The sequence below is a fragment of the Haliotis rufescens genome, unplaced genomic scaffold, assembly GCF_023055435.1.
Source record: "Haliotis rufescens isolate VD_foot unplaced genomic scaffold, xgHalRufe1.0.p SCAF_6, whole genome shotgun sequence".
In the NCBI taxonomy this organism is placed as follows: domain Eukaryota; kingdom Metazoa; phylum Mollusca; class Gastropoda; order Lepetellida; family Haliotidae; genus Haliotis; species Haliotis rufescens.
The window spans coordinates 30,779,441-30,908,339 of NW_025964334.1; the positions used below are offsets into that span (position 1 = coordinate 30,779,441).

The window sequence follows — 128,899 nt, forward strand, 5'->3', positions numbered from 1 at the left end:
CAAAGACACCCTAAACAAAGCAATTGTTTCACACACCATTTTGAGCACCTTGCCAATATGGCCGATATTGTGAAAAGAGAGCGAGTGAAGGCACGCAGTGAATAATCTGACACACCAAATATTATCGGTTAAAATCCCAATTTTTATATCTGTAGAATTATAAGTCCAATAAACGATTCAAATTTTGTATTTAACCAAGATATTGCGGTATTAAGTATTTTCTGAATCTGAGTGCGGTATTGGATGGCAACGTGCGTAGGGATTTTAGTTTAATTGAAATGTATATATTTCGATCAACACCTGAATATGCTGATATGCTCATATTTTACTTTTATTGATAACATGGCCACTTCATTTTATTAATTTTTCGCAACTGTTTATACAAAATATAGCGTCATTGTCGGCGAACTATTTTGTTATGTGGATGTCGCATGGCGTCGTTTGATGTTGTTCGGTCATGGAATGGGGTAATGGAAACTGGTGGCTAATCTGTCATGAAACTGACACGGAAAGACCACGTTCGTGCAAGCATGCAATCAAAACAACATACAGTATAACAAGACAAAATGTTTTGCTTCGAACATAATCATTGTCAATTTCGACCTGTACTTTTAGCGTATGAAAACAGTACTATTTAGACGTTCAATGAAACAGCAGGTTGACAATATCTACAAATCTAGGTTATTTCAGGGTACACGTTACAAATAAGATTATGTTTTCTTCCTGTGCAATAATAAACCGAAGAGCTTATGTTAATGACAGCAAAAGTTATGTGATGAGTTACATCTATGTTTCTGAAAGTGTGAACATATTAACTTTCAAGGTATCACAGGGTCGGAATATATATTGAACTACCCTTGTAGGCCTAGTCTACTGCTGTATGTTTTAGACTGTAGGGAATCAAGCATTCTTAACTTGATAACCAATGTTGAGGATGTACAAACTGTAGCAAATGATTACTTTTAATTGAAATTTCATGCATCATGAGTTAAAGTAGAGTTTCTTTCATCCTTGTAAGCTCAGCCAATAATAGTTTATTTGTTAAGGCTAAAATGTTATGAGAATAATTATAGCATAGGTGTTCTTCCAAGCAGACATATAAAATGTTTGCACTGACTGAAAGGGAGAACTTTGGAATTCTTTTCTATTTCCAATGAACCTGTGATATTTAATTTATATTTTATACAATAACTATGTACCAGTACAATAGCAAGTCTTATACTCAGAGGAATCACAGATTTTCTGTCCCAAGTGAATGAATAATGTAAGCAGCAAGCCTTTAGCAATTAACGTCAAGCATCCATAAGGGCGTATAATCTGTAATCTTAAATTTTGAGTAGGTTTTACATTGTGAATTGTCATTTCAAGAGAGTATTAAATAACCATTGAAATGTTAACCCAAAAGAAACTTTATTGAAGTCAACCATTTTTGAGAGGACATATCAGATGTTTTCAATTTGTGACAACAATGAATGATGATGTCATGTATTGTCCTCAAGAGTGGAGCAATGTGACGCCATATCATTTCAACTGACCAGCCAATACTGAAGCTGTGCTAACGTGGAAAAGTTATTGAACTCATTCTTTCTATACCTATGGGTAACATATACATGATAATATTTCATATCTCACGTTTTTAGATCCCTGATATTGAAGGCACCTACAAAGACACCACACACACTGAACAATTCTTACACTTATGAGTGTTAAGTATCCGTGTGAAACTAGATTTATCTAATGGAGTGACATTGCATGTTGTATTGGAAGTGGTGAGACTATCGAAAACAATCCTCTGAAGATGTATCCGTCACGACAAGACACAGAATATGAATTTGACTTGGTAAGAATTATGCAGATCTGTTGATGAGTGATTACACATGTACATGTATGTCCGTCCATGTATGTCATCAGCCATCTATGGTTGTTGTATGAGGTGACTTAGTGAAGCTGGTGATAGGGCTCATTGACTTGGTTGATGGCATGTCATGATGTCCCATTGATATGGATTGTTGCTCATAATATCAATCACCCTATTGCCAGGCCCAGACCCAATTATTTACAGGTCGCCATCATATAGCTGGAATATTGCTGAATGCCGTATTTCACAACAAACGGATTTTGTTGGAGTCAAATGTCATTGAGACAATTTCATGATGATGGAAGGACATTCTTCACCAAAATAACATCATGTCGTCAGGCATTTTGGATAACAATCTCAGTCAGTGTCCTAGAAAGGAACCAATATGAAACTCTGTTTCATTTTCAAGTATCAATGTGTTGTTTGCCGATGTTGAGAAAAAAATATTCAGATTCAGTGAAACTGTACTGGGTGTTACTATATATATAGAGAGAGAAATATTCCAGCCATATCCTACCAGGGGACACCAGAAATGGGCTTCAATATGTTCACATATTGAACTCATGAGCAATCTCATTGAGATCAGATCTTATTTCTTGTTACCGACCATTTGGTATTCTGATGAGGGGGGCCCTGGGATTTTGTATTGAAACCAGATATTTTTTCAGCTACAGCACCAAAACCAGATATTTCTTTAATTAAGATTATAAGCCAAAGTATTTGCAAAAATGTCTGTAGTCACATTGCAACAATGAATTTTTTGTGGCAGACAATTTCTTTTTCTCCCAACAATATGAAGCATAATTTTCATGTCTGAACGACCTTTCATCCGACCAATTAGAGCAGTGCTTATCAGATCAGGAAAGTGACAGAACTTTGTCAAAATATTTTTCAAAACATAGTCTAATATGGAAGTCGCCAGTTTGAAACTTGTGCCAAATAGTTAAAGAAAGCAGCTTTCTGACTGGCTAATATCGATTTCTTGTCAGTCAATTGTTTGGTCAGTCAAAGTTTATGAAAGGTTGTTCTGATGTGACCTGCAATGGGATGTCGTCAGATCTTTTATAGTGGTAGCAAGAACTAAGATCTGATTTTCATGTGATTGACTCATGAGGGGAATCAAACCCAGGCCTTCAGCGTGACAAGCAAACACTTTAACTACTAGGCTTCAAACTACCCTCACAAATAATATGTGTGACTTAAGTATTATTCTACAATACAAACCTTTTGATAAATAATTTTGGTCAAGAATTATTTCAGATCTTTTATAGCAGTAGCAAGAATTAAGATCTGATTTTCATGTGATTGACTCATGAGGGGAACCAAACCCAGGCCTTCAGCGTGACAAGCAAACACTTTAACTACTAGGCTTCAAACTACCCTCACAAATATTATGTGTGAATAGTGTGATGTTGCGTGTAACATCAATCACTGGTTTGTCCAGACTCTATTATTTACAGGTCGTCATATCAGTTATCTGTAATCAGTTAGGTGAAATATTGCTGAGTGACACATATTTTTCTGTATTTTCTGACTAGTCTGTAAAACCAATTGTATCATCGATATAAGAAGGATATTTTCAATAGGACATCACTAGAACCAGAGAGCATGTTACTAAATACATGATGATTCATACTTATCAAAAGATATCTTAACCTCTTTATTGCAAAGGTTGATACACTCCTGACAAATAATCTGTGTCTTTCAAATTACCATGTTCATCATGGTTTCATTTAAATAAGTGTCATGTGATGTGATGAGTGTGACCTGGATTATGGATTAAGTGACTGCTCTGTGTATTGATTGATATTGAACAATAATCTCATGTGGATTAGGGAAGAAAGTTAGTGCACAGACTAGTCATATTCTCAGATTAATCTTTGTTTAAATAATTAATATAAGACCAAAGACGTATATAGATTCATATATACATGTTTGATAAAACAATAATTAAAAAAAACACAATTCTTGAACACTTGTTTCCATAAGTATTCATGCAAATACCTGGTTGAAAGGAAGTTTCAACATGGATTAAAGACGATGACAGTTTTGACACAGAAGTGATAAATCAACTGGCCCACAAACTCATGAAGTGGGCATCGTTCTTCAATTACTTTAAATATTTGATACCTATTTCCACAAAGTAATTACAGATTTCTATTAGCTCGTCTTTGACGTAGTGGGATGCGATCAACATCAGCTGCTATTGATCTGTTTCAGAACCCCTATGAAAGTTTCATGAAGAGGCACCTCCAGCACTACGGCTACTATACAGGTGAGTGCAATGACAATGTCAATTTCCAGAAATCAATCAAAATGGTATCATGGGCGCACCTGCCATGGTGCTTGCAGCGGAACATGTTTTGTGAGGTCGATTTGTTTCTGTATTTGGTGTGCTTGGATAAATAAACTAGTGGCTGAATTTGCGGATACAAACAATTGGGAGTCAAGTTTATATCCTGACTTTTGATTTCAGTTAAAATTAGTGCAAAGTAATTTGTACTGTTTGCTATGACAAAAACAACTGTCAATAAACTTCAGATACAAGTCCTTGGGTGAGTGAATGTTGTTTTAAGGTGTAGTCAGTAATATTCCAGCTACATCATGTTGGCTAATGTCTTCACAAGTGCCATATTCTATCTAATAAGCACCTCAATCTTAGAATAGGTCCCCAGCAACATACGCTGGTCGTGAGAGGCAGCCAAGTGGATTGTTTGGTCCAGACTCGGTGTTGACAGGTTGCTGTCATATTGTTAGAATATTGCTGAGTGTGCTGTTAAACAACAAATAACAGCAACGATTCACAAGAACATGTCAACCTCCCCCATCATCGTAGGTCATGGTCATGGTCATGTAGGCTTCCTTGTCAGCACCCCTTTGTTTTGTAACATACTCAAGTGCTTTTTGTGCTTGTTTCCATTACCTGGGGTTTACCTAGACCTGCTCAGAGGCCGATATTCGGCCCCAAGTCTGCAGCCAGTGTCAGTCAAAATTCCAAAATTGAAATTAAACATTTCCCAGTTTCTATCAGTATAGTTATAACTAATGTTATGGTCTGTAGAGGTAACTTGTATTTCACTGATAATAGGACCAATAAAGAAAAAAGAGGCTTTAATACTTAGTTTTACATTATTGAACTGAATGCAATGTTAAAATACTTTAACAAAACTTTAACACAATCCCAATTTTGAACAAAATACAGGTAATGTTTTTTTGGTAATTTGCCTGACATGGGCACAAGATTCCTAGATAAATCCATGCATTTCTCTTTGTGTATGTGTCCAGTATTCCATGTATTCCAGGAGTCTACTGGGATATACAATAACTCTTGATTCTCCTGGTTATTTCTTTGAAGAAGTTTAGCTTAATATATAATTAAATGTATTAAGATTCAGAGATATCAATGATCTGAGATCGTCAATAATGGCCAATATCCTGATTTACCCACCTGAACCACAAATAAAAGAAGCTGCCTCATCTGTGTCATACTTAATCTATGCATAAAGATTGAGACTGACAAAAAACTATCCATAAGATGACTGTGCCAAGAGGGATGACTTCAACTTTCCCTTTATGTATAGTAATGACATTATGACATTTTGTCGCTAGAAAAATCACTCAGTGGCCAAGTTGATATCTGATGCAATTCCCTACTATATGTTCCTGTGTTTGTTCAGGTGAATCCTTGACTTGCCTTTGCATGTGTTTGTGATGGGTGCCATTGCAACATGTTTTGTGAGCACCTGGTATCATCACTATTTGATAGTGATTCATAAACACATGCATTCGATTGTACAGTGGAGTTCAGATTTAGCATAAATATCTCATGGAAATTTGTTTTAGCTTTTGTGTTGATGATATTCATGTCTGCATTGAAGGTGTTGTCTCCCTTTGGTGTTATCTCGACATGTGAATTCAGATCATTGTGTTACTTTTTGGGCGATGAGGTGAAAGGGGTTTAACTTTACGTTCAAGAGTATTGTACTTATAGTGGTGCGTGCGTGCACGCTTGTACTAGTACGGAGATTTGTCGTTCTTATAGTGCTAGCACATACCATGTCACAGTATAACATACATACCTCACTCAGACACAGTGTACTGACTCCAAGCCAGCTAGTCCTTGTTTTATCCCCTTAATGCCGAGCGCCAGGCAAGGTAACAACAAGTACCACATTTTTTAAACATCTTTTGGAATGCCACTTCCACTCTCAGGTACACACTCTATTAGACCATGGAGGTGGTCTGCATCTGTTTACATATCTTTACTCTAAAAAGACATGTTAAGAAACATCTGTCTATCCAATAACAAGAAGCTTGTGAAGGCAGCCACAATATCACTGTCAGTTTAATGCAATAAGAGCTCATTAGTCCAGAAACCCTCCAATCTGGGCAATACCTGCTTCATGTATCTCAGTATAATTCAAGGGATACGTTAAATACAAATGATTTGTTAATCCTGATAGTTGGTAATCTGGGAGATTTCTGTTGGAATGGTATTGTCTAGATAAATAGGGTTTTACTATGCACAGTATTATTGATCATTACGATGCTATGAGGATGTTTTTTGTCGTAAATTGTTGAGTATGTAATGATGCAGCAGCTGTTTTTCATTACTGTTTTATACTCTTACTTTTACATATCACAAGAATTTAGAAACATCTATCTTGGAATTACATTGAAATAAGCATATCAATCATTTCAAAGATAATTGTTGTTTTTTTAAAAATGGTTATGTTTCTGATAGAATGACCAAGTTCTTTTACTGTTAGTGACCTACATATTGAATGCAAAATGTGAATAATGTGTACCTACCTTATATATCAGCTGGAAAAAATACATCGTAATACCCTCCTTTTAAAAGTCATGTACACTGGAGCCATTTATTTCTTGGTTCATAATGATAGAGAATGAACAAATTTACTTACCATTCTGTGTTGTCCATCCAAACAGACAGAGGTAGGAGGGGCTGGTCACAGCGTGGGTGTAATCCTCTCCACTTGTTAGTAACTAACCACGCTAACCCCCTGACTTGTAGAACGCATGGCTACTTCACATATTAGTTTATCATTATATGGGCACACCTGGAGGGATAGGGGAAATTTAGGCGACGGAATGGGGGTATATCTGACTCTTAGTCAATCAAACTCACTGGAAATCACTGATAAGATTAGTGAAGGACTTATTCAACATTGCATGTGGTCGGCGCTTGGTTGGAGCAGGGTCGTGGCCAGATTAGAGCTGATTAAGGACTTCGGTGGTACAGACTAAATTGGCAGCGAGTTACTGGAGTGTGAAATGCCACAATGGCTAGACCTATGCTAAATATCTTTGTATTGTGGTGATTTGGGGTTGCAGGATTACAAGCAGAGGAGCTCATGCATTGCTCATTGGTTTGAAGTCACCTGTGGAAATTGGTGCAGCTTGTTTGTGAATTGTTATTTTTTTATATCGTTGGATGTGTATTTTCGAGGGTGTTTGATAATGGAGGATTACCGTGATGTGGACTTGTCGTTTCGACCAAATGGAATGGATAAATCTCCACGTAAGATATTCTTTCTGGTTGCTTATGTTCAAGATATTTTTGTTTGTTAAATTTCAATGGGATTTGATATATTTTCATTGATTATTGTAAGGTTCTGATTTCTAAAATGAACTATCCCTTATTTCATTTTCTAATTTAAATACAGTTTTGTCTTTAATTACGTTCTTTACTATGATAACTATTTTCATTTTGTTGACAATACGAAACCGTAAATTTACATTTAATTAATTATAATGACTATTTGAACACATTGATTTTATCCCTCAAGTCTTTTCGATTAAGAATGACCAAAAATGGTTACCCAAACAGGGATATAACTTAGCACTAGCCTGGACTAATTGAATTAATGTTAAAGGTATGCTAAATGCTAGTAGAATTTCGAACATTTGGGGGTATTGCTATATGTTATCCCTATTCAGGCTAGTAGACTTTCTACCCCTGCCAAAGGTCCATGTATCTGCTCATTTTACATTATTAATAATTGAAAAGTGATAATATATATGTTTATAAACAATATGATTTTACAGAGGGTAAATCTTGTGACTGAGCACAGCAAACAACTTGACAAGACAAACCATGGTAGCTTGAGTACTTCAGTAGTTGGATGCCATTCTAATGTGAATTGGGGTCCAAGGAGAGTCAAACCTCACATGTTTGTTCCCTTTCAACATGATCACATCTGTAACTGGGAACGACCATTTCACTATATATAGAGAGAACACAAAAATTGCCAAATGGAATTTGGTATTGTTGAAATTTTGATTGAAAACAAATGCTTTAAACATGTAAAAAACATACATGTTCAGCCCAAATGAACACTAGATCACTTTAGATCTTCAAAAAAAGATGCTCACAGTTACTTTTGCCTGTATTTGTATATCATTCAGGAGTATTGAATCAGTCTGAGGCTTTAGCCATTAGTCCGAAGCCAGAGTCTAGTGAAATTATGTTCAGCCTAGTGAGCTCAGAAATATTAGTCAAATAACATGTATATTATATGATAACACTAAAATGTAGTGAAAATGATACTGAGAGCCAAGTTCAGGCTAGTAGTAGACACAAAGGTTTTTGGCACACACTGCTGAATTCAAACAATTTATTCATGCTATCTTTTCATAACTTCTATTTTGAGTACTCAGCTATTTTTAAGACATCTCATATCTCAGTTAAAAACCAGTTACTAACACAATTAGAAGAAACCAAATATGTGTAGAGTATACAGTAATTGCTTTTTATGATTCCATTTAATGTACCAAGATAACAGTAACGACAGTTATACTGAGTCAACTTCAAAGACTATCGATAGGGCGAGATAAGTTCCCTGCATACATGATCGGTCCCAAGTTGACTAAGGGCATTGTATCCACTCACTCTGCTACATCATAAAGGCTGGTGTTTAATAATACCCTTGGCCTGATCCTCTCATAATATAGGGACACTAATTATTGTTTATAACCTCCCCAATGCAGTAGTGCCAAGAGACCTACGACACTGTCTCGTGTAGGTGTAACACTTACAACAGGTTAAAGATAATGATATTTCAACAGGCAATCTGCCCATTATAAGCTTAGGCATGCATGCAATAGTTGCAGCTTGTCTTAAATATGGGGACAGTTTATGACAGTTTGTGTCAGAAGATTGTTTATCTAAACATGTTCATTACAAAGATTGTTTGTTTAGGGGTTTGATTTCCTTTTAGTGGAATTAACATACCAGAGCCGATTCATTATTTTTTTCTGTCATGGATATGGAGCTTCCAGCAAATGTAGGTTTTCTAAGCCAGATCAGTTAAATTTCTTTTCTACCTATTCCTTGGTGCAAACTTAGGACACAGGAGTCAAATTTGAATAAATGTTGATCTGTGTTGATTTCCTAAAAAAGACAAGAATAGCATTTTCATTTATTTTTTGGGCCAAATTAAGGGAGACATGTCCATGGTGATACAAAACTGATTTTGACAGCCCCTAAAAGACAAATTACTCCAAAAAATAGTTTAGAGATTTGTGTTCCTGTTTCATTTATATATGCTATACTGATTGTCCCAGTCTGTATTTACCACTGCATTCCCAATTATAGATATTATCACATTAGCAGTGTTTGAAATTATAAATGAAGGTCAGGGAGTGCTTGACATATATAACCTTGAGGTCAAGAACCAAAGTTTTAAGGGTCACCAGATTTAAAAACTGTATCTAAATACTTCATGGACCACAGGGCTTCCCTTAGTTTCCTAAAACTACAACAGATTTTCTCCCCAGGTATGTAAATATGGAAGTTTCATTAAATTAAATATGAGGTCATATTATATCCATTTCGTGCACAAAAAATGTAAAAATGTTTTAAAAAAATGAAGTGATTTTGAAAAACAAAAAAATAATTATATTAACTGGATAAATAAGTTGAATATGTTCAGAACTATTTAATAGAATATACTGCTATTTAATCACTGTCTTTACCCTTAACCATTTTTATCCCCCGCCAGGCCAGAATGGCCGAAGGGGGATTGTGTTGTGGTGCAGTCCGTCCGTCTGTCTGTCCGTCTGTCCATCCCACAGAGGGTACTAAGCTTGTGAAATCAACTCCTCCTACAGTTTCCAGAGAATATCCCTGACACTCTACACACAAGATGTCGACATGTTGATGATACGCATATCGCAGTCCCATTTCATTTCGACTAATTTTGACAGAGTTACTGCCCCTGTTTTACGGAGCTTCATTTGCCTAATTATGAGAGAGGGTACTAAGCTTGTGAAATCAACTCCTCCTACAGTTTCCAGAGAATATCCCTGACACTCTACACACAAGATGTCGACATGTTGATGATACGCATATCGCAGTCCCATTTCAATTCGACTAATTTTGACAGAGTTACTGCACCTGTTTTACAGAGCTTCATTTGCCTAATTATGAGAGAGGGTACTAAGCTTGTGAAATCAACTCCTCCTACAGTTTCTAGAGAATATCCCTGACACTTGACACACAAGATGTCGACATGTTGATGATACGCATATCGCAGTCCCATTTCAATTCGACTAATTTTGACAGAGTTACTGCACCTGTTTTACGGAGCTTCATTCGCCTAATTATGAGAGAGGGTACTAAGCTTGTGAAATCAACTCCTCCTACAGTTTCCAGAGAATATCCCTGACACTCTACACACAAGATGTCGACATGTTGATGATACGCATATCGCAGTCCCATTTCATTTCGACTCATTTTGACAGAGTTACTGCCCCTGTTTTACGGAGCTTCATTTGCCTAATAGTGAGAGAGGGTACTAAGCTTGTGAAATCAACTCCTCCTACAGTTTCTAGAGAATATCCCTGACACTCTACACACAAGATGTTGACATGTTGATGATACGCATATCGCAACCAGTTTCATTTCGACTCATTTTGACAGAGTTACTGCCCCTGTTTTACGGAGCTTCATTTGCCTAATTGTGAGAGAGGTACTAAGCTTGTGAAATCAACTCCTCCTCCAGCTTTTAAAGAATATCCCTGACACTCTACACACAAGATGTCGACATGTTGATGATACGCATATCGCAGTCCCGTTTCATTTTGATAAATTTTGACAGAGTTACTGCCCCCGTTTTAAGGAACTTCATAAAATCTACTCCTCCTCCAGTTTACAGAGAATATCCCTGACACTCTACACACGATGTCGACATGTTGATGATATATGGCAGTCCCGTTCATTTCGACAATTTTTGACAGAGTTACTGCCACTGTTTTACGGAGCTTCATTTGCCTAATAGTGAGAGAGGGTACTAATCTTGTGAAATCAACTCCTCCTACAGTTAAAATGTGCACATGTTTAATATATCCATATCACAGTCACGTTTCATTTCTTTTCATGTTGAGAGAGTTACTGCCCTTGGTTTATGAAGCCCGATTTGCACAACTGTGAGAGAGGGTACTGTTTTTGTGATGTCAACTCCTACATTTTTCAGGGAATATCCCTGACGCTCTAAACACATGTCGCTCTGCACACAATGTGTTATTGATACACATGTTGCAGTCGTTATAAATTTGATTTATTTTAATAGAGATACTACCCTGGTTTATGATCCTCATTTTTGTCAACTGATACAGGTACAACTTTGCCTCAGGTAACAACCATTATAAAACAATATCATTTAGTCACTGTTGTGAAAATGTCACAATATCCAACTATAGTTAGTTTCCTTGTATAAGGCTTTTGTGGGTGAGCTACATCCTTATGGCATTAGCATTCAGACTGGATTACTCCCAACAAAATGTTCTGCAAAATTTGTCTCAAATGTAGTGCCATCTACTGTTGTTATTTCATAAAATACAAAGAAAATGTAAACTCATTAAAAAAATTCATGCGGGGGATGTTGTGCTTTCAGAGCACTCTTGTTACTTACTACCCAGTGATTGATAGATGTGGGTCATTAGCCATTATGATAATGACAACACGTCTATTTCAGGGAGCATGAAATAGGTGACATTTTAAGCAAACATTCCACACAACACTGCACATCCATTCAACTCTAAATAGAAATATATATGACATACTATGCAACAACAATAGGCAGGTGTAGGTTAATAATTGTTATCATATTGACAACACACCTGTTTCAATAGCATGAAACATGTGAGAATTGAAACAGGAAGATTATTTGTCTCAAACAGGTAACTGACACAATAAATTGCAATGTCTGTCAGGGTAATCATTGTACTTGACACCGGAGCAACTCCCTAGCTTATCAGGTGTTGTTAATATTGGTAACGTCATGACTACAGTCACAAACAGTAACTCTTGTGTCGTACGCTTCATTACCTGTGTTAATAACAGGAAGGCAGTCAGTCATGATCATTGGTAATGGTGCTAGTCATAGTTGATCCTGCACAACTGTGTGTGTGAGTGAGTGAGTGAGTGAGTGAGTTGGGTTTAACGCTGCTTTGAACAGCATTCCAGTTATATCCCAGCATATCAGGTTCATGTGGGAGAAAAGCCTGAAGTAATGCAAGTCTTAGACGTTTACAACTTTGGTGAAACCCACGACTGCTGGTGCTGACAAACCTAGGATTATAATCAAGGCAAATGGGAATTTGAACCCATGATCATAGGTTTCTGGCGTGCCCAATGGACGCAACTGCACACAAATAGCAGCGCATTAGACGACTGGGCCACCTCAACTGTGTACAAAATACCATTCTCCTGTGGCTAGAACCATTTATTGGGACAGGTTGAATTTATTCCTATGTGACCTGTCGACTATCGTGTAGTAAATTTCTTTGCTACACTGACGATTTGAATCATTTATTCATTGATATGTGACTCACTTACCTGAGAGCATGAGCTACTTTGTCATTATAAAGCTGTAAATGTTAAAGGCAAAGAGTAAAGTAAAAGAGATAAGGATTTAATACTCTAGCATGGACTTAGAAATGTGGGCCTGCAACTTGCAAGACGTGTAAGTTACATTCATGTGTTACCAGCCCTCCTGACTTGATGGGAGTAAAACATTGTTTCAGACGCTGATGTACATCCATGTTGAAAATATCAGGATTGTCGCATTATTCGAAATTAGATTTGAAAGTCATTGGGTCCTTGTCATAAAACAGTTAAAAACAGTTTAGGGGGTCCCGGAATTCATATACTTCAAGACACTTCAAAGACCCATGGACTGCATCAGTTTCAACCACTGTTGTCTGTTGTAGATCTGTATCTGAAGAGAGGGGTGTAGCTGTGTGATGAAACACAAACTTAAAAACCTCTTACATTTGTAGAAAATCCTCCTAGTTCAGACAAAAATATAATTTGACATCAATCAATCTGTTAAGAGATGTAAATGTTTTGTTTTTTGTATATTCACCATTGTTGTATTATGACCTTTAATACAATAAACTTGATTGATTGATTGATGTAAACCCTATGAAACAATATGTTTTGTCCTATGTGATACATATTGATGCTGAATGTAAACAAATATTTTTTTTATTGTAGTTAGAATATTGTATTAATCCAACCCTCCCAAAATGGCGGTAATATGTATCTTATTAACATCAGTTTTTTTATCAGGTTTGAAATATGTCTTTTTCTGTTGGCAGGTCGCAACCAAAGCTATCGCAATGCCTTCCAGTCGTACCAGGAGTGGGACAAGACATATGACTACACCATCAGCAGCGACTCTGACGATGACACTGATGACACGGATGATCAGAAAGATGCTCAAGGTAGGCATAGGCAGGAGTAGACTCCAGGAGTTAAATCTACATAATTCACAGCTCATCTCAGACTAGTGGTTTCCTGTATTACTAGATTCTGAGAGGAAGCAACTTGTCCTTCCTGTGTTTACTAGTGTTGGACAGGTGGACTACTAGGGCTGGGAAGATACACCAACTGTGTGATCACATACGTATCATGATAACTTGCTCAAAATGCGATACATATTGCTATACTTGAATGTATTCTTATCTGTGGTGCGTACAAATAGGAAGGCCAAATACCTGCCAAACTGTTGATTTTCTCTTTTAACTCTTTCAACACCTAACAAGACATCACAAGTCTCCCAAAACTGCAGGCCGTTTTATCATGTCAAAATTATATATTATAGGATGGGAGTTTTTGCTTAATTTAGTTAATGTATGAAACAATGAGAAATCAAGTTAGATGAATTTGTCAGATGGAAAACCTGCGGGGCATTAACCATTAGGGATTAAGATTTTTATCCGACATCAAACTTTGGAACTGGTCCCTTACAGCAGCTCAGTAAGCCAATGTTAAAGTTTTCAAACGTGAACAAGTTGATGCCTGACATGCATACCACCACTGGGTGGCGGATGGACGGATATGGAATATTTATCAGGTTGCAGTTATTTAATCAGAATCAAAATCCAGAATTATACGATGTCTCATTCCATATCAGCACGTGGATAATAGACTAAAAGATAAAAAGAATAAAAAGTAGTACCGGTGACCAATGAAATGCCTAGTTATTGATAGAAAAACTGTAATTCCTGAGAGCATTACAGAACTTTTATACCGGGTACTTTCTATCTGGCTTACCTTGTGGTTAAGTAGGATAATACTGTAATTACCCCCAATGCTTTTACTGGTCAGTTCACCGGTACAACTGAGGTACACATACTTGAGAGCTGTTATTCTTGAATAATGATTTTTGTCGTGAATCCTTAGTCAGTCTCTTCTTGAGGTCTGTGCTCCCTTCCACAAGATTAAAATAACCTTGGAAGCAGTTTATCATATGATGAAACAAGACAATTAAAAGTATCTGTTCGTGTTGCTGCAGTAATACATTTACTGCATGCCTAATATTGAGACTTTGAGAACTTTTTCAATCAGGAGACAATTTTCAGTCTTAGAATTTCCAACAAATAGTTTTCTCATGTTTGATGACAACTCAGTGACATTTCCACATATGAAGCAAATGCAGCTTTTAGATTTTGGAGAAATATGTGATAATTTAGATATCTTTGTAGGAGTTTTTGTAAGATCATGTGGACTCAAAAACTGATGCACAGGATCACTTACTGTGACAAAGACACTGGAAATCAGATACTGCCCCCAGTAAGGGGGTCAGCAGGGCCACACTGGGGAGTGAAGGAGGGATGCCAAAGGAGGAGGGAGGTGGCAGGGAGTGGTCAGACATATGTCAGCTGAGTAGCAGTGGCATGTTAACAGAAATGAAGGTTGACATTGACAAGATTACAGAAATTGGAACAAATAAATTAGAGGATTTCAGATTTGGTTAGTCCCTGAAATTAAGCATTGTTCTGGGCTCCATTAGTCTGTCTTACAGACTCTGATACAAATATATCCAATACAGCCCATGCAAGTCTATAATGTTTGGCAAAATTATGTACAATATGTTCTTTTCAGAGACTAGATGTTAGTCTAGGGCTCCATTTGAATTTTACTTTTTATTTTGAGGATGTATATTTTAAAATGAGATAACTTTAGTCTAGGATAAACCCTGTAATTTATTGTAACTCACTGAAATTTTGTATTTTGTATACTGTATTAGTGAGATGAAAACCTTTTTAAAAAACAATCGTTGCAAAAATATTGTCATCTGAGTTCCTGTACTAACTGATCTACTTTTCTGCAGTCGAACCAGCTGAACAGGGGGGTTGAGTGTTCACACAATGCACAAAGGGAGACAACTCTTAATGTCTCGTCGCTCCTGCTACTAATAGAAACAGCTAGGCATGATGATAGAACAAATGATAGGTTCTAGGGCTGGGACGGGTAACTCGGGTACTAGGGTCGGGTGGGTACTGAGTAGGACCCGGGTACCCACAGGACTGCCCGGACCCGTGGTTAGTCACGTGATACATTGTTTAATGGCAAAAATTATCTTAAACACTATGGTTTCACTACAAGTCACTAATGTTCCCATTTCTTTCTGACTATGCAACCATTCCTTCTGACTTTTATATGTTTGAATAAAGATAAAACTTCATGCAGTAAACTTCATACCTGCTCAGTGATATCTGCTTAATAAAAGAACAACAGACACAAACTTTAGACAGACTTAGCAAACACTTCACCATCCCAAGATTTATTTAGCTGCAGGCTTTTCAATAAATAGCTCAGACTATTTGTCTGTAACAGACAATATTGCATCATTTTCACAGTCTGTTTGGTCAAGTACTCTCAGCTTATAATAACCTACAACGTCTGCTTAAAAATGATGCCAAAAATCAAGTTCAAACAACTATACTCAAAGATGTTGGTGAAGACTGTTGTCAGTAGATTCTCATGTTGATATATGGAGCTGAGTGGATTAGACCAAACAAAAGTTTACTTGACTGGGGCTGCGGAATAGTGGCTGAAGCTAAAGACTGGTTTAGTATTTATCTTGTAGAATGAGTTTGAATTTTTTTTCATATATCTTGCTTTATTGTATACTTCTATTGTGCTGGAAAAGGTTTAACATGAGCATTGTTTGCTTGTTAATCAATCCAGTTTTCTGGAATAAATGAAATATCTTTCGAAGATATCTGCAAAGTTTTGTAGGACAAATTATGAACAACCCTTAATATGTTTTAATACATAACAGTGTTCCAAATTAAGCATGGAAGTCTGTCATAACCCGAATGTTAAATTTAGAGGGTCCATAGATTCAAATACCAAAGGAGGACACTTCAAGGGCCCCAACACCCCCTTAACTTTGAACACTGTATATCACACCTACCTACCAACCAACACCATAGTTTGGTATTAAGTGCTGCTATGAAATGCATCGCTGATCAATATGTGTTGTATATACATTAATACAGAAGCCATGCTCCTAACTAAGTACAGTGCTATGTACAACTCCTCATATAAACACACTGACAGGTTACTTACTCATAGGCTCTTAAGCTCCCCGTCAAAGAACTCAGCTACCCTAGCTAGCAGAAAATTCAGATTAATATCTACAAATATCTCATTACATAAATGTAAGACTTAGGCTGGAAAGTAATCCATATGTTGGAAATTGTTGTACCATGAGGTTGAGGGGCGTTGAGTTTACTGTTATCACCTAGACTGCCAGTATGGATATGGACCCGTATAGAGACAAAATTTCCCAATTTTGTTTGGATCCTGATTATTTTAATTTGCTGACGTTGAGATTGCAGGATTCAGGTAAGATGTGAAGATTTGTGTGAAGATTTCAGAATGGTGCAGATTTCGTTATGTTTGATTCTAGTTATTAATAGTTCTTATTGAGTACATGTATTATGATCATTATGAATAACTGATGACAAAAAAGAAATTCCATGAAAATATGTATGATTTCTTTTGAAGTATATATCATTAGCATGTTTAAGCAGTTATTATTCAAAATGGAAGTGTGTAGATTCGATACCTTTGTAAGGTATTTGTGCAGAAAAAGGTTATTTGAGTCAAAAAAATTTAACTTCATGTTTTCATTATCAGGGAGGTACTCTTTTGGTTATGAGCTCTACAATGTCAATATGTAAACATTAAACTTATTTCTATATTTTAAAAAAGTGACAAATTGTTAAATAGTTGAAAAGAGAGTGTACAATAATTTTACATATCTAAAAATAATTTAATGTTATTGTAAGATCCTACCACTGATGGATTAAAGACACTTTTGATTTAAAGTCTCAAATATACCAAGGTTCAAAATGTGTTTATTCATTTGAACTGTTATGACTCATATTCTTATTTATCTGAAATAGAAAGAAAATACAGAGTTTAATCAAACACAATGTTGTTGTAAATACAGACCTCTCGCAGTGATGACAGCAACTGGTTGCCATGCATTTCAAGTGGATGTCTTTCACTAGTTATTCAATAGAATGTTTGTCCATTATTTACATTGTAAACCAACCTTACATCAGGCATCTATCTATCAGTGTCCCAACCACACAACACAAGCCACACAATGAGAGTCATAGTCTGCACCATGGAGAGACTTCATTGACTGGTAGCATTTAGTGGCTGTCAAAACCTACCACACACTTACCCGTGGCTGAGAAACACGGCAACGTCTCTGATTTTGACATTGACATATAGGCAGACGTTGTTCTTTAGGAGACTATATCTTTTGAATAAACAGGAGGTTAAAATACTGATTTTTTCTTTTCCATTTTCAAGTCTCTAAATTCAGATTTGTCTTTGAGAATTTTATCGTGAAGGATAAAAGGACATGTGTGCTTTCATGTTGAATTAGGCATGCCTTTGTAGCTTTTGCTGGTTGGAACTTTGGTGCTGTCAGAAGTTTTTTAATGGGGCAGCATTTTAATTTTTAAGGATTTTGTGGAGAAGATTGGAAAATTAAAACAAATATATGTTATCAGGGTTGTCCTTAACAATCTTTCTTGAAAAAAATAAGTACAAACAAGTCTTTTGAAAAAAGTCTTTTGAGTCCATCCACAAGCCCAAACATGACACTTGGCATTATTTTCAGTAGATATTTATGTTAGAATATGGACTGAATCACAGACTGAAAGATGTCCAAAATAAGCATATTTTCAATGAATCCAAGCATCATAATATAATTTTTTGTTCCTTGTGTCTCAGTCAGATTTGTCTGTACAGTGGGACATGTGGCCTGGCCTCGAGTTGCATGGTTATCATGGCTCTCTGTTTGAAGCATAGCTAATCACAGTCTGTCTTAGGTTTCATCTTTATGAGGAGGTATCAGTGTTACCCAAATAATACCGCAATACCCAAATGGTATCTACTTTCTTTTCATGACTGATACATATCTGCCAGCATGTCAACACAGTCAACAGTTTAATCTTTGTGAATCCTTAAAGGCTCTTCAGCTGTTGAATTTCAGTTTTTTTCAAAGAAGATTGCCCTGCCTCACGGGTGGATTTGAAGGGCAAGGAGTAAATATTGGCTTAGCCAATGTTTTTTAAAGCATTAAAATCTATACATCTTATTATCGGTACCAAATCTTCTTAATATGCTTCGAATCTGTATGTAAAAACAAACATCATTTGTGTTGCATACAATTAGTCATGCATTTTGTTGTACTTGTTGTTGAAACCCAGGGACTGATCAGGGGAGGCGGTGGAATTGGTCTTAGGACTACCTTTTTATATTTATCCACCCCACACCGCCCCCCCCATTTTATGTAACATTTTTACATGACCACCCACCACCCACCACCCCCATGATAAATGACCAGTCCCTGAATAATTTTCATATTTCAAAAACAAATTTAAAATTAGACCTGCGTCATGTTGGCATCCCCCCCATTCTCTGTGTCATTTTTTTTATGACTCCCCCCACCCCCCTATAATAAATGACTAGTGCTTTAGATGTATTCAAATAATATATTTCCTTTCATTGAATTAGTGCATAAAATGATAATACTGATACAAATTTTACATCTTGAAAATAATTGAGCCAGATGTCATTATCATGATAGGTGTGTGTGTTGTATTCTAGTGGTGCTATAGAAACTCTTTATAACATATCACTGAGAAATATGATAAATGTGGGTGGTAACAATGATTGACATATGGCTCCTGATTCTGTATCAATAATCAAAATGAGAAATACCTTTTTTATTATTTGACATATATCTCCATATTTTTCATTGATGTATTTAGGAGATACACATACAGTGTATTCAATGTAGAGCTCGGTTACCTGTAGATTTAAACACGCTAAATTGAATTTGAAACCGAACACCATCATAATGATCAAACTTTTCTATACTCAGAATGTGTTTTTGCCCAGAAGGTGATGGAGATAGCTTTGTGATATCTCAGTTTTAGATTTATTGTACAGGCCTGTTTGTGTTTGGTCTGTTTTTGATAAGAGTAAAAAAAATAATGTACTGCAATATCTTTGCTTTCCTTAACTACGTCCCTGATAACTGTAGTGATTGCCTCTTGTTAGGATATGTCATCCCGAGATCACAATACCTGGATGAGGCTGCTAGCCAAATGCTAAGATATTTGAACAAAGCAAGATGTTAATCTATTTATTCCTAAGTGAATGATAACTTGCTAAGACAATCTGTTATTACTTATTTCTACAATATATATATATGGACATATTGTGTATAAAGTTGTTACATGTTAGAAAGAGTGAGTGAGTGAGTATGGTTGTACGCCGCTTTTAGCAATATTCCAGCAATGTCACCAGAAATAGGCATCACACATTGTATCTATGTAGGGAATCAAACCCGGGCCTTTGGAGTGACGAGTGAAGGCTTTAACCACTAGGCTACCCCACCACCCCTACATGTTGGAAAGAGAATATTGCGATATGAATCATGACTCCATGTCGTGAAATGTAACAATGTGTGAGGTAGTGTGACACCTCTAGAGACTGTGTATAGGATACAGTGAATGCACAGTGGCAGGGTTACAAACTAACAGTTTTTGTCCACTAGTCCTTGTAATGATAACATGTAGCAAAACCCTTAAAATGGGCCAATTTCTACTAGTCCTTAGGAAACCTTTACTATTTGGCAGTTTGGTAAGGACTACAGGACTAGTGCCAATTTCTAACGCTGAGTGGCGTGGCACAGTGAAGGCATCAGTCTTCATATGATGTAATGACATTACGTTATTCATTGCCAGGTCATGCATGTCCGTGGTAGACACCATTGGTCATATTGAACTATTCCATGGCTCATTTTGAACTAGTTCCAGTGGGTAGATTGAGATCAGCCAACTGCTGCCCGATTAGAATGAGAAGGAAATGGTGTATCTCTAATCAGTGTTCAGAATTAACCCATCTTCTCAAGGTAAGGGAGATAACTGACTAAAAAAAGTACAGTTTCCACCCTTGCCCAACTAGGCTGGAATTATGGAGTTATATTTTGGCTGGACTAACGAGTCTTGCATTGTGTAACGAAGTAAGACCCATTTTATTACAGTAGAGATCTTGATTATCATCTGAACATCTTGGGGATGGTCGGGTAGCCAAACGGTTAAAGTGTTCACTCGTCACGCCAAAGACCCAGGTTTGATTCCCGACATGGGTACAATGTGTGAAGCCCATATTGGTGTCCCCCGTTGTGATATTGCTGGAATATTGCTAAAAGCGGCGTAAAACCATACTCACTCTGATCATCTTGACTGGGCGCCGATGAGAGATGAAATGTGATTGGTCAATAGGACGATAAGAGGGTAATGGAAGGGACATAACCCATAATAGCCCATGATCAAGCCCAGAAATTCCAGCCAAGTTCGGCAAGGGTGGAAACTGAACTTTTATAGTTAACTCTCTTGCCTCAGCAAGATGGAATTAAACATGAAAGTCAAGGAGTACTTGTAATAAACTCAAATATTACAAGTTGAATATTTAGTATGTTTAGGAGGCCCCTTCATTCAAATTCTATGGCAGCAAATCTCAGGGAACTGAGGACTTCCTTATTTTCAAACACTGTGTATGAGTTCTTGCATGTAGTATCATGAGAAAATATTATTTTATTCTGTGTTTCTTCGCTGAAACATTTATATCGTTGCAACCATGTTCAAGCATGTACTGGATTGGTTTATCGATGCTGTAGACCATTATCTTCCTGATCACATAGGAATTGGTGAATCATTGATGAAGCTCGTGTCAGTGTAGGCCCTCCGATGTTGTGATTGTATCAATCTTAATTGAAACTCATCTCAGTGCAGTTTCTGTCTATCGTGCCAAGAGAGGCAGTGAAATCTGTGTAGATTACATCAGGGAAATTAGTTGGATTACGAGATACAGGACCATATGCTGATTTATGTCAGTGTGAACTAGGGGTGTTTGCCAACTGTTTTGTCTGCTTCATGATTTAAGTTTCATCATGACTGGATTTCATCACAGGGATCTAATTGACATGTTTTTTACCAGACTTAAAATATTGTGTCTCGTACACTTACATTTTGAGAATGATGTACCAGGTACAATATTTTACTTTCATAACTGAAACTAAACTTTTTTTAAATTGGGGTCAGTTGATTATTTGAGCAACACATGTGACATGTATTGTGTAAGGTATTAACCACTCTATATTGTAATTAATTTGCAATCTTCATGTAAACTTGATGTGCAAAATGCAATGTGATAAATGAAATTAGGGCTGGGACGAGTCCAAATTTACCACCCGGGTACCTATTACCCGACCCTACCAGGGTACCCGCTGTAGGTCCTAAGAGATAGGTACAAAATGTCCGATTGGGAAACATTTGGCCGGACTCCTGTCAAAATGTATTCAGATACAGGTATAAAATGATCTGGTCATGTATACACTGAAGTTGACTAACGTTTTATCTTTATGCAAACATATAAAGTCAGAAGGAATGTGCACATAGTCGGAAAGAAATGTGATCATTTGTCACTTATAGTGTAACCATAGAGTTCTAGATAATTTTGGCCATTAAACAATATAATCACGTGACTAACCACAGGTCCGGATAGTCCTGTGGGTACCCGGGTCCTACTCAGTACCCACCCGACCCTAGTACCCGAGTTGTTTAATAATGCCATACATGCTTTGCACCATTGAACGCCAAGCAGGTGTACCAACGCCACCTATGTGGGGACCTCCTCCATGGTCTAATGGATAGAGTGTCTGGTGGAGAGAGCAGAAGGTCACTGGTTCGACCCCTGGCCATGTCATACTTAAAGACGTTACAAGATGGTACTTGTTGCTGCCCTGCCTTACTCTTGGCACTAAGGTGAAGAAACAAGGACATGAAAAGTGTACTGTGTGTGAGTGGAGTATCCATGTTATACAGCAGCATGGCATCTCAGTGGGCTAGCACTGTATAAAACCTGCCCCCAACCCTACACATATAACATTCACTTCACCTCCTAGGTTGGATTCAGTCTGAGGCAGACACGCCTATTATAGAGGCGCCTCAGTTCATGCAAACTGGTGTGAATAACTTGGTAATTGCTTCGACAATGTTACACAGTATCAACTCGCTCTAACACAGTCCTAATGTACAACCTAAAATATCTCATGTGGTGGAATAAAAACAAACAAGTTTGTGCTTGCGAGTTAGAGGTGAGCAGGTGCTAGTTGTCACCAGGCAGAAGTGAAGAGAACAAGATTGTCATGTATTTCCTCTGAGTTAGGTAGTAAACGCTTCCGACACTCGTTAGATGATCTCAACCTTATTACAACTGTTTTGTCGTTAGGGAGGAGGTGGTTGCAAGGATTAAATTCTTAACAACCTCAAATAAACCTGGCGTCCTGGTTTCTCCTCTTGTCATCAGATTAGAACTGGTTGAAATTTCAAATTTTGGAATATTTTCCTTATGGTATTATCAGTGAAATAAATTAACTCTTTTCTATTCTTGCCATTGCCATTAGTACATGAAATTTCACTTTTAAAATAAATTAACAAACGGAAAATTGCATTGGTTTTTTTTGTCAATAAGACTAATTGCCCCCATTTCCCTGACACTATTTTGAGTATTTACTCACGTTATCATTGATACTGAGTGTTGATAGCTTTCTTCTAGTATTCAGTACAGCGGTAGAAACAGTTTCAGTCCACTAGTCCTTATAATGATAACAAATAGCAAACCCCCTAAAAATGGCAAATTTCTACTAGTCCTTATGATACAACTGGGCAGTTTGGCAACGACTATAGGACTAGTGCCAATTTCTAACACTGCAGTATATTTGTACTCCTTTGTGTCTACTCTTTTGGGTATTTTTTAACCAATAATAACTTGTTTTACATCAATTCTGCTTAAAGTTAAAATGCAGTTTAGGTGACAATTTGTGTATTATTCACTGCAGTTCATGTATGTGTGATGTATGCGTTTAATTAGTTACTAAAGATCTGTGAAGAATTACATGTATGCAAGTTGAAAAGGATACATGGCAATTATGCACAGTGTTGTTATGTTATTGAGTTTTTGAAATGTTTAATGTATACTGGTAAGCATGCAATCCACAATTATTTGGGTAGTGGTGATGTATGTTGCATATTTTACGCTAAAACACAGCTAATCTGGGACAAATTTCAGGTTAGACTCTTAAATAATTCTTGCTGACTTGGCAGCCGAATCATGATACAAGCAGTTTAGACGGCATTCAGCAATTACTTCTTTTTTTTTATAAGACGTGTTGTGACGAATTTGGCAACTTGGACAAATTGGTTTGTTACATAATGAAAAGGCAGTTGACCTATGTCAACCACTTTAGCTCCAGCATGAACTACTTCCTTGCTGCAGCTTATGTAATGAAGAATGTAGGCATTTTATAACTGATAAGTACTTTTACTTAATCATCACCACTAGACGAAAAGGAGCCATGTTATGTCTTCTGTTGTAAGATAGTTCTGGCCAAGCTGATACCTCAAGACAGGTTGTGACCTGCTAGTCAGCTAAACAATAATTCCCCTGTCTCGTGTAACATGTACAACTCTTAATCTTAAACAGTCAATTTGGCTTGAGAAGATCCCTAGCTCTTTGACCTATTTGGCCCCTTCACCTACCTTGCCCTATTACTAACCTATCTCACCTAATGACCTAGCCAAACCTATCACCTACCTAGTCTGATGACCAAACTAGCCCCATCACCTACCTATGGCTCATCACCAATCTAGCCCCATCACAGTACCAAGCCCCATCACTAACGCATCACCTACCCAAACCTATCAGAATCTAGCCCTATCACCTACCTAGCAGTGATTTTGACACAAGAGGCTGTATACAGGTCAATGACTTGGACCTAAGAAATGTATTAAGTCAATGGCAAAAGTCATTAAGTCAAATATACAAAGATGGCAGATGTAGTAAATTTTTTAAGTTAAATCAGTACTTTAAAAAATCGGGCATTGCTTCCGCGCATCCGACTTCCTGCCGAGTCAGGGAGCAATACTGCCATAAACTTCACCCCCATCCCCAAGACACAAGGACAGCTGTCACATGCGTGCAATGTCTGACCCTTTCCCCATATTGAAGCATATTGAAAAAAAACCTTACCTAATGTACTAACTTACCTTTTGTTGAAAAAAACAAAACAACATATTAATACGACATATATCCCCATGTTATGTGTTTTCGGACGCTGAAGAAACATTCATAGTTTTCTCGCTAATCACATGAACAACTGTGAAACATCTCATTCACTTAATATAATGGACAACGTTATCTTAAAAACAAGCCATCATCTGAGTATTTACAATTTCTGTGTGACGCCACACACCTCTTCATAGTGCAAGCGTTCGCGATAGAAAACGTATGATGTCCAAAAACCTGTAATCCGATGATTATAGTATTGTGCCATGAAAAATATTAAAGGCATATATGATGCTGAAAGCTCTGATAAAAAACAGGACAATATGTGTACTGAACATTCTCACAAGTCTACAAGTAGGAATAATCCTTACTATTTACTTTTTAATCATGAAATTATGGCTCCTGTGATGCCTTGCTCAGCATTTCTATCGGTCAAAAATCTGACAACTTAAACAAACCATAGGTCAAATTGAAATGTTATCGGTCTATGACCAGTGACCGATGGCCATCTGAACTCCTGCCTAGCATCATCACCTGCACATACCTATCACCAATCTAGCCCAATCACCTACCTAGCATCATTACCAACTCATCACCTGCTCAAACCTATCATCAACCTACCCCTATCACTTCTTTGCCCCATCACCTACCGTATATCGCTGTGTATAAGGCGACCCCACGTATAAGACGACCCCCCTGTACACGCCTTAAAAATCAACCCAAAATCCTATACTCCGTGTATAAGGCGACCGGGAATGAAACACATCACAAGTCTGACTGATATAGAAGATTTAACGTGCGCTTTCCGACTGTAGCGTATTTCGCACACGGACATCACAAGTTAGTTAGTTACTTTGGAGATTTAACGTGCGCTTTCCGACTGATGCGTATTTCGCACACATCACAAGTGCGCACACAAACCTTATATATGCAATAAAAATATGTTTATCTTGCGTTGTTTTTTTTCTACAATGATAGGCCGCGTGTGTAACTCCAGCACACGTCGCCATTTTGTGTTTACACGGTACGACACCAAATTGGTGCCCGTAAAATAAAATTCATTTATGAAGTAATAACATATAAGAGACAATGGTGAGTAATTTAATCACCAATTAACTATGTTGTAACTAACTAGGCTTATGTTTGCTTCACATTCAGCGTGTTTATTCCACAATCACTTGTACACACCGTCTCCAACACTTGTTAATACAACTGTAAAAACAGCGGGAATTGATTTTAGCTTCATCGGTTATCACATGTTAGGTCACATGTGCAATATGCAAATGCTTACCGGTACTTCCGGCTCACTACTCACGGATGTTGATTGTTTTACCGTGTCAGCTGGTTTGACAATCTGCATCGAGGCGAGGGTCATTTCAACTTTATTTGCAGAAATTATTAAACTTTATTCAAGGGAAAGAGATACAAATCATGTTTATGTATGGAAATAGTTATTGGAACAGTTATTTAGGACGAAATGCGAAGTTTTATTGTCAAATGCTGGGCTGGCTATCGGACGCCGGTTGACATCGCCAGTGGAAAAAAATGTGAGATCTTTGACTCCGTGTATAAGACGACCCCCCTTCTTAGCCCCCTCATTTTAGGTACGAAAAACTCGCCTTATACACAGCGATATACGGTATCTAGCCCCATCCCCAATGTGGACCCATGACCTACCTAGCCCTGTCACCAACTTATCACCTACCCAATCCCAGCACCTACCTTTCCCTATCACCTACATGGACCTATCACCTACCTAGCCCAATCACCAATATGGACCCATCACCTGCCCTGTCACTGACTTATCAACTACCCAGTCCCAGCACCTACCTTTCCCTATCACCTACATGGACCTATCACCCACCTAGCCCCATCACCAAGATGAACCCATCACCTGCCCTGTCACCGACTTATCACCTACCCAGTCCCAGCACCTACCTTTCCCTATCACCTACATGGAGCTATCACCCACCTAGCCCCATTACCAATGTCGACCCATGACCTACCTAGCCCTGTCACCAACTTATCACCTACCAAGTCCCAGCACCTACCTTTCCCTATCACCTACATGGAGCTATCACCCACCTAGCCCCATTACCAATATGGACCCATCACCTGCCCTGTCACTGACTTATCACCTACCCAGTCCCAACACCTACCTTTCCCTATCACCTACATGGAGCTATCACCCACCTGGCCCCATTACCAATATGGACCTATCACCAGCCTTACTAAGCCCCATCAACAATGTGGACCTATCACCTCCCATCGTCTATCACCTATCTCACCAAGACTAGGTCTACGTAAGATAAGCCTGCCGGGAACAGAACACACCAAATGTCTTAAGATATATCTGTGCTTGATATTGATTTAGGCAGTTGGTTGTCGGTTGGGGAAGTTTGCACTGGCAGATTACCTGTATTCATAGCTTGATTACAAGGTGTGCAGTTGATTACAGGTGTGTTAAGTCAAAGCCACAGATGGGTTGACCAGAAGACTCCCCGGGTGTCAATTTATTCACATTGCTGTCTATGCTGTTGTGCAACCATTTTAAGACAACACCACTTGGTGTGTATGTTTCTCTGTGTTGTTTGACTTCCGCATACTTGATTACCAAAACAATGTGTTGACCAGTGGTCAAGACATCGGATTACCTGACACCGTAAATGTGATATGTCTGCTGCTTGGATTTCATGATTTGGCTGAAGTATTTCACCACACTGTGGCAACAGGTGTATGTGGGTGCAGGTAAATTCAGCAAAATCACAGGTGGGCAGTGTCAACGTAAATGATGACCAGTGGTCAGAGCTCGTGATTGATCATTTTGGGAACAAAATGAAGACATTGATATCAAATGACACAAAATGCTGTGTACCGGGAACTATGCTGGAAATCATCTGAAGTGTATATACCTGGCTTGATGACATTTCATTTAACTAGGACGTCATTCTGGGATAAACTGTCCCGAGGATCAAGTGCTGTTGTGGAAAGTTGGAAGTTGTGTTTTTTAAGCATTGGAAGTGATCTATATGTTAAGACTCAATTTCTCATGTATGTGTAGTTCTCTTGAGAGAATACTTTGGACAGAATTGTTGGTAACATGTCTTAATGTATACAGATATCTTCATGAAGAATCTTTTAAGATAAAAGACAAGAACAAAAGAGAACATCCTTTTCATTTCAAGTGTAATCATACTGATAATAACATGTGGCATCAGCTGTATGTTTCTCATCTCATTGAATGTGGGTTTGAAATCAGTGGACTTGTTATTTCTTTTCTTGATTTCACAGTTAGCAGTTATGTGTAGCTTCTCTGTCAGGAGCCCAGCTGATTATGGACGTCCTTAGACCTATTTCATGAAGGAAATTATGAAAATTGTTGATAGTATCAGCAAGACAAGGAAAACAACAGATAGCATCAAGAAGTTGGGCTTTCGTTGATGTTGATTGCATGTAAAACCACGTCAATTACTGTCGTCAATGTTGACTGAATGAGTTAAGTCAACACCAGCACTGATTGTCACCTGATTGAATTAACATTGATTTCTTCACCAGCTCCACTTTATTTATAATAGATTTTTTAAAATACACTCCACTTGGGGATAATTCCATGTGTGTTTACCTCACATGCATATAATGACGAACAGATATTGATGCTGGTTTTCTCAATATTGACATAGAAACAATCATCATTTTTTGTGGATAAATGAAAAATTCAAAGATGTTTCCTTTCGAAGTCTTGCCAGATCTAGAAACAAGACATGTTTTACTAGATGGAAGTAGTTTCAGGAATTCAGTGATGATAGGACTGGAAAACTGTTGGTCAGATGATTGTGTTCATTGATCAATCATCAGTGTAATGACCATGGATTGATGTTTATCCACAGCAATCACAGTTGGAAATGAGGCTGGCCTGGGTTAGGCAGGAGACCATGTCAGTGTTTGTTAGACTGCAGATCAAAGTAAAGCTGAAGTTACAGTCAAAGTGGCAAGACTTATGTCTTGTGCACTTGTGTAGAGCTTTATAACCACATGGATCTATAGTTACCCAAAATGATAGTAGCTCATTCTCTGACTGGATATATCAAGAGGGGCACTTCATTTAAATGACACTGGATATGTGTTGGAAGAAGTTTTAAGAAGGATTATTTTTGTGTATAAATGAATAAGGGTGCTTTTTAAAAACTTTAAATGGGTGTGAAATCGAACTTGCATGTGTCACAGATCCTACTGACTTGACATGGCCATGTGTGATGAATTTTGAGTTCATCATACACTGGGACATTATTCATGATAACGTTTAAAGGGTTGATGTCAAGTTACAAGTTTCAAAATGAATTCTAAGAACACATTGTTGGTCTGCACTGACAGTAGTGATGAGAGTGACTCGAGTGATTCTGACCTGGGATTTTACGATGGCCCGTTGCGATGTTGTAGTCAGATGGAGGTGCTCCGCGATGTGGATATATTCAAGAATGCAGGTAACTTTTGAACTCTTTAGGTGTGACAATACCTCGTAGTGTTGATGTTTTACCCCTCGTAGTATTGATGTGTTATCATATTAATTATCACAATACAGTGCAATACATTTTGACAAGATTCAATATTTTGCTCTATTTACTAAGCTGAATTATGTTTTTTCATATATTTCTGTTGTTTTTCTTTACCCAATTTACAGTGAGACCTGCAACCATAAGACTCTCAAATAGGTTTTCAATTTGACTGAAAATGCTTATGAACCAAAAGGTATTCCAGTCCTTTAATTAAATATCCGATTAATCATAAAATATGCTTTTACATTAAAAATTAATACCCCTATGGGCAACAGATATATTTGTACATAGGGCTGCTTGTCATTGTTTTTTGGGGTCAGTTTGTTTACAGGAAATCTGTGCAGGTTGTTTTCTTGTTACATAATTACATGTCTATGTACCGTAACTACTTTGGTAAGGCCCTTTTCTTTTCTTTAGGTGTCGGACAAATGCAAAATAAGTATGTTTGAACAAATTTTTTTAGCTAACTGACCAATTCCCTAAACAAAATGAATAAATAATAAGTATTTTTTAAATTAAACAGTGACGCAGAATCAGGTTTTGGTACGTAATCAAGTTTATAACTTTTTTTATTTCAAATCAGTGTGTTACTATTTGAAACTTATACAAGTTGCATATTATGATAGAGGGAACACATATGGATTGACTTGGTGTGTTAATAAATCACATTGTTGGCATATTGCTGTCAGCTGACCTTCATATCAATGAATACTCTTTGTCTATTAATGATATACAGGATTATATATTACAAATGTGTTAATTTTGTTCCCTGTAACTCAGTCACTGACTTGTCGATTGACATGACACCCATTCACATGAGGGCAATCAAAGAAACATTTCTGTCAAGACTCTGGTTAATATGAGTTGATATACTCAGGTAATGAAATTCACAAGATATTGACAACAGAGCACAGGAACTCTCTCACCTTGCTCCAGTGATATATTGATTCATTGAGTGCTATTTACTACCCCTGCCCTGAAATTGATAACGGTGTTCAGGTTGGAAGGGTCATTTATCATTCTGTTGATGACCATCGTGAAATGCTGTATATGGCTCAGGCACATCACATTTTCTGACCAAACTTTTACAAAAACAAGGTTTCGGATTGGTTCAATCTCATTTAAATCAGATCTTAGTTTTCGCTACCACTAAACAAAGATCTGAGGACATCCCATTACTGGTCACGTCAGAACGACCTTTCGCGAATTTTGACCGACCAATGAAATGACTGACAAGAAATCGACATTAGACAATCAGAAGGCAGCTTTCACGAGCTTTACCACACAAGTTTCAAACTGGCGACTACGTGGCGAAACATATTTTGACGTATTCTCGATTTAAAAAATTAAAACTGATAAGAAGAACATTCTGGAATGGCTTATAGATGGCCCAGATTTTTTGGATATAATCATAAAACCCGTAACTGTCGTTCGGAATACCCCATGTTAAATATTTCGTGGTTGCATGATTAGAAAACACATTCCGACTGTCACTTTCATGATCTGGTAAGCGACGCTCTGATTGGTTGGATGAAAGGTCGTTCTGATGTGTCCCTTAATGGGATGTCCTCAGATCTTTGTTTGGCATAGCGAGAACTAACATCTGATTTTAATGAGATTGAGATTGGTTCATTTTCTTGGATATTGGTTGATGGTCAATCAACATGTGAAGATTTTTTCTAAATTTGGTAATGATAAAGAGGAATCAAAGATTGATATGGTCATGAAGTTGTCGTGATAGCATTTGTCTGAAATCAAAATCAGCTACCCCTCTGGAAGTTTGTTGTTTAACATCACACTCATCAATTTGGATACGATGGCATGCATCAACTAAGTCGGCGAGTATGACCACCCAAATTCCATGGGCTTGGGTTCTCTTCATGGGTGCCTCTGGAAGTGCTTAGTTTGTAGGCATGTGTATATATGTATTTGATTATTCTGAGGTAAACCTTTTTGTGGTGGTATGGAATAAACATCTTTGGTACTATTTGTTTCTTACAGTGTTGGGTGTGATGGGCATGCATGGCCAATATATTTTCAGTCTCATTAAGATCAGACCCTTTACACGCCTGATCCATCCACTATATCTTCAGGGCTTGCATTTTGGTAAACTCACACTAACCCCTGGATCCATTCCTGTGGTTCTTGCAATCTCAAATTACCTTCCATTGATTTCCATTAGCCAATTTGATTTGCTGTGCTACTCAGTCTGAAGGACCAATCAGAATGCGAGTTACAAACCATGATTAATGTTGGGTTGGCAGTAACAACATGGTGGCCAGTCCCCATTATTACGACAGAGTTTGCTTCTAGAAATTTGACATTGAAAAAATGACTGACAGTGCAAAAGATAGCCCTCAAAAATCTTTTTGATTGAGAGGATGTCCTCATGTCCTTTAAAACTGGCGGTGGCAATTTCTCCCTTACCCATTTTCTTTTTCCTTATCTCAACTTTTTATTGGTCAGTGAAATGTTGCTGAAAATCAAGGGTGGATAATTTGAGATCTCGAGAACCATGGGAATAGAGCTAGGGGTTAGTGTAGGTTTACCAAAATGCAAGCCCTGATGATATTGAGGATGAGTCTGATCTTCAAAATGATTTTAAGAATTTGCCATATTGAGCACTCTGCTCCTTCCTATAAGCACCTCTTGAACAATTTCTAGACCAATCTGTAAGTAATCTTTATAAGTGCACCCTACTAAGACTGAAAATTTACCTGAAAATCGTTATTTTCAATTTATGAGTACCGTATATGACCGCGTATAAGCCGAATTTTGAGGACCAGAAAAAAGATTCTGTAGAAAGGGGTCGGCTTATCCACGGGATACACTTTCATGATAGTATTTTTCAGATCGTGATCTGTCAGAAACATCGCCTGAATGACGGTCCGATAGATCACAACTTCTCAAAAGTTTGGAAGTTGCCACGACTAGAGCCATTATTGTTATAAATTATCAATAAAGTTGTTATTATTATACACCAATGTTGTCATTATTAAAAAAATGTTATGCATGTTACTACTTCTGATAATAAGTTTTCAATTGAATGTTCAAAGTTTATCGTTCTTCGTAAACTCGACAATTTTTACATCTAACAATATATGTAATTCACATAAATTGATAGTGAACAAGTGTCTACCTTTATTGAAAGAGGCAAATAAACAACTGTATCGGCGAGTTATTCCGTTCGCCATTTGCAAAAACATGTGATCAGCTGTTTCCTGTGACGTCACAAACGGTGACCACTGTGATTGCTTCCTGTTGTTTAAAAAGCAACACGGTACACAAGGAAATGAGCATTGATAATAACGGGCCGATTGGTATTGTCATGTTGTTTACACAAACATTTTCAAGGTGTGGGTGGTTGTCACGTAGTCTATGAAGGCAGTCACTTTTGGGCCAGCAGGAGAGTCAGCAATGGCATCAAGCCACACATCATCCACTTTGTCACGAGGTAGTAGAGGGAGGGCAGCAGCTCTTCTCACCAGCTTCTTCACCTCCTCATCTTCCTTATAGTCCATCACCAGACCTTCTTTCTGCACCCTCCTCCAGATACATTGGGTGAAGTGAAAGAAACACCCTCTAACTAATGTCCCAGGAAATACATCAGTCACAGCATTGTGAGCTGCACGTTCAAAGTCCAACTAATGTGGGACACTCATTTAAAGGTATCTCTAAAGAACACCACACTTAGTAATTTAAATGTGGGACACTCATTTAAAGGTATCTCTAAAGAACACCACGCTTAGTAACTTAAATGTGGGACACTCATATAAAGGTATCGGTAATCGGATTAAGTAATTACCCGCTAGAATAGGTGAAATGCACTCAGCTGAAAATGTGGCTCTGCCGGCAATAGCCATTTCTGAAATGTGGCTCTCCCGGCTAGACACCGTTGGGAGTAGGGGCTTAATTCCTTTGTTTTCGAGAGATTAGTTTAATAAACTGGAGAAGCCTGTGAGTAAGTGATGGTCATTCAGTGGGTTCATAGTATGATAGTTTATTTAATTCAATTTGATTAACATACAATAGTGGTGTAAAGGGGGGGTTATAAAAGTTGGTATATTTTTACTGACTGACATTCTCATCATGAGTTTGAAACGAAAACGCCATGCTTACGATGTTGAATTCAAACTGCGAGTCTTAGCTCTAGCTGATATATTTTCTCACGGGTTCATAATTCTATATACACCGATTCACAAAATGGCGCTTCGTTGTTGATGGCAACATATGACGATCATTATGAGATTAAAAAAACACACGAGAAACAGCTTCCCACATTATGAAAGTGGATGACTGGTTTGTTAAATCTTTATTAGAAATAATAATGACTTTTTCAATATAATTACAACATTTTTCATCTTATATTTTTGAATATCTGCGAGTACACCGGCACATGTCTTGCAGTCCGACTTCGCAGTGTTTTTTTGCCTTTCAATTCCTGGTTGGCTTATCTGCGGGTCATATCATTTTCTTTTGTATTTCAATGGTCAAGTTAACACCTCGGCTTACTTACGAGGTCGGCTTATCCGCGGTCATATACGGTACATTAGATTTTTTACAGAAAACAGCACCACAGAAGGGGTATAATTGCCTCACTATGACTCATTCTCTGAAAACAGATTTAACTCATCGTGTATGGTTTTATTAGGCCCCCATCTGTGAAATTTTCTAAGCTTATGGAGCACTTATTACAACAAATACTGAAAAGATTGTATCAAAATATACACTATGAATCAGACAACTTTCAATGGTTAGAGTATGTACACATATCAAATGATACAGTGTTTAGAAACAGTTAATACATTGCCAGTTCTTCATTGTTTGATGTGAGCTGATGAAATAAAATATTGATGCAGATCATTTTCACTGGTCTCATTAATCTCATGTACATCTCAATGTGAGCTACATCTGACAGAAATAGAATCATGCCTTGAATGATTAATGGTACAACAAACTTAGGATGTGAGTATGCCATAGTGACACTCTCACCAGCTGATTGGGGCAACTGTGCTTCTATATGTCCCTTCACTTGCAGCTCTACAGCTGCATATTTGATCAAGTAATGGCTCCAATAGGTGAAAAGTTATGTATCACTTGATTAACTGCTGACTTGATCGACCTAGAATAAAGTAGTGTCTACACCATGCTTTGACTAGTGATTAGATATTATTGAAGCATGCATAGTTAAAATGTTATTAGCTGGGATTGAAATCTAGTGAGAATTGTAAAGTGGAAGGTGGACGCCACTTTATAAAGAAAATCTTCTGAAGGGGGACAGACTGATCCCAGGACTAACTTACTTGACTCTGGTTGTGTATGTAGATCCTGTTTTCTGCATACTGAAGTAAATATTACAATTTCAAAGTAAGGATGGTCAGTCAACATGAGACAAAACACTCATCCACATTTCTGCCGTTTTGTCAATCAATTTCAAGGGGGCACGGGTGGCCCAGTCGTCTAAGGCGCCGCGATTCGCTGTGCAGAGTTGCGTCCATTGGGCATGCCAGAAACCTATGATTGTGGGTTCGAATCCCGGTTTGCCCCGATTATGTTTCTAGGTTTGTCAGCACCATACCTGTGCTCGTGGGTTTCACCAAAGTGGTAAACGTCTGACCTGCATCACTTCGGGCTTTCCTCCCACATTAAGCTGACACGCCGCGATATAACTGGAATACTGTTAAAAGCGGCGTTAAACCCAACTCACTCACTCACTCACTCACTCACTCACTCACTCACTCACTCACTCACTCACTCACTCAATTTCAAAGGGAAACATTATTTGTGAATTAATTTCTGTGTAGATTTTAGTTTAAACGATACAAATTGGAACAAACCTTGTGATATATTTTTTACCCAGATAAAATATTGCAATTTGTATCATTTGATAAGCGTATTGCAGTATACCAATATGCCAGTAATTGCAAAACTTGTTATCACTTTGAACTTTTTCCCAAAGTCTAAGTGCTCATGTACCAAGGGCATTGTTATTGTGCTATATTCATAGTGCAGCTGTTCCTGCCTCAGTCTTGAGACTAAGAGTGTGAAAGAGTGATAAACAGGAGAGCATTTTAACCAAAGTATACACAGAGTTACTTCACTGTATCGAAAATCATTAGAAATACATCAAGGACTCTGTTTGTACAGAGCAGGCTCACATGTTTTGAGGCAGGCAAATAAGTGGATATAAAAATCTTCTTGTTTATTTTTCTAAGTAGGATGCTAACTTAGGGCAAGCAGGAGATGAGAAAGACACAAAAAATATATCTAAATATATTTATTAAGTGACTTCACTGATAGCATGTTGTTTTGCCTTGACAGTGAATTAATTGTTGATCATAATATTGATCACTGGGTTGTCTGGTCCTGACTTCAATATATATAGACTGCCATCATGAAGGTGGAATATTGATGAGTATGGCGTTGAACAACAAGCAAAATAAGAAACAAAATATGGACTTCTGGAACCTTTGGACAAATCTTTTTTGAAAGTTTGAATATACTGAAAAGGTATAAGTTTGACTGAGTGTGGCATTAAACGACAAACAAACATACATAGAGACAATTTCTCAGGTTCAGTACCTCTTGACAGGAAACAAGTACAGGGATTTGTGCAGAATCAGCCATATTTCAGCTGATTATTTTGAGACATTACTATGCGATATACCCGGTACCTTGTACGGATATACTACTCAAAAGAAGTTAAGAAACTGTTAAAGTCCACTAGTCCTTATAATGATGTCAATAGCAAAACCCTTGAAAATGGCAAATTTCTACTAGTCCTCAATATGATACCTTAACAATTGAGCAGTTTGGCAAGGACTACAAGACTAGTGCCAAATTCTAACACTGCTATTGTTAATCTGTCATGCCATGACCGATTAACCATAGTAATTTGAAAGAATCAAGTTTTCTTTAACTTCTTTTGAGTAATAAGTTAATGTGGGATACGTTTTCAAAATTCCTGTGGTATTGTGATACTGACTTAGAGACACCAACTTGCCATTCCTACTGTCATGGCCAACAGTTGATCTTTTCAATCTTACCTTGGTATCAATATTTGATAATTGTTCTTACTCAATTTCAAATGCATCTTAATGACTTGGAACCACTAGAGACTGTATTGCATGTCACTCATTCATGATCAGCTACACCTCATCTGATGTGGTGAAGACTATACCCTGACCAGTTTGTACTGGACAGAACTCTTGCACTCGGTTTCCTTGCTTGCTATATCTGACCTTAATTAGTTGAAAGTCACCTCAAACTTGACATTTTCTAGTAATATTACATATATGTATTATGATTTATGAAATCATATTATTTTTGTCAAAGTCAATGATTTGAATAAAATAACTGATAATGAATACTTATCAATCATTCAATGATTGTCATTGTCATTAATAAGTAAACTGCTATTTTCCAAGGCAGAACGGATGCCATGCTTGTCTTAAGACCAATCTCATAAAAATCATATCTTTTGCTTTGATACAATACATCTCCGCATGCTGATGTGAAGATACCGCCAGCGGAGGTCACGTCAGGTGAACTTTCTAACCAGCCAATCAACATAAAGATTCTTAATTTTACATTTCTATTGTGCAAACCATTCAGACAAGCACTGCATATTGAAACAAATATACCGTATTAGACATAATAAGTGCCCAGGGCGCTCTCAAAATTAGAAATAGGGGGCTCTCATTAGAATATTATTTTGGTGAAAAACAACAGAATTTATGCTACAGCCTGAAATGTTTATATACGACAGATATATCTTTCAGGAATTTAATTTCCCATAATTAAGGATGCATATAACACACGTATTATACACGAATAAATAAGTCTTGTGTACATTGATCAATCAGAAGGGGTGCTAATTCTGATTGTTCACTAGCCAATATATCAGCAAATATTGCAGTGGGCGCTTATTAGAGCGGGGCACTTATTATGTCGAATTCGGTAATTGAAGACTTCTAACTGCCAACAAATAAAGCATTGCCATTATACTGTTTTGTATATGATACACCATGTTGTTTATGAGCGGCATGGCATCTATGGGTGTACATTTGTAGGAATATTTGTGCTTTGTGTGGGGTCATTTGTATGTTACCAAATCAAGGTTGTAAAGAAATGAAACTGAATCGTTTGAGAAATCTGTCATTTGAATTGCTTCGGAAATCAAGCAGTCTTTATTTGCCTACTAGATCACAGTTTTAAGGAGAGGGTGGTTCCATTGTGTGACATGTTTGTCAACAATTGTGTCACATTGCAGATTGATGCTGTTGATAGTTGCTCATGCTATCAACCACAAGTTGTCAGGCCAAGACTTGATTATTTAGTATAGCTTGAATAGTGCTGACTGTCATGTATAAAAAACAGTCAATCACTAATCTCTGATAATCGACCCAATATGAGATGTAGGGTGTACACCTAAATGCATGTCAATTCAACATTATCCTGACTGACAACCTGCAACCACAACCACTACCAGAACCAAGGCTTTGATCTCGTCAATATCAATCAATCAGTCGTCAATAACCACACAGGAAACACAAATAGGAATATTGATGCATGGATCACAAATTAAATCAAGGCTGCGAGGAACTTTGCTGCTGTTCTTGTGGGGTTGTTCCATGATCTGGTGTTATCTTTGATGTTGAAATGATCAAGCAATTTCTGCAATGATTGAGATCATTTTATTTCATTTGCCAAACTTTGATGTCAGTTTCAACCTATTCCAGGTGCATGACATTAATATGTCATTAAGATTTTGCACATTCTGTTGTAACCGGTTTCATTTTAAAGGTGTCAATTAATTGTGATAATTTTGGAAACCATAGGAAATGAGTTTAGATGTTTGTCCAAAATTTCTTTTATGCAAATCTGTTAAATATCATGATTATGTTAGAAGTTTTAAAAAACAATATGGCTGTTTGAAAAACTCAGATACATTTGATTATTTTGTATCAGGTTTGTGCAGGTTGAGTTTTGTTAATGATTTTTCAGCATTAAACTCATTAGCTAAAAAAATACCGATTAAATCTTCAATAAGAAATTAATCAAAACCATGGTATGGGTGTCAAATATTAATCTATATCATATCGAAATTAACTTCAGCTTGATTGATTTCAAGCCATGACATTGAATACAAAGTAATCAAGCTTTGATCATTAGAAAGAAAAAAAATAATGAAATTTTTAGAAAGTTTTTAATAGTGTATTGATTCATTTGATAAAGCATATTGATCAGTATGAAGGCTATGGATTCTGCATTGTTACCAGAATAAAACTCCTCATGTGTGGCTGATTGAAGAAGGCAGTTGCGGGAGCAGCAAAAAGCTCTTATCCTTACAACATATTGAGAGAAAATTGTCCTCAGATTAATGCCATGGTGATATTTTCCAGACAACAAACTTCAGGAGGAACTGTTGCGAACCACTCAGCTGGTGTACAGTTATGAAGCTGGGAGAATGGTAAGTAGTAGACGAGGGAGGGAGGTAGACGAGGGAGGGAGGATGCAGGTAGGAAAAGCCAACAAATATTTGATCTTATTTTTTTGTCATGCAGTGTTTATCAAATACAGGTCATTGTGATATTGTTTGATGAAAAGAATAAACAAGCAAAAAGGATGTACTTGAAAGGATGCTTGACTTTATCAGGAGTTTCATAGAACCATGTTTGGCTACAGATATATCTCCCAGTGAAAATAGCTCCTACAATGTTCTTAAAAGGTTAAATACACAAACTTTGTGAATCCTTCATTTTATTAATGGACAATTCAAATGGGAATCAGATGTTTGTATTCATCAACTGCAGTTTATTAATATTTTTTAATTATGCATATCATAATGATGAATGTGTTATTTAGAAAAGAATTGTCTTTAGAAATAACACTGACAGCTCCTCCAATTTAACAGAGCTAATAACAAAATGAATTTGGGTGGCCTTATTATACATGAATAGAATCTGCAATATATTGTGATTTATGATTGGTCATAGTTCTTAAAAATATCAATCAGTTTTAGAGTTTCCTTTACAGAATGTCTATGATTTGCCTGAGAATGTTATCAATTTAACTGTGATGGTTTCTTTGTATTCTTTGGGAATTCCCCAAGGGTTAACATTTTGTGGATATCTTTTCTAGTGTATTGAGCCGCTCTCTCGAGAGAGAGAGAGGAAGGTCAGTGGTCACTTTATACCAAACGATGTTAAAAGATGGTACTTGTTCTTTCCCTCACTGGGGCTGTTTGGAAGAAAAGGAAGAAAGTTACCAAGAAAAGTATTCATATGCAGTGTATTTCCGGAAATTTTCAAGGATCAAATCTAATTTAACCATGTCTTTCTACCAATCAGATTGCAGTACACAATCAGTCATTTTACTTAATGACAATTCAAACCCTTATCCAGGTACCCAAACTACGAGAACCTCGTAATCTATATGCCCTGGCAAAGGAACCTGGCCCACAACAAGCCGCAAGATGGTAAGTGTCTAAAATGATTGATTTTTCTGAGGTTACAAGGAGTATTGGATGTGTGTTGATGGATGCTAATTGAACAGTTAACCTAGTGGTGTGGTTTGATTGCCTGATTGCTTGATTCTGTTTGTCACACACAAACAGACCAATATTGTAAGTGTTCATGCTTATCACTATTGACACTTATCATTCACATTTATTATAATTCACACTTATCATCATCATTCACACTTATCATTCACACCTGGCATCAGCCATACTTATAGGGTTGACTCCAGGAATTTTCTGACATGGGCCCTTTATATGAAAATTTCAAATATTCCAGAGGTACGCCCATACAGTACAATGCTAAAATGCCCCATTGTATTTGAAAATGTGGGCCTTTTTTCAAATGTAGGGGCTAAAAGCACAAGGCCCCACCCTAGAATTATCCCTGTGCTTATCACCATTCACACTTTTTGCAATTCACACTTATCATTCACACCTGTCATCATTCACACTTATCATCTTTCACATTTATTTCAATTCACACTCATCATCACAGAAATGTGTAGATCAAGTTTTTTGGCTTGTTGCCATAGATACATAAGATAAATAGATACATAAGCCTAATTCAACTGTAACAACAACCATGGCCTTGACAGATGTAGCAGCACAAGGAGAGCCAGGAACACTTGGTTTACCAAGCTCTTTGCCGACTATTGGTGTAGACAGTGCCTCTTACATGTAGCTGCTCTATTTGTTTGCCATTCTCTCCTCAATGGTGGACAGTAGGTGTGTTTATCATTAAATAACAAAAAATCAGAATGTAGACAAAATAATTGCAGTAAACATCCTATAGAACAGAGAACACTTAATACTTCTCAGTACAGATCTCATGGTGAGCAGGATGGTGGATTAGCCAAGTGGTTAAAGTGTTCACTCATGTTGAATGCCCGATTCTCGATAACTCACACTCATTGCTTTTAGCCCGATATTGCTAAAAGCAGGGTAACCCAAATGAACTCACTTACTCTCATGTTGCGCCTTTAGTAAGATGTCACTGTGTCTGACATTGTGTTTCCGATCCAGGCCCGCTGACCTTCAGGTCCAGGACAACAAGGTGAAACACATACGCTATGTGCCAACAGACCCAGAGACCTTCTACAAACAGAGTGAGTTGACATTCATTTGTAGCATTTCCCCCATGGGATTCAAGGTCAGAGTAGGTCCCCAGCAACCTATGCTGATCGTAAGGAGCATCTTCTTGAATCTGGTTGTCAGATTTGGTAACTTGATTGATACTGTAGCATCGTACCCTGATGGCATGGATCGTTGTCTATAATAACCATCACTGGATTGTCTGGTCCAGACATGTTTACGTACATTATGTGATATAGCTGAAATATTGCTGTAGCTGAAATATTGTTAAACAACAAAGAAAACAAGAAAAAAATATTTTACTTCTGTAACAAATTTGTTTTGAAAGTTTAAATATATATTCAAAATGAATAAGGTTTGCCAGGTCTGTATCACAAATATACCCTGCATTAAGTGCACGTGTGCCAGCACACACCACTCCTCACTGGTACAGTGTATTGTATCTCCATTATGATAAATATCCTGGACATGGTAACTACTAAAGCTGGACCACCTCCATTGTCTGGTGGATAGAGCATCTACCTGGTAAGTGGAAGGATGGTGGTTCAAACCCTGGCTGCTTCATACAAAAAGAAGATACAAAATTGTACTTTTTGTTTCCCTGCCTGGTGCTCGGTGTTAGGGGATAAAACGAGGACTGTCCATCCATGTGTGAGAGTAATTTCATTGGAAGTTGATGATGAGAGAGATGAAGATGTTGACATCATGAAGTTCTGGTAGTGAATGGGTGCAGTGTATTTTATCAAAATAGAGCTGATATTATTCAATTGATCACCAAGATTGGCACCCAACTTTTCGAAAGTCTTTGATTCTGTTCTTGCTGTAAGAATGCTTAATTTGCTGGTGATATGTTTTGTTAAGATTTAATCCCATCAATGTCCCCAGCTGGCCTAGAGAAGACGCCGATGGTGCGAGGTGAAGATGGTGGTGGCAAAGTCGTCTACAATTATGATCCAAAGAATTCTTTTGTAAGTTTTATGAATGACAATCAATCCAATATGTACAGGGGCTTAGCCCTTACATTCCATGCCAAATAACTTTTAGAAAAATATGTATACTGTATGTGTGGATAGATGACATGTATGAATAGAATCATTCATGAAAACTGGAGTCATTTTCATTGATCATAATAACATAAGAAAATAATTGACAGTAAGACTAGTGTTGTTGTGGTGCAACCTTTTTATTGTAGGTTAATGTATTGATAGTTTCCGTATTTTTATAATTGTTGTGAGAAAATTGGGTTTTCTACAAGAAGGTTGTGCATGCAACTGCAAATCCGATTGGCCCATTGTTATGTGTTAATCTTTCTTTATCACTATCTGTATCATATCACGTGTCGTACTGCATCGTGCCATATTTGTTCGATGTCAAGGTAACAATATGACTTTGTGTTCTGCAGTTTGTGCGGTCCCGTGTCGGGGGGTCAAGGACAGGCTGTGAGCAGGTCGGCTATATCCCCAAGTCTAAAGAGGACACCACCCTCGTTTTTGAGTCTCGGTTTGAGAGTGGGAACCTGGCAAAAGCTGTGCAAGTGTGAGTTATCAGCTCCATCTGTGATACAGTCTTCATGTCTGTTGAAAGATACTCAACAGTGCTTCTAACATCTTAGAGCGTCTGCCTGGAAAGCAGACGGTTGGTGGTTCAATCCCCTGGCGCCGTCATGACAAAATACATTTATAAGATTGTGTTTGTTTTTCCCTGTCTGGCACACGGCATTATAACGTATAAAACCAGGACTGGCTGGCAGTCAGTATAATGTGTCTGAGTAGCATATCTCTAGTCACTCCAGCATGGTATCTCAGTGGGCCAAGTCCAGACTTGTGAAAGCCGCTGCACACACATGCACACATGCACACATGCACACATGCACACATGCACACATGCCTGACCATTGATATGCAAGTGAAATCTTGGAACGCTATATTTAACCCCATTTTAACCTTGCTTTTAAACATCTTTTGTGACCTGAATTGGTCATTAACCCTCAGTCAATTACAAGGATGTTCTGTATTAAGAGTATTGAACTCTTTACAAGATAAATAATACTAAAATTTAGATAACATGCACTTAATGTCTGAAACTAATGAACTATAAAATACAAGGTTGCTGTGTATTTGTTGGTGTTTGACATAATTGTTAATTTGAGAAAAGTGAGGCCACTCGCTCAGTGGCTTAAAAAGATCATTGATAGCATTTGTCTTTTCTAGTGAAATTACTAACCTTCATGAAAACATCAATATTTCCAAATGATAGTGTGCTTATATTTTTAGTTGGGTAAAAGGGTGCACTTTCAATTTCTTTCAATTTCTTACCTGCATCCATGTAGTTTGGAGGCCTAGTTATATAATTCGGCTTACCAGTTGGCAATATTTGGAAAATATTTGCACATATTGCATCAAGACTTTGGGAACAATTCATAGCTCTAGTCAATGGACAGGCAAAAGGCCTCCAGCCCCAAATGCATACCAAACCATGATCATGATCATGCATACACATTTTATATCAGATTTACAACTAGGTGTATTTTTTATATTTACTTGATATAGAAATAAATACATGTCTGACAATATCAGTGCTCTCATAATAGAGTTATAATTTTTTAATTGTAAAATAGTTATGAATGTAATGCTGACTTTGGATTGTGTGTTTGGCAGTGGGGAATATGATTACGAGCTGTGGCTGCGCTATGACCTGTACACCAACAAACACACCCAGTGGTACTACTTCCGAGTCTCCAATACTCGAGCCAACGTCAAGTACAGGTTCACCATCGTCAACTTCATGAAGGTCAGTCTCGACAGTTTCTGACAGGACAGTTATCTTACAGTAATGTTAGCATTGTTGTGATGAGCATGACTGGTCATTAGCGTGATATTTATATTGTAATATTTAATCTGAATAGAGTTCAAAATGTTACTGAACTGTACCAGAAGATGGAGTGTACAATGTTTGTTTGTTTGTTTGTTGTTTAACGCCGCACTCAGCAATATTCAAGCCATATGATGGCAGTCTAAATAATCGAATGTGGACCAGACACTCCAGTGAATGATATCATGAGCATCGATCCACACAATTGGGATACAAAGACATGCATCATTGAAATCAGTGAGCTTGACCACCCGATCCTGTTAACCACAAGCCTGGGTGCTATATAGACCAATTCTATGAAACTTTAGTGTTACTTTGAATTCTCAGTATGAATGCAGAAAATGTTTGACGAAGGTCAAAGGTAATTAATTCATGTATATCCAGGTGAGCTACAGTGTATGTGGCATTGTTTTTATTTGTTTGTATTGTTTAGTCTAACTGACCAATTAAAAAAAAGAAAGGGTTGAGTGTGCATTTTATTGCGGTGGGTACCTGTAGACTTCCCACCAAGTTCACACTTTATTGTAGAGGCATACGTAGAAATAGTTTAACATGTTGACATATTCGCATAATAGTATACTCAACAGCATCAGAAAACATCATAATATCAAAGTCTCAGTTTTGGGGGTAAATAGATAAACATGCCCATTTCAGGTCACCGAATATTTAAGTGAGGTTATGTGAAGTGAAGTGGTGTCCCTCTGCCTGGTTGTCTGTCCATTGTTAACTTGTACCGTTTTTACCTCTACACTGAGCTTGAAAGGCCTATGGAGCTGAAACTTTACAAGAATGATCCAAGCTGTGGAGTCTCTAAAAAATTCTGATCCTGAAATTTTTGTGATTGTGAAATTTCATTTGCAACAAGTATATGGTATGAGGAATAACATGAAATGATCATTTGGATATTTGATTATTTGATTATTCTATGACCTTTAACCTCACATAACCCCATTTGTCTAGTGTTACTGCATATTTCACACCTCCTAAAACTACAGCTCCCATGAAGCTGAAACTTTGTATATATGATCCTCACTATGGCATCTCGAAGAAGTGCACACACAATTTCAATCTGATTTCAAACATGGTTGCCAATATTTCCTCACACATCAGGTGAGCTACAGAGCCTAGTTGCTCTATTTTTTAAACCTGGCTGCCACTATTTCCTCACACATTGGGTGAGATACTGAGCCTAGTTGCTCTATTTTTTAAACATGACTGCCAATATTTCCTCAAACATCAGGTGAGCTACAGAGCCTAGTTGCTCTATTTTTTAAACATGGCTGCCAATATTTCCTCATACATCAGGTGAGCTAGAGAGCCTAGTTGCTCTATTTTTTAAACATGGTTGCCACTATTTCCTCAAACATCAGGTGAGCTAGAGAGCCTAGTTGCTCTATTTTTTAAACATGGCTGCCAATATTTCCTCATACATCAGGTGAGCTAGAGAGCCTAGTTGCTCTATTTTTTAAACATGGTTGCCACTATTTCCTCAAACATCAGGTGAGCTACAGAGCCTAGTTGCTCTATTTTTTAAACATGGCTGCCAATATTTCCTCATACATCAGGTGAGCTAGAGAGCCTAGTTGCTGTATTTTTGCTCAGAGCTGTTGGCAACCATGGTGGCAGAGTTTGGGCAAGGAAAGATAACTCTCCTGTTAATGTGGACAATTTGAACCAGACGTATGATATAAAAACAGATTTGTTACATCTAAAAAGTATTGTCCAGATCAGAAACATTTTTTCAAAGTTCCATGGCTTTTTTGTCAACCAACGAAATACAAATCGAAGAAATGAGGTTTCACTGTTTTTTCAAATGATTGTTATTTGAATTTGTAGCCTGACAGTTTGTACAACTACGGTATGAAGCCCCTGATGTACAGTGAGAAGGATGCACTGCAGAGGAAGGTGGGATGGGTACGATCTGGCATGGACATCAAGTATTACAGGAACAACCTCAGGTAGGTACAGCTTTAGTGGTCATCACTCTTGGAAACCGTCTTCGTGATGTAGTGGGCAGTGTGTCTGCTGGATAGCTGAAGGTCGGTGGTTTGATACCCTAAGCGTGTCAAACCCAAAGTAATAAAAAGATGGTACTTGTTGTTACCCTGCCTAGCAATCGGCATTAAGGAGATAAAACAGCAGACTGAGCAAAGATGAGAATATTTTATCATGTTTCTGATAAATAGAGAATAAGAAAAAATTGCTAAGGTTATGAGACACGTTTACCCTAAAACATTTAATCCTATCATTGTTTGGTACTTACTTACTGGTACATCTATATACCGTATTTGCTGTAATAGGTCCCCTGCACGCTTAGAAAATTGACATGTGGGGGCACTTATCAATATCATAAACAATGAGTTAAATGTGATCCAGCATAAGTAAACAAACAGTTCAGAGGTCGATGAATTACATCTTTTACTATAATAGTTATTTGGCAATTATATAACCCTTCTATGCTTCTGTTTTCTGTAATATAGACAAGAAAATTTTATGTATTTCAGTGTATTTCACTGTGCAGAGTTGCATCCCATAGATGTAACAGAAACCTGTGATCTAAACATCTAACACCTGCATCACTTTGGTTTTTCCTCTCGCATCAATCTGACACACCATGAAACACTATTCAAAGTAGCATTAAATACATCTCACTCATTCAGAAAGAAGTATATTTATGTATGGGCCAATGTAATCAATGTTCTGTGTTTAGATATGACACTTCAAGAGGGGACCGGCCATTCTACTCCCAGACATGGGTTGTTCAAATGAATCACAACCATGACACTGTGTACTTCTCCCACTGTTACCCCTACACCTACACTGACCTACAGGTGAGACACTGTGTACTTCTCCCATTGTTACCCCTACACCTACACTGACCTACAGGTGAGACACTGTATACTTCTCCCACTGTTACCCCTACACCTACACTGACCTACAGGTGAGACACTGTGTACTTCTATCACTGTTACCCCTACACCTACACTGACCTACAGGTGAGACACTGTGTACTTCTCTCACTGTTACCCCTACACCTACACTGACCTACAGGTGAGACACTGTATACTTCTCCCACTGTTACCCCTACACCTATACTGACCTACAGGTGAGACACTGTTCATTTCTCTCACTGCTACACCTACACCTACACTGACCTACAGGTGAGACACTGTGTACTTCTCCCATTGTTACCCCTACACCTACACTGACCTACAGGTGAGACACTGTGTACTCCTCTCTGCTACACCTACACTGACCTACAGGTGAGACACTGTGTACTTCTCCCACTGTTAGCCCTGCACATACACTGACCCACAAGTGAGACACTGTGTGCTTCTCCCACTGTTACCCCTACACCTACACTGACCTACAGGTGAGACACTGTGTGCTTCTCCCACTGTTACCCCTACACCTACACTGACCTACAGGTGAGACACTGTGTGCTTCTCCCACTGTTACCCCTACACCTACACTGACCTACAAGTGAGACACTGTATAGTTCTCCCACTGTTACACCTACACCCACCTACACGTGAGACACTGTGTACTTCTCCTACTGTTACCCCTACACCTACACTGACCTACAAGTGAGACACTGTATACTTCTCCCACTGTTACCCCTACACCTACACTGACCTACAGGTGAGACACTGTGTACTTCTCACTGCTACACCTACACTGAGCTCCAGGTGAGACACTGTGTACTCCTCTCACTGCTACACCTACACTGACCTACACGTGAGACACTGTGTACTTCTCCCACTGTTACCCCTACACCTACACTGACCTACAAGTGAGACACTGTATACTTCTCCCACTGTTACCCCTACACCTACACTGACCTACAGGTGAGACACTGTGTACTTCTCACTGCTACACCTACACTGACCTACAGGTGAGACACTGTTCATTTCTCTCACCGCTACACCTACACCTACACTGACCTACAGGTGAGACACTGTGTACTCCTCTCTCTGCTACACCTACACTTACCTACAGGTGAGACACTGTGTACTTCTCCCACTGTTACCCCTGCACCTACACTGACCTACAGGTGAGACACTGTGTATTTCTCTCACTGCTACACCTACACTGACCTACAGGTGAGACACTGTGTACTTCTCTCACTGCTACACCTACACTGACCTACAGGTGAGACACTGTGTACTTCTCTCACTGCTACACCTACACCTACAGGTGAGACACTGTGTACTCCTCTCACTGCTACACCTCCATTGAACTACAGGTGTGACACTGTGTACTTCTCTCACTGCTTCACCTACACCTACACTAACCTACAGGTGAGACAATGTGTACTCCTCTCACTGTTACCCATACACCCAACGACCCCTGAAGATCCGGGTTAGAATAGGTCTTCAGCAACCAATGCTTGCCGTAAAAGGCGACTTTGCTTGTCGTAAGATTTGATCTCAGCAATATCTATTGTATGTGTTAATTTGGATTTGTTTTATCAATACAGATAGAGCATAGAAAGTGTAAGTTTGATTTACACCTATAATTATTTGTGTACATGGTTAGTTACATTCAACCTTTACTGTGTTGTCACAGGGCTATCTACTGGAGGTGAGTAACGATCCCATCAAGTCCCGAATCTGTAAACAACGGGTCCTGTGTCGGACCCTGGCCGGAAACCTTGTGTATGTCCTCACCATCACATCACCCTCACAAAACCCAGAAGACATCAAGGTAATAGTCTAGACAAATGTTTTCTGAGCATCTTAAGGTGTATATTTCTAATTACATTGAATACATCTCTGCTTGCTCTAAATCTTTCAAAACTTGTAAAATAAATTCACCCAAAGTGATTAAGATTTTGAGGTGTTAAACAAGAAAAGAAACTCAGCTGTAGAATAGGAACTCAAGAGAATGCTGTGGTAACTTATCCCCTTTCTTGAGTGCCTCATTGGAAGCCTATCTGATTGTAGAGTTTGAGAAAGAGTGAGTGAATGAATGCTGTTTTATGCAACAGTCAGCAATGTAAGTCATATTACAGCAGCGTATTAATAATTGTGTCCTGAACAGACAAACCAGTGGTTAATATTGTGATCAACATGCCACATCATCAGTCTACAATGACTTGCGATCAACTAAGTCACCAATACTATGCCTGACCAATCCAATTTAGTTGCCTCGTACAGACACGTAGGATGATGGGGAACAATTCTATCCCCGAATACCCACATTGATAAAGATTTTTGGTTGATTTTCGGGCCACTATGCAAAAACAACATTCAAAATATATTCTACCTATTCCAGCACAAGAAAGCAGTGGTTGTGACATCTCGGGTACATCCAGGAGAAAGTAACTCTAGCTGGATGATGAAGGGCTTCCTCGATTATCTCACTGGCAACTCTGCTGATGCCAAGGTAAGACACAGCCGTTTTCTTTCAGCATCCTACAGATGTCTGTGTGTTTTAATTTAATTGGGTTCCTTGGAGAGAAAGTCATCAATGGCTTACAACATGTTTATATATTTGTCTTGATGCCACTATATTCATTTTCATGATGCACATCTAACCTTCATCATTATGTGTTTTGTTTTTAAAAAATTATCTGTAACAAACACTTGTGTGTATTGCAGCTGTTGCGTGATACATTCATCTTCAAGATAGTGCCAATGTTGAACCCTGATGGTGTGATAGTGGGCAACTATCGCTGTTCCTTGGCTGGGAGGGACCTCAACCGTAACTACAAGACGGTGCTCAAAGACTCCTACCCCTCTGTGTGGCACACCAAGAACATGATCAGAAGGTGAGTATTAGTCTACTTAGAAAATTCACTCCTTAATATACTTGAGGATACAGACTATGACTTTTCACGGACCAGTAGAGTTCAGATGACTATGACTTGTCACGGACCAGTGAAGTTTAGATGACTACGACTTGTCACTTGCCAGTGGAGTTCAGATGACTACAACTTGTCACGGGCCAGTAGAGTTCAGATGACTACGACTTGTCACGGGCCAGTAGAGTTCAGATGACTATGACTTGTCACGGGCCAGTAGAGTTCAGATGACTACGACTTGTCACGGGCCAGTAGAGGTTCAGATGACTATGACTTGTCACAGGCCAGTAGAGTTCAGATGACTACGACTTGTCACTTGCCAGTGGAGTTCAGATGACTACGACTTGTCACGGGCCAGTAGAGTTCAGATGACTACGACTTGTCACAGGCCAGTAGAGTTCAGATGACTATGACTTGTCACGGGCCAGTAGAGTTCAGATGACTACGACTTGTCACAGGCCAGTAGAGTTCAGATGACTATGACTTGTCACAGGCCAGTAGAGTTCAGATGACTATGACTTGTCACAGGCCAGTAGAGTTCAGATGACTATGACTTGTCACAGGCCAGTAGAGTTCAGATGACTATGACTTGTCACAGGCCAGTAGAGTTCAGATGACTACGACTTGTCACAGGCCAGTGGAGTTCAGATGACTACGACTTGTCACAGGCCAGTGGAGTTCAGATGACTACAACTTGTCACAGGCTAGTAGAGTTCAGATGACTACGACTTGTCATGGACCAGTGGAGTTCAGATGACTACGACTTGTCACAGGCCAGTGGAGTTCAGATGACTATGATGTTGCATGGACCAGTGGAGTTCAGATGACTAGGACTTGTCACAGGCCAGTTGAGTTCACATAACTAAAACTTGTCATGGAGCATATTTGGGTTCAGATATCTGTAACCTTTAGTGTATGTAGTTTTTGTTAAAATGTTTATCTATTTGAATACTGATGGGGATGACTCATAGTTTACAGTTTTGCCCATCCTGCTTGCAGGTTGCTGCAAGAAAGGGAGATAATCGTGTACTGTGATCTTCACGGACACAGCAGGAAGCAGAACGTCTTCATCTATGGCTGTGAGAACCGACACAACCCGGGTCGCAGACTCCGGGAGAGGATATTCCCCTGCATGCTCAGCAAGAACGCTCCAGACAAGGTTAGTACAGGAATACTGATGGGGGAAAAAAATCATGAGGATGTTGAAAATATAGTTTCATGCAAGGTTCATATCATGGATGAAATGCACATGTGCTGATGCCACAACATTAAGACACTCGATCTTTCTGCCTTTAAGGGTAACCTAATCAGTTATAATGTTTTACAGTGTAAGGTTGGAAAGGTGGGATAGCCTAGTGGTTGAAGTGTTTAATGATTCACCATGTGCGGGATACAGTGAATAATGCCATGCCATGAGTGTGTAGTGAGTGAGTTGTGTTTTACGCCACTTTGAACAATACTAGTATTTCAGTTGTATCATGGCATCAGCATAATCAGTGTTGGAAATTAAGGTCATGGGGTTCTTGAAGTGTTCTATAGTACTGGAATCTAGGACACCCTAAATATTAAATTTTATGACAGGGTTATGACAAGGGCCCCTTGACTTTCATGCTTAACTGAGTTAATGTGAAGGCAAAAGCCAAAAATGGTGTTGATGCAATGACCTGTGTGGGTCAGGAGGTTACAGTGTATGACCTAGCATGTTGCATGTCATCATGGATCATTGTTTATGCTATCAGCCAATAGTCTAGTCTTGTTCAGACACTGTTGTTTACATGTAAGTTGGCGAGATACAGATAAAATATTGCTGTCTGTTGAATAAAAAAACATTCACGCCCCCTTACTCAAAGTTAGTTGGGGTGTTGAATCTAAATAAGAATTTGTGGGCAAATGATGTGAGCCACATTGTGTGGGTGATGCCATGTTGTCATTGATTGGCCTGTTTGTATTTCAGTTCAGTTTCAACTGCTGCAAGTTCAAGGTCCAGAAGAGCAAGGAGGGGACGGGGAGGATTGTGATGTGGAACATGGGCATCATGAATAGCTACACACTCGAGGTGAGTGGTGGGGAGGTGCATCATGACCAGCTACACTAGAGATGAGTGGTGGGGAGGTGCATCATGAACAGCTACACTGGAGGTGAGTGGTGGGGAGGTGCATCATGAACAGCTACACTAGAGATGAGTGGTGGGGAGGTGCATCATGAACAGCTACACTAGAGATGAGTGGTGGGGAGGTGCATCATGAACAGCTACACTGGAGGTGAGTGGTGGGGAGGTGCATCATGAACAGCTACACTAGAGGTGAGTGGTGGGGAGGTGCATCATGAACAGCTACACTAGAGGTGAGTGGTGGGGAGGTGCATCATGAACAGCTACACTAGAGGTGAGTGGTGGGGAGGTGCATCATGAACAGCTACACACTAGAGGTGAGGGGTGAGAAGTGCATCATGAACAGCTACACACTAGAGGTGAGGGGTGAGGAGGTGCGTCATGAACAGCTACAAAATATTGGGGCGGTGCATCATGAACATCTGGTTATTAGTGGTGAGGGGCGGGGAAGTGCATCATGAACAGCTACTCTAGAGGCCCTGTAGTAACACGTGTCCCCAGCACCCTTTTGCGACCTGTAACAGGCAACTCAACTGGGGATTCCAGGTTACAATTGCTCTCTGCAACCTATGCAGGTTGTAAGAGGCAACTTAATGGATCGGCTGGTCAGGCTCAGCGACTTGTTTGATGGCACTCAATGGATTTATTGTTTTCTATATTCTGTAATAATGGAATGAAAAGATTGATAAGCATTTTTTAGGGTTTTGATATTGACACACTCCATCATAGATTATCATAGTGGGATATAAGTTTCATGATATGGTTCCCATCCTGAGGTAAGTGTATGTGTATCACAACACACCCAGTGACTAGACCACAAAACTGGATTTTCTTCACTCTACAGTAATTTTAACACTCAATTTGTTTTTTTCAGGCAACATTTGCTGGCTCTACAATGGGCAAGAAGAAAGGCTTCCATTTCACCATGGCTGACTATGAGTCTATGGGCTACCATTTCTGTGATACTCTGCTGGACTTCTGTGATCCTGACAATACCAAAGTAGGTGCCTTTCACAGAATCTCTAGTAGCCTCCAGTGTCTTGCAGTGTTGGTGCTGAAAATGTTGACATTTTTTTGCATCATCTTTTGACATTAATGTGGCTGCATGTTATGATGAATGACGAAGATTAAATGAAAAGTGTACCCATTAATTATCGTGTGGGTGTACGTGTGTGCGCGTGTGTGTGTGCATGCGTGCGTGCGTGCGTGCGCGTGTATGTGCATGCGTGTGTGTGCGTGCGTGCGTGCGTGCGTGCGTGTGTGTGTGCATATATAACTTTGGAAACCCTTTCATTCATCTTTTGAGACTCCAAACAAATATTATCAGAATGGAATTTATCCTTCTTCAAAGATAGTAAAAGAAGTTTCTCAATATCAAGTATATGTTAGAAAGATAAATTTCTTGCTTATCTTTTATCAGTCTGTCTTGTGAGAAAATGTGCCTTCCTTAGGGACCTGTCATTTATTATATGTTGTTGGGTAGGGGGTAGTGTAGGTTTTTGAAATAGTGATCAAGCATGTCAATCGGGAAGGTTGCAGATGAAGCAGACACATTGGTAAATCTCAACCCCTAGATGACAGGTCCCTAGAAGTATTTGTTGTATGTATAAACCATGTACGTAAGCTTATTCACACTGCAGATGTGTGCACTGTGGAATATTTTCACATGTAATATTGTGTAATCATCATGTTCATGTTATTCATCTTTATGAAATTGTTCCCAATGAACTTGTCCCAATGTGGCTGAGATATGGCCAGTGGTATGTAATATTGTAACTCCCTATTCCCCAGTGAGAATGTTGGGTAAGAAATGGCCTGATGGTTGTGAGAGACAGCTGCAATGTGAATTGGATGGTCACAGTATCTGCATAAATGATTCGTGTGGATTGAGTATCCACATACACTCATTTTCAGCTGTAATCTCCTTGATACTGTGTCAAAGTAGGGCTCTGACAGTCTTGGGGGTGAGAGTTAGGTGGACATGAGTACCTGACCAGGGGTCTTCGGGGTTAGAGTTACGTGGACACGAGATCCCGTCCAGGGGTCTTCAGGGTCAGAGTTAGGTGGACAGGAGTACCCGACCAGGGGTCTTTGGGGTCAGAGTTAGGTGGACAGGAGTACCCGACCAGGGGTCTTTGGGGTTAGAGTTAGGTGGACAGGAGTACCCGACCACGGGTCTTCGGGGTCAGAGTTAGGTGGACAGGAGTACCCTACCAGGGGTCTTCGGGGTCAGAGTTAGGTGGACAGGAGTACCCGACCAAGGGTCTTCGGGGTCAGAGTTAGGTGGACAGGAGTACCCGACCAAGGGTCTTCGGGGTCAGAGTTAGGTGGACAGGAGTACCTGACCAGGGGTCTTCAGGGTCAGAGTTAGGTGGAAAGGAGTACCTGTCTAGGGGTCTTTGGGGTCAGAGTTAGGTGGACAGGAGTACCCGACCAAGGGTCTTCGGGGTCAGAGTTAGGTGGACAGGAGTACCCGACCAAGGGTCTTCGGGGTCAGAGTTAGGTGGACAGGAGTACCTGACCAGGGGTCTTCAGGGTCAGAGTTAGGTGGAAAGGAGTACCTGTCTAGGGGTCTTTGGGGTCAGAGTTAGGCGGACTAGACTATCCAACCAGGTGTCTTTGTGGTCAGAGTTAGGTCGACTTGAATACCCGACCAGGGGTTTCACGCTCAGGGTTTGGTGGACTCTAGTACCCGACCAGGAGAGAAAACTCCAATATTCTCTTCTCTAACATATGTGTTACATGGATGCTAAGTGTGGCATGTTGGTTACTCTAGTCGTTTTGAGACACACTCAAGTCCATATTTACCCCAACAGATATTCCTGATATCTGATATTGTTTCATTGTGTCTAACAATATCATGGCGTTTATTTTCATCTGTACCAATGAATGCGAGGAGTAATAACATAATATTAATGGTAATAGTAAGTCTTTCTGTGCTGTCTTCCTCCTTCACCTCCTAAATCACTTGACACAATTATTTTCCCAATTTCTGCATACCTCATTTCAAATTACATACACCTGGATTCATTTCAAATTTTTGTCACATTTCTAAGCCATGAAAAACACCTTTCTGCATGGAATGAAATGTATGACTTTATGATTCAGTTAGGTATGTTGTCCCCATGTTAAAAACAACATGCATTGTGCTGACACTGTTAGCTTGTGATGCAATATGTATCAGGGGCAAAAAAATATCTGGATCTGTCTCTAATTATTATTATGATAATTATTATGAAATGGAATACATGGGGGACACTTTAAACAAACAAACATTTTGAAACATCAAACATTTAAAACTTGTAACAGTATGCTATCCATAAATTATCTCTACTTTGAAACAGTAATATGTTGTCTTAAGATGAGGCTGTCTCCAGAGAAAGGTTTAGTGGATTTGGAACTACCAGTGATGAAAAATGAAATATATCTCTGATTTCACATACTTCTAAAAATTTAGTTTTGAAATTATCTAGAATTATTCTGAAGCATGATCATTTTCAAGATAATGTATGTACAATGTGTGAAGCCCATTTCTGGTGTCCCCCCCTGCTGTGGTATTGCTGGAATATTGCTTAATATCGGCATAAGACCATAATCACTCACTCACTCCAGCTGTTCACAATGCATGCTACATACCTGGTATGTCATTACTATCAAAATATATAATATCACATAACTTTCCACAAACACATGTATTCTGTATTCTATGCTATACCACTCAAGTCTTCTGATAGGGGACTATGAAGATCAGGGTTAGAATTGGCATTTAGCAACCCATGCTTGTTGTAAGATGGTATGGGGCGGTTAGGCTAGCTGACTTAAATGATGCATGTGATCATATCCCAATTTCGTTGATCAACATTCATGATATCAATCGCTGGATTGTCTTGTCCACGCTGAATTATTGTATAGACCACCGTCATCATAGCTGGAATATTGCTGAGTGCGGTGTTAAACAACAACAACAACAGAAATCTGATAGTATTCCTATCATTTATGATACACTCAACTCATTATTTACTATATTTATGGAAATAGTAATAATATATAATGAATTTGTGAGACCCAATTTTCCATGGGCCTTTGTTATAAATACCATGAATATGGATTGTTTGAATTACCTGTGGGATTGTATCTCAGTAACAACTGAAGAAAATTGACATTAAGATTACCGTACTTGTATTTCATCTTACATCTCATCTTTGTCACTTTTTATTTCAATGTTTCATTTTTATCCTGTCATTTATATGTAAGACTCAGATCCATGGTGAGCTTCAGATTCATGCTAGATTCTCAGATATGTACCTTGTATCAAATTGTCCACAGATTATTTTTTATTTGAGTTTGTTATTTATCACCGCACTCAGCAATATTCCAGCTGTATGATGGTGGGCTGTAAATAATCAAGTCTGGACTAGACAATCCAGTGATCGATATTATGTCCAATGATCCACACATTGCACTCAACCAAGTAATCCCCACCATTCTGTTGCTGGTTGTAAGAGGCAACTGTATTGGATGGCCGGGCTCTGTGACTTGTTTCATTGTGCCCCAAAACCTGGGACATTGCTCATATTATCAACCTCTGGTTTGTCTGATCCAGACTCAAGTATAGACAGGCAACTGGGATATAGCAGGATGTTTCTAATCCTATGGACATGAAGTTATATATATTTTGGACAAGAATTACACCAACTTAAAGGATTTGAGATAACCATAATTCTGAGTCTTATATATATATATATTTGCACGTGTGCATTATTTGTAGACAGAATGTTGTGGCTGCATCTATTGGTTAATCATTTAAATTTGATAAAGAATGGATTTTGTTTACTTATTCCTGTTTTCATATCCTGTTTCCTGATATGCTAAAATATGAAGGCATTACGTTATCAGAAGTAATTATTTGCTGTTTGTTCATTGTCCTATAATGGCAGTTTGCCCCATCACATTACCTTGGCTGACCGGTAGACATTTTCACTGCATCCTCACATTATCTGAATTTGTAATACACTGAGCATGATAATTCTGTGTTTACTGTATTATGGTTAGGTGAAAGTGATGATATTAACTGTGAGTGAAGTGTCTCGTCTTTTAATGAATGCCTTCATTTAAGATTTGAATTGATTAAAAAATTATATTTTAAAATTAATTCTCGTATCATAGTGGTTGTTCTTATTTTGTAGGAAAAAACCATCTGCTACCATAAATATATAATATATATACCATGAGCAATTTGATTTCTATTCTGTTATTTAAGTTCATTATTGCTAGAAGAAAATAACGATTGCCACCAGCTACTTGCTTGTCACAAACATAATCCATAACACAATTAGTCCCTTTGTTGTGCACTTTGGAGCCTGAAGCTGATGATGTATATTTCAGTGTGGCAACATTCTTCTTGACTTGGAGGAGAGACTGAGATTGGAGATCATGACAAAGATGGAGAAGGAGGGACTCGCTCCTGGAGATGTGGATCTCTCAGACTTCTCCTCGGACATGGAATCAAGGTAAAACACTGGCTAAAATGTAGCCATTAGCTTGAGTATTGAAACGTGCCCTGAGATTTCATCAGTGGTCAGGAAGTAGAGGCTTTCCGTTGGTTTAAAACTGAGGATCAAAATTTTATGTGTTAGGAACATTTTTTAAAAATAATCTCTTGATTAAAGTGTCCAGTGGTTAGTAACATGAGCAAAGAATCTTACTATTTTGTTTTGCTGATTCCATCTGACGGGTTCAGTGATTTATCTATGATTCAAAACTAAGTGACCTTGACAGCCAAATTGGAAAAATATAGAAATATTTTTTTCAAAATTGGGACTTTTAGACATCACTTATTTTCTTAAATTAGGAGATATTTTAACATTGCATTCAACATATTAAATGCAATAGTAACCGGAGAAGATCCAGGTTAGAATAGGTCTTCAGCAACCCAGGCTTGCCATAACAGATGACAACGCAACTAACAAGATTGGCTGGTCAGGCTCACTGACTTGGTTGATGTATGTCATCTTATCCCATTTGTGTAGGTCAATGCTCATGATGTAAATCACTGGATTGTCTGGTCTTGACTCGATTGTCTACACACCGCCATCATATGGCTGGAAATTACTGCGGCTTTAAACAACAAACAAATGCAAAAGTGTAAAAAAATAAGTACTAAAGCATCATTGATCCTCTTTATTGGTCCTGTTATCAGTAAAATTCAAGTCACGTCAACCAAACTAATAAATTAGTTATAAAAGCATGAATTGGAAAATTTTAATTCCAATTTGGGAATTTCTACTGGTATTGGTTGAGTAGCTTCAGAGCAGATCTAGAGTCATCCTTGATGTTAATTTTTATGACCATCATGCTCTAAATGAGGTTTTACAACACAGGAGTAATCTATGTGGTTACACTTTGATTCTGTACCTCATGCGAATTCCAGGACAGAATAGATACCAAAAACACCATGCTTGTATTAGAGCTGACTAATGAGTATCAGATGGTTCAAATGTGTGGCCTGGCCGATTGTGTGTCATTGTGCACTAATAGCATGGATTGTTGCTCATATTATTGACCACTAGTGATGGTGGTTCTGGTGTGTACAGGGTTGTGTATGTTTCAGTGATGGTGGTTCTGGTGTGTACAGGGTTGTGTATGTTTCAGTGATGGTGGTTCTCGTGTGTACAGCGTTGTGTATGTTTCAGTGATGGTGGTTCTCGTGTGTACAGCATTGTGTATGTTTCAGTGATAGTGGTTCTGGTGTGTACAGGGTTGTGTATGTTTCAGTGATGGTGGTTCTGGTGTGTACAGGGTTGTGTATGTTTCAGTGATGGTGGTTCTTGTGTGTACAGGGTTGTGTATGTTTCAGCGATGGTGGTTCTGGTGTGTACAGGGTTGTGTATGTTTCAGTGATGGTGGTTCTGGTGTGTACAGGGTTGTGTATGTTTCAGTGAAGGTGGTTCTGGTGTGTACAGGGTTGTGTATGTTTCAGCGATGGTGGTTCTGGTGTGTACAGGGTTGTGTATGTTTCAGTGATGGTGCTTCTGGTGTCAACAGGGTTGTGTATGTTTCAGTGAAGGTGGTTCTGGTGTGTACAAGGTTGTGTATGTTTCAGCGATGGTGGTTCTGGTGTGTACAGGGTTGTGTATGTTTCAGCGATGGTGGTTCTGGTGTGTACAGGGTTGTGTATGTTTCAGTGATGCTGGTTCTCGTGTGTAAAGCGTTGTGTATGTTTCAGTGATGGTGGTTCTGTTTCAGTGATGGTGGTTCTGGTGTGTACAGGGTTGTGTATGTTTCAGTGATGGTGTTATGGTGTGTACAGGGTTGTGTATATTTCAGTGATGGTGGTTCTGTGTCAGTGATGGTGGTTCTGGTGTGTACAGGGTTGTGTATGTTTCAGTGATGGTGGTTCTCGTGTGTAAAGCGTTGTGTATGTTTCAGTGATGGAGGTTCTGTTTCAGTGATGGTGGTTCTGTTTCAGTGATGGTGGTTCTGTTTCAGTGATGGTGGTTCTGGTGTGTACAGGGTTGTGTATGTTTCAGTGATGCTGGTTCTCGTGTATACAGCGTTGTGTGTGTTTCAGTGATGGTGGTTCTGTTTCAGTGATGGTGGTTCCGACAGTTCTGTGTCCGATGGCCCTCCTGTACACCTCCAGTTTGCTGCAGCCAGAGTAAGTACACAGAACTTAGCAGAACAACAGAGTTGGCCATGAGAGTCCAAAAGAATTACACAATTAACAGTCGTCCAGGATTCTTAAATATAGAGATACTTGACCATGTCTAAAGTAAAATCTTCCAAATGTAAGAAAAATATTGCCAGTTGTCAAGCATTTGAACATGTCTGATAAGTTTCAAATATTTAAAGGTTCTCAGTAACTTTTAAATTGGAGGAACAATAAAAACAATTTAAAAAAAACAAAAAACTTTTAAATTGGAAATTTCCAGTCAGTCAAAAAGGGCTTTTTCATGCTCAACCTTTGACCTGATTTTAACCTTTGGGCTGTTTTACCACACCCGTGCTGGTGGGTTTCACTACAGGTGTAACCCTTGACAACCTGTACTACTTTGGGCTTTCCTATCCCATTGAGCTGACACTACAAGGACAATGAAAGTCCTGGCTTCTAGAAACACTTTAGGTATTTACATCAGCGTTGGACCTTATTGTATGTGATGTTGTTTTTTTTAATTTCCAGATGAAGAAAGAGCTAGAAGCAGTAGTATGTTTTCTTGTCGTAAACTTAACTATAAGGGCTTAGAATTTCTGAAGTTTTGTCTTAGATTAATGTCAGGTAGAAATGTATCTGTTTGCTTCAACAGATCATTAACATGTTTAACAGGTAGAATGCTTGTGAGATGACAAGAGTTGTATAAAGCATAGAAGACATTTAATAGATTGAAATGGTGGCCCAGTTGTCTACATCTTCCCGAGGCAAGCGTGTCCACTAGCCTATATCAAAGCCTAGTTCCTACCCTTGCCACATCAAGGCCACTTTTCTTGGCTTGACCCTGGTGCCACCTCGCGTAAATCACAAGTTGTGCCCCTTGTTATGAAAATATGATATCCAATCAGATCACTGTCCTTATCTTGTATAGCTTTACAAAGATGGCGACTACCATAGGCAACAACCTTGTCAATGAGATAACAAAAGCATTCGCGATTTCATCCCCGACACAAAATCATAGGCAATCGTTTTTCAATGAAAAAGACGTGTCAACAAAGACAGGCAGCGGTAAATCTCTTTTATTTGAAGGTGTACCAGTCTTGGATGTTGATTTTGTGAAACGTTCTCTGATTGGACTATTGATATGTGCATTAGTCCAATCATATTTAGCGCAGAAAAGTGATGTGGCAAGGGTGGAAACAAGACTTTGATAGAAAGGCTAGTGGACGCTCTTGCCTCGGGAAGATGAGTTGTCTGAGGTGTGTGAGAGTTGTGTCCCTTTGCTGCCAGGATCCACTGGTCATGGGTTTGAATCCCAGATTCTCCCCAGGCGCGAACCTTGGCCGACCAGCAATCATTCATTATGGAGCTTACCAAAGTGGTAAATGTCTGTGTCCTTTGTAACTTTGGGGCTTAAACCAAACTCGACTCTTTCTTCCTGTTTAAAATAATGGCTATTTGATTTTAGTGGATATAATGGCTATTTTATTTCAGTGTAGTATCTAGATTGTACCATCATTTAAGTGAGACTTTTTCTGCAACGTGATATCTCTTCAAAAGAGGTCATGTTCGCGGAACTTTCTTATCAGCTTGGAAATATCTAAGCTCATGATACGAGTAAGCAAAGCTTTCAGAACAATGTATCTGATATCATGGCAATATGACATTAAGATTGGATGTTATTGGTTGTGGGTCCTGGTTATTGAGATGTGTTGACGCTATTGACAGAGTCGCGGGAAGTCCCATCACTTTCACCTGCCCAAGTGTGGCAACAGTGGGCGTGGCCTCTGCAGTTGTTTCAATCACACCGCGGTGGTAGATACAGTTTGCTGCTGTTGCACCTGTTTGCTGTGTCTGTATAACTATATTGGCTGTTTCCAGTGGATAAAGTTTCAGATAAAATGATTAGCATGTACCATAAAGAGGTATTTAAAGTGACCCCTGTATTTGAATCATGGCTATGGGTGGGGAGACTTGTGATAGAAGTAAGGTTTGGGGTATGACATGGCAGAACTGTAATTGTAGGTGTGGTTGTGGTAGAACTGAGACGTTGGAAAAACTGTAGCTGTTGGTGAGATATGTGCTATGACAATTGCTGTGGGGTAGATTTGGTAGAGCTACAGTTGTTGGTGGGATATATGTTAGACCTGTAGCTGTGGGGAGGATTTATGGTAGATATGTACATAATGTAGCTTGGGGTGAGACTTGTGGTAGATATGTAGCTGTGGGTGAGACTTGTGGTAGATATGTAGCTATGGGTGAGACTTACGGTAGATTTGTAGCTGTGGGTGAGTCTTGCGGTACAACTGTAGCTGTGGGTGAGACTTGCGGTAGATCTGGAGCTGTGGGTGAGACTTGCAGAAGAACTGTAGCTGTGGGTGAGACTTGTGGTATATCTGTAGCTGTGGGTGAAAATTGCGGTTGACCTGTAGCTGTGGGGAAGATTTATGGTAGATATGTAGCTTGGGGTGAGACTTGCGGTAGATCTCTAGCTGTGGGTGAGACTTGCGGTAAAAATGTAGCTGTGGGTGAGACTTGCGGTAGATCTGTAGTTGTGACTCTTCTTGTATGTTTAGGATGACCTCTACTGTTCATAAGTCTACCTGCCCATACAAGATAGCACCTACAAATATGTCTGTATTATATATCTGCACAATCAACTTTACTGGTTACATTTTCTTATCTCAACTTTCATTTTTTCTGTTAATAGTTTGCGATTATTACATCATAGGTGCTATTCATAAATATACATTTTTGTAGTGTTACTGTTTGTTGCTATGACAACATTGAGGTGTGTGACTGACTGCAACTGTGTCCTATATACATTTTGTGCTGCACATAGAGCTAACTGCAAGTAGAGGAGTTAGCCTAACACCTAGCAAGATTAATCAGATGCCAGACCACTGCAAACTTACTGAACTGAAATGATAAACAGCCATCGTTGATTATCCAGTATGTAATATTTCCCCATTCTTATGATGAACACCCTGGGCCCATTCGCCATCATTGCTTCGTTTTGAGCCTAGTTAATGCAGTACAAATGACATGATGCTGAAAGTAGCCTTCAATAATAGTACACTGTTCTTTTGTGATTAAAATGAGCTGCAATATTACAACATAGACTAAGATAATCGTTGCGCTACAATCGCTTTGAGGAATTGTTTTTTTAGAGTACTGGGCCAGTTCCACAAAGCGATCTTAGCACTTAGGTGATCGTACCCCCATACTTGAACATATCCTTACAACCGTTGTAGCACTGATATCGCTTTGTGGAACAGGGCCCAGTACTCTAAAGCATCTGTGAATGGCTTGTAGCAAAAGGAGTTCTCTCCCTTGTCTTTCAAGCCAAATAATATTATATAACAGTCTCCATGTTCGATATAATATGTCTAGCTCTTTTTCGTACAGAGCCATGATTTTAAGAAGAGTGAGTTTGATTGGTTGTTGATTACAAGCTCAAGGGAGACAAATATTCTGTGCTAGATGGCAGACATTGAGGTGGTGATGTTATTCCTGAAACAAAGCTTATGGGTCTAGGATGTTCATCGTAGTAGAAAGGGGAAATAATACACTGGATTATCAAGGATGATGTAAGGAATACCAACACAAGATCTGGGTTTGTGTAGGCAGACTGCTGTCTTGCTCCATATATACCAGGATCTGGTTCAAGTTTGTGTAGGGCTGCTCTTCATAAGGCAAAAAAAAAGTAATAGTCTTGGTTCTCAGGCACCGCCGGCATCATCATGAAGTCTGACGCATGTTTCGTTTTTATTTCCATTTTCAAAACAAAACAAATCCTAATACTTAAAAACAATGTGATCCATTATAGCACGCAGTTGCTTCCTTTTACATATGCACTGCTTTACTGCGCATCTCCTGTTATGGTCATGGCGACAATAGTAGTATGTATGCTTATTGATGTAGGGAGGCCCTTGCCCAGGTTGATGGTACACAACTGTTTATTTGGTTACACACTAGTTTGAACATGCACAAAAAAACAAAAACACATCGCTCACCCGCACTATATTTTCAAAAGTCATTGCCTGAGAACCAATTCTTTTATTTTTTTATTCTTTTGTGCTTTGTACGCACAGGCAAGTTTAGTAATAGCTGCCAGACAGGGTTGGTGACACGAGTGAAAAATATTTCAATTAAGTAATATTATATTATCCTGTAATATAAATGTATCACATTGTTTTGAGAAGATATGCTGATTTTAAGCTTTGGTGCATGGATTGTCATGTGTAATTTTGAGAGGTGACAGTATGCACCCTTTTAAGTAATTTTGTTGTACATTTTAACGTGATGCTTCTGTGACTTTATATTATAAAGAGTGATAAGGATATTTGTTATTGTTGCACTGGTTCCATTGTTTTACCTGAGGGAAAAATTAGTATTAGAAATAGTATAGAAATAAGAATGGATGTTTTTATTCTTAAGCCCAAAAAGAAGAAGAAGCTGAAGTCGAGGAAGGAGAGAGACAAACAGCTTGATAAGGAGCCTCCCAAACCTGAGAAACCAATAACTGTAAGTATAGCCTTCACTCGCGTTGTATACAATCGAGGGTTGAGGGAGCATAGGTGGCCCAGTTGTGAAGAAACACCATTGTGTCCTATAGGCATATTATGATCTGATGATCCTAGAATCAAGTTCATGAAGCTACTAGATTATGATTCAAAGAGCAAGTTTTAACAAAGTGTTACACATCTGCATGACTTTGTTTTTTTCTTCACAAATTAAGCTGATCTCCTTGCCTCATTATGTCAAAAGTTGTTATAGATTGTACTTGTTGTTACGGTGTGCTAGCGATAAGGGGATAAAACAAGGATTGGACAGCTCAGTGTCAGAATGTGGTGTCTAAGTGGGGTATCCATGTTAAACTACGGCATGATATCTTACTGGGCTAGCTGGCATTAGTCCGGACTAGCACAAGCAGCCATCCACACATGTGCATGTACGTTGCTATATCAGTGCAATAATCTTGAACACAATGTTAACCGCATCTCACCTCACCACCCAAATTAAGCTAACACACTGATGTCAGTCAACCACTCAACAAACCAAGGGGTCATAGATGGCCAAGTGGTTAGTTTCTGCAACTTTACTGTGGAAAGTTGCATCCCTTGGCTGTGCCAGGATCCTCTGATTGTGTGTTAGAATGCCATATAGGCCCTGATTAACATTCTTGGTTTATCAAAGCGATATCAGTACCTGTGCATTTCATGTAAGTTTAAACTTCTAAAACCGGTGTTACTTGAGGCTCACACATTACCTATGCCAGTGTTGGGATATATAACAGTAATATTGTTCAAAGCAGTGTTGTATGAGATTCACCTGAAGTGTGTGTACTACAGGAACCCCCAGAGAAGAAGCCTGTCAGCAGCCATCCTCACGGAAAACAGGACAAGGTGAGCTGCTTAAAGATTAAACTTCAATACTTAATGTTTTTCATTTGATATTAATTTGACTGTTTCCATTTACTGGGTAACATAAACACATTGTATTTCAAAGTGTAAAGTGCCTTTTGCTAATAAATAACTTTAATAATCTTAAAAAATAATTTATCAATTTCTTTTCTATGGAGTAAATGTAACTCAATGGATATTTTTGCCTGGTTATTAGTTCAAGGTTTTGACATAGTTGTTTCTCTACGCTTTTCTGCATGTCAGTGGAATTCTTGTTCAACAAGCAATGGCTTAATTGTCCTATTTTATATATTTTGGGTGACTTTGGTGCTGAAACTGTTTCGTATTTTTGGTTTGAATCTTTGAGAATGATTCTTTCATTTATTGGTTTTGGTCTTTCAAAATAATTTTTGCTTGAAATGAATGACTGCTGCCAGACTCCATCTTTGCTGTACGAAAATATTAAGATAAATCCAAAATCTGAAATAAATGGACTTACATTGTTTATCCCAACTTTCTGTGTTTTATTCTGTTTTGAATGAAACGTGGGTGCTTTGTTTCTAATTTAAATTGTTACATTTTATATATCTTAAGTTAAAATTTCATTTGATTTTTTACTGTAGTACCAACAAAAAAAGTTTGACTGCTTTAGAGATAATGTGTCTTGATTTCTTTTTCTGTCATTTCTGCTAGAAGCATAGAGTGTCGAATCTGTCCACTAACAGAACTATATCGCCAGTGAGTTGCAGTTGTCATGGTGATGAACACGCCATGTTAGATCTAGTTGATTTCCCATGTTGCTGTGTCTTTCTCACTGTCAAGCTCTGTACAGGCTGTTGTGAGTTGCCAATTTCACCGTCAATCACGTACAGGAACTGAATGGTTGTAAAATCTTTAATGCATTGATTTTTAGTTTTATAACTCCCTCAAATTGAAAATGTTACAGTGTTATACTGATACACAAGTTTTGAAATATACTAAACTTTTCACTGAACTTGGTGTCAAACAAGATATCTGCAAAAGAATTATTTTCTGAAACAAACACTTGAAATACGAGTTGTAACAAAAATAAAATGATTTTCCAAAAGTATAGTTTCAATCAAACACAGCATTTAAATTTTGCCCTTTTTCACTTTTGCAAATTAATGGTAGGCTTGTTCATAGAATATGAGATTACGTTGGTCTGACATAATAAATAATGTATTGTTTGAAAAAGAATAATTGTTGCCTTGTTTAGATAAAATGAGCCCCAGACAGTTCCTGTGCGTGTTCATCCATCACCCCTTACAAGCTGTTGTGCACAAACAGGGACATTGTTGACATTGTCAATACGATACCGCTTGTAACAATTAGTTCCTATTATAATTAACATCATCAAAAAATAATGGCTTCAGTGTACATTTGTAATTTGATATTGTTAAAAATTCAGGAATTCCCCCAACCTGTAGATGTGAATATGCTGGTCACTAAAGGCAAATGGAAGGATTTGGTGGTCAGTGACTGTTGATTGCATGTAATTGTATCCCGATTGCATGAATCGATGCTCATGATGTCAATCACTGGATATCTAGTCCTTAATATAACTGGAATACTGTTCGAAGTGGCATTGAACCCAACTCACTCACTCACTCACTGAAAGAAACTCTCTGAAATCTATATCTATGTTGATATCATATAAGATTTTCCATTTATAATTGTGGCTTCAGTTTCTTTTGATCCATGCATTTAAAATGATCGTAGTGATGATTATTGGGTATTGTTAACCGTATCGTCAGGAGAGTGTGTGAGCAAAGGTCATAAATAGTGTCAAGGTGATTGCTATTTATAATCATTGAGAAATGTTTGGAAAAAATATTTCTGATTTGGAAAATGCTTATCTATGAGAAAAGACAATTAAGGTAACTTTGTCTACTAAGTGGTTTTTTTTCAAATTTGCAACTGCATGTTTTAACCTAGCTTCTCTCCTGTTCAGTCTGAATATATCCTTTATTGCAAAAAAATTCTCACAAGTGTATGTAACACACAAGTGGCTATTTTCTTCTCCCACAAAAAAATAGACTAAAACAAGTGGGGTCTATAAGTATTCTTGTAAATTATAGACAAGAAAATATGGTAATAAGATAGATATTAAATGATGTTCATATTCTCAAAACTCCAAAGTCTGTCGGTACTGATAGTGTCATTACAATACCCACTGCTCTTGTGATAGCACTTCACATGCATTACGTCAACCATGTCTGTACGCTTGTGCGTGTGTGTGTGTGTGCACTAACTAGCAACAGTTTGCTTGTCTGTTACGGTTGGCTTGTTTCCACTAGGGGCCCACCCAGGCGCTCCGCTACTCTACGTCATCTAAACGGCCTCGGTCGCAGGACGAACGCACCAGTAATGGTATACCAATATTTGTACAAGAGCGGTGTGATGAACGACAACAGAAACGGGTAAAAACGTGTTCCTCAGTACCATAGTGCATGCATTGTGAAATTTACATTTTTTATTTTGTGCATTTTAGTTTTGTTCTCGATTGTAACTGAAAGATTAAGTGATAGATTAACTGAAAGATTATGACTGCTCTGAAGGTTAATGAAAGTACAAAGAAATATATTTTTGAGGGGTTAGAGCTTTAGTTAGTTTTCATGAAATGAAAATAGGAAAAAATGTTTCTCATCGTCCAAAAAGATATGATAACATGCTGGATGAATAATGTTTACTCAGAGAATCATTCATTTTGGTTTCATTGATGGTTTTTATTGAAAGAGTTATCTTTCCTTGTTAAGGTGTGATGCCATTACTTTATGCTTGAAGGATTTTCAAGGAAAACTCAAGGAACTTATTGTTTAGAATTTTGAAAATATGCTTCGGATGAGAAATGTTTGAATTTTCATAGCCTTAGCTGAGTGCCACAGGTAGTGGGTATAGAAGTGTCTTGAGACTTGCATGCATAGTGTTTAACTGATGAACATATGCTGTTCTTTCTTTGAAGTATGACTATATTAGACATGAGTGCCATAGTGTTAGAATAGTGTAAACTCTGTGTAAGTCTATGTGATGCAGATGCTTATCTATATATAGATTCATAGGTAGTATAAGTCGGTCACCTTTGACTTTTGACCTCTGACAGGCTTTGAGTGCTGCCTCTCGGCAAAGAGGCACCCCTCTCCAGAATGAGGTGAGATGGGGGTTATAACCAAGGGCCTTACACCCCAACCCACTGTCAGGGGGCAGGTTTGGGGTTTGTCTCAAAAGTTGTGTAATTTGTTTTTACAATTTCATGTCATAACTAGATTATTAGTGTAGCTGTACGTGAAGGATAAAACACATCAGAGGGGTTTTATGAGATTTAAAACCCGAATCCCAGGGATAAAACCGAGGATGAGGGTTTTAAATCTCATAAAAACTCGAGGATAAGTGATTCATCTAACTTAAAAGCCGAAAAAAAGAAACTTAAAACAACATTTATTGACATTTTTATGTTTCAAACACACTTTCCATGAACCTTAGGAAACGGGCGTAAAATATCTGTTGCTTGCTTACGGGTACTTGAAAAGGACATTCTTAAAAGCATTGTGATTTTATTAGCACATCTGTGATACACTCACTGGGCTACAGATATGAAGGTTGCGTGTTTGATCCATGGGAATACAAAGATAACATTTGTCATTTGATTTTACGTTTAATAACATTGTGTTCAAATGCAAAATAAATTTCTAGCAAGAAACATTCATATGTTACAATATAAAATTGAAGTCGTACTAATAAAATCCCAGGGATATATAAAAATCATGTTTTTGAGATTTATCCGAACTGGAGAAGAATTATAAGACGTCAATGGAGGTTAACAGTATAGCTGAGGTGTCACGGTATGCCTACCTCAGAATGTATTGCAATACTTTGTTTGCGCTGTTTTTGTATGAAAGTATCATCAGATGTAAAGTCACAAGGAATCAATATGTCAGTAAATCGTGGCACTCCTATTATATGGTATGATATGGTATGGTATTATATGGTATGTTTGCCTTCATCAAACAGTTTGTAAGAAATTTGGATTGAATATACAGATGAATTAAGATGATTCTTTTATCTGTATAAAACATCGCTGAGTCAAACTTAAAACCTTACACTGAGCTTAAAACATAAGTTATGATTTATGTGTTAATCAATTACATTAGCTTTAATTTAGTGTTTTGAAATTATTTTTTATATATAAATTTCAGTTAAATGAACATAAATTGCTTTTGTTCTCAAATTTTATTGTAGACCGGTAAGATCAAATGTTTAATTTTATCGTATTTGATAAGCAACTTTTGAGACAGTCCATCCTATTGTCTCTGTCCTACCCAGGGTGCCTGACTCACCCTCTCAACACCTAGCTTGTAGTCATCTGAGTCACACAGGAATACAGGGGCCGATGCCTTATAATGCCTTACTATAACTATCAAGACTATTGAGTTCAAGTAAGACATATCCAAGAGTTTCTCTCTGTCCTTTATGTAGACATGACATCAAAACTCATAATAAATATACTCCCAGATTTGGCGTACTGGTGCTTCTTGGTTTCACCAAAGTGGTCCCCGTCTTAGGCTTCAGGCAGTGACATAACTGACATCAAAATTCACATTAAATATACACCTAAATTCTTGCTTATAATGACCCTTGATTTTGCTGAAGCAGTCAATGTCTCAGACTTTATCATCAAATGACTGTATTTAGTGAACAAATACTTCTTGGGGGCAAAAAGGGGCAGTTTCGTAGCCTGGTGGTTAAAGTGTTCGCTTGTCATGCCCAAGACCCGGGTTCAATTCCTAAAATGGGTACAATGTGTGCAGCCCATTTCTGGTGTCCCCCACCGTGATATTGCTGAAATATTTCTAAAAGCTCCGTAAAACCATGCTCACTCACTCTTGGGGGCAAAAACAGCTTAATTAAACCTTACAAAGGTTCTTTGATGTTAAAAAAACAAAAGCTATGACTTATAAATTCTATTTATGAGTAGAGTATTGCTGTGGTGAGTTTTGGCATTGAGTACAAAACGAAAAGACCAGGAGAGATAAAACTATGGTCATTATATAATATTGAAATTCATTATAACTGAGGCGACCTGTATTCCTGTCCTGTTACTGTAGCATGATCTGTCTGTATATTCCTCAATACTTCATGCATAATAACTTGCATAGTACATCTTGATAGACATAATCTTATAATGAGTAATGCATGTTTCCATGTATTTTTAAGGACTACACACTGAGTAATCATTGCAATATGTATGTGGTGATATTACTGTTATGTAACTGTTTAATCAAATAATTAACAATCTCCATATATTAACTCAAACATCTGGTGATTTTGTCACAACTTAACCTATAAAATGCTTAATGCACTTATCTTTATTGAAACTATATTTCTTGTGTTTCAATATTTATGTATACAAACTTGTTTAACAAGTTGATTATGTTTATGTTATGCATCGTCAATACTTCACAGGTTTGTATACATTACTGTCCTCCATCATCTGTGAATACACACGGTTGCTTTGAGGTATTGTGGTGATGCAAGTCTGTTTTTAGCAAGTTAAGGAAGTGAGGCAAAGAATAACTTTTGGAATTCCAGTGAGCTCTATATTTCTGTGGACCCGTGAAGAATCGGGGTAGAATAGATCTTCAGCAACCCATGCTTGCCGTAAAAGGCGACTATGCCTGTCGTAAGAGGCGACTAACGGGATCGGGTGGTCAGGCTCGCTGACTTGGTTGATGCATGTCTTCAATCCCAATTGCGTGGAACCGCATTTGAACAGATTCTAGTACCTGGATACCTGCAGTATATTAATGTATAATGTAATAATAATATAAATGCTTAATGGTCTGAGCACTCACTGTCTTCCCTATCATTTGCTTGATGTGCTGGTTTAAAAATAGTGTCAATACCTGGTCAGCAAAGCAGTCATATGTATTCATTGGTGATGGAGGAATCCTGTACAGTGTTCAAAATAAGGGGGCGTTCTTGGTCCTTGAGATTTGCTTCTATGGTATTTGAATCTAGAGATCCTCTAAATCTTAACTTTTCACATTGACCATGGGTCAAGGTCGCCTTGATTTTCATGCTTATTTTCAAACACTGTAGTACAAGGTTATGCAGTATTGATGATGCATCTCATCTACCTGGGTTGTACAGTACATTGTGTCTCCATTCTATTATGAAATTACCCTGGACCCATTTGCCAATATAGCTTTGTTTTAGAAATGACATCGCTATCGCCTTCTCTCTTATCAGTAACTCAAAACGAAAGGGACCCAGGGTATTTATCATATTGGAATATAGCTAAACTGCACTGGGTAATCAAGGATGGAATGTTATGTGATATTGATGAAATGTATCTGTGAATCCAATACAGGCCTGGTCTGTGTGTGCACCCAAACTGTATAATTTCACATGTGAGGTAATCGTTTAGCCCTAAACAATACGACCTCTTTTATTCAGAGCTTTTTTCATTGAAACCTATTTATACAATATTGAGGTATTAAGGCCAGATGGTTAAACAAATTCTAAAAGCGGCATATAACACTCACTTTGTGATATCGTAGATATATTTAAGAAAGCAGGCTATAAACATCTTCATTAGAAATAAAAATTGAGTGAAGTGTAAAAATTATGATGCAAATGAAAAATCATTTGGTTGAAGATTTCAATATTTGAAAAAAACGCTGTGTCGGCATTAAACAGAATCGATGCCAGGCCCCAAACAGATGCTAGGTCAAGGGCTTGCACCAAATTATTGAAATTAAATTTACACCTGGGTGTCTGACAGAGGAAATACGGTACACTATTTTAAACATAAAATTCATTGCCTCTGGCCTTACACTCAATTTGTCATTCAATTGTCTCCTATTGTCTATGTTTTGTCATGGTTCCTTTGATGATAAAGTATATAGTCTTAACACTTAGGTATTAGAGGACCAACTTCTCATTTTTCTCAAGGAGAATCTTCCTCCCATTGTTATAGCTGATAAGTGATTTGTCTTTATGCTTTTATTCAATTATTTGTGTCCCTGCAAAAGACGAGAAGATGTTCCCCAGTATGTTAGTGACCTGATATCCTGTTGCCAGCATGTTAATGTTGTCCCTTGTCTTCTTTTCTGTAGTGATACCTTGTTAACATGGTTACGATATCATGTATGATAAATGTTGTTTACTCTATATGTTTGGCTTAAAAAAACTGCACTTGTTTCTGATGCAAGAATCTTTGAAAATACGGTTTAAAACAAAAGGGCTACTGTAGTGAAAATTTCAACTTTTTTAGACACTAAAATCTACACCATCTCAACAACATCAATAACATGAAGAAGTGTCTTCAGTTTTTGCTCAGCAGACATGTAGATATGTAGAACATACGTCTCATGTGACGCATCCGTGGTCAAATGGTAGAACCTCTGCCCGGAGAGCAGGAGGTCAGGGGTTCGATCCCCAATGGCGTCATACCAAAAGATGTTAAAAGATGGTACTTGTTCCTACCCTGCTTGGCGCTCAGCATTAAGGGTCTAAAACAAGGACTGGTTGGCTCGGAGACAGTATATTGTGTCTGGGTGGGGTATTCATGTTAAACTGCAGCATGGTACCTCAGTGTGGGCTGGCACTATAAAATTGCACGCACGCACGCACGCACGCACGCACACACGGCTGCCGTCATTTAGCTGAAATATTGCTGAGTGTGGCATAGAACAATATTCACTTGCTCACCAGATCTGTATCTATCCTGACACAAATGAAAATGCATCATCAAGTTTTCAGACATGCTGTGTTGTTGTGCTCAAATCCGTTTCGAAACATTTCGAATGAGATTCAAGCCCAAACGACAACATTGTTGTGTTTAATTATCTCATGTCTAAATACACAGAACAACTTAATTTGATTTTTGTGGCCATTTAGCCAAATATTACCAAAATTAGAATATGTGTTTTCAAATTGTTTCAGTATAATAATTTCAATAGAAAAGATTTCAGATTAATGTATGGCAAAACGTCAGTACGTACTCAAACAGTCAAGTTTTCAGCATTTTACAACGTAAAACATGAATTTCTTTTTAACTTTGCTGACTAACATGTTTTAGTCTGACTACTTGGAGGCGTTGACGGCAGCGTACCTGAGAAATGGGATCCCTCTTCTGAATGAACCAGGTGAGACTCTGACCAGTGATACAGCTGATATGTTTGATGCAGTAGATTTGTGCATTGCGGATCAATATCAGCATAAAGGCGTCAATGTCTGTCATCCTATGTCTTATGATGTTTGTCTTTACAGTATCTCCTTGTATATTTCACTGTGATTTGTGTTTGTTTCAAAAGTTTTATAGCATAGGTACTTATTCATAACAATGGGACTGTATATTTCTGCTAGTATTTGACCCAGCTGCAGATCTTCCATTGTGTATTCTACATATATGGACTATTCAACAACAAAATACTTGCATGTTTTATCCGCAAGGTGATATGTTTTTATTGTATTTAGTAATGACAAAGTCGACACAATTTAGATAACAACTTCTTTCATATATTTTAAGTAGTTGTTATCCATAAATTGTGTCTACTTTGTCATCTGTCAACTTCTAAGAAATGATTATCAAACAATGTATTTAGTAATGGTTATAGCATTATAAAAATGAACAACTTGTTAACTTAAACCTAATATTGAAAGCTAATGTCTAAAAGCCCAAAATGTATGGATGGAGAGATGGGTGGATGGATGGATGGATGGGTGGGTGGGTGGATGGATGATAAGTATCAGTGCATGTTCATTTTATCTTAAGTTACGTTAACGACTGATATTTTATGTATTTATTATATATTTTACCAGTTTCAGCACTATCCACTATTTCGATCGTACCGCCTGGTAGAACTGAATAATAATATTCTTACCTTACTGCCTTTTAGTTCCAAAGCACAGTCAGCTCATATATTTTCATCATTCCTTTTGCTCTAGATTTAGAGACGGATGATTTTTTGATGATTTGTTTCTTCTTTGTTTTCATTACTTATCTTTGTTGTATTTTATTTGATCAAACTGAGCATTTCCTTTGTTACAATTAAGTCCTATATAAGGTTTGTAGATATGAAGTCTGCAAACTTGCTAATTATACTTATCTTTCACATTATTGAATAACATAATTTCCATGGCAGTTTTTGTGAAAGTGGACCCCAAATCAGGTACCTTGGCATCAGTAGAAGATATTCTGTTCTCCATGTCATAACATTAGTTGTTATCACTCCCCTGTCATGGGAACAATAGGATGTCATAACATTAGTTGTTATCACTCCCCTGTCAAGGGAACAATAGGATGTCATAACATTAGTTGTTATCACTCCCTTGTCATGGGAACAATAGGATGTCATAACATTAGTTGTAATCAATGCCCTATCAAGGGAACAATAGGATGTCATAACATTAGTTGTTATCCTTCCTGTCATGGGAACAATAAGTTGACATGACATTAGTTGTTAACACTGCACTGACATGGGAACAATAGGATGTCATAACATTAGTTGTTATCACTGCCCTGTCATGGGAACAATAGGATGACATACCATTAGTTGTTATCCTTTCTGTCATGGGAACAATAGGATGACATAACATTAGTTGTTATCACTGCCCTGTCATGGGAACAATAGGATGACATAACATTAGATATTATCATTGTCATGGGAACAATAGGATGACATAACATTAGTTGTTATCCTTCCTGTCATGGGAACAATAGGATGACATAACATCAGTTGTTATCCTTCCTGTCATGGGAACAATAGGATAACAGGACATTAGTTGTTATCATTGCCATGGAACAACAGGATGACATAACATCAGCTGTTATCATTGTCATGGGAACAATAGGATGACATAACATCAGTTGTCATCATTTCCCTGTAATGGAGACAATAGGATTACATAACATTAGTTGTTATCATTGTCATGGGAACAATAGGATGAAATAACATTAGTTGTTATCCTTCCTGTCATGGAACAGTATGATGTTATAACATTAGTTGTTATCACTTCCCTGTCAAGGGAACAGTATGATGTTATAACATTAGTTGTTATCACTTCCCTGTCATGGGAACAGTATGATGTTATAACATTAGTTGTTATCACTTCCCTGTCAAGGGAACAATTGAATGACATCACATTGGTTCTTATCATCTCGGAGAGTGTAACGTTTTGGAAAATAGTTGCCTTTTGTGTCATTTGTAGTTCTAGAAAGACAAGGAAAAAGCACATATTGAACTAACTTGATGAGTTCTGCCTCCCTAACCATGACAATATGTTCCATGCACACAAATAGTAGTGACTTCTTTTCTTTCTTCTTCCTGCCTTATTGTAATGAGTTGAAATAAAACATATTTATAAACACTGATAAATAATGACAGATTTAAAAACTGTAAAGTATGGATTCCAATTATTAAGCCTCTAATTTTGTAACATATTTCTTGACAATGTTTGTGTTCTTCAATAACATTTAAGGACATTTGTGTTTGAAACTTGCATGCCTGTGCTTGGTCACAGCTATAAAGTGACATGCTTGTTTGAGGCCAGATAATGTTTGGCCTGGCATGGTGATAAGGATGTAATATTGCTGAAAGCAGCATAATGAACATCCTGTCACAGAATGTAGAGTTAGATTGCCTAATGGTAAAAGAAAGACCTACTGAAGACCCAGGATTCCTTTTATGGTTACAATGTGTCAAATCCTGGTCTGGAATACTGTCCAAAGTGGCATAAAACCCAACTCACTCACTTACTCAGATATTTTCAGATAGAATATGCCTCCTCCTGGCCTCATTGAATATGCACTGAAACTAATTTCACTTTACATTTTCACTCACAGTTTTTGTGAAACTGGATCCCAAGAGAGGTATTTTGTTGACCACTGGTCACTTTCTTCTTGACCAACATCATAGCATCTTTATCTTGACAATAACAGTCTTTTATCTCAATTATTTCCTTCTTAGATAGGATTATCGTCAATACATGGGTATGTATACACTACGTTTGTCCATAACCCATGAATACATATGGCCACTATGCAGTGTAGTAGTGACTAGGGATGGGTATTGGAGGCTTAAAGTGTTTCACAATATTTTGCGATGAACAAGGCCGTTTTGCGGTACGTATCATGATGTATCATATAATTATAAATTTTGAATTCAGCAGCAGTCTGATACATTGAGGTATGAATTGAAGTTCATAAATGGAACAAAACAAGATGCTGGCACAACATGATGTTTACTCAGTCAATAAATATGCATCCGTCCTGGGGCCCGTAGTGCTGCGGGGCAGCGGAGGCATTTGGCAAGAAAATAACATTAAAAAATCGCTATTTGACATCACCTGATGTATAGAGCATGAAAAAATGATATTGTGATACGTATCGTGGAAAGAAAGAACCTCAATTTACCGATATACCGATAATACCACACACCCTTAGTAGTGATGTGTGTGCGAATGAAAGGATGCTGTTTATAAGTCATGGAAGTCAAATGAGCTCTACTCTGAACTTTGCGTGAACCACACCATTTCCTGATTTTGAAGCAATACGTGGCCTCAATCCATGTTACATGAGAATTATTGCCATTTGTGTGATGTTATGTGGTCTCCTGCTCACTGGAACCAGACTTCATCTAATTCAGTGGTTAACAATAGCAACTTATTGCAAAGGCTCTATGTATTCACTGGTGATGGAGGGATGTTGTGTATACAAACCTGTGATGTATCAATAATGAGATACCATGTCAGTCTTCATGTTAGCCTTCACGTCATAGACATGGTCTTTGTAGTATGTCAGCATTAACAAGATAATCACTACCTGAGTCGCAAATTTCTTTTTGTTTATAATAATATTAGTCTCTTATCACAGTGATGAGAAACTTAAACAAATGTTTGTTCTAAATGTATGGAAAGTTGGTTACCCACTATTAAATCCAAGTAAATAGTGTGCAATAAATGAAAAATAAATTTTGAGAAATATAGTATCATCATTTTAGAAAATACACATGTTCACTCTTATCAAATCTGAACAAAAGCTGTAATAGAACATTCAGACAGATCAGTGCAAAAGTACTCATCTGATACCGAAGTATGAAAAAACATTTTCTCCTATTGTATAATTTTTTTCTCTTTAGTTCTTTTCCTTATTTTAAGAGGTGTTGGATATTTTTCGTTGTATCTCTGACTATCAGCTGACCTACAGCTCCAGGAGGTTTTGTAAATGTTCTCTTCTTTTGGTGGTGGAAGTCTTTATATTCTGATTGGGTTTTGAAATTTTAGTTTTCTTCTTTTCACTTCACATAGTCAATAGTGCAGAAGCTCTTTTGGCTTTTGGCTTTTTTGAAAGTACCATTTCATTGACACTTTAGTTATCAGTCATAAGAAATGGTCAATAGTGACAGCTCTTCATGCTTTTGCTCCTGTCAGGAACTGGGACTCTATTCATGTTTAATGGGGGGCAGTCGGGTAGCCTAGTGGTTAAAGCGTTCGCTCGTCACGCCGAAGACCCGGGTTCGATTCCCGACATGGGCACAATGTGTGAAGCCCATTTCTGGTGTCCCCCGCCGTGATATTGCTGGAATATTGCTAAAAGCGGCGTAAATCCATACTCACTCACTCACTCACTCATGTTTAATGGTTTAATGTATAATTATTACACTGAAGAAAATTCAATTACATTTAAGTCAGATGTCTCACTCCGATTTGGTATTTCTCTCCATTGTAAATAGACAAAGCCTCCATAGGAGGTTGAGTTATCTGCGCCCTGAGTGAACTATGACTGTACGGTCAGAATGAAGGATGTGTGTGGTTTTGAGCCAATCAAGTGTCAGTGTTCTATAATGATTAGGCTTCTTTCTTTTAGTACCATTGTCCCAGTTTAGGATATTTCCATCTGAACAAAAAAGAGAGAAAAACAAACACAAATGTTCCCCAGATTGTACATTCATTTTGGCGTAGGTGCCAATGGGCTCTGAAATGACAGCATGTGAAGTACAGTGTATGGCCGTAATTATTCTCCAATGGGAACTGCCCATTTTTGTTCATTGTTAGTAACCCGAAATCTCATATAGTTTCAGTCTGTGAACTGTCATAATTCTGGTGATATATAATTTTCATATTTCAAACTAAACCACAGGTAGGACATACATGTTAGGGCTGGGACGAGTCCAAATTTACTAACTGGGAATTTTTTTACCATACCCCTGGCAAAACGTATTTAGGTATGTGTACTAAATAATCTGGTCATGCATACACTGAAGTTGACTTGAGTTATATCTTTATTCAAAAATATGAAAAGTCAGAAGGAATGGGTGCATAGTCAGAAAGAAATGCGAACATTCGTGACTTGTAGCATAACCATAGAGTTCTAGATAATTTTTGTCATTAAACAATATACAGTCAAGTCTCGTTAATCCGACATTGTTGGTTGCATTTGATTGTGTTGGATTAACGAGTATGTCAGATTAACGAAATTAGGTGATTTGCGTTCGAAAATCGGACGTCTTCACGATAGGTAATAACCATGTGTACCCTGTAATAAAATCATTAAAACCAAAATATTTATATTGTTATGTTGTAACTAACCACGAGTCTGATAGTCCAGTGGGTACCCGGGTTCGGTAGTTCAGTGGGTACCCGGGTTCTACTCTGTACCCACCTGACCCACGTACACGAGTCAACCGTCCCACCCTAATACATGTATTCAATAATAAATCTATCTGTCATGATTATTGTGTGATAATATATCCAAAAGAGTGATGAAAGATATAATGAACATAAAATTCAACGTACTGCTGTAGAAACTACATCAAATATGATGTAATGTCAATAAATACACTCAATTGAAGTCTTCTCTCTTGTCTATGACATAATAGCTATTTGAAATGATGACTTCATTAATCTATGCAATGTAGATGTTATTTGTTTTATGTAGTTGAATGTCCTTGGGGACCAACCGCTTGATATATTTGAATATACTTTACATATTATAGGTTCTGGTTCAATTTATATACTTATAAAGTAAACAAGAAAATGACTACCTCGAAACATACTTGTTCAGATGACGAGCTGCAGGACAAATATCCTCAAATGCTGAACAAGAACTCTCATATGGTTAAATCATTTTGCTTTTCAGTACACTGTTACATATCCATGTACCTGTTTAAGCGTTTATCTGCTACCTTCTGAAGCTACCATTCTATTGCTTATTGATAAGGCCACAATAAATAAATTGTTAGATTTTCAGCAAAATGTTTCTGAAGTGAGGGAGGCATTTTATTTTTTATATTTAAACAAACTGGAAATTATCTGTTGACAGATGTGTTTCACAGTAAGAATGAATGTTTGGCATGACTATGATGACGTACATGGAGGGAATGCACTTGTTTATATTAGGTCCTTGAAAATAAAATGATGTTAGTCAGGCAGGGATGAAAATCTAATAATTTATTATGGCTTTAGGTAATAATGAGTAACCTTCCTTTAATTGAATTTTCGAGTTGTTATTTCTAGAACCTAAATAAAACATAAGGAAGTTATTTCCATACATTTGAAGAAAATTATTGCTAATGGGGAAACAACTCTCAAATGTGACAGAAGGTAGTGATAGAGTTATCTCCCCATTCTCTGTCTGACCTTGCCCTTCGTAGCTCTGAGTGTGCCAGTCTGTTCTTTGACAGTTCCTCATTTCCGCTATTCTGGCAACAAACACATCCCCGGCAACCTCCCCTTCAGTCTGGAGGGGCTGTGTCCGCATCATGAGCAAACTTTCGCGGCCCAGTACGTTGCACATCAGTTGCAAGGGACAGGAGGTAAACCATTTTGTCCCTCACCAGTTAACCACAGTTTGTTTGAGAAAGTGGGCTGTTGGTTTGTGTGAACTTCACATTTTTTGTTGAATAGTTGGTCATGGTTGGTCACTGTTGTGCAGGGTTTGGCATGTATGTAATTAATGTTTGTTGGGAAGATGTGTTTTATTGATTTTTACCCGATTTTTTTGCTTTATCTTTGGAGGCCATTTTGTTTGAACTTATAGAATGCATTGTGATAAGGGCCTTTTTTACACAGTTCTGCATAGGTTAAGAAATTAGCAAAAGGTTTAGAAATTTATGAATTTCTGGAAAATTGTTTCAAATATTTGAACATCACAGGTCCCATCTGCCCGAGGCAAGAAACCAAACTGACTTTAAACGTCCAGTTTCCTATTGGCTTTTTACAAGCTATTATGAGTTATGGCCCTTCTCAGCGTCTCCTATGGACCAATCAGATTCCACCTCTCGTATCACATGCATTTGCTTCAAACAAAATAGTCCCGCCAAGTCAAGATGATTTGATCGATAATCAAAATCTATAATGTGATAAAATGGGTCTTAAATCATGAAGTGCATTAAAACATCTGAGCACCTTGATTAAAAACGTGAAAAGATTTGGAAAATATCTGTTGACAACAAGTTGGCGGTGCACATGCTTTGCAAATCCTGCATTCAACCGAAATCTGCATGACAATTTACGAACCTGATTTTGATTTCGATTGGACTATACATAGACTCGTTGGTCCAGCCAAAATGTAACTCCATAATACCAGCCAAGTTCGACAAGGGTGGAAACTGGACATTAAAGTCAGTTAACTCTCTTGCCTTTGGATGATGCACAGGTCCCTGACCCAAGATGATTTTATTAGGGGGAAAATAGTTCTCTTGGGTCACATATTGGCTCGAAGTTACATGTTATCTTGAGTTTTGAAAAATCATTCGTTTAAGGTCATTTTAGCCATGTTCATGCCAGTCAGGATCATGCCAGGAGAAAAATCAAAATGACCGGTCAGCTGAATGTACATGGCCAATAAGTTTCAGATGTAAAAACACTTCAAACTTTTATTAAACTTAAAGATTTAATATTTCCAATGGTATAAAGGTGCCCTTAGGTTCATACCTCAACTTTTAATTTTAGAATTAAGTTTTACTTAACTGTAAAATTTTGTTTGTTTCACTCAAGCTTCATCAAATCATGTTTTGATTCACAGACAGTCTATCCTTTACATTAAGTAGCATATTAGTTAATGCATTTATTGCATACATGTCAAATCTGAACCCTGATTAAATGCAGGTAATTATGTGATGTTCAAACAAGCTCTGAAGCACTTCCTGTCCTGCACAGCATCTACATTTATATAAGACGCTTATGGTTTTGGAATGGTGTAGGGAGCTTTGGTGTCATGTTAGGCTTGCACGCTTTGCCTGCTTGTGTTTTCACGGGTTTTTTGTAGTTTGAGTGGTAGTTTGTTATCTAACAATGTTTTTTTATTATTTTTAGACATAGACTTAATACTGAATAAGGTGAAATATTGTCCTTCTTTCTTTGTTTTTTGTTTAATTGCTTTTTTTTCTTGTGAATTGTATTGTGCTATATTTTGTTGCAGGTCATGTGTTGTTGTTTGGGGTTTGTTTTTTCTTATGGTTTTGTTTCCTTTTTGTTTGTTTTTTAACTAGGTATTTCAGCTGTTCATTATGTTTGTTTGTGATTATATTGTTGTAATAGATCATGGTGGAGAGTTATATTCACACATGTTTTTAGAAGAATATATTTGAATAAGTATTTGAATTCTGTTTCATGTTCACAGCACGATAACAATATCTCCTAAATATGTTCATAGTCATATGAAAACTAATTTTTTTAAATATAGCTTCCATATTGTTTTCTAGAATTGTCTGATTATATGAAGCCAGTTTGTTGCTTGCAATGTTTGTGTTCCACAAAAGAAGATTAAACTTTTGAACTTGAAGTGAAAGAGTGTTGATCTATATCTTTTTGTGTTGAGTAATTTTGAAATCTTTTCAGAAGACCAAATGCATTTGATCATGCTGCCCAGTCAGTGATAAATAAAACATGGAAATTCGGAATTGTAAAACTTGCTATATTTTTGCTCTCATTGGCAATAAAGATTGAAAGAATGTCAGGTTTTTTTTTATCCAAAACTATACAGATGTCCAATTTTTTTAGCAATATCAAAAATGTTTCAATTCAGTCAGCTATTTACAGCATGGACAGAAATGTGACAAACATTTGTCTCATGGGCCAATGGCATATGTTGTGAAAAGACTGTCTGGACACAAGGCAAATGAAACCAAAATAAGGAGCAAAAAATCAATTTATTAAATGTGATCTTTACATCATTACAATACCCCGGTACATGTATTAAGATCTGCTTTCTTTCAATGAGTTGTTTTTTTATTGTCCACAATTTCACCTGTCATATAGCTCACGACGGGGTGAAAAAAGACCTTCGAGGTGGTAAACTTAGGAAAATCAGGGATAAGCAACAGCAAGATAAGGACCTGGCACCTTCATCTGAACCTCCTTCAGGTAGCCTTGACCTCTTGACCTTGACCCTCATCCTTGACCTGTCAACATGGGATTAAGTTTTCATCTTTATTAAACACTTTTACTACAGTCCTTAACCTCAATTACATTCTGTAGCATCTGTGACCTGAAATTGTTTTTAGTTCATTTCTTATAATAACATGGCTGTTTGATTTATTGAATGGTAATAGTGTTCTGTAGCTGTTTTTTAACCATTTCTGTGAGCTGTTCTTTTGGTATTTCCATAGAGACAATCATTATAATAAGATAACCTTTTTTTTATTACTTGGATCATAGATTTACAGGGATGGGTTCCTGTAGTTTGAGGATGGGATATATAATAAAAATATTACTTTATACACGTATTAATAAGGCAGAATTGAGCAGAAAAATAAAGGTTTTTTTCAAAAACACTTTCCTCCACCATTAGCAATTGGACTACTCTGTTCCATGAACAAACCTGCGTATTTGACACCATTTAATTGTTATGAAAATTTTCAATCAAAATTCTGATTGCTTCTGTAATTTATGCATTTTATTCAGGATATTATTTTCTAATATAAACATTTAATTCACAAGGAGTCATGATGACCTTATGAGGCTTGGAAATCCCTGTTCATGATCCAAGTAATGAACTGGTTATACTGACTGGATATTCACTTGGGTGTTGACAACTAAAATGATTTTTCTTTATCAGTACATCTTTTTTGTGTTGGCCTGAATGAATTCTCCTGATGTTGTCAATATATATGGGTATCTAGTCAGCAGCTAACAAGCTGTCAGGACTTATAACATTACATCGACTAACCTAATGGGGCCACTGCCTCAGGCATGAACACTGAAACCTTATTAATCCAGACCGTGAACACCCTGAAATGTGTGATTTACCATTTTTGTCCAGCAGCAATGTCATTAAAATCAAATCTAAGTTCTCGCTGCCGCTAAACAAAGATCTGAGGATATCCCATTACGGGTCACGTCAGAACGACCTTTTGCGAATTTGACCATCGACTGAAACGACTAACAAGAAGTCGACATCAGCCAATTAGAAAGCAGCTTTCTCCTCAGATCTTTGTTTAGCAATAGCGAGAACTAAGATCTGATTTTAGTGAGATTGATCCAGCAGATAAGTGAGGGGATTATGTGATTATTGCAAGGAGTTTTCTCTCAATAGCTTATGACACCAGGAAGGTTCAATTCAGTGGACCAGTCTAACATAAATTGTGATGCAGTCCATGAGCCGTCCCATATTTATTGTAAAAGATTGTCACTCTTGGGTCAAGGCTGTGTCTTAGGATTGCAGGGTAGTAAATATTTGTTTTTAAGGCCACAAATTTGTTCCTACAGGGATTTTCAGATCATGAAGTACCTACCTTATGAAAATACTGCTGATAAAGCAATGGGTAAAGAAAAGATAGATCATTACAAATTTTCTCCAAAGGCTTAAAAGAATCAAATCCTAACATCTAAAATCGTTGATTTCTAACCTTTGGTAATCCATGAGAACTTTGAAATTTCTCTATCTTCAAGATAAGTAAAGATTATTTTGGGTCATTCTCCTTACCTTTACTTTTGAAAATTTATTAAAAAAAGACAAATATCAGTTTGTTGTTGCCTAATGATTTAGTGCTTTAGTTTTCCTGGTAATACCAAATTCCTGTCCCATGGGAATATTTACCAGAGAAATAAGGTCTGGATTAACTAGGTTTGTTCTATGTGGTATTTTGGATCTAGCTTGTTTGTGAGATTTCTGAAAATGTGTTCTACACATTTAAACTGTTTCATATTATATTTTTTCAACAATTTAAGCCTTATCACAGAAAATCACTCAAATGTACATTAACCCACATACATGTAGTAGAATTGTAGTATTAACAGCATCTGAATAGTTATTAATATTTCTTTTATTTCTTCTAAAATCTGATCAATATCTAAAATTTAACATATTTTACATTCACACAGTCTGAAAAGCCATAGAGTAGATGTTTGGGGACAACAACACAAGAAAATAACTTGAACATTGGATAAATGGCTTTGAATATGATCTAATCTGAAGTTTAACACTTTAAAAGAAACATTTTATGTGAAATAAGCAATTAAAAAGAATCACATGCCTTGAAAATGTCATCTGAATGATTGGTAAGCCTAGGCCTGTATCAAGCCTGTGATTTCGTTTAATGTTGTTATACACAGTTTGTCAAATAATAACGCTTTTAAGGAGTTCAGTATAAGACAGCATATAAACCTTAAAGTAAAGACAAATTTCACGGCCTGATGCTTTTACAATCTCTTGGAATAGATGATTTTGTGTTGCTTAGAAATCTTTCAGGTACTAAGGGGAGATAATCCCACTCCTGAGCAATCATTGATATTGGTCATTCACCTTTCTGAACCATCAGTCTTGTAGTATGGAGGTGAGGTGAAATGGGGTTTAACATTGTGTTCAAGATTATTCCACTTATACAGCAATGTGCAGGCACAGGAAATTATATATTGATACAAAACTTTTGCATAAACACAATTATATTTCAAATTCTGATGGCATGGCCACTCTGAACGAAATAATGGCTTGCCCAGAAGTAATGCTGGGTTTAAGGACCTTCCGAAATATATAAACCAATGGGACATGTTCAAGGATTTATGGTGTCATATTTCGACAAGAATGGAGATACTTTGTGATGTTACAACCTTATGCTCATCTAGCATTTAACTCTACCTTTGATCACCTTACTATAATGGATGACCAGGATTACTCCAGAATAAAATGGGGTTTGGGTGGCCAAGTCATCCAAGGCGCTGCAATTAGCATTGCAGAGTTGTGTCCCTTATTCATGCCAGAAGCCGGATCGTGGGTCAAAACCCAGACTTGTCCTAATTCTGTTGCTAGGCTTGTCAACATCATACCCATGGGTTTTATCAAAGTGGTAAATGTCTAAGACCTGCATAACTTCAGGCTTTCCCCTTGGTTCACAGGCTGTGATATGACTGAAACTCATTTACTCACTCACTCTACCAGTCATCAGTTTAATATTGGATCAATGAAACCCTGAATTAATGTTCTTGAGATTGTCAATATATATATATATGAATACCTCATCCTCCTAACTCAAGCTGACACATCATGATATAACTTAAGTATTGTTGAAAGCAGCATAGATCATACTCACACAGAATACCAGAATGATAATAAGATGAGAAGATTTATCCAGGGATAATTCTAGGGTGGGACCTTGTGCTTTAAGCCCCTAAATTTGAAAAAAGGCCCACATTTTCAAATACTATGCATGGGCGGATACAGCTTTTTTGAAAAGGGGGGTGCACAATTAAGATCTATTTATTGTCTTTGGTGGTAATTTATACAGAAATAAAAAGGGGGCGTGCGCACCCCGCACACACACCCCCCCCCCCCCCCTCTGTACATTTTAACATTGTGCTGTATGGGCGTACCTCTGGAATATTTGAAATTTTCACATAAAGGGCCCATTTCAGAAAATTCCTAGAGTGAACCCTGGGGTGTGTTGCAAAGGGCGAATAACTTGCAAGCGATGTACAGCGATTCACCTTACAAAAATGAGCTAACTTTCAGCTGCTTGCAAGCAAAACAATCCCTGGCTGAGGTCGAAAGAAATTCTTGACTGGATCAACGAGGAAATGAGCAAAGACAGCTAACACTCCATCATCCTCAGTCTGCTCCACATCTTTAAAGTAGTCATACATTTATCAGCTCGTCTTCGAGCCTCTTCTATTACGGTCTTCATTTACATCAAGCCAACCAAGCGGTAGTTGTGCCACCATTTTGGAAGAGTGCGCAAGTGCTTTGAACTGTTGCAGACCCCAGGATGAGCGATTCGTGGCTTGCAACACGCCCCTGTTTATCCATTTTATCCATGAGATGGGAATGGAACAAATCCATCTGTATGGAAAACTTTTGTGTAGTGATTCTGTCTAATGGTAACAATGGCTTTTGTAACAGTTTGGTTTACATTTTACATTGACCAAATATTATTTTCATTCTTATACTTCAAGTTTTACTAATAAAGTTAACAAAGCATATTGCTTTAGAGCTCTACAGGATTCACACATTGACATATGAATTCAGTGTCTTAGTAAATGTTTCTATTTTTAGTGTGTATTTTTTCAAATAAACATTTATTAGATGTAGCAGGTGATTCATACATAATTATGTGTATTAAAATTGTTAACAATATTTACACTTTTTGTGTTTAACATGCACATGAGGTTTTCTGCCTCTTATCATTTTATGACTAATTTTCAAATCCATCAAAGTTGAATGAATTAACTGAATCATTTTTAAATATTCATCTGCATATAAGGATGGTACAATTTTTCAATCAGAATTCACTTCAGAATGAATTTCAAAACCAGAAGTTCACACTTCACCCAAAAATGTAATTAAAAGTTAAAATTTGAATATTTTCATTATGCAGAAGATCTCAGCATTTTGTTTGTTTGTCACACATTTTGTTGTTGCAGCCATGTTTTGTTTTACACTGTTCTAGGCAATTCCTACTTTAAGATATGGAAGTTATTCTCTCGGAGGAGTACAGATGAGCGTAAGACTTACACTAAATTCCTGGCCCATCTCCCAGACTAACAAATATACTATTCTCCTACTAACTGATGTCAGCTTCTATATAATGGATATTCATTTTTCAGATTGAACGTTATAGCCTAAGTTTGATGATAGAATTGATAGATTATTTTATTTTATTTTATTTTAGGAGTTCCGTTTAAATTTAAAGCTTAAGGTTTTTGTCTCTTAAAATCCTTTCTATTATTTTCTCTAAATGTGTTTAAGTTCTTCATATATTTTAGTAATAATTGTCGTTACTTTGATAGATGTGATTACTAACTGTCAAACTCATTGAATACGGTTATGTTTGTGAGAGAAGTGGTGAGGAAGATGGTTTTCACTTATCATGAAATAAGATATATTCAGTCACAGAAGTTATATACAATAAAGATTGCAATGTCAAGAAAATGATGATTAGTTTCAAGGAAGTTACATAAATATGCTATTGAGAATTGTATAAATATGTCAATGAAGAAGAAAATTGTTAATACCATTGGTACTTTATGGGTGATTGGGGTGGGGGTAGGGGGGATGCAGGGCTCCAGATCTCCAGATAAACCTTTTAGCCCTTGAGTATTTACTCACATGTTATCATTAACTGTGGGTCTTGATAGTTTTCTTTGAATATTCAACATATTTTTACTCATTCGGGTCCAGTCTATTGGGTATTTTTAAAACATTGGGCAAACATGTTTTAAACATTCTGCTTAAAATGCTGTTTCAGGTGACCTCTAATTTGCATCTCTCCATATCTAAGTTACAATAAGTGAGATATAGCCCTTTGTTGCAGTATTTCACTGCAGTAGAGTATGTGTATATGTGATGCCTGTATTCAATCAGTAAATAACGATACGTTACCGAGACAGGTACACAATCTGAAAATGCTGTTGGGTTTATTAAAGGTTTGGGTATTTCTACGCAGACAAATCAAATTAATTGAGTTATGATTATTTATTGTGCATATTTTAAGTAAATACACAGCTTAACTAGAGCTCTGGAGATTTGTTCCATGTTGAAATGATGGGCACTTACGTTTAAGTCAAATCAGTACTCACATTTGCCCAACATGGTCCCAAAAACTAGCTCGAACTTGTCACTTGACATTCTTCAGATGTTAATATATGGATGTATTTGCTAAGCTTACAAGACTGAAACAAATTTGACTAGATCTGGAACTGGGATAAGTGGCTAAAGTTGTAGACTGCATTTGTAACAGGTGCAGGATGTCAGAAATGTTATGTGTGTGGAAAGATGTGTGTTTCCACGGCATCCTCACAAGATGTAGGACTGTGTGTGATGTAGTTCAGACTGTATAGATGCTGATGTTGTACATGTTACAGCTGAGGTGACAGTGGAGGACTATCTCAAGTCCCGCCAGGGTAACGTGCCCCCGCAGGATAGGCGGCAGATGCCACGCCACCTGGTGGAGGTTTCAGCAGCACAACAACGACAGCAGGACATGCTACAGAAAGTGGGTTGCAGTCTGGAGGAGCACCTCCTTGATTTTCTAGCATAGTAGATCTCCATTATAATATGATGTATCAGGGATTTATCAAGACTTATGCCATGGCTCCTTTGTCTTTGTCCGTGGTCTAACTGATTTGTTAGTTAAACACCACTTGGCAATGACGGAACTTCTTTTTTTTCCCTATCATTTTTCTTGATGATAGAACAATTTCATGAAAAACGTTCAAACACGAATCCGCACGGAAGGTCTTCTGCCACGGCGTCATAGGAGAAATTGTATGAAATTAACAGCTAAATATTTTCTTACATCAGGACTACCGCTACACAAGGAAATGAGCACTGGTAAAAACGGGCCGATTGGTATTGTTATGTTGTTTACACAAACACTTTCAAGTTGTGGGTGCTTAGCGATCGTGTTGGGGCTTTGTTTTCGAGAGATTAGTTTAATAAACTTGAGAAGCCTGTGAGTAAGTGATGGTCATTTAATTTGTTCATAGTTTATTTAATTCAATTGGATTAACATCCAATAGTGGCGGCAATGTTCGAAGTTGAATTGAAGCAAATTGGTGAGTTACTGCATAGGTGTATAAAAGTTGGAATATTTTTATTGACTGGCAATCTCATCATGAGTTCAAAACAAAAACGCCACGCTTACGATGCTGCATTCAAACTGCGAGTCGTCGCTGTTGCTGAGTCAATGAACAACAGTGCGGCTGCACGACAGTTTGATATTAACGAAAGGCAAGTTAGAAATTGGAGGAAAGAAAAGACGGCACTAACATTTGTTGGTACATTTTCTCATGGGTTCATAATTCTATATACACCGATTCACAAAATGGCGCTTCATTGTTGATTGCAACAAAAACGATCAAAATGAGATTAAAAAAATAAAAGAGAAACAGCTTCCCACATTATGAAAGTGGATGACTGGTTTGTTAAATCTTCATTAGAAATAATAATGACATTTTCAATATAATTACAACGTTTTTCATCTTATATTATTGAATATCTGCGAGTACCGGCACATGTCTGGCAGTCCGACTTCGCAGTGTTTTTTGCCTTTCACTTCCTGGTTCGGCTTATATGCGGGTCATATCATTTTCTTTCGTATTTCAATGGTCAAGTTAACACCTCGGCTTATCTACGGGGTCGGCTTATCCGCGGTCATATACGGTAATTGCTTTTCCGTTTATGAACTACGAAATATGTTTTATGGAGTTTTTATACAGTATGTTACTAGTATGCTTTCTAGTATTTGTACAGTACTTGTGATTTGGTAGCTTTCATTCAAAGAAACGAGTCACGATATGGCTGAAATATTGCTGATGTGACTTTAAATTAAACTCACTCAAAGAAACGAACAGATAGAAAAGAAATTACTATTATCTTAACCAGGGCTATGTTTGCTCATAATAGGCCCATCAATGTGGGCAAGTAATATTTAGGTGATTGATAAATGTACTCGAGTTGGTCCAAAATGAATGGCATACTTGCCCCGGGACATGCATTTCATAACCCAAATCGGCAAAGTGCGAGGGTGCACATATGAAAGGCACGGGGGACATATTTCACATGCTTCACGCATGGCCAACACACAGTGTTCTCACAGTTGAGCATAGAGTTCCCGAATATCTTTCAAAATACCTTTAACAAAACAATATTTTTTAAGCATTTCAGGTGCTATAAATGTTGGACATGGTTTAGTATGATAGACTACTCGGACCCAAGTGTCATTCTTGAAATGGTTACTTAAATCATTTCAACGATTAGACACTGGGTCCTCATGGTCTAACCTATACATAGAGAGTAAATGTCCAAATAATTCTCAAATGAAAATTACCCAATTCATTTTGATATAGTTTTAACTCACTGGTTTGATATGGCTTTGTAGGATAACTTATACTTCACTGGTAACAGATCCAATAAGGAGGGAAAAGCTTTAATACTTACTTTTACATTATTGCATTGAATGCCATTTTAATAATTCTTGAAGTTCAGAATGTAAGGACTTACACAAAATAATGATATTGTCATTATTTGCATGCCAAGGGCACTTTGTTTGAAATCCTAGATACCGGTAAATCCCTGTTTGTAAATACATCACCATCTCCTATACTGTTTTAGGTTGACAAGAGTAATCTCATCAAACAGCATCCGAACCCTTTTGATGAGAAGAACACTGATGCCAGAAAAGGTGAGAGACATTTGCTACAGCAGGTCAGAAGTTTATGTGTACATGTAAACCAATTGGAACCCAAAGTCACAACCAGACAGGGGGCACGGGTGGCCCAGTCGTCTAAGGCGCCGCCATTCGCTGTGCAGAGTTGCGTCCCTTGGGTGAGCCAGAAACCTATGATTGTGGGTACGAATCCCGGTTCGCCCTGATTATGTTTCTAGGTTTGTCAGCACCATACCCGTGCTCGTGGGTTTCATCTAAGTGGTAAACGTCTGAGACCTGCATCACTTTGGGATTTCCTCCCACATTAAGCTGACACGCCGCAATATAACTGTAATTCTGTTAAAAGCGGCATTAAACACAACTCACTCACACAACCAGACATCAATTGAAAATAGTTAAAAGTTTCCTCTTCCCTTCCACACTATTTCAGAATGATAAGAACAAAAAAGATGCAAGAAAAAGCAAGAGACTATTCTTGTAATAATTGATCAGTTAGTGTCTGGCTAGTGTGAGGCTGACCATTTGATATTCTGGGGAGGGGGGCCTCTTATTTTATGTTTAGCTTGTCCTGGAAATATGTTACTGGTACAGTAAATCCCATGACAATACAGATGTTCATTTGACATTACAGGTGTCTGCATGCCAGTATTGGTGTTTTCATGACAATATACATGTGTTCTCATGACAACACAAGTATTCACATGCGAGTATAGGTGTTCATATGACAGTACAGGTGTATGTGATCGTTTCCTAGGTGATCGACCCCGAGCTCGCATCCCGTCAGCAACGTTTGTCAACTACGACACATACCAAGAAGACAGAGAGGATGTAGATACAGAAGGTATGCATTGTTCTAACATCTGTGTTACTCAAGAAGATATTTGTAATAGGGCTAGGACGAGTCCAAATTTACTACCCGGGTACTCAACTCCCTATTACCCGACCCTATCCAGGCACCCACTGTAGGTCTCAAGAGGTGGGAACAAGATGTACAATTGGGAATTGTTTTACCGCAGCCCTGGCAAAAACATGTACATGTATCAAACGATGAGATCATGCGTACACTGAAGTTGACGGAAGCTTTATCTTTAGTCAAACATATGCGTCAAAAGGAATGTGTGCATCGTCAGAAAGAAATGTGAACATTATCGACTTGAAGTGTAACCACTGAGCTACCGTGAGTTTTTGTCATTGAATAATATATCACATGACTAACCACGGGTCCAGGTAGTACTGTGGATACCCGGGTCCTACTCATGACCCATCCGACCCGAGTACCAGAGTTACCCATCCCAGCCCTAATCTGTAACATAAAAAAAACAATGTCAATTTGAAAATCGTCGGTCAGACATAATTAATCCGTTATGTTCATCAGTACCAATTCTGCTGAAGTTCAGAAATAAAGAAAACTTAAAACAAGCACACACACACCCCACTTGTGAAAATGTTGACATCCTTGAATAGAATTTTGAGTCAAGAGAAATCCTACTTAGCAATGATTTACTAAGCTGGTACCTTGTGGGGGTTCCCGGTTAGAACTGGTCCTCAGCAACCTATGCTTGCATGATACTTGTGGTTAGGCTCAGTGATTTGGTTGATTGCATGTCATTGTACCCCAACGGAGTGGATCGTTGATCATAATATCAATCACTAGATTGTCGTGTCTTGTCCAGATTTGATTATTTTAAGACTGCTGTCATGTGGCTGTAATATTGCTGAGTATGGCGTAGAACAACAAACTGAGCAGAGTATGGCAGTGCTGTGCCTATTCATTCAACTCATTGACATACCTATAATCGTTGGTTGGTTGTTGTTTAACGCTGCACTCAGCAATATTCCAGCTATATGATGGCGGTCTGTAAATAATCAAGTCTGGACCAGACAGTCCAGTGATTGACATCATGAGCATCGATCCATGCAGTTGCGACACGATGATATGCATTAACCAAGTCAGCGAGCCTGACCACACAATCCTGTTACTCCACTTCGACAAGCATAGTCATCTTTTACAGCAAGCATGGGTTGCTGAAGACATATTCTTGACAGGTCCATACATATAATTGAGATGCTGTTCATTATTAGGTGGACTTGCAGACATGTAAACACGCTGCGATATCACTGAATTCTAGGTAAAAGTAAGGTTCGTCTTCTAAAACAGATAATGTTGATTCCAGGATCATTTGATCGTGGCAGGAGGAGTGGATCTCGCCGAGGACAACGGGACAAAAATGGCCGCAAGAGTAGGATGGGTAAGCACAAATGTTCCATGTCTATATTTCATAACCATAATCACTCATAATCATGTTCATTTCCAAGTGTTCAGTTTAAAAGGTGACGTCCATGTGAGCTGAAGTATCAAAAACTAGGAGAACAGCTTGGTAGGATAAGGGCCTTTCTTGGTCAACAGGATCTGAATAATTGAAGAATTGAGCAAACCTTTTAGAAATCGTAATAAAATGAAAGTTATCACATGTTTTCCAATGAGAACTTGACTTTGTTCATTTCAACAATTGTGTGTAAGTGACTTATGACAACACTAATTAAGTATATCATAAATTATAAATGTGTCATAAAGGCTGATTTTATATATTGTTTGGAAAATAAGCAAGGTTTTCACCCAATCTGATTTCTTAGGAGATGCAGACAAAACAGTGCAATGATATGGTAAAAACTTCATCTTGGGTCAGAGTCTTGCTTATACAAATCAGCCTTTTTCACTCATTTTTGCCATTCTAATGTATTTGATCATGTCAGAAGTCCAAACCTTGCAAGTATAGGAAAGCAAAAAACCTAAGTGTCAACCTATATTTCAAAGTTTTCAGCAACTTTTAGATGTGACATTTCCTATCCTGCCTTTGACAATTGACTACTATGATTTCTGTGAGGATGTCATCAATACTGGGGAGAAGTACCAGAGTTGATTTAGTTGTTGAACTCCTGATTCTGATGAATAGTGTTACGAGAGGATTTCCAAATTGAAACGCAAAGGTTAACCCAGAAAGCAGTATGTACAGAACTGTCTTGTGAAATCAGTAAATGACCACACGTACAAGATCAATGAATAATCAAAGTTGTAGGGAATACAGTTTTATGTTAAATAGGTGTCAACAGCAGTAAGTGACAGGTCCCTACAATATATGTCAGTGCACTGCAGAATGTCCGCAATTTTTCTCTGTCAAATGTTTTTGAATCCGGAATACTGGTGGAAGATGGCAGGAATTCAGTGTTTTTCATCCTCATTCAACAAGAAGATAAGACACAAGTCAGGGCAAAAACGCCTTGCCTTGTCCTCTTGTTGCTTTATATTGGTAACACCAGGCTTTTAGAAACTGTACCATCCCGGTGAAGCCCATTTCCCATGATATTGCTGAAATATTGCTAAAAGTGGCATAAAACCAAACTCACTCACTCACTCACTGTACCATCCCGAAACTTCGCAAACGATCAAGTCTGTCATGTCTGTCAACAACAATGGTCAGTAACTCTAAGTTACTTTTGCTGATACAGACCGCTCAATTCTGGCCACAACAGCACTTGACATGTTACTGTTGTTTCAGTCACTTGCTGCCGTTGACAATTACCACAAATCAATCTACAACTATCCCTACAGCCACAGCAATAATGCTTAAATCAAAGTGACCAATTGTCAGTTATTTGGAAACACAGTGGATTTGTTGAAAATTTAGTATTTTATCTAAAAGAAACTGAATGTTAATGATTGTTGCTGTCTATTAGTTCTTGAGAAAAAAAATAATTTCAAATTCTAAATTAGGTATGCATGAGGAAGAGGAGTCCCAAGTTCCGCGAGCTCTCAGCACTAATGATGTACTAGACCTCACAGCAACCTATGTGCGTCAACAGCCCCGTGTACAGTCTGCACATGCCAACGAAGAGATGAACAACGCCATGAACAGCATCCGAGAACTGAAACAGTCCCTGGCAACAACAGCTGGACAGAGCAGTCTCAGCCCCACCACAGGGTAAGTGAGTGAAGGAGCGAGGACATGAGTGATAGTGGGATTGTGGGAGTTGAGAGATGGCTGTTGGGATGAGGTTTTCAGATTGACTATGTGATTATGATAGTTAGAATTTATAAATGTCTCTAGTCTATGGTAAGATGCATATTGCTATAAAGGGACCACTGGTGGCCCAATTGTCTATGGTTGCGCAATTGCTGTGCAGAGTTGTGTCGCTTGCACTCACCAGAAACCTATGAGCACGGGTTTGAATCCCTGTTAACCCCTATTACGTTTCTATGTTTGTCAGCACCATACAAGTACTTAACGAATACTTAAAGAGTAAGTTAAAGAGATTAACGTCTTGAGACATGCATCACTTCAGGCTTTCCTCCCACAGTAAGCTAACTCACTGTGGTACCGGTATTACTGGAGTACTGTTCAAAGCTGTGCTAAACCAAACTCACTCAAACTACAATAGACTAACCTATGGTCTATGAAATCTTTTAATACCCTTATACATTTCTCTTCTCTAAAATTAAAACAATGAATTTTCCTGATGCTGATTATATGTGGAATAGAGCTGGCTAGAGATGTTTTGGTTTTTTTCATAAAATACATATATTCCACAATCATGGTGCAGGACTAATACTACAGCTATAAAATTATAAGGTCTTATTTTAAGATTTGTGAGATTATTTGCTATGGTATTGTCTTGAGTAGAACCTACATCCGCAAACTGCTGAAGGAGACGAGTGAGGAGATGGACAGCCTGACCTCGGAGCTACAGGGAGATATAGAGGTGAGTCACTGACCTCGGAGCTATGGGGAGATATAGAGGTGAGTCACTGGCCTCAGACCTACAGGGAGATATAGAGGTGAGTCACTGACCTCAGAGCAACAGGGAATATAGAGTAGTATCACTGACCTCAGAGCTACAGGGAGATATAGAGGTGAGTCACTGGCCTCAGACCTACAGGGAGATATAGAGGTGAGTCACTGGCCTCAGACCTACAGGGAGATATAGAGGTGAGTCACTGACCTCAGAGCTACAGGGAGATATAGAGGTGAGTCACTGGCCTCAGACCTACAGGGAGATATAGAGGTGAGTCACTGACCTCAGAGCTACAGGGAGATATAGAGGTGAGTCACTGGCCTCAGACCTACAGGGAGATATAGAGGTGAGTCACTGGCCTCAGACCTACAGGGAGATATAGAGGTGAGTCACTGACCTCAGAGCTACAGGGAGATATAGAGGTGAGTCACTGACCTCAGACCTACAGGGAGATATAGAGGTGAGTCACTGGCCTCAGAGCTACGGAGAGATATAGAGGTGAGTCACTGACCTCAGACCTACAGGGAGATATAGAGGTGAGTCACTGGCCTCAGACCTACAGGGAGATATAGAGGTGAGTCACTGGCCTCAGACCTACAGGGAGATATAGAGGTGAGTCACTGACCTCAGAGCTACAGGAAGATATAGAGGTGAGTCACTGGCCTCAGACCTACAGGGAGATATAGAGGTGAGTCACTGACCTCAGAGCTACGGAGAGATATAGAGGTGAGTCACTGACCTCGGAGCTATTGGGAGATATAGAGGTGAGTCACTGACCTCAGAGCTACAGGACATATAGAGATGAGTCAATGACCTCAGAGCTGCGGGGAGATGTAGAGGTGAGTCACTGACCTCGAAGCTACAGGAAGACATGGAGGTGAGTCCTGTTATCGAGTAATATAAATGATATTCTTGTTTTACCTTTTGCAGAAAGAAAGAAAGCTAACCAAAGAAATTCAACATGAAAGAATAGAAGGGAAAAGAAAGAACCGAGATGACCGTCGATATCTAGGCAATGATGCTGAACAGGGGGAGGTAACTCTTGGACCAAAGTCCAATTCTGCTCGTAGGAACAAGAAATCTGAGACGGAAGTAAAGCAACAGAAACTCTACCAGTTGGAGTATGACAACCACATGACAGTGGCCTCAGCCCCACAGCTGACGCGTGACGACAGTGGAGCTAGTGCTAGTAGTCGGGAGGATAGGCCAAGCTCTGAGGTGGGACATGTTACCATGGTAACATAAATAAATATATAAATGAATAAATAAATAAATAAATAAATGTAACAGTCTCTAGGAGAGGGGGGTAAAAAACATTCTTTATGCTTCAGTACTTACTTAACATAATTTCAATGATTTTTCAGAGCTGTTTGTCAAGATGCCATGTTTGAAATAACTTTGCGGTTATTGAATTTGTAGTTCTTGTTTCTTTTTGTGACTCCGTTCTAGCAGGCTGCTTCTCGGGGAAGGTCCGCCCGATCTAATAGGCAGGTCGTCGGTAAGCCCCGCCCATATCGTGTACCCTGCACTGCTTGCCTGTATCATTCACCCGTGTGTTGTATTGGGGACATTATTACACTCTCAACAGCTCACAGTGTATCCAGCCAGTTGTACACCCTGATAACGTTTACTATACTCTCAGCACATTTATATATGCCCAGCTGGTCTCAGGTCTGTAGGGCTGTACAGTTGGCAGTCTGTGGTCCATCAATTGTCATGTTGGGCAGCCTAACCGCTTCTGGCTGAGCCTTCAATTGAATCACGGGATAAATGTGCAAAATTAATGAATATTCATGGTCAAAACCACCCTTTGAGGCTTGGCCTTTGGCCTCAAACAGTGGTTTGGACCCTGAATATGCATAATTTTTGCTACAAGGACCTCTGATTCAATTGAAACCCCTCTGTTCAGTACATGAAGTTCAAGAGTAACATGTCCCTTGCATTTGATTCAAATATAATTGTGGCGCCCTGTCAAGGCAATCTGATCATTATTCAAGATCTTATTTGAAATAAAATGGGCCTTACCTCGCGAAGTACATCAAGACACTTGAGCTCCTTGATTAAAAAACATGACAAGATTTGGAAAACATCTGTCCATTTGACAGTACACATGCTCTGCAAATCCTGCAAATGACCGAAATCTGCAAGACATTCACCTTGTTGTTCATGAACCGAATCTTGATTTCGTTTCGCGATTTTGATGGGATCATGCACAGACTCGTTAGTCCAGCCAAAATAAAACTCCATAATTCCATCCTAGTTCGGCAAGGGTGGAAACTGGACTTTTATAGTCAATTAACTCTCTTGCCTCAGGTAGATGCTATTTCCAGTGTATTATGTCTTGATTCTGTTAAGGATACCCTTGCCTATGAAATCAACAACCAATCTGACTGACTTCTGAATGAGAGTTCGGCATAAGTAAAATTTCAAAGTTGCCACTGCATACATTGGAACCTGCAATACATTTAATCAAATTAGAAGACTGTTATACTTGATATGTTAGCTAAAAATAAAGATGAATGTCTTATCCTATCACGTACACATCTAGTTGAATACAGGTGATATCGCTCCTTGTTTCAGTCATGAAATTGTAGTTTGATTGGACTGCTATTTTTCGTGTCATGTCAAACTGAACTCAAAACATAACATTGGTGGTAATAGGTCCAGTGAATTTACAAAATAGAATGGAGATTAAATACACTGGATAATTGAAGATGAGAGGTACTTGAACATGACATGCTTATAAATTCCAAATAATGGAGATTGTGTGGTGACAAGGGGTCGCCTGGTTGATTGTGTAATCTTACCTTCATGGAGTGTAGTGCTGGGATGGGCAACTCGGGTACTAGGGTTGAGTGGGCACTGAAAAGGACCTGGGGACTACCCTGATCCGTAGTAAGTCAAGTGATTTTCAGTAAAACATAGATATAACGAACTACAAGGGACCGGAGAAATCAGTTCGTTATATCCGTTTTTCGTTAAAGGCTTTTTCGTTCGGAAACGTCCGCCATCTTGGATAAAACAAAACACAATACACGTAACTGCAGCATTGACTTGTATTAGCAGTGATCATTTCATAGCATTCAATTGAAAACATTTCTTAACATTCATTTAAGTTTAACAAGGTTAATCCGTCACCGCTGATTGTGTTGATTCGCCGCTGATTGCGTACTACAGCCAATTGTCAGTGACACTTGACACTGAGTAAGATTTCTCAATTCGCTATACACGTCACTAATTAGTGACGGATGATGGGCTTCGGTGATCAGATATCAGTTCGATGTATCCATTAGTTCGCTGTAGAGAGTTCGTTATATACATAAATTTTATATGATATTATATAGGAGATAAATCAGGGATTTTCTAACAGTACGTTGTATCCATTTGTTCACTCTTTCCGTGTTTGTTATATCCGTGTGCTACTGTATTGTTTAATGACAAAAATGATAAAGGAACCATGTGGTTACTCTACAAGTCACTAATGTTCGCATTTCTTTCTATTCACCCATTCCTTCTGACTTTTATATGTTTGAAGATAGATAAAACTTCTGTCAACTTCAGTGTATGCATGACCAGATCGTTTATATGTGTATCTAAATACATTTTGTCCAGGGCTACAGTCAAACTATTCCCAATCGGACATTTTGTACCTATCTCTTGAAACCTACAGCGGCAACCCGGGTAGGGTCGTGTCATAGGGGGTTGGGTACCCGGGTTGTAAATTTGGACTCGTCCCAGCCCTAGTGGAGTGGATTGTTGCTTGCTCATGCTGTCAACCTCTGGTTGTCCGTCCATGACTCACATTTTTGCAGGCAGCCATACAAAACATTATGCGATGTAAACAATCTCCCAGACGTCAATACCTTGCTGCAGAGCTGCACTGTGTGTGATGTGGCATGAAGTGACATATTAAAGCATTAATTTAACACCAGCTTCATATATATACCTGCAAAAAAGTTAAGCTCAACCCTTTCTTGATTTTCGTATAACCCAAACTATGGAATTGTAGAATAATGTTGAAACATCAAAACATTTTGAAAATAATTCAATAATATTTATGCCAATAATACATGAGCAGCAATAACTTTGAGGTGAAATACAAAAATGTTCCAAAATGAATTATTTGGCAATGTAACCTTAAAAACACTATCCAAAGTAATGTCATCAATTGCTGCACAAGCAATCTAAATAATTAAGTTAATTTTTTTCAGGCAAGGCTTAAACAATTAACTAAGCAATGACAAATAATTCATTAGACAAAATGAAAACATATACATGTATATCTAGCATCAGAACAAAAATACCTCGTTTTTGATTAATGAGTAGAGCCAAGTTGATAAATTTGATCTTTGATACTGTTTCTTTATGATCAGAGGTTTACTGTGATATAGTCAAGCATGTTTATGAACTCCCCATAGAATTTTGATTCCCTTGCTTCTGTTGTCAAAACAATGAAACACTTCCTGTTTCTGTTTCAAAATTTGATACCTTGAAATGTTGAAATATTTTCTTAATTTGATCATTATCTGCATATAACATTGATCTGATTAAAAGTTGGAACATATGCTTGTCGTTTATTGAGTCATATCATATGATGCAAGGTTGCAAAGGTAGCAGTTGAAGGGATAGTCAAACAACTACTGCCATGGAACAGATACAAAACATGTTAGTGGATAATCAATTGTTGTTTCTGTATTTCAATACAGGCATGTCACTTTGTACACATAATCAATGTACCCGTGAAGATCCGGGGTAGAATAGGTCTTCAGCAACCAATGCTTGTTGTAAAAGGCGAGCCAATTGTATCCCAATTGCCTGGATCGATGCTCATGATGTCAATCACTGGATTGTCTGGTCCAGACTTCATTATTTACAGACCGCCGCCATATAGCTGGAATATCGATGAGTGCGGCGTTAAACAACAAACAAACAGTCATAACCAATGTATTTTGTCAGAAAATTTATACAAGATAAGTTTTTTATTAAATGCATATTTCATGTAGGATTATATATAGTTGGGTGCTTAGTTTTTTTCCAGGTGTATACGTGTGCTGCTGACACACCATAAAATGAGAATTTTACAATTTTTCTCTCTATGATATATATTTTTTTATTTTGTTTTTGAGTATTAATATTTGTTATGTAAGATGTTAATGATTTTTTTCAGCAATTGTTTATGTTGGAAAGCTTCCTCTGTATGGTGTTTGGATTGCTGTATTGCTGTGAATGTAACCTTGGTTTGACTAATACAATAACTTGATGTTAATCATCTGCATTACTGTATGGCTTTGGTGCTCCTGGGTCAGATAACATGTTTAGATGCAGTGTGCTGGTTTACTATGAATCAAACCAAACTTATATCTGTTAGGTTTTATGATCCCCTTATGTTGTGTGCCATCACTGTCAGGTTTAATAATTCCCTTATGTTGTGTGTCATCACTGTCAGGTTTAATAATTCCCTTATGTTGTGTGTCATCACTGTCAGGTTTAATAATTCCCTTATGTTGTATGCCTACACTGTCAGGTTTTATAATTCCCTTATGTTGTGTGCCATCACTGTCAGGTTTAATGATTCCCTTATGTTGTATGCCTACACTGTCAGGTTTAATAATTCCCTTATGTTGGATGCCATCACTGTCAGGTTTAATAATTCCCTTATGTTGTGTGCCATCACTGTCAGGTTTAATAATTCCCTTATGTTGTGTGCCATCACTGTCAGGTTTAATAATTCCCTTATGTTGTATGCCTACACTGTCAGGTTTAATAATTCCCTTATGTTGTGTGCCATCACTGTCAGGTTTAATAATTCCCTTATGTTGTGTGCCATCACTGTCAGGTTTAATAATTCCCTTATGTTGTATGCCATCACTGTCAGGTTTAATAATTCCCTTATGTTGTATGCCTACATTGTCAGGTTTAATAATTCCCTTATGTTGTATGCCTACACTGTCAGGTTTAATAATTCCCTTATGTTGTATGCCTACACTGTCAGGTTTAATAATTCCCTTATGTTGTATGCCTACACTGTCAGGTTTAATAATTCCCTTATGTTGTGTGCCATCACTGTCAGGTTTAATAATTCCCTTATGTTGTGTGCCATCACTGTCAGGTTTAATAATTCCCTTATGTTGTATGCCATCACTGTCAGGTTTAATAATTCCCTTATGTTGTATGCCTACACTGTCAGGTTTAATAATTCCCTTATGTTGTATGCCTACACTGTCAGGTTTAATAATTCCCTTATGTTGTATGCCTACACTGTCAGGTTTAATAATTCCCTTATGTTGTATGCCATCACTGTCAGGTTTAATGATTCCCATATGTTGTGTGCCATCACTGTCAGGTTTAATAATTCCCTTATGTTGTATGCCTACACTGTCAGGTTTAATAATTCCCTTATGTTGTATGCCATCACTGTCAGGTTTAATGATTCCCATATGTTGTGTGCCAATGACTGTTGTCTATTTATTAAGTGTCTTAACAGCTGAAAGGATGAGTTTTAGAGGAAAGAATCTCAAGATAAGAAAACATTTGAAGAATTTCCTTCTCCAAACTGCTAGAGCAGTAGCGTTTAATATGAAGGTGTGAAGATCGCAATGTGACTTGGATGTGTTTGTGACATATAAAATATTGTTGTGTTACTGTGCTCATGATATTGACCATGGGTTTGTGTAATTGGGCTGATCATGTGTCACCATGGCCTGACTGTCTGGACCTTAACTCATGCCATCAACCACAGGTTTGCATAACCCAGCCTTGATTGTTTACAAGCTGTCTTGATATGACTAACATACTGCTGACTGTTGCATAAAACAACATTCACATGCTCACTTCATGTCTGATATGTTAGTAAGAGTCAAAATTATTGAGCTACATTAGGCTTAAAAAACCAGAAGAATTGGTTCTCAAGCAATGGTTTTTGAAAATATTGTACGGGTGGGCTTGCGGTGTCTTTTTTATTCTTTTCGTTGTTCAAACTGGTATGTAAGCAAACAAACAGTTGAGTAACCAAATAAACAATTGTGTACAATCAACCCAGGAAAGGGCCTCTCTACATAAATGTATTCCTTGATCTGTAAAATACTTGAATACAGTATTTAGCTACCATTCGACTTGGAATAATTTGTGATATTTTTTAATTTTTTTTAAATGGAACCAAAAACAAAACATGCAGCAAACTTTATGATGATGCGGATGGTGCCTGAGAACCAAGACTATTATTTTTTTTAGCCTTACAGTTCAGACTTCAATTTGCCAAAGTTAAGAAAAAGAAAATTAAATAATATTCATATTAACAAATAAATAAATTGACTCCATCAATGTAATACTTTCTCTCTTACATTTGTCATCTTACCATCTGCTGTAGCGTTGCATCATGATACTTTGTGCCAGCATAGCAGGATCACATATAGGAAAAGGATGTCGTATGCTATGAAAGTGTACTATAAAGTACAAGTATTCTATTGGTATGCTTTGACTTTGACATTTTTAAACTATTGTTAGGTTAATCGAGTCAAGTATTTATATGTCATACATATAGTTACAGCCCTAATAACTGAACTTCAGTACATAAGTGGAATATGGTTTGTCTAGATATTTCATTTTGTTATTTCAGAAGCGGTGCCAACGAAAATCTCCTTGATGATATGTTCTGATCACCAGGACATTGACCAGCTGACAAGTGGCCGGCAGTGGTTGCCGATGTACAAGACAGTACGCCCACCCTATCTGCGACCTTGCAACGGCAAGAGAAAATAGCCACTACTCAAACTTTAGATTAAAATCATCATGTACTGTGATACCATTCCCGTTAAGAAGAGAATAACAGAGAATATTGTTTTTTATCATGCTGTTTCAAAAAGAGAATGATGGAACATGTATCAACAGCATAAGATTGTCTGAAAGAACAATGCATTTTGTTAAGTGTTTTTTTATTTATTGAATTTATGAAAAAATTATGTTTGTATTTATGTCTACATTTCATTTTCAATAATTCAGTTTGAATATTAATTTGATTTGCTCGAAAGCAAATTAATAGTTTTAAGATGAAAACTTATGACAGTGGTTTCTGTTTGATATATTCTTTTTGACTAAAAAAGAGCAATTTACTTATTATCCCCCGCCGTGGACTGGAAGGGTGATATAGGAATTGGTGCTGTCCATCTGTCACATTTTGTTTCCAGAGCAGAACTCAAAAACCATGAGATATCTTAACCAAACTTGGCATATAGATAGATCTAGTGGTGAACTTGTGCCTTTTGATAGTTTGGCATTTTTTTAAAGCTTATTTTTCGAGTTTCCATAGCAACAACTTTGACTTAGACTGACAGTGGCGGTAGTGCTCGTTACCGGAGGGCTAATGCCTTGCACACAACAAGATATGTCATATCGGCGGGGGATATGAGTGTTCATGCTTGTTACGAATATTATACATGACGTATACAAGTAGGTATTTTGTTTATAGAGGTGTGAATCATATCGTAGATGTTACTGTTAACTTAAAACAAATATCTTTGTAAATATTGCTTCATAATCTTATAAAGATCCATTTCATTATTAAATAGCACCATTTGTAGCTGAAAATTATTCACAATGCACACTTTAATATGTTAAATGTCCTAAAATACTCTTGACAATACAGAAAGGTACAAGGTAATTTTACTTTCCAATAGTTAAGAAGTGTACTTACGTGACATACAGATAAAAGATTGTAATTGTTAGAAATGAAAAGTGATACAAATGGATACAAATATTGATAGGTAGACAGCATTAAAATTGTTGTTTGTCTGTTAACCATTTCTTGTTGACAATCAGTATTTAATTGTGTACCTAGCATGCCTAGGATAACAATCATGGTATCATCGTCAAAGTTTAATCTCAAGTGTCTCAGAAGGCAAGGTTGTCTCATGTCATATAGATTTCATAAATACTGCCAAAGGTAATCAAAACTTGTAGGTTCTCTTCTCACTCCCCTGAATATAAATGCTCAGTATATGAATGGAGTTTTTAAATATTAATAAGGTCATGAAATTAATGATTAGATTTTCATCCAAATTGAGGCAGAATCATTTTGAGTTTTGCACCTGTACACATGAACTGCTAATGTATGTGATTCACACAGAGCCTGAATGCTGGGTGGGACTACACATGTAGGACATATTTCCTCAAGTAAAAATGAGATGTGTTGCGGGTGGGATGTAAATCTGATCATTAATTTATTATGGCATTAATGTGAATATTTTCATTCCACTGTAATTTATTTATGTACCGGTATCTGTGATATGAGTTGAGTATTGTTGTCATATTCCGTCCCTCCTACGCAACGTGCTCAGTGTCTCCCTTCTCTCAGGAATAATACAAGGTCATACGACTGACAATTACCAAGAAAGCTGGATTCACTTGAAAAACAGTTAAGAAGGCCAGAGCAATTTAACTACTTATTTTACAAATCAGACACCCCACCCCACACCCCCAAAAGAAATCTGGGAAATAGTCTTGTTGTAATCTTATATTTCAAAATAAATGGTTACACTTCATTGTTAACTTGTTCTCTCCAGCAGTCTCCAAAGACAGCAATTATAACATGCATGATGTGGCAAGTTTGCTTTCAGTTGTCTTACAGACAGTCAGACCCAAGAAAAGTCAAACTATTTCTTTGGTCCCCAGGAGTTTGAGGCAGTGAGGCTTCAACTGTCTCTATGTTTTTAAAATCGTTCCTGAATTGATTTAGGGACAAAAACCTGTAAAACAAGTAATTCAGTTGATCTGGCCTAATCAGATGTCTTAATACCAGGATTCCGAAATTGTTAAAACACCTTTTGTTGTGTCTTGAATGGAGTCTTGTATTATGTTGTAACTATGCACATTGTAACATTTGTTCAATACTGCTGATATCTGTACATACCTGTTACAATAAATACTGCTGTAATTAATACTGTTGTTTTCTCCCACCTTGAACATCATTCATGCATTAACATGAAACAGCCCAACTCTCCTACTGATCATCAAATAAGACAGAAATGTTCAACACTTAATTCTGTCAACACTTTCAATTCACAATTTCCTCCATCTTCTCACGGCAAGCATGTCCACTAGCCTATATCTAAGACTAGTTTTCATACTTGCCATTTCAAACCTACTTTTCTGAGCAAATATTTTCGAGGTGGTTCAAAGTTTTCAATCAACTCCCCCAAGTATTTATATATATTTGAGTAAACAAAACTTGAAGTTTGACTCACACAGTTGAACGCTTATTGCAGTGACTGAGATGCAGTGCTATTTATTTTAAGACCACTGCTGAGCATTTATGTTACCATGATAGGCAGTGTTATTTGATACTGTGAAGTCTGTATGCAGCTGTCATTGTAAGAGCAAAAAGTGTCAGTAATAAGAATCTTTACTGTGGTAATCTGTCATTTTGTTTGACAGAGGTGAACTCTCAATTCTTTTCCTTATCGGACAAGGTAGTCTGCTATGGTAGTCATCTTAGTGAAGCCATTTTGAAGTAACAGCGACCTGATGGGGTTTCGGGTTTTTCATCACAAGGGACACAACTCGTGTTCTACACAAGGTCCGCCACGATTGAGCCAAGAAATGAAGGCTAGAAATGGCAAGGGTTGAAACTAGGCTTTGATACAGGCTTAAACATACAACCATCTCCTTCCAGTCCAGGAACATTACTTCCAGACCTTGATCGAGCATAAGACAACTGTTAAGGTGGTTGTTCACTGTTACCTAAAAGGTGAGTTTGACCTTTGACAAATAAATTTGAACGAGTGATGGGTTTAATGCTTCTTCAGTTCCAGATCTATCACAACAGACAGCTTCATTTTGGAGGAAAGCCGAGAAGTGATGGAGGACTTTGGTGAACTCAAGCGCATCAGACTGACTTCTTCGAGAGGCATTTAGAAGTTGGAGTACTAAGTAACGATCAGATATATGGAAGAACTTCTTTATTACAATAAGGAGCAAAGTTTCGGTGCAGGTTCTTACACTTGATAACGGTGTTAGAACTGACGCTGAAACATCGCTCCTAATTGAAGTAAAGAAGTTGTTCATCCACATATCTTATCCCAACTTAGCATGAGATTGGTGTAGACAAACCTAGAATAATAATCAAATCAAAGTTTTGCCACACCTAATGGAAGCAGCTCTGCAGAAGTCCCTGTAAGGATGTCCTGTCATGTCAATTACCCTTCCATGAGAAAATTCAGCAATGTTTGTTTGTTGTTGGACACCGCACTCAGCAATATTCCAGCTATATGATGGCGGTCTGTAAATATTCGAGTCTGGACCAGACAATCCATTGACTGATGTCATAAGCATCGATCCACACAATTGGGATACGATGAAATGCATAAACCAAGTCAGCAAGCCTGACCACCCGATCCCATTAGTCACTTCTAACACAGTTCTTCACGTGTCAATCCTTCAAAGTACATTTTGAAGAATTAATCCTTTCATTATGTTCATAGCAGTGGGCTGGTTGATCCTTGTGTGGCATAAATACATAAAACATATCCTGATTGTTTTAGTATCCAACTATACATTGTAGAATAATAACAATATTTCAACAACAAAAAGTCTACATTCAATAAATTTATTCCATTAATACACGAGCAGCAATAACTTTGTAGTGAAATACAAAATTGTTCCAAAATGTATTATTTGGCAATGTAAATACTACCCAATGCAATGTCATCAATTGCAGCACTAACATTCAAATAATTTAGTTAAATATCTTTTTCTTCAGGCAAGACTTGAACACTGAGCAATGAAAAAAAGGTCATTGAAAAAAATGAAAGCATGTAAATCTAGCCTCAGAAAAAGATATCTTGTTTTTGATTAATGAGCAGAGCAAAGCTGATAATTTTGATCTTAGATATAAAAAAATCAAGATCAGATGTTTACTGTGATATTCAGTCAAGCATATTTACCAACTGCCTACAGAACTTAAATTTCCTTGCTGATATTGTCAGAACAATGGAATCAACATTTCAATGTGAAACTCATAATTATTCACCAGATAAAATAATCGTATACAGATCTGAAAATGTGCATCCGATTGAAATGATTAATTAAACAAGCCAATATTCTTTCCAAGGATTACTATGAAAGACAACAAAACAAGGCACATAACAATTATAAATAAATGCTTAACAAAAACAAAAGGGTATCCAATAAAAATGTAAGTTCACACATAAACAGCAACCTGTAAAAGCCAGTTCAGCTTCAAGAGTAGCGCATGAATTTGGTTTGAACTTTGTGACGTTTCACTTAAAACATCTACAAACAATTCTGATAAAAAACACATTCAGGAACAGTAAGGACACTGTTTTTCACACAATGGTCCACCTTCAGGATTCATGTGTCCTATCAAAAACCTCATGAATGCCCTATCACTGATAAGTGTGACTGAACAAACAACTTGCAAAAATTGATGAGTATAACTGGGCTGCTATATACAAACCTTAAGGGCACCATGTCACAAAGCGATTGTAGAGCTACAACTATCCTAACTCCTATATTTTAGCGTAAACTTAGTACAGTCATAGTGCTACAATTACTTGGTGAAAAGGGCCCAAAACATGCCATTACCGTGTTATGAATATACAAAAGACATTAAAAAGTATGACAAGTAATAATGTAAAAAAGGCCTTGGCCTCCGGTTTAGCATAATAAAAGTACTGGGATGATCGTCACTGTTGTTGAATGCAGTGTGAACACAAAGAAGTGATAAGTACACATCACTGCTTACAACAACCTACGGAGATAACTGTTGTGACAAGGAGCCATCTCGTCGCTGGTATCAACATTTAGTTCCTGATTTCCTGCAAAGAAACAAATTAAATCCATGAAAACATTTAAATCAGAGGATCAGGATAAATGGAAGTTTGACACAAGTAAAATATCATAGACGGACTTGTCAATAATTTTCAGTGCATCATAGCACTTTTCAGTTTGTGGCAGTTTGTTAACCCTCCCCCCAAAAAGGGTTTTTGGTAAGTATAAACCGTCATCTTTCAACATCAGCTTGTGTCATTCATTTGTATCATGAAACGTAACATTTTGAATATCATACAGTGACTATCATCCCATCCCTATTACTATGGCATCTAAATTATCAAATCTGGACAAGGCAAATATGATACCAAAACCAATTCACACCACAGAGGTATGATAACATAGATGCCTGGGTATTGCCTGCATATTGGACACATTGCCAATAACATACCATGTTTTCTAACACTTCCCAATCTCATTAAAATCAGATCTTAGTTCTCGCTACCGCTAAACAAAGATCTGAGGACATCCCATTACGGGTCATGTCAGCACGACCTTTCATCCAACCAATCAAAGCGTCGCTTACCAGAACCTGAAAGTGACAGTCGGAATGTGTTTTCTAATCATGCAACCTCAAGATATTTAACACGGGGTATTCCGAACGACAGTTACGGGATTATATCCATACAATCTAGGCCATCTATAAGCCATTCCAGAATGTTGTTTTGGTCAGTTTTAAATTTTTTAATCGAGATTACGTCAAAATATGCTTCGAAGCGTAGTCGCCGTAAAGCTCGAGATAGCTGCCTTCTGATTGGCAAATGTCGATTTCTTGTCAGTCATTTCATTGGTCGGACAATGTTCACGAAAGGTTGTTCTGACATGACCTATAATGGGATGTCCTCAGATCTTTGGTAAGCAGTAGCGAAAACTAAGATCTGATTTTAATGAGATTGTAACACTTCCCATATGTCCTTTTCTGAAGACTATGTCAGAATAAAGTGATTAACAGAATAACAAACATCAAGGAATTGCCTCCTCTGTAAGAATTAAACATGCTAATCTAGGACACATTGAAGTATTTTTTCATTCAACAGCCTCCACGTGCCAACAACCCTACAAGACAACCAGTGGTCACTTACAATCAACACAAAGACTAGAACAATTTATGTGAGCAAAAATAAAACATATTTTTTACTTAATTTAAATAAAGAATTAATCTTCAAATATGAACTCACTTTGTAAATCAGGTCACTCTACGGCATCAACAATCAACAGCTTATCTGTAAGAGATCAAGGATAAATTAATGACAAAAACTAAATATAATCAATCACTTCCAATTCATTATAATATAGGGCATTAATGTGTGTAAATGCACTCAATGTTCAATAAATTCTACAGTCTTTAATCAAGGACCTATTCAAGTGTAAAAAAACAACATTTACTCTACAGTGAGAGTGATAAAAATGTTTATGCAATTTAGTAGTATTTCATTACATTCTTAGGTTCACAAATTGAGAATTAACTTCTTTTAATGAAAGTTGATGACTGAAAAAGAAAAAATGTATGCTATCCAATTTGTACTTCAGAACATAGGGTCAATAATTACCAATAATAATACCAGTGAATTCCAATCCCAAACAAAAAACTGATCTAAGCAACAAAGACAAAGGGAGGATGGCACATTCAACATTGTCCACCAAAGCAAGCTACCATTTGACAAGGTACCCATTATACACTCACATGGTATAAATCCAAGATACAAGTAAAGTACCTTTTACTTATCAACTATGCCAATGTCTAGCTACACTATAAGGTGTCACAAGCAAATTCAACTCGCTGTTGGAGACTCAAAATATCCCAATTTTACAGGTGTCGTTCAGTGTTTTTCTAAGATATATTCCGCTTGTATGTTAAAATAGGGTTAAATTGTATCTCAATATTAGTACATGTCAGTTGAAGCATTTTGTGAGACAATGTTGAAGCTTTCACAAGCAGGGGTAACATCATGCTGATCACAAACACAGGACTGTTACATAAATGATCATGGTTATCAACCCAGCTATATATATCTATGAAATCACACAGCTGCCGTTAGTCTGTGATACTTTAATCGTGTGATCCATCTATTACAGAGACTGCTACAAATGACATCCTATCTTGTTCTATGTCCCAAGTTGCCTTACCATTTATGTAAATATGAGAGCATAACTGAATGTTTATTACTCAAAAAGAAAGATTAAAGATAGAGACAGACATTAAGGATGGTAGCTTTACAATGGCAGCCTAGGAACAGTCTAGTTTAGGTGCAACATATTAAGACAGAATGACGGTAATGACACTGGCTGCTGTGCTATTTCTATGATGGAGGCGAGGTGTACGCTACCTCTAGTCTTTTTCCTCTCTCTCCTTGCTCAATTTTGACTGAGGGCTTCTGCTACGATCCCTACTCCTACCCCTAGATCGGGACAGACTCCTACCCCTAGACCTGGATCGGCTTCTACCCCTAGACCGACTGCATCCCCACGAGTGGGACCGTGAACTAAAAGATTATCCATAAAGAAATAAGCCAAAAGAGAACCAGGGTAAAAAGAATGGCAAGAAATTTTAAAGATGTAGAAATGCTGACTCAGCTGACATTGAAAAAAAAACAAAAAAAACTTTTTCGGCTTGAAGGAAAATATTTACTATTATATACTTCTCAAAATACAAAGTATTATTGCCCCAACTTATCTTAAAGACATTGTACCAACCACTTAAGGTTCAAATGTATCATATAATTTAAGAAATTCAGACAATATTGTGATTCCATATACTAGATTAAAACACTCCATCAACTGTAAGATTATGGAACACTATTCCTGCAGCAGGTAGAAATTGTACATCTACATCCCAATTCAAGATATACATACAAAAAGAGCACCTCCATATTTTTCCTATTGTGTTAGAAAGTTGAATTTTCTGTTTTCCCTGTATATGATTTACTGTACAAGCTTTTGTAAATACCATGGAGAGGGAGTCCTAAGTTGGATAACTTGTTCCCAATCCATTTCAATCTGAATAAAGTATGTTTAAACTAAACTCAAAAGAAATATAAGAACACTTGACTTTTATTACATGACTATTGTTAATCTGGTGTGTATTGCGACACAGCCTTCCAAATGATGGTGTTCTTTAACTTCTTTTAGGAAGTATATTTGCTCTTAGTGGCACACAATGGATTAAATAGAGCATCTGGTTAATACACAACAGCAATACACTCTTCCAATCTGCTGAAAGATCTTAACATGAGGCTTTGAAGGCATGTGTTCTATGGCATTCTCATTTCATGCAGAAGGTTTTCAACTCAACTACCGGTACAACTCAAAAAAAGCATACAATTGCATTAACTACGAAACATGCTGCTGGGACACCATCTTACCTGCTGCGGCTACGACGACGAGGTGAATTAGAATCGCTGCGACTTCGTCTACGTGGGGAGTGGGATCTGCGACGTGGGGAGAAGGATCTGCAAGTTGATGATGAAGTCCGTAATAATGATGGCAGGTGTTGATGCAGGAGAGCTGACTGCACAGCTGGCAGCAGCAATGACTCTTTCAACATGCAACAGCTGACATAGAAATCTAGAACCAAGTTGTCAAGACCTGATCGGCTGGCAAGCAAGCACTCTCCAACCAGGCGGCTTTCACAATTTTTATGATCTTTTTTTATACTTTTGAAAACTTTGTACTGGACATTATTTTATATATGAAATGAGTAATCTGACCTAGACATGGTACTACATCTAATAATGAGATCCTATTACACTTTCAATTCTATCATGCCAAAGTAAATGAAATGTCAAATAATTGATGGCAAGACAGTACAGATTGAACTTCCAAATGAGTCCTCTTGATAGTGCTACTATACCCATACCCTGCATGAAGAGGTTGGGACGAATCTGCGAAGGTTAGAAGTAGAAGTAGTCCCTAACGTTGCTTTGTATGCATGTTGCAGAGGAAAAGTTGTAAGGCGTTGACAACTTCATTCTGTACATAAGGCTGATGGTTGCTTTGTTGGTAATTGACGATGTGTCGCTTTAGGGGGTTCATTGTAGATGGGAGAGGCCAAGCCCAGTCAGGGCTGAAAGCCCTAGTCTGGGACTCGGTACGGACGACAGGGGGCTGAAGTGTTGACGCTGACTGAAGGCCTTGGACGATGTGACTGCCCACACGCACTTGCTAGCCCGCTGACTAACGAAACCCGCGACGATGACAAGGGTGAGGGTTATGGGTGAAGGGATGGATGGTGAACGTAGAGCGGGCGGGCGGGCAGGCCAGCGGGCGTGAGTGCAGGCAGGTGTCGGGGCGGGCTGGCTGGCGAGCAGCTGGTGGTAGGAGTAGTTAAGGGGCTGATAATGCTATATGAGAACAGCACGATGAGTTTGGAGCAAGCAGCTCATGTGGCTGATGGCTGGTAGTAGTAGTGGACACCGGAGCCTGGAATTGGGTCAGTCAAAAAATCATCATGTGAATCGGCAGATAATGGCCAACACCTGGTTACCAACACTACTCTAATATATTTAGAGGTTTTAAATTGCCCTTAATAATGTCATCAAATGGGTACATGTATATCACAAATGAACATTAATCTGTTTAACGAGGATTTTCTAGTCTGCCTACAAAACACAAATGGTTCTCATGCACTAGTCTATTTCTTACATCAACAAAAGCTTAGAACAGCATACAGGCATGTTGAGCGAGTGAATTGGGTTTATTGCCGCTTTGAACAGTATTCCAGTTATATATCGGCCTGTCTGTGTAATGTGGGAGGAAAGCCCAAAGCGATGTAATCTCTGATGTTTACCATTTAGGTGAAGCTCCAGAGCATGGGTATGGTGCTGGCAAACCTAGAAACATAAACCGGGATTCAAACCAATGATCACAGGTTTCTGGCATGCCCTAGAGATGCAATTCTACAGACTGAATTGCAGTGCCTTAGATGACTGGGCCACCCCAAAGCCTCCACATGCATGCAGAAGCCATAAGGGCTCTGATGGAAAAAAAAACAATCCACTCTAGCATCACCATAGACCCACATCCTTAATCTATGTTTTAAAAGCGTAAGAAAATAAACCTGGATGCTAGAATGATATATTTGAGTGGACCAAAAGCAAAAACAACTTTAAAATTGCAGTCAATGGCAGAAAAGGGAAAATGTATATTTATTACAATATGACCAAAATGAGAAATAATTTAAGGAATAAATTTGGCACAGAGAAAATTAAACTGATCACCAATAAAAAAAATTCAAGCAAATGTGCTATTTACAAGAAAGTGCAAGGCTGAATATGATAATGTTAATACCACTGACTCATTAAGTTTCATCATAAAAGTAATGCCCTCCTAATCTTTAAGTCCTTCGATACACAGTATTAAGTACATAAGTTCTGTGATTGAAAACTTGCACTTTCATGTAACAAATTTAGATAAAGGATGAAAATTAAGGAAAAATTCTCAATTTTGATACTCACAAATATTGATCAATTACACACAAGTTACATGTACACAAGACGTCAAGACATGGTGATCTGTGATATACCAAAATATCAAAACATCATCACTACATTTTACGCAAGTATTCAAACAATTCGAAAGATTTAGATACAATTTCTAAATTCATATTGATCTAAAACAGACTATGCCAAAGTGTTTTTAAACGGAGACTATACAATATAAACAAAATAATATGATACATAGGGATGTATAAGAACCGAAATTCCCCCCAAACGTGCAGCCAGTGCAATTAGCATCACAGGGTCCACCAACAATAGGTTCCTTTAAACCAAAACTACAGTTTGAGGGATTTCTATCTATTATTATTCCATGAAGAATACTATTATTACGAAATACTGCTTAAAAGTGCTGATAATCAGTGTGACAGTGTGAAATAAGATTTGCTTTAATTAGACTTGCAACAAAACATTTTAGCAGTCACCAATAAACATGAAAATATGACATGAAACACTTGTCAGGTATTAATTTTGTGGTTCCAATTACAATTGAGTTCCAAAGCAATAACCAGCATTAACTCCAGATGAAATAATAGGCCCAAAAGTATGTGCCATGAATTTGAGACAAATTTAAAAAACATTGGTTAGGGACAGCAATGGGTCAGAGTGTAACTGGAACCACATAATATTGACAAAATACAATGTAATACAATATTTCACCTGAACATCAGAATCAAACTTGTTATTGTTCACATACAAAATATGCTTAAATCATTTTATAAACATTTTCTTTTTTTAATTTGGATGAAAATACTATGCAATACCAATAAGTTAATTTTAGAAGGAATTTGAAGGATGTTTCATTTCCCCAAATGATGCAGTAAGAATATAATTACCTTTCTATATTGAAAGAGGTAGAAAACTCACCTTGATCTGCCTCTCCTTGGTCGGTAGTCATCATAAGAAGAACCTTGACGTCCAACTGGCGGTCCTCGACTTCCCCATCGAGACTTTCCTGATGACATTTCAACACGCACACGACGACCATTCATTCTCCTGCAGAAATCAACTTAGCATCTTAGCAGCTAATGAATGTTAAATATATGATAAAATGCACATTGTGATGTACACTCGAAAAGAAGTCCTACTTATCCATCCAATATACTTGATGTATGACATGTATCATGACTTCTTTTTAGTTCTAACAATGTCTAAAATAAAAAATGGGCTTGACCTGTAAGAAAACTTTTCACTATTTCTGAGTTAACATATCCCACTTTTCCAAATTTCAAATACCAAAGATGATGTTTGAATATACATCCCACATGATAGAAGTAAAGCAGCAGATTAGTAGATCCTGGTCTGCCTAAGGGATACAACTTTGAGCAGTGTATTAGATAACTGAAGCAACTGACACCATGATGCTTGCACTTTCTAAGATTGCCAACTGAAGAGGCTTGAAAAGTTGAAAGTTGAAAGAAAATCATCAACAAGTGACATGAGTGCAATGACATTTAACCATCACTTACGCTCCATCAAGGGCTCTAGTGGCATCTTCAGCATCACGGGGATCTTCAAATTCAACAAATGCAAATCCTGGAGGCTTCCTGGCTACCCACACATTACGCAAAGGTCCATATTTACCAAATTTCTCTTCAAGTTCCTGCTTAGCTGCACCATAACCAAGATCTCCAACATACACTTTGCAATCTAGTCTCCAATCTTTCGTTGCATTCCGTGCCATTATGTTTATATAGTACTGAAAAGAAATACAAATATTTACACTGGCCTGGTCTATACATTTAATAACACGGCAATGATTTTCATTTTTGGTCCGTCTTTGGTTGGTTGTGAATTGTTTTTAATCAAAGTGCAGGGTATGTATCATAATGGAGATATATGGTTTTATTGGTACTGGTATCCTCTCCAAAAAAAATCCCAACAGTGACGAATCTACCGTCTATGCTAGTGTCAGTGTACATTCTGTTGACATATATCATAACAGCCTGATTTTTATCAGGGTTTTACCCGTCGCACAAATATAGAGAATGGATGTAGAAAACATATATATCAATCTATCTTTATTTCACATACTTTAAGGCCACATGCCTATAGTACATTACAAATTGAACAAGTAATGGGTGTCTTGCAAAGATTTTCTAAAATTCATAGTGTGAAGTTTAATAGAATTGCTAAACTTAAAAACATATATACTGCATCCGTGGTGGCACGTGGTCCTGTGCAAAGTGTACTGGTCACAAATCAGGAGAGCAGAGAGTCCCTGGATGGGTGACTGCACCTCAGCAGCTTGGCTCCTGAGAGTTTCTAGAGCCTCCGTCCTGCCCTAGACTGAAGTATGTTTGTTTGTTTGTCGTTTAACGCCGCATTCAACAATATTACACCTATATGAAGGCGGGCTGTAAATAATCGAGTCTGGATCAGACAATTCAGTGATTGGCATCATTAGCATCGATCCACGCAATTAGGATACGATGACATGCATCAACCAAGTGAGCGAGCCTGACCACCCCATCCCGTTAGTCGCCTCTAACGACAAGCATAGTCGCCTTTTATGACAAGCATATTCTAGCCCGGATCTTCAAGGGTCCTGAAGTATGTAACACTTATGGTGTCTCCTTGGGCAAGTGCCTCTCTTCACCCAGCAGTGAATGGGTACCCGGTACAATGAGTGGTTGTTAACCTTCTAGTGCCTAACTGCCAGCTTAGGTTGTATACACCCCAGGGAGCTGAGAATGATTCTTGAGTGCACACTGACCGGGGTAATAATAGCGCTTTGAGCATGCCCCTGTGTGTTGTTGAAATATGCACGATCAATCATGACCACTGTCCCCATGAACACTGATCCATTTCCAGCTCTAAAGTAATTATCTAAATGTACAGTACATTAAACCATACGTTACTTTACAGGACCCTCATATTGCCTGCAAGAACCCTTAAAACTTATTATTGGGGGTCCACAGGTGGTCAAGGTGACCTTTATGAAGCTTTCTTTGTAAACACTAACTGATAACCTCCAAGCTTCCTCTGCTCTGTGTTTGTTTAAGAGAAAAGTCTGGTCACGTGATAAGCCTACACCCACTGGTGTGGTCACTGCAGCAGAACATTCTATCATTGAATAAGACGAGCAGAGCAGAGGTCCCTTTAATCATCTTGCTTGACATCACATGAAATCTTAGTACCAACTTATGTCATGTCAGGTTAGTTGTGATTATGGGCCTGGGTATGATATTTTACCTATTTTCTCCATCCTATTCCCCTGAGCTACGCTCCACAAAGTGATCCTTATAATAGCGCTACGACTATCGTAAGCAAACGTCAAGTATGGCGTTAACACCTTAGCGCTAAGATCTCTTTGTGGAACGGGGGCTTTAGACATCTCCCCTAACTTTATGGCCTAGATTACGTTTGCTTTTCGGCCGGGTAATTGAAACGCAAAAAAAGCTACAGATGAAGTACAATGCACCTCAATCAAATGTAGTGAAAGTTAAACAAGAATAGTCTCTGAAACCTCACTGAAGAGCGAATATTTATGAACACGTCCCATGTCAAGTTGACCCTAGGTGGCCATGACAGAGAAGTCTATCCATTTGTTTCTAAAACACATGAATAGGTAAATGGGGCCGGTAAAGGTTCGTCGCAGATAGTTACCTTTCTATCAGCGGCGTCACTGGGTGTCAGCACTCCTTCCTTATCGCATCTAAACTGATCGCCTGAAACTAGCGGTATCATGGCCGATAAACTAATAAACTATATAGGTATATGCTACCGTCTTACTACATCTGTTAGAATTCCTGCACTTCAGCAATACAAGGCAATGCACCAAATGCAACACTTCTGCAAATATATGCTTCTACTTACCTTATTTTCAAAAAAATGTATAGGCTTACTATCTAACACACTATACTGCTGTCAAAACATGCAGACAGCTTTTCGACGTGTTTTGGCCTTATGAATACTATTCCGCACAACAGCGTTCCTTCTATTTTGATTGGTCGATTTTCGTGTGTCGCGCTTCACAGCCGCTATTTGTAAACAGACCCTGCTCAAAGCAGCGAAATACACATAATGTCGGAAAGCGTTAAATCCCCAACAATATGTAAGTAAAAGCGATGACTGAAAATGTTGTTATGGCTAATGGTCAATACATAACAAACAGTTCTCAATACATATTGGTAATTTACGAGAGAAAAGCAGGGTACAGAGTCCGAGGGTGCACGCTACTGGTCGCTACAAACGTCACCGATTTCATCGGGCGAAAACGGCATCTTATATTTGTAATAAACATAGAAAAAGATTTATGTAGTAGATAGAGCGCTCTAGTATATATACTATATTCATTGGTAACAATGACCCTTCTTTTTGTCACCACATTTCCATACAGCACAAATGTCATTGTCATCTGACATTGTCACATCACATTTCTTCCCCGGCATTCACAAATGGTCCAAGGAGAACAGCTGGAGAAATGGGTCGGCATCTGTGAGAACCTAAATCCCTGCAAAATGTCAAAGATCTTGTCCTGCCCACAGATCGATGATTACTTCACATAGACCCGGAGTAACTTTTAATCTCTGAAAATGTATAAGTTTGATAGAAACAAATAACTCCAGAAAAGGAGACCCAGTGTGATGAGAGATTCAGAACCTGCAAAAAATCTAGACTTGCTTCACTTTAGAACTTACAGCACTACAGTAGGGGAAGGGCGGAATTAAGGGAACTGTGAGACAATATCTAGCTCGGAGAGAAGACTTGCCTCTCGGAACAGATCCTAATAGAATCTTATAAATTACCGAGTTTTTTTCCACTGGGTATAGTTGTAACAATATTAAGTAATATCATATTACCTAAATACAAATGTAGTAAAATAGACAAATCTCTCAAGAACCCATCCGGCCGTATTCAACTTCTTCAAACCACACACACACACCCCTACGAATACTACAACGAACTTCTCAGGCAAATTTTCGTACTTGTAGACTTGCCATGGTAACATATGGGCAAACCAAAAAAATGACTGACATATTTATCGATCGGGCCCATGCAGGTAAACACATTTAGACAGGTCTTCAGCAACCCATGCTTGCCGTAAGAGGCGACTAACAGGATCGGGTGGTCAGACTCGCTGACTTGGTTGATGCATGTCATCTTATCCAAATTGCGTGGATCGATGCTCATGATGTCAATTAATGGATTGTCTGGTCCAGACTCGAATATTTACAGACAGCCGTCATACAGTTGGCATATTGCTGAGTGCGGCGTTAGACAACATACACACATACACGCAAAATAATTACGGAAACACGTGTTACAAAACCAAACACACCTGTTCCAGACTTTAATATTACCACTGACACGTGCCGTTACTGACCTCTTTTGGCATAAAGGAACTCAACCACTGGTCTCTTATTATATGCAACACAAGGCCAGTTAAGCCAGTAAATCGAAGGAGCCAATCCGAACATCGTTACTTGAGTATGCACACACGTTTAACCTCTGTACACAAGGTGGACGTATTGATAAACTACGCAGGTACTATTGCTTGATGGAACAGCTATACACTGTAACAGATGGTGTCTGATGCTGGTGCTTGTTAAAGGCAAAGACCATATACCGGTATATGGTCTCAGTTAAAGGGGACTGTGAACTACGGACCGGAGCCGATCGTCGCAGTGCAATACGTACGCCGGATGCCTTGAACAGTTGAACTGTATTATGTGATGCCAGTATTGAATATTAATATGTATGGTTTCCTTCTTCTTGCAAAGGTTGACAAATCAATAAAATATTTAACTCTAAGCTTATGAGCACGCATGGTCATGCATTCTATATGAAATCCCAGTCATATTTACCGGTGCAATGCAGCTGTTAGTCTTGCACAAGTCTCTAAAACAATAATTATTAGTTTATAACATAAGTTCTAGATTATGTAAATAATAAGAACAAGTTGTCCCTATAGAGACTGAAGTCCTTATACTGTTCTCATTTCAAGACTTGCCTATTAGGAGCTAGGATATAATTACTACACACCCATGGACATTTCTTCAGTACAGCCTTGGAGCAAGACCATGCAGCTGTGTACACTTCTATATGACTCATGAGTTCATTAATTGGATGTCAAGATAAACTAAACAAGTGATATGCAGGGTGCCAAGAGTGTGGTCTGGTATCCTCTGAATGGGGTAATCATGAACTAGTGATGCGCTTCGGAAAAAAACGGAGGTGGGGTGAAATGGGGTTTAACGTTGCGCTCAATATTATATTTCACTGATAGGCAGGACAGATATTAGACAGTATGTATGTACACAGCTCTTGTACTAGTTTGCACTTATGCCGGTTTTGTGGTTACTAGTCCACAAAAATACCATGCCTAAATTTAACACGGATACCCCTCTCAGACACGTTATGCCGTCGGACTCCGTGTCGGCCAATACTTGTTTTATTAAATATACCCGCTAATGCCGAGACCCAGGCAGGCTAACAATAAATACCATAGTTTAATGTTTGGTGCGACGCGACCAGTGGATTAAACAACCGACCTTCCGATCTCCGGGCTCAGGCTCTCTCCACTAGACCACGGAGGCGGTCCCATGTGTACGAGGTTCTGATGATGCATAGTGCATAATATTGCTGAGTGAGTGAGTGAATTGGGCGAGACGCGTCACTGAACAATAGTTACTGTTATATTAATGGGGATAAATTCAAAATATATCCTACTTGCTACAGGGTAAGTGGCACTTAAGTGAACGTTAGTGAAGAAAATGTATGATTTCTGCTCAGAAAATCCACTTGTCGGGTACAAGAAAACAACACAGATTTGGTCTCATAATTCTACATGGTAGGACGTGGGTCAATTTGAGAAACCTTTATTATACAAATCCCATAATGTATGAGGACTGCACAGAGTCACTCCTGTTGTAGATGTTTACCACTCCATGCAGTGACATCCTCGAGTACAGTACAGAGTAATGTAGATGTTTACCACTCTAGTGATGCCCTCGAGCACAGCACAGAGTAATGTAGATGTTTACCTCTCTAGTGATGCCCTCGAGCACAGCACAGAGTAGTGTAGATGTTTACCACTCTAGTGATGCTCTCCAGCACAGTACAGAGTAATGTAAATGTTTACCACTCTAGTGATACCGTCGAGCACAGTACAGAGTAATGTAGATGTTTACCACTCTAGTGATACCCTCGAGCACAGTACAGAGTAATGTAAATGTTTACCACTCTAGTGATGCCCTCGAGCACAGTACAGAGTAGTGTAGATGTTTACCACTCTAGTGATACCCTCGAGCACAGTACAGAGTAATGTAGATGTTTACGACTCAAGTGATACCCACGAGCACAGCACAGAGTAATGTTGATGTTTACCACTCTAGTGACACCCTCGAGCACAGCACAGAGTAATGTAGATGTTTACCACTCCAGTGACACCCTCGAGCGCCGCACAGAGTGGTGTTGATGTTTACCACTCTAGTGATACCCTCGAGCACAGCACAGAGTAATGTTGATGTTACCACTCTGGTGACGCCCTCTAGCACGGCACAGAGTAATGTTGATGTTACCACTCTGGTGACGCCCTCGAGCACAGCACAGAGTAATGTAGATGTTTACCACTCTAGTGATGCCCTCGAGCACAGTACAGAGTAATGTTGATGTTTACCACTCTGGTGATGCCCTCCAGCACAGTACATAGTAATGTAGATGTTTACCACTCCAGTGACACCCTCGAGCGCAGCACAGAGTGGTGTTGATGTTTACCACTCTAGTGATGCCCTCCAGCACAGCACAGAGTAGTGTAGATGTTTACCACTCTGGTGATGCCCTCGAGCACGGCACAGAGTAGTGTAGATGTTTACCACTCTAGTGATGCCCTCCAGCACAGCACAGAGTAGTGTAGATGTCTACCACTCTAGTGATGCCCTCCAGCACAGTACAGAGTAATGTAGATGTTTACCACTCTGGTTACACCCTCGAGCACAGCACAGAGTAATGTAGATCTTTACCACTCTGGTGACACGCTCGAACACAGAGTAATGTAGATGTTTACCACTCTAGTGATACCCCCAAACACAGTGAAGAGACCCTATGATGGGTGAGGTGAAATGTGGTTTAACGTCACATTCAAAATTAGTGCATTCGTATAGCTGCGTGCATGAACGTGTGTTTTGTGCCTGATTGTACTAGTCTGGACTTATGCCAGTTTCAAAGTGCTAGCTCATTGAGATACCACGACGCAGTTTAAATGGATACCCTACTCAGACACATTATGCTGAATCTCTGAGCCGACCAGTTCTTGCATAACCTTACCGCCGAGCGCCAGACAAAAAGGATAGTATTTTTAGTATCTGGTATCATCTCAAGCTACACCCACCTCACACCACCCCCGCCACCCTCTTTCCCCTGGCCGCGCCATACTACAATACGTAAACAAGCACTGGTCGGCTCACTGTCATCATAAGTGCCTGGGTGTGGCATCCATGGCATCCACAAACACTAAGAAATCATCAGCTACACCCATCCCACAAACACCTTCACAATCCTCCACATCACATGCCTCCCCCATGGAAACTCAATCAGCTAAACCTAATCTAACCGATGACGAAGATTTCTCCACTACTGAGGAAACAATAGACACTACTCCAACTAAAACAAACCAAACTCCCCAACCAGCCAACACCCAAAACCTAAATAACCTCACCTTACTCCTAGCATACATGCATAGTCAAAACTCACCAAAAGCTAGCATGAAATCCTTCTACAAAGTAGCTTTCAATCTAAAATTAACCGATCTTCCCTTCTTCCTCTTTAACCTCCATCTAAAAGAACTCACCGAATAAAATAAAAACTAAAAACTAAATCACCAATCACCCGAACCCAATATTCGAAGGACTAAATATTTTTCAGTAGAACGCCAACGGACTCACCTCCCACGGCCATGAACTAAAAACTAAATTTAAACTAAATAAAGGCCCTCACATTGCTTGTATACAGGAAACCAAATTCTCAAAAAAATCCAAATTCACACTACCTAACTACAACTCAGTTAGAACTGACAGAGCTAAACCGAAAACAAGAAGAGCCGCAGGAGGACTAATCATATTTATCAGGGAAGATATAAATTACGAAGAAATAAAAATAGACACGCCAAACCTAGAAGCCAACGGCATTAAAATCACATTAAATAACCGAAACATAAACATCATAAATATTTACCACTGGGCGGAACAAAAAGTCCAACCTGAGGATCTAAACAAACTACTCCAAATAAGCGATAAATCTACTATATTCCTAGGAGACTTTAACGCTCACCATCCTACATGGAGCATAGAGGATAAAATAGATAATCATGGCAAATTAATCTCCGAATGGATAGAAACAAACGACCTAGTACTCCTTAATAGCAACCAACCCACGAGGTACGATAAGATAAACCAAAACATGTCGGCTATCGACCTAACCATATGCACCGCAGATCTAGCACAAAGTACTCAATGGGAAGTGCACGACGTCCCGCTAGGTAGTGACCACTTCCCCATAAACATAACCATAGGAAATACAAACGTACCAATCCAAACAGAAAACCAAGAACCAAAATTCCATTACAATAAAGCTAACTGGGACCAATTCCAAGATATCTGCAACGAAGCTTACTTAAACGAAATAGAAAATAATGATCCAGAAACCTATTGTAAAAACCTAACAGACTATATAATAAACGCAGCCAAAACCTCCATCCCCTTCAAAACATCTTAGACAGGCAAACCGACGGTACCATGGTGGAATGAGGAAATAGAACAGACTAGACGAAAACGTAAATCAGCCTTCAATAAAGCAAAACGCGACTACAAATATTTAAACATAGCCCACGAACTAAACCACCAGGTTCAAAGACTAGTCCAAATAGCCAAAAGTAGAGACTGGAAAAAATTCTGCGAAGGTATAAATAACCGTACAGATGCCAGAATGGTCTGGCGCAAAATCCACGCCATCAGAGGCTTAAAACGACATAAAAAAAACCCCTAACATTGACAACTCAACCAACCCCGCCCAAAAAGCAAATAATCTCGCCAACCACTTTTCGGCCGTTAGCAGTAACACAAACTTCAGTAAAAAATTCCAAGATAAACTTAAAACAGAAAACAAACCCACAAAAGAACCAAACAATAACAATCTAGAAATAAATCAACCCTACACAATGGAGGAGCTCCTCTACGTAATCCAAAACAGGAAAAAGGGCACAGCCCCAGGATTAGACCTAACTTCTTACCAAATAATTAAAAAACTCCCCCTAAAACTACTCCAGGCCCTACTCAAACTATACAATCTCATCTACCTAAACGGACAGGTTCCTACTCCCTTGAAACAGGCCCTGGTCATACCAATCCCTAAACCTAATAAACCAGCTAATCAAGCTAACTCATATAGACCAATATCCCTGACTTCAAACTTATGTAAAGTAATGGAATCAATGGCTAAAAACAGATTACAACATTACTTAACCCAAAATAACATCATAAACCCAGATCAAAGCGGTTTCACTCCTGGCCGCTCAACCCTAGATAACCTCGCCCGACTAGAACAAGATATTAAGACAGGACAACTAAATAAACAATATACCACAGGCATCTTCTTAGACTTCTCTAAAGCTTTCGACATGGTATGGCACGATGGGCTAATACAAAAACTTAAAAAAATAGGACTCAAAGGTCAGATAATAAACTACATCCAGGACTTCCTAAACAATCGTAAAATAACCGTGGGTATAGACCAAACTCTATCGGACCAATGTCCCCTAGAAAATGGTACACCACAGGGCGGTATCCTCAGCCCCACCCTCTTCAATATAATGATAAACGATCTATTCGAGGGCCTATCCCCTAAAGTAAACACATCAAAATTCGCGGATGATGGAGCCATCTGGATCCGCACTAAAAGCATGAACATGGTCCAAAATTTACTCCAAAAATCTCTTAATAAAATACAACAATGGGCTGACAAATGGGGCTTCTCCCTTAACTCAGAAAAAACAACAGGAATAGTATTCAAACATAAAAACATGAAACCCGCCTCCCCAATCCTCCAGCTAAACAATCAAACAATCAAATTTCAAAAACAAACCAAATTCTTAGGACTTATTTTCGATGAACATCTCACCTGGGATGCTCACATCCAAAACCTAACAACTAAATGCAGTAAAGACCTAAACACCCTAGGATGCCTAACTGGCTCTAACTGGGGAGCATCCAAAGATACCCTCCTCTCTCTCTACATATCACTAATTAGATCAAAACTAGACTACGGCTGCGCCATATACAACACCCTAAACAACTCTCTATCTAAAAAACTTGACTCAATACAATATCAGGCTCTCAAACTAATTACACGCACCCAACATGGCACCTCCTACACCTCACTTCAGGTCTTAACAGGAGAAATGCCACTAAGTCTACGCAGGGAACAGCTAAGCTTAAATTTCTGGGCCGCGTCCCAATCAAACCCTCTCATCCAAAACTTAATAAACCAAAACATCAGCCCCAAAAACCAAGCTCTAGCTCGTAAACACCCCTTACTTACCCCAATATCCCAAAGAATAACAAACTACCTAAATGAACACCAAATTAAAAATCTTAAACAAAACTGCAAACAATCAAATATCTTCACCCCTAAACTTAAAATACCCAAAATAAACACAACACTAGCTAGCCAAATAAATAAAAAAAACGACCCAAACATAGCTAAAACTACCACACTAGCATACATACACGAAAATTGGCCAAATTGGTGTCACATTTACACGGACGGATCCTCAGATCCGACCTCCAAACACACAGGTTTCGGAGTCCATACCAAACAACCAACTAAAACCACACAATCCTTCCGACTCCCAAACAACCAATCAATATTCTCGGCAGAACTAATGGGCATGGCCTCAGCCCTCCATAATCAAGAATCCAAAAAACACCACAAAAATCCTAATACTTACCGACTCCCTAAGTGGACTGCAAGCCCTCCAAAACAAAAATACCAAAAACCGACCTAAATTAATAAATCAAATACTTAAAAGCTCCAACGACCTAACTAAGGCAGGCAAACAAATAACCTTCTTGTGGATACCCGCCCACGTAGGAATATACGGTAATGAAAACGCCGATAAAGTAGCTAAACTATCCCTCAAAATCCCAGAAATAAGCTTAAACTTACCCATCTCAAAATCAGAAATTAAAAGTGTAAACAAGCAAAAAATCACAAAAAATGGCATAACCTATATCTAAACTCAAATAGCCAAATCAAAAAAGTGCTCAGCAAACCACTAACCAAACCAAAAATTCTCCATCCATCCAAAAAAATCGACAGAGTAATCACTAAACTCCAAACAGGACACACCAACCTAAAAAAACACCTAATTTAAAAAAAAAACACTACACACTACAGGTAACTGCCCACACTGCAAACAACCAGAAACCCCAGAACATGCACGCACTCATCCACTGCACACACTACCTAACACATCGAACCGCATTACAAACCACCCTCAATCTAAACAAGGCTCTAACTCTAGAAGCAATACTAAACCCACAAAATAAACTAGAAAACTTCAAGGCCTTATGCGTATTCTTAATAAAAACGGAACTAATAAAACGCATCTAAAAACACAATAACCTACCAAATCAAAATCACATAAACAAACATCCACCATACCCAGCTCCCTTAGTTCTCCTTCCCAATCCCATCGGCATCTATTCCAAATCTCAAAATTCCCAAATTCTATATAAGCAACCCCTAAAACCCCCCTCTTGGGTTGCACAGACCACCTTCGCCCCTTTCGGAAACACATTAAATGGCCTGGCCGGGCCCGTGTGCGAAATACGCATCAGTCGGAAAGCGCACGTTAAATCTCCAAAGTAAGTAAGTAAGTAAGTAAGTAAGTAAGTAAGTAAGTAAGTAAGTAAGTAAGTAAGTAAGTAAGCATCCATGTTAAACTGCGGCATGGTATCTCAGTGGGCTCGCATTATATAAACCGGCATCAGCACTAGCAGACTCACACACGTGGAAGAAGAAGAAGAAGAAGAAGAAGAAGAAGAAGAAGATTTTATTAACGTCTCACTTGTATACCACATTTTTGTTAAAACAAATTAAAAATATAGTTACATTAAAGTTGTATACAGCCAATCGCACAGCGATTTATGAGAGACGGTACATTGTAAACAGGCACATAGTAAAAAAAAAAGAAGCAAAAGCTAAATATTAAAATTTACATACATTAATATACAATACAATGTTTAAGACTCAATGATATAAAATATTCCTCCGGGTATATAAAATGTCATGGCAGGTTCTGGCACAGTATAAGGTGAGGTCATCAGTTGAGCAGGGCTGGATAATGAGCATGGTACAGAGTATATTTTGTAGTCGGAGGATTAACAGTAACAACAATTGCATACATCAGAGAGATTAACGTGAGTAGGTTAAGTAATGACAACAGAGGGATAATACTGTAACAACATGATGGACAGAGAACACACGATGAAGCCAATGAGACAGGAAGCCAATTGAAGAGGATTAAGTGTACTTAGGTGGGGCGATTATTGCTTAATGAGTTCACTGAAGGCGGATGGGATGAAATAATCTTGATCTCTGCTGATGGCTTGTGGCGGCGAATGAGGACTGCTTCTGTTAGTTTTCTTTTAGTGAAGTCTTCTTTTCTGAAATATCACAAAATGATGAAAATGCCTATGATCACCATAACGTTTATATCTGATTATGTACTTATTGACTGTCATGCACTACACCACAACCATGCACCACTCCACTACAAGCCACACACAACACCTACTTATTTCCACTCAACACCTGCCAAGTATGGCCTTCATCAAATATACAACACTAGTCAATAATTGAAGCCTAAAGCATTCACGTGTTCAGAAAGTCAATAAAAACCGTCAATTAACTCGCTTAGGGATGTCTACCTGTTCGACGCGACCTGTTCGACGCGACGGCATTCATCGATAACACCTGGGACTTGTCAAAACAGAGGAAGAAAGCATTTACGTATATACGTCATATCAACCACGTCATTAGCAATGTAGGCGTACATATGCATACCAATAATGCATTTTCGGGTAATATTAATCCAAATAATTTTTAAAAGGGATGGTCCAAAATATCAAAATCTTCTCTCAGATAAGTTTACTGCATACAACATACTATATTTGGGTGCCAAAAGGGGGGGGGGGGGGGGGGGGGGGGGGGGCATAATGGCCTATAGCGTCAGTATTACGTTCAGAATGGCCAGTGAATTCCTGTCTCAGAACCAACTGCAACAAAAATAGCGTGACGTCACGTTAACTCTCCTTTGAACTTTTTTCGTTTAATTTTGTTGATATTTCGAGTGATCTTTCATTGATTAAATCTTCTTCAATATACGCTGAACTTCTATTTTTCATGAAAACATGTCTCCCTCGTCTTTGAGCATGCATTAACTAACTTAATTATTATAAAATCATCACTTGGTACATACAACCCACCTCACCCCCACCCGCACCAACACCGCCTATATTTTACCTTGATGTGCGTACGTGCGTGCTTGCGTAGATTTCAAAATCAGTATTTACATAATAAACATTTTATATACTAGTGACTGATTAGTGTTCACTGTTTGTGCAAATTATCCGATTACAAAATATTTCATAACGTTAACCTAATCCGAAAGGCATGCCTGTTCAGAGCTTTTTATAATGTGCCTGTCATCTTTAAGTTATAAAGTGAGGATATAGACTTTTATCGATATCGACATTCGTGACAGCTTAAAGTGATGTCAAAAGTATATTTCGGCTATATATAATAAGAATTACGATGCGTGTAATCAATTTGGAGGCATATGGGAGGGTCATAAACAGTCACCGTAGTGTTGTCCTTTATAGTTTATGTAGGGTATTCTATATCGGGTTATTGCCTATATAATCTTGGCAGAGGTAACCATAATGCGTTTGCGCTCCAATATAATACTAGCATATTGTCTCTACTTCTGTATTATATATGTTTATCTCGCCTTCACATCTCCAAGTTGAATTAATGTCATTGGTCGTCGTTCGTCTGTTAGCATTGACATTTTAAAAATATTTTCGTCAAACACAAAATCATATTCACACAACATTTATTCTGTTTATTCACATTTTCATTCATGAATATCCCAATACATACGCAATGGTACATGTGAATTTCATTGATTTTTAAACATAGCTAATATGTAAGAAATGTCTATAATAACATCAAGGTAAATCGTAATCCAATAAGGAATGGCAACTAGACCAGAATTGATAACATAAATGATAACATTA

The 128,899-nt window shown here is 38.1% G+C and overlaps 3 protein-coding genes across 8 annotated transcripts; 2 read left to right on the forward strand and 1 right to left on the reverse strand.

The window, feature by feature from the left end:
* The first annotated feature begins 441 nt into the window (after nucleotides 1-441).
* LOC124117765 (cytosolic carboxypeptidase 2-like) lies at nucleotides 442-105,194 on the forward strand. Its single transcript, XM_048386012.1, has 43 exons — nucleotides 442-1,264; nucleotides 1,641-1,840; nucleotides 4,079-4,133; nucleotides 13,484-13,609; nucleotides 38,797-38,864; nucleotides 39,799-39,872; nucleotides 40,938-41,020; nucleotides 41,892-41,974; nucleotides 42,409-42,542; nucleotides 43,664-43,796; nucleotides 45,714-45,835; nucleotides 46,588-46,708; nucleotides 48,447-48,584; nucleotides 49,155-49,265; nucleotides 49,481-49,650; nucleotides 50,683-50,842; nucleotides 51,638-51,739; nucleotides 52,668-52,793; nucleotides 57,179-57,303; nucleotides 59,384-59,450; nucleotides 59,973-59,996; nucleotides 61,170-61,256; nucleotides 63,882-63,968; nucleotides 64,796-64,849; nucleotides 65,540-65,584; nucleotides 67,165-67,287; nucleotides 67,968-68,015; nucleotides 71,235-71,279; nucleotides 72,948-73,014; nucleotides 73,691-73,726; nucleotides 75,714-75,740; nucleotides 79,552-79,683; nucleotides 82,130-82,234; nucleotides 86,752-86,805; nucleotides 88,166-88,296; nucleotides 90,417-90,486; nucleotides 91,226-91,312; nucleotides 92,646-92,720; nucleotides 94,244-94,451; nucleotides 95,151-95,229; nucleotides 96,193-96,480; nucleotides 96,712-96,760; nucleotides 102,878-105,194. Exons 2-43 carry the CDS (start codon nucleotides 1,799-1,801, stop codon nucleotides 103,018-103,020), a joined length of 4,104 nt encoding a protein of 1,367 aa, XP_048241969.1. The 5' UTR covers nucleotides 442-1,264; nucleotides 1,641-1,798; the 3' UTR covers nucleotides 103,021-105,194.
* Nucleotides 98,965-102,871, forward strand: LOC125374728. Its single transcript, XM_048386013.1, has 2 exons — nucleotides 98,965-101,566; nucleotides 101,684-102,871. Exons 1-2 carry the CDS (start codon nucleotides 100,545-100,547, stop codon nucleotides 101,748-101,750), a joined length of 1,089 nt encoding a protein of 362 aa, XP_048241970.1. The 5' UTR covers nucleotides 98,965-100,544; the 3' UTR covers nucleotides 101,751-102,871.
* A 1,651-nt stretch (nucleotides 105,195-106,845) lies between the features above and the next one.
* LOC124117764 (serine/arginine-rich splicing factor 3-like) lies at nucleotides 106,846-117,544 on the reverse strand. 6 transcript variants are annotated; one of them, XM_048385851.1, is made up of 8 exons: nucleotides 117,417-117,544; nucleotides 115,067-115,296; nucleotides 114,465-114,593; nucleotides 113,559-113,615; nucleotides 111,468-111,554; nucleotides 110,433-110,588; nucleotides 109,284-109,328; nucleotides 106,846-108,092 (listed from the first exon to the last, which is right to left on the reverse strand). In XM_048385851.1, exons 2-6 carry the CDS (start codon nucleotides 115,279-115,281, stop codon nucleotides 110,435-110,437), a joined length of 642 nt encoding a protein of 213 aa, XP_048241808.1. In that variant the 5' UTR covers nucleotides 115,282-115,296; nucleotides 117,417-117,544; the 3' UTR covers nucleotides 106,846-108,092; nucleotides 109,284-109,328; nucleotides 110,433-110,434. The 6 variants fall into 6 exon arrangements, with proteins under 6 accessions (XP_048241808.1, XP_048241806.1, XP_048241807.1 ...); XM_048385849.1 differs by lacking the exon at nucleotides 117,417-117,544 and adding an exon at nucleotides 117,207-117,397; XM_048385850.1 differs by lacking the exons at nucleotides 113,559-113,615; nucleotides 117,417-117,544 and adding an exon at nucleotides 117,207-117,394.
* Nucleotides 117,545-128,899: the final 11,355 nt, after the last annotated feature.

Coding starts and splice junctions, on each gene's coding strand:
- LOC124117765 (XM_048386012.1), top strand. CDS start 1,799: ATGTATCCGTCACGACAAGACACAGAATATGAATTTGACTTG. Junction 71,280..72,947: donor TGTATAATTTCACATGTGAG/GTAATCGTTTAG, acceptor AACATGTTTTAG/TCTGACTACTTGGAGGCGTT. Junction 90,487..91,225: donor GAACACTGATGCCAGAAAAG/GTGAGAGACATT, acceptor ATCGTTTCCTAG/GTGATCGACCCCGAGCTCGC.
- LOC125374728 (XM_048386013.1), top strand. CDS start 100,545: ATGGCTTTGGTGCTCCTGGGTCAGATAACATGTTTAGATGCAGTGTGC. Junction 101,567..101,683: donor TTGTATGCCATCACTGTCAG/GTTTAATGATTC, acceptor CATCACTGTCAG/GTTTAATGATTCCCATATGT.
- LOC124117764 (XM_048385849.1), bottom strand. CDS start 117,287: ATGATACCGCTAGTTTCAGGCGATCAGTTTAGATGCGATAAGGAAGGA. Junction 114,594..115,066: donor ACTAGAGCCCTTGATGGAGC/GTAAGTGATGGT, acceptor TGATTTCTGCAG/GAGAATGAATGGTCGTCGTG. Junction 113,616..114,464: donor CCAAGGAGAGGCAGATCAAG/GTGAGTTTTCTA, acceptor GGTATATCACAG/ATCACCATGTCTTGACGTCT.